Consider the following 137806-nt stretch of genomic DNA (forward strand, 5'->3'; position numbering starts at 1 on the left):
CTGTGGCGTGGCTGCAGCTCAAATTGCATTGTCCGTCGCGGCGGCGACGGCACTTCGCAATTAATTTACACGACGCCTGCGATACAAAGACATGTGCTTTTTCAATTCTAGCCAATAAGATAAGGAATAGACAGCTGACGCCAACATATGCTGTCCGTGGTATTTTTCTTGCATTCATTAATACAAACGATCGTTATCTAAGTACGACAATAAAATTAAATTAAATTAAGACAATTTCCTGGAAACTTTTCATAGGTACGTATTTCTATTTACTTACCGCTATTTTCATTTAAAAATATTAGAGCATTGACAGTAATTATTCAAAAATGTACGATATTTTTTATAAGTAGACGAATAAAACAAGCCAATTAATCAAACAGAAGTTATGTTTAAATAGGTGCAACAAACAAAATAAAAACATGATGGAATTACTGGCGGCTGTTAACGAAACAGACGAGCAGGCTAATGGATAGCCGTGTGTATTGTGGCGAGATCAATCATTCTCCTAGTGTAAAAGGTCTCGTCCCTTAGCAGATGTGAAGAGGCGTGTCTCCAGGATCTTAGTCCAGGGGGCTTACGCGGCCTGCGGGCGGGGAGGGGGATATAATTGATGAACTCGACGTGAGTCTCGCCACGGTTAATCTCCGGCCACCTTCGACAGGACAAACTTTATCTACTCCTCCGAGGTCACCGCTTAAATTTTTCTCGGAATGAGAACAAAGTTTTAACTCTACTCTTTTTTAACTTTTATCGAGCAATCTACGGGCTGCAAACGGTAGTTTCTTTTTTTTTTCGCTATAAATGTATCGCAGATATGGTACGCTGTTGCACAATGGTTTAAACCATAACATGCACTTTGTTCAGAAAATAATATGGTGGAGAGAAATCATTTGATAAACAATGAAACAAATCGAGATTAGAGCTTAAAAGAGTTACTATATGCGGCTGTGCGCGGTCATTAAATAACAGTAGCTCATTATTGCGCCGAACGGCCGCCATTCATTCGCACGTATGCAACAATCGCCTTCATTTGCCTTCTATTGTGGCGCACACAACTAATAATGAATTCGTTTCTTTCAAAGTCGTCACGCCAATTAAAACCCTTGCAAAAACCAAACGATTTATTTTCATATCTTTATGACTATAGACTGAAATTTAATAAATCAGCAACGAATAACTTTTTAATCTGGCCTTTAATAAATAAAATGTGAATTATAAAAAGATTATGCGGCGCGATAACGAGCACAATTTCGAGGATAGCACGTTGCATCGAAGCTACATTTAACAATATTTACATGACTAATGGACCTCGGTTTTACATAAAAGTGTAAAAGCGAGTGAACTTAGGCACACCAGCGAAGTGGTCCAATTTGCATGTTTTATGCAAGCGGCGAGTGATACGGCCGCGGACATTGCACGCGCATACAGGCTCTTTGAAATTTTTATATGCTATTCCCACAAATCGGACGCCGCTGCATTTTATGAGGAAACGTGTCGTGTTGTCCGGTTTACACTTTCCTCCTGAATCGCCGCGTCACTGTGACTTTCAGAATACTTCAACTGCGCTTTATATACTATATACCTATCGTGTTTCTAGAAACTATTCTACGTCATTTCACGCTTCATTAGAACGGACTAATTTCAACTGAAAAACTATTTTCGCAGTGACACACGTGACCGCTGCCGGTTGTTTTTTGCAAACCAGTTTATTTTGATATGACAGCACCTGCTGTAAATATTGTTGCGGTAGTGATTTCCATTATATCGGTTGTATGTTTGGGTTATCGACAGTTGTGTGGGATCGGTGGAAACAACCAAGTTTTACAGAGGAACCCTCGCGTGAATGCTGCACTAGCTAAATTGCATTGTTCGTTTTATTGCGAGTGCGGATGGCGGAGCTCTCGCCAGAATTATTTACTATGTAACAGCACATGCACTTTATTCTGTTCACCGATTTTAGTATTGAAGCCTTTCGTTCTATTCACAAAAGGTAGTTATTGTGAATGAGCATCGCTTTTTTTGTTACATTTTTATTTTGGAACGTGTGTGATTAAGAAATTGTTTCACAGATGTAAGCAATATTATTCATTGAGTTTTGATTATGGATGCGTCGTAACTATAAATAAATTCACCAGGGCCGGGCCAGTCCGGCGGCGCCCGGGTGACCATCGTTATGCACAAGATTGAGCGTCTACTTGCAGTGTGTACCAGTGTAGTTGCTCTTCTCATTAATAAACTAAGTGTGACCGCGCTCGTGTAGCAATATAATCACACAAACTCATTTAACCTACTTTACAACCTGAGATGGAGAATTGTGTGGGAATTGCAAACCTTGTAGATATTCTAGAAAATAAACGGAACTTCTTTTTTTATGAAATTGTGTTTTATTCCGTCCAAGTTTATTTTTAATCGGTCAACAATTGATGTGATGAACATTAACCACAAAGAGTAGCGTAAGCGGTAAGGGGCTTGTTTCCTTATCATGCTAATAATTATTAACCCCCTTAGAAAAGAGTTCAACGAACTCCTCAATGAAATCATGCGGTATACATTAAAATAATATAAAGGTTAAGTTAAACGTCATAGAAAACGTTAATAATAATTAATATATGTAAAATACGGTGAAATGGAGCTTTATCCCAAATACGGTTAGCCACACAAAACATTAATGTCGGCATGCACATAAAACTTTACGAGCTAAAGTTCTAGACTCAAAACAGGGCTGTAAAAGATAACATTTAATCTCACAGTGTACAGACTTGTATAATTGTAACTATAATAGAAACTAGAAAACTCTGTAACATCTACGTGATCCTACATAAATCTAAAATAAGTTTCAAAGGTTTATGAAATTATTACCATACAATTGGTCGCGAGAATTTCCCCAATATCTGGTAAGTTGGGAACTTTCGTGTGAGCTATGCGAGTGGTTAGACCGTCGCTACAAAACATAAATTCGTGTTAGGTTACGTGGTCTTTTATCTCAGCGAACGTGCGCTTTTCGCTAAATTCGACGAGAATTTCTTTTGTGCCGCATTTAGGGACAATGGTGCACCGATTGCAGCGCCTGCTTTAGCCATTTTATTTTCGGCCATTACGCTTTTGTCGGAGGCATCATTGTACACTATCGATACAATACAACATGCGAACCAATATTGCAGAAGATTTATAAAAATGTCGCACCACTTCATGTGTGCATTTTGAACGTATTATCGTTCTAGCTTGCAAACTTTGAAAACTTTATCGTAAATCAATTTTTATTTATTCCCTAGTACTTAGGTAATAGCTTTCCATTTCAACATTTTATATTGAAATTGGCCTTTTTAGAGTTCCATATATGAAAAGGAGGAGCTCGGTGGCGCAGCGGTAAACGCGCTCGGTCTGCGATTGTTGAAGTTAAGCAACTTTTGCAAAGGCCGGTCATAGGATGGGTGACCATAAAAAAAAAGTTTTCATCTCGAGCTCTTCCGTGCTTCGGAAGGCACGTTAAGCCGTTGGTCCCGGCTGCATTAGCAATCGTTAATAACCATCAATCCGCACTAGGCCCGCGTGATGGTTTAAGGCCCGATCTCCCTATCCATCCATAGGGAAGGCCCGTGCCCCAGCAGTGGGGACGTTAATGGGCTGATGATGATGATGATATGAAAAGGAAAAACGGAACCCATACAGGATCAGTTTGTTATCCGTCTCTCAATGTTCTTTTACTCAGTGCGACAGGTAAAGTAATTATGCAGAGTCAACACAATAAAAGATTCGGCCATTTAGTTCACATATTTTAATTTCTGAATCATCGTAACCTACCATAATCATGTAATTGCACAACTCACCCACTGGACAAGTAAAAGAAAAAATACGAAAATTTTATATGGTAACAACCTACATTACAAAAAAATCTACATCTGCATTTGGACCATCTAATGTGCTGCAAGACAAAAAGTTATAATAACAGGCGGAGTATTAGACACTAAGAAAAAAAAAACACGGGAAGCCTCGATACCTAACTGCGACTGCGCACTTTACCGGTTTTTTTACACAAACTTTGTATTAAAATTTGAACCGTGGAATCAAGCACCTGTAGACAGATGCAAAGTGATAACGAAAATAAGGAAATTAAATGAAGGTAACGAAATAAAGTTCCGCTGCGAACTTACAAGCGAGCGAAATTTGAATTAAGTTTGTGAAATTTCAGATGGAACTTTTAATAGACTTTTTTGGCTGTCGAAGTTTGAAATCCTTTAGATTCTCTCTTACGCTTTGTGTTTTGGTCTGGAGCGTCTGCACCGACCTTCCTGTAGAACAATCGTAACTTATTAAAACTACTTCATCCAACTTATTTTAAATTTATTACACGCGAACTTTTAGTATAATAAGGGTACATCGAAAACAAGATCTTTACACAGACATTGGCCCCGATTCCTGCAGACACATCCTAATTTAATTTTAAGTTATACCTGTATTTTTTTATTCGCCGAAAAGAAAAGGACGGATGATAGACAACTGTAAATTTTAAAACCAATAAAAAGGTTAAATAACCCGAACTAATAAAATAGGCATCTCATCAACCCATTTGACGTATGCTGTCAACTTAATTCTGTCGGGTTATTGAAAAATATAAAATTTTGGAAGGGCTTTTTTAAATTTCTGCCTAAACATGACGTGTGTTCTATAAATTTTATGCCTGTCCATTACCCGTCCCTTTCTTTTTCAGCGTATAAGAAAATGACAGGTATAACTTAAAATAAAATTATGTGGTGTGTACAGGAATCAGCACCAATGTCAAAGGTCGACCTCGCATTTTCATTGTAAGTATGTACTGTGTATAACACTATTATAGTAAGTACATAACAATAGCATGTATTATATGACAATAGTGACCAGATGCAATTTGTTTTCGAATGATTGGTGGCTTATCTACAAGCGAGCTAGCAACAAACACGGTACCACAATGTCGATCTTTGAGGAGGTCAAATTAATAAAGGGGTCTTGTTACAAGCAATTTACTTCAATGTGATAATGAAATACCGCACGCATTGGCTTCTATAATAAGCACCAAAACAGTCTAGATTTGAATTAGCTGAGAAGTAAGTATATTCCTAAAAAAATAAACGTAGGTACTTACTGTACAAATATACAGGAAGTTAGTGACATCGTAACGAATACTGAGGGGAATGATTCAGACCATGATTCTGCATTAATATCAAGTGGAATTTAACGTCGCAAGATTCATGTTTTTTTTTAGCTTTTTTAAATTACTTTCAATTTTATACTTTTGCGATGAAAAATTTCACTTGTTCTTAACTCAGAATAATGAACTGAATCATCCCTCTCAGTATTCGTTACGATATAACTTACATCCCGCACAAGTACATACAGATAGCCATACAAGTAGGTATGGGTGTTAGTGACAACGTAACGAATACTGAGGGGGATGAGTCAGACCATGATTTTGAGTTGATGTCAAGTGGAATTTCCTGTCGGAAAATTCATGGAAATTTTTGTGTTTTTTTTATTATTTTCAGTTCCATACTTTTGCGACGGAAAATTCCACGTGTTATCAACTCAGAATCATGGTCTGAATCATCCCACAAAGTTTTCGTTACAATGTCGCTAACACCCTATATTTATTTTAAACTTTAAAAAATCTTCTTCTGCATTTATCCTGTTATCTAATAGGATGTAGAAGGGTTTTAGTAGCAAATATGATTGAAATGTTCTCGTTAGTTTCATGAAAATGCAGGTATTAAATCAGTAAGGTTCGCAACTTGGTATGTTGTTCAACAATTACAATTCCGCAGCATACAACAACACTGGCTAACACAACAATAGCTGCTATTACCCCAACAATGAGGGAGTCAGGTTCACTTCCAAGCCTTCATACGATCTTAACATTTCCTTGAAGCCTTGTAATAACTGTAATACAGTATGGACAGGTGGACAATAGAAACAAGCTTGCTCGTTCTGGAAATATAAGGCACACTACAGTTATAGGAAAGCATTCTCTTCGTCAAATTAATAGCCATGCGCTTTTTGATATAGCATGGCTTTATGTTACGACTGTAAATCTATACAAATCAATCTATAATAGTCACTGCGGTACACCGGCTTCCTTCTCAATCGGGAACCCCGGTACCGAACTTGCAATGAGTTATTAATTTAACTTAAGTGCAGTTACCATTATAGTCGTCTCTACACCTCTCACGTTGATCTAAAAGAAGGCTCGGTGAGGTGTGGGTACTTAGTTCATCTTGCGATTGATAGACCTGACTTGGCTTATCCAATCGGAATATAATCGTGAGCTTATATAAATCTATAGTACCTAATAAGTATTATTTATAAATTAGAAAGTAATATTTGTTATCATAATAACATTTTTTTTACTCCCAAATTACTGCACTGATTTAGGTAAAAATCGGCACATAGGTAGATCGAAATCCGTGTTACGGACGTGCTTACAGATAGCTGAAGTCTACTCGACCGAAGCCAAAGGCAAAAGCTTGTACGTAACAATGAAAAACCTCATGACATTACTTATCTTAATGGTTGATTTGCATTTTACCCGTTTTATACAAAGTACCTTGTAACCTACTATCGGATCCATCAGTCAATTTCCAATCTTTTAAATGAGGCGTCTATGCCACTGAAAAATGTGCTCAAGTTCTTAGACCCACCGGGTCGTTTCGATTCGTCTACTCTGCATTTCGATTCTTCCTGAAAAAAGTTTTCGTTCGCCTTCAGTTTATTCCATATTTCATCTGAAAATTAAACGTTTATTTTTATACAGTAAGTACATTACTTTACTTATAATGCAATTGAATAGTTTCCTAGATCAAGAAAAAATATGAAAATCTGATTACTAAATATAGACAGATCTAAAGGTGACAAAAAAGTTTTATTTTCTCTATTTAACTTGTTTATGAACTTTGAAGAAAAATGTAATAATAAGTGCGACATTTTGTCATATTTTTCTGTGACGTCAAAGGTTGCTTTTTCATACAAATTCCATAGTAAGTGATTTTATGTTTTGATGTTTAGTAAAAAGTAGCTGATATGACTAGTTGGAAACTACCGTTATTATTTATTAGAATGCCGTCGTCTCTTGTTTCATCAGGCAGAGAGAGAGGGTCATATTTTATTGAAATGACATGACAGAAACGATATTACCTCTTAATTGTTCCCCGTTCTTATTATCTCCCCCGGCGTCTTTAGGCAACGCACTTATGGGTATGTACTCTTGCACAGTAGAAGAACCAGCTGGGTGGACCTGAAGCATCTCCAGTAATTCTTTTTTCATGAACGGTCTCACCATCGACATCAAGTTGTCCATGAAACTTGGAGCATTTATGAAATGGAACTCTTTAAGTCGAACGAACATGGCTTCCTAAAAGGCCAAAACATGAGAGAGATTTTATTATCAATTTATAAACAAAAACTAAGTAGAAGGTAAAGCGACGAGGGTCACATGGCCTACATATAACGAATACTGAGGGGGATGATTCAGCTTCTAAAGCAGCAAAATTCATATCTTTTATGTGTTTTTTAGGTATAATTATTTTTAATTGTATACTTTTGCGATGGAAAATTTCACTTGATATTAACTCAGAATAATGAGCTCAATCATCCCCCTCAGTATTCGTTATGATGTCACTTACACCCCGTACAAGTACGTACAGGTAGCCATACAAGTGGATGAGACACCATAACGAATACTGAGGGGGATGATTCAGACCATGATTCTGAGTTGATAACAAGTGGAATTTCCTGTCGGAAAAGTCACTAAAGTTTTAGTGTTTTTTAAATTATTTCAGTTCCATACTTTTGCGACGGAAAACTCCATCTGATATCAACTCAAATGATCTGAATCATCCCTCAAAGTCTCGTTACGATGTCACTAACTCTCTGTATATATAGACCAGGTATAAGATATCGACTTGTAAGTATGAACCTGTAAAAAGTAGAAAAACTGTTGCGCTACTGTGAGGTCGATTCGGGACACATGGCCCAGTGACACTTTGTCCATGTTGACTATGACAACAGTTCCCGGTGCTGTTCCTTCTTCAGATAACCACAGGTCCATGATCATAACGAAAGCTCTACAAACAGAATAAGATACTATAAAATACGAAGGTAACCCACAACTAGAAAAAAAAGTTTAAATAAGTATAATGTGTTTTACCTGACAACATCGCCGTATATGAATTTCTGTGAATCTGAGTCCAACAGTTGACAATATATTGCTCGATAACCTTTCTTTGTCGTTGTGGCCAACGGAGTGATTAGCCTTAATAAAAATATATTGTCATTGTTTTAGTAAGTCATTATTTTTTATACTTATATAATTACACACAAAAAATGTTTAAACTTTGGTCTGACCAATTCACCTAAAGCACTGCCAGAGTCTTTACAATATCAAAAATTACGTCTCTAGTCTTCAAATGTACTTTTTTATTTGCAAATAAAATACAATTCTAAATGGATAATTGTTTTTCTCGTTACCATTCTGCGTTTAAAACAATAATAATTCTAGTCGAGAGTCCTTTGTTTTACACATAATATTTAGTTTTATAAAGAAAACCCACCAAGTGCGTAGAGCACCCTCCAGCCTTTCGTCTATTGTCCTCAGCTGATAAAAAGTGAACAACGACCTCAAAGTGTAGTTGAGATCAATGACGCGTTTGGTCGTATCACTGCAGCATTCGCAACAATGGAATGCCAGAATTAGATCTAAATCTGAAAACAATCCAAATGATACAATAGGCTCAAACACAAGCCGTCTGACGGCCTGGGTTGAAGAGGCGAATTAATAGTCTAGCTTGTTATTTTTCTAGTTCATGTATGTAGGCAAAAAATTAATTTGTCGTTACACAATAGTGTTCAATTCCATTGTGTGCATATACATATTATATATGCTTAAATTCAATAGAGCAGGTAAGTACCTCATAAATTTTAAAATTAGGTTGGTAAATATTTAAACAGTTTTGAAATAAATAGGTAGATCAAAAGGTTAGTCGTCAGACGAAAACTAAATGCGGGCTAAAAAAGCTACATTGAAGCTAATAATGACAAAGTGCAATTTGCTATAATTATATTACCCTCTAATTTTTTTTTGTCCAATGTGGCCTTTTACGAGTAGGCCACCATATTTCATTCCTACTTACCAGTGATGTGATCTTTCGGCAGGTGAGGTTGCTTCGATAACCAATCCCGTATACACTTTATATCCGATGGTTTTATATTTGTATTTTTTTCATATTCCTTCTGAACAACTATTTGCGACACCACGGGCATCTTCACTTAACTTTTAACTTTATGATTGAATGTACTAGGATTATAATCGACAGTGTATCTTATAGCAGAAGGAGCATGCGAGTGATCTATAGTGAATGAATGGCCTGAATGTGCTCCTTTGTGGTCGACCGCCGCTGTCTATCAAAGAGTCTGAATTAAAGCAAGGTCAAGGCGATACATATACCTAGATCTGCATTCCATAGCTGAATCAGAGCTCAGTTTATCTCTATACAATGTAAATATTGTTAGAACACGCTTAATATTACAGAGTTATCAATATGTTTCATTTAAGTACTTACATAAATAGAAAACTTACATGAAGAGATATCAATAAATGAGAATTTACCATGCTACATGTCGTTAAGCATAACTACGTATGTCGTGAAAATCGACGAAGGCATTGTTATGATATTATAATACCTACTTATCATTCAGAAGTATTGTCAAATGTATTTCAAATAGGTAACCATCATCACGGTAAAGGACATATAGGTACCTACGTAATTATGTAGGTATTTAGAGTTATGTTGTGGTACCTACCTACTGATGTATTACGTATGTTGCATTTAGTAGTAGAAGTATGTGGTAACAATGCTAAATATTGATTGTATCTGAAGTAGATCGAGTGAAGTTAATACTAGGATTTCAGGAGCGATTTCTTCTATAGAGCTATTGGCGTTAGTAAGCTGGGTGTCATTCGTAAAGTCGTGTTCCAAATCCGAGGACTTGCAACTTTGATTACAGCTTCCTCCGCTCGCTTTCTGAACATCCACTCTGTTTATTGTCAGCTTACACTATGTACTTGTGTTGAATATATTATACTACTTTCACTATTCCCTGACGGAAGTGTACAAGTGATAAAATAACTAGTGTTACGTCGTTAAGTCAATGGTATAATAAACAAGGTACTTATGCTCAATTCTATGAAATCCGCCATTGCTAGCTGTTTAGTGACGTAAGTGCGCACACAGACGCGCGCTCACATTCACACACACACGCACTCAAACGCACACAGAATCTTTACGTTTACATACTTCTTTTGTGTACCACTCAATTTTTATATTTTATGTTTTGTTTAGCTTCACTTTTCTATAGTTCTAAGGTTATAAATTAGGAGTTCCGTAAGAGGTTGGGAGCCTGGTGATCTGTCACACAGGGTCACACCTAGTATCGACACCAGTCTGTCACAAAGGCACTATAGTGTGTATCATTACCTTAGTTAAGTTTACATAATTTGTGTTACCTTTGTGAAGGGAAAATAAAGATTATTTTATTTATTTATTATTATTTATAGTGTTAGGTAAGTACATGAATGTTACCACTAAGTTGGTACCTCCAACATTCCAAGGACTTCAATTTTATTATTGGAAATTAAGCGAATTACTTAACTCACATATAAAAATCGTTAAAACTGTAAGTAAATCTGTTACTAAAAATTGAATTGACTTGCAAAGTAAATTAAAAACATTAGTCGTCAGTAATGAATTTTTTACAAAATGGCAACAAGCGCTGCTAATCGTAAAACGTTAGTTGTCACTGTTGAGCATACTTACTTACCTTGTTTTTACCCGACTGCGGTGAATCAAAAAGGAGTAATATATACGTCTCTTACCACCTAACTTCTAAACGACTTGTTAGAATTTAACAAATTAGGTGTCACCAGAAGCGTTTTAATTTTCCGGTGGTTATAAGTAGGCTATGTGACGTTTCTCTAAATTTAATGTGGCGCCCTCTAGAGGACATACGCTGAGGACGAAAGATTTTTTTTCTTCGAATGGTATGTACTGGGTATCAACAAATATGTACATATTGAATAACAACTGCACAGACATGTTCCTGATAGGTTTTATATCTAAATCTTACACAAATACATAATGGAAGCACGTTATCTTGATAAATAAGACCCCAACATTAAAAAAAATATCCGTGGTCAAATTCCAATCTGTCCCAAGAGTTTCCTTACCACGGCATGCGACCACGGCAGTCAGCTAAACATTATTTGGAGAATAGAATATGTTCTTGTTTCATACTTTTTAGAGCGAGATTTTTCCCTAGAGTTTTAATTATCAAACTTATATTTTTATAAGTACCATGGTCAGGCTAAGTGTCTATTTACTCGAAGTCATTTTGACTGGCATTTTTATTCAGCCGTACCTCGCAAACAAAATAAAAATTAGTTTCAAGAGATAAAAAACTTAAATACACAGCCCATTTCCATGCCGTCGAGGGTAAAAATCGTAAGTATCAATTGACCTGTTTCGGAAATTAACAGAGCGGGCTTTATTGTCGGAGTTTTCAGTGCAGCGTGCACACGGGCGAGTGACAGCCCGCGGCGCGCGCCGGACCCACTGAACATCAGTCGCACTCGATACTCGATACCACACACCACTGGACCACAAAGTCCAGCCTCCGCGCTCCAAAGGCGGAAAAATATCCGCCAACTTTTTTAGTCCAACATTGTTTAATCATAGGCTGTAACTGTAAGCCCGTTCCATTCACGTACTGTCAACCTGACGATAGAGAGGGGTCAAACGAAATTACTTCCACGCCACAGAAAACGAAACTATTTCGAGCCAATGCTTTTGCTCGTGACGGGACAGTCAATGTGAATCGCAAACTCAAGTGAACCATATTTGGGTTACGTATTTTAATCCTGCGTTTGAAGCTTAATGCTGTTTATTGGTTATTCCAATGGAAACATGTTTAATGAGTACATATATCCAATGCCTAAGTTATTATTACCTGATCACAGGGAGTTGTATATTGTATAGGAAATATATAAACACGTTACGTTCGCCCTTGCCCGAGTTTCCAGCACATCGGAGCATGAACTCGTTATAAACTCATCGGGGTGAGGAGACTCACGGTCCGTCAGCCACTCTCAAAGTGCTTCTTCGAGAGGTACGAGTACCTACATTATACCCCAACTTGTACTTGTCATATCATTTGAGCTTCAGTTGAGATAACACGAAACGAAACATTAACGAATAGTAAGTATCGATGATGTGTATAGTCATCAAAATAAGCTCACGACTATATCCCAATTGGGGTAGCCAGAGGTACATCCATCGCAAGATGAACAAAGTACCCACACGTCACCGAGCTTCCTGTTAGATCAAATCTCAACAACTCTGAACTGCCTTGGGTGTACTATATAATGTTGTGTGTCATTAAGACGAACTAAGTACCCACATGGTATGGAGTCAATGTGGTTTAAAATAATGAAAACAAGAAGTTTTTATTCCAGACTCAGCGGAAACACTCAAGATCCGTATTGCTCTATGACTTCGTGTTAGCCTACCAGCCTGTCAACCGTAACCATGACGTAGCATTTTTAATACTTTATTTTGACTTTACTTTTGAATTTTAATCTGATTTTTATTTTTATAACTTTATTTTAATTTTTTATACTTATTTTTTTCCTTATATTTTCGTTTAACAAATAAGGATTGCTCTGTGTATTTTTTCTTATATAAACTGCAATGTTTGAAGACGACGATGATGAGGAATCTATAGCTTGCCTGTACTGTGACGGGCACTGGGAGTGGGACACTGCCACTTCGGGGCTGAAGTTTATAAGGTGACGACCCTACATAAACATAAACAACCTACATACGTCCCACAGCTGGGCACAGGCCTCCCCTCAATCAACCGGAGGGGGTATGGAGCATACTCCACCACGCTGCTGCACTGCGGGTTGGTGGAGGTATTTTAACAGATAATAGCCGGGACCAACGTCTTAACGTGCCCTCCGAAGCACGGAATCATCTTATTTTTTCAGACTATCAGGTGATTCAAGCCTATAAAATCCTTACCAAACAATGGACAGTCTCACAAAGTGATTTCGACAATGTCCCCATCGGGAATCGAACCCGGACCTCCAGATCGTGAGCCTAACGCTCTAACCACTAGACCACGGAAGCTGTGTGAGACGACCCTATACCAAATAAAATACATCGATGAGATCAGTTGCCCCAAAATCTGGAAGCGAATTTTAAGCTTTACCGAATAAGTTAGGCTGTGCCACAAACATTGCCAGTCTGTAATCAGTGGTTAATATTATAACCAATTCATCCATATTCATATTCTAAATGCTAAATAAAGTAACTCCATCTGTCTATCTGTTTTGTAAACCACTTGATCGAATGAGTGACTTTCCAGTGTTTTAAGGTATATGACCCTTGTTATTACACCCAGGCACAATACATCTTCCATCCATTGTTATTCATCATCTGCCGTACGACACGACGCCCACTGCTGGGCATAGGCCTCCCCCAAGGATCTCCACGACGATCGGTCCAGCTCTGCCCGCATCCAGCGGCTTCCCGCAACCTTCACCAGATCGTCGGTCTACCTTGTAGCGGGCCTACCCACTGAGCGTCGTCGAACACATGGTCGCCACTCCAGAACCCTTCCCCCAGCGGCCATCGGTTTTCCTCGCTATGTGTCCTGCCCACTGCCACTTCAGCTTTGCAATTCTCCGAGCTATGTCGGTGACTTTAGTTCTCCTGCGGATCTCCTCATTTCTGATTCGATCGAGCAGGGAAATACCGAGCATAGCTCTCTCCATTGCCCGCTGAGCGACACCGAGTCTCCTCACGAGACCCATAATATGCGGCCACGTCTCACTGCCGTAGGTCATCACTGGCAACACGCACTGGTCAAAGACTTTCGTCTTGAGACACTGAGGTATTTTGTTATTGTTATTATTCTGATCAAAATAAAGAGAAGTTATATAGGTAAAGTTATATAGGTAGCAACATAATACGTAAGTATCTGATTCAAATATCAAGCAACAATGTATGCCTCTGCCCTTACATTAAATTTATAAATAATTATGTACCCGAGCAATGAGAAAATAGGTAATTATCACATTAAATCTGAACAACGCCATCTATACTGTTGGGGAACGTAGCCTGGAAAGTCCCTCATTGGATGAAAATTGGGTACAGTCATGAGAAATATAATGTACCCACTTTAGGACTCTGTCGCACTAACATATTTTTGACATTTAGTGAGACTTACAGTTCAATTTGTCAAAAAAGTTAATGTGACATGGTACCAAGTGTATACATATTAATGCTCGTGACCGTACACAGCAAAACACATATGCCTTTGAATTTATTCTGCAATTTCTTCAAATAGCATTTGAAACAATATTTTACATACATTTTAAAGTAGAAACAAAGATATGAAATAGACGGCGCGTGGTTTTCTCGATATTCTCCAACACCGAGAAAATTTTGTTGCCCCACATAAATTGTGGAAACTCAATGATGTAGAGGATGTCATGAATACCAACAAGTTAGATAACGGCTCTACTACCTGCTTGTTTATTTATTTGGAAAACTACGTACAACTTCATTTACGTGTTGAATCGGAGAAGTGAACAAACGTTCGTGAATGGAATGTGTATACTTATTGTAACAACTAAAATAAGGTTAAATAATATCGACATACTTATTTGTTTTATTGTTTATTACATTAGATTTGTGAACACCATCCGTGATTTAAAAGTATAACTGTTATTATTATTGACTGTTTTTTTAAGTGACTTTTACTAGAAAATGTTAAAATAAGCTGAACTATTTATTCGTCTTTTCTGTAATCTATTTGTCTTCCTGTACACGTTTATCAATCTGATTTCAGTGATGTAGTCGCGGAGTCACAACAAACTGTCTTCATACCAGCAGCTGTAGTTGGCCCTATCGAATTCAAAGATAATTTGGATGTCCTTGAACAGGTACCTGAGTAAATGAAAAAGTAGTAAATAGTTTTTATTTATTTATAAAGAAAATACAACATCCATTCTGAGGCAAAGGCCCCTCAATACAACAAAGGATTGTTACAATAAGTATAATGTTGGTTCGCCAATCACAGGTAGATAGATAGATAGATAGATAGATAAAATCTTTTTTAGGTTTCTCTCTCTTTATTTAAGAGCTGCCCTCTTGTCGGTGGAGTAATCGCCATTCCTCTCTTCTTCCCGCCAAAACCTTCACCTCCTGATACGATACGACCTGCACCTTCTCTTTTATTTGTTTCATAAATGTTCTCCTAGGTCTACCCCTTCCTCTCTTTCCTATTTAGGTTTAAGACGTTACATTAACTTCTTAATATTAAAATTTGAACATATATGAAAGAATCTGATCACAAAAGACATCCAAACTCCATTGCCTTGGAATCTTATGTATGCGGATGATATTGCGCTGGTTGCTAATGATGCCACCCAGATACAAGCAGCACTACATTCGTGGTTTAGCGCTTTGGAGAATGCTGGGCTTAAAGTTAGTCGCTCCAAAACTGAGCACATGGAATGTCAATTCAGCAACAGTACCTGCACATCTACTATTTTGTACCCCGACAATACACCAGTTCCAAGAGTAGCACAATTTAAATACCTTGGCTCGGTTATCGCTGCAAACGGAGAGGTAGAAGCTGATGTTGCACATAGGATCAATGTTGGTTGGCAAAAATGGCGAACCCTTATAGGTGTGCTTTGTGACCCGCGTATGCCAGTCCGCATCAAAGGCAAAATTTATAAGACGGCCGTGAGACCTGCGCTGATGTACGGATCGGAATGCTGGCCGCTTAAAGAGGCGCACACACAAAAACTTCATACGACTGAGATGAAAATGCTTCGATGGTCGGGAGGGGTGACTAGGCAAGACAAAATTAGAAACGAGTATGTTCGCGGAAGCTTCAAAGTAGCCCCTATACCCGATAAGCTGAAAGAAAGTCGTTTGAGGTGGTATGGCCACGTAATGCGGAGAGACCAGCAGCATGTAGTCCACACAGCTCTTTGCCTGCCTGAGAACAAAAGAGGCAGAGGACGCCCTCCTTATACTTGGTGGACCAGCATGTCCCGATTATTAAAAAATGAAAATTTACCCGACCCGACAACCCTAGACAGAATGTCATGGCGCCGCAAAATTAGGAGAGCCGACCCCACCTAAAGTGGGATAGCGCAAGGAAGAAGAAGAACATATATGAAATGTAAGACTTAAAACTAAACAGGGTACTAGCTCGGCTAATGTCAGGTTACCGTAGATTAAACAAAAAATCTTGTACAAATTGCAAAGTTAACCTGATTTGACCTCTAAAGTTTACCTAACTTTGATATGATACTTTAAATGAGTTTGAAGGGACCTAAAAGTATGTAAGGTAAACGCTCCTATTACCGCCAGGTTAAGCTATGCTCTGATTACCGCTCAGAAATTAAGTACTTCTGTATTTGCTAGTGCAGCTTATTTATTTTATTTGTATTGTTATGACTGTCTTCTGCTAAATACATCAAGAATTTTTAATTTTGAGTGAATATTTTGGATAAAAAATAATTTTATGTCCGAAAACTCACTTTCCTCTATTACCGCCACATAAATTGCGGTTTCTTTCTATTACCGCCTTTGCTGCATCGAATACCGCCAACGAGATATCTAACCAACTATTCAGGTACAATAAAATACTTTATTTAAAAAAAAAGTTGTTTTTACCACTGTTAATGTAGTTAATAGATACATAAATTGGGAAGGCACTGTCTCTCAAAATACAGGTTCACCTAGTTTGAAAGACAGCGTTCCAACAAAAACTGTAAACGAATTGTTTTCAATAATCATCATCATCAACAGCCGTATGACGCCCACTGCTGGGCATAGGCCTCCCCCAAGGATCTCCACAACGATCGGTCCTGCGCTGCCCGCATCCAGCGGCTTCCCGCCACCTTCACCAGATCGTCGGTCCACCTTGTAGCGGGCCTACCCACTGAGCGTCGTCCGACACGTGGTCGCCACTCCAGAACCTTTCCGCCCCAGCGGCCATCGGTTCTCCTCGCTATGTGTCCTGCCCACTGCCACTTGAGTTTTGCAATTCTCCGAGCTATGTCGGTGACTTTAGTTCTCCTGCGGATCTCCTCATTTCTGATTCGATCAAGCAGGGAAATACCGAGCATAGCTCTCTCCATTGCCCGCTGAGCGACACCGAGCTTCCTCACGAGACCCATAGTATGCGGCCACGTCTCACTGCCGTAGGTCATCACTGGCAACACGCGCTGGTCAAAGACTTTCGTCTTGAGACACTGGTATTTTGGACGAGAAGATGTTCCGCAGCTTCCCGAACGCTGCCCATCCGAGTTGGATCCGACGAGAGATCTCTTTCTCGAAGTTGGACTTACCTAACTGGATTATTTGTCCTAGGTAAATGTACTGGTCTACAACCTCGAGTGTAACGTTCCCAACCTGAACTGGAGTGGGTGCGACATGGTCGTTGGACATAATTTTTGTTTTTGCCATGTTCATGCTAAGACCCACTCGTTGGGATGCGTTACTGAGATGCTCGAGCATGGTGTTCAGTTCTTCCAGGGTCTCAGCCATTAGGACTATATCATCGGCAAATCGAAGGTGCGTCGGGAACTCACCGTTGATGTTGTTGCCAAATCCTTTCCAGTCCAGAAGCTTAAAAATATCCTCCAATGCAGCAGTGAACAGTTTCGGAGAGATGACATCTCCCTGTCTCACTCCTCGCTGCAGTTGGATCGGATTAGAGCTCTGGTTCTGTACTCGAACTGACATAGTGGCATTTTGGTAGAGGTCCCTTAGCTTTTCGATATACCTATGGTCCACTTGGCACCTCTGAAGAGACTGCAACACCGCTCAGGTCTCGATCGAATCAAAGGCTTTCTCATAGTCCACAAACGCCAAGCAAAGTGGCAGATTATACTCTTCGGTCTTCTGTATAACCTGCCGCAGCGTATGGATGTGGTCTATGGTGCTAAAGCCTTTTCGGAAACCGGCTTGTTCGGGAAGTCGTCAAATCTGCAAGCGAGACGATTCGTAATGACCCTCGAAAACAACTTGTAGACATGGCTCAGAAGAGAGATAGGTCTGTAGTTCTTCAGTAGGGCTTTATCACCTTTCTTGAAGAACAGGACCACCTCGCTTCCGCTCTATGCCCTCTGCGTTTTGCCCTGAAATATGACGGAATTGAAGAGCCTCTGGAGGGCTTTGAGTATTGGCGTTCCGCCCGCTCTCAGAAGTTCTGCTGTGATTCTGTCATCTCCTGCCGCTTTGTTGTTTTTGAGCTGTTTGAGGGCCATCCTAATCTCGTACAGGCTGACGTCCGGGATATCTTCAGTGTAGTGTTGGGTAAGCTTGACTCGAGGGTCTCGAGCCATGCTTTCGCCTGATGTTTTCGTGGAATATAGCTGTCTATAGAAACTCCCTGTCTCCCTCAGGATTTCGGGAGTCGACGATATGATTCTGTATGGGGAGTTTTCAATAAACTTTATTATTATTGTTATTTTTTTATTAAATGAATTATGACATAAACTACAGAAAAATCTTTTGGTTTCATAGATTTATATACATAATTGACGTCTGTCTCTGTCCATCCGTCTGTCTCTGTCCGTCCGTCTGTCTCTGTCCGTCCGTCTGTCTCTGTCCGTCCGCCTGTCTCTGTCTGTCCTTCTGTCTCTGTCTATCCGTCTGTCTCTGTCCGTCCCTCTGTCTCTGCCTGTCCTTCTGTCTCTGTCTGTTCTTCTGTCTCTATCTGTCCGTCCGTTTCGGTCTGTCCGTCCGTCTGTCTCTATCTGACCGTCCGTTTCGGTCTGTCCGTCCGTCTCTGTCAGTCCGAAGAATAATGCATCACCCTGTCTATAAATCATAAGAGGGAATCTATGGTGGCGGTAATAGAAACATGTATGTAATTTCTGTGTTTCAATTTCCGCCACATAAAAATTAGCCTTAAGAAAACAAATAAATATTCAAAATGAGAGCTACGTATGTAATAACCAGTTTCAAAGCATATTTTAATAAATATCTAAAGTATTTAAATTAGAAATTCATAATTACTTCAACTACTTGTTCATACATTTCTTAAAAAAATACATTAACTTATATGCAGCACAGGATACTTGAATTCCAACAAATGTGTGGCGTTAATAGATTTTAATATAGTTCATGAACCATACTATAAAATAAGATGATAACATTATGAATGATTGGGCATGTTACCTTAAATAATTAAAAAATACAAATATCATACAAATATCGATCGCCGCCATAGGTGGCGGTAATAGTAACCAAACTGCAAATGTATGCTTCTATCACCGCCACATTTTAAAACTCAAATTAATCATTTAAAACTAACACAAATATCAAATATAGCATGCTTTCTCAGTTCTTAAACGTATTAACAAGTAGTTATAATTACTAAAATGAAGAAAAATTATGTTTCATCGGACACAAAACCTTAAGAAAAAAATGTTGTATGCTTATGCATTTCAGTAGTGGCTTGTATGGAGCGCGTTGCTTGCGCGGACACTGCACACTTACAGACCAATCACAAATTAGACTGTTGTTGCCCACGCTCAGGGGTATGTTCGTTTCATAGTCAATTAATACATGTATCTTTTGACATTTGAATCAATTTTCTATCTCGGACACAATTCAAAATATCCGCAATTTAAAAAAGGTGGCGGTAAACGATGTCGATTTTTGGGTGGCGTTAATAGGAGCGTTTACCTTAGGAGCATTGTAACGATATTGTAAATATACAAGTCCTTATCATGCAATGATCAGTTCGTTTTAACCCAGACCAATGTATAAAAAAATGCACTCTACTGTAGAAAAATCGCCCTAAGGTTACATGAAAGAATTTGCTAATTAGCCGAGTCGCCGCCGATTGATGTATAGTAGGTAGGTACGATAGTTTTGTTTTGTATTGTATAGACAGATTCCATTTGAAACGTGCAATGCGGATGAAAACTAGAAGCCTCAAATGTTGACGGCAGCACTGTTGAGTGTTCCTAAATTTCAAAGTTCTCCATACAGGCCAACTATAATGTGTGACAAATTTCTATAAAATGTGGATTAACGTGGAGTGTATCCCGTTTGAAGGATGAGTTACCAAAAAAAAGGCATCAGTTGGAAAAAGTCAACACTATGATTTTGCAGTTAAACGCTGCGCAAAGGGTTACACTGTAAAAATATAACCAAAACTATATATGTTTATTTAAGTACTAAAATAGTACGGGGTACTGTAAAAATTTAAGAACACTCAACAGTAGCGACACTTGATGGGAGAAATATGCAGTTTTTATCCTCTTTATTTTCAGCAAAAATTCAGAAGAAGGATACAAAGAAAATTCGATGGAGAAGAAGACGTAGTTACACTTCAGGTAAGTACTTAAATAGGTATATTAAATTATAAATAAATACCCAATATATTGTTTTTATAAAGAACTTCAGCCCTGTGCTGAGGTTTTTCTTGCAGCTTCTTTTCCTCGGCTAAAGTATTATAGTGCTGCAGTTAGTACATAATGAATCAAAGAAAACAGAGAAAGAATAAAAGAATATAACATAACATCACGTCTTTCTCTTAGTACTCTGTTATGTAAGTTGTTTTTCTTGCGTGTTTTGATTGTAAGTTATGTCTTATTCCGTATATTGTTTTATATTTGTTACTTTGGTGTCCTTTATAATAAACGTTTCTTTCTTTCATTCCTTTCTGGATACCCCTGAAGTAAAACAATGGGTTTTGCATTTTAAAAGGCATCTGGGCCTTACGACGTTATTTAAATTGCCTATCTTAAGCGTTCTCAACATGTTTTTTTTTCAGGATGTAAAAGATATCGTGCTGTATACGGCACCAGCAGCGCTGGTCACACCAATGATAATCAACGCTCTTCACACACAAACTGCGGATCGCTTCTTACGAGCATTGATACTGTATTGTCAGTATTATGTGCAGGTATACGATAATGTACTTTTCAGCCCAAGTGAGTGTGGCTGTCAGTCGTTTTCTGGTGTTTTGTGAATGTAATGTGACTCAAGTCCACCACAATAGGAATTATAGAAATATATAACAATAACATATATACGAGACTAGGTACCATTACCTTATAAAATAGATCTAGTCAGAATCAGGTTGTGATTACCATACACTTGATATTGATGGAAAACTAGAGTCACGCCTCACATGGAAATATGTTTTTAGTGAGTCGAATATTCCGGCACTAGTGGTTGTATTAATAAACTAATCTCAGCTGCGAGACTAACCTCAAGATCAATTAAGGCCAGGCGCGCACTACGAGATTTTCGCCGCGGGGGAAAAAAGCAGCGGCTTAATGTCGCACTGTAATACTGCGCCGCTGCGGTGGCTCTGCCGTCAAGTGCGCGCAATACAATTCAAAACTGTTTGGTACAGTATTACAGTGCGACATTATGCCGCTGCTTTTTTCTGCCGCGCGGCGAAAAACTCGTAGTGCGCACCTGGCCTAAATATAACAGTTCTTATATAAACAACAGGGACTTGAGCGTGATCTTGAGCGCAGTCTCAGCTGAAATTGGTTTATTAATACCATTCTAGGTATATATAAAATGCCACTTGTTTCTGCTTTTCTGGTGTAGGTCGTGAAAATAATGACCGATCTCTTCAACTCAGGACTTAGGTTTACTAAATGAGGCGCCTAAGCCCCTGACTGATGGCTCATGTTACGACTAGATACACACTTAGGTTAATAGGAGCCGGGACAGACTGCTTAACGTGCCCTGCGAACGACAAACCATGTTACTTTCGAACAATCAGGTGATCAGTTTGCAATGTCCTAACCAAACTAGGCATCACAAAGTGATTTTTGTGATCTCCCCATCGGGATTCGATCACGGTACTTTTGAATCGTGAGCACAACCAACCACTGGACTGCGGAGGCCATTGCCACTTGCTGATAAATTATCTAAAGATAACAGTTAGTGGTTTTGAATAAGCTATCACAACTTTTGTTTCAGATTTCAGAAATAATGTCAGAAAGGGGATCAGAACTGGAGACGAAGATTCCCACCGAGCGGAGCAGTGAGATTGAGGCCGACTATCGGGACAACCTGACGGATCTCCGCCTACTGGTCGCCAAGGAATATTGCAACATGCTTTTAGGTGAGAACTGGGAATAAAAGATTCGCATATTCTCAGGCCAGTAAGTCCTAATGGGCACTGGTGTAGCAGGGAATTGGCGAGGGTCCCCCGTCCAGGTTAGCCGGCCGTCAAGATGAATTAACCAAATAATTTGGATTCTGCTGATTTACAGAGTCAAGGACCTCCCTAGAAAGAGTTTGTAGCGTTTATCTCTGCCGAAGATCGAAAGAGATTTTATTTCGATATTTTTTTTAAACTGATTTTTTTTTGTGAGATTTTATAGAAAGTTTAACGACATTGCACTACCACAGTGCTGTAAAAGAAACTTGTCACCATACTCTTAAAATATTTACTTACTTACTACCTTATTTTTATTTTCACAGGTGGTTGCGATTTCAAGAAATTTCATCACATGGGAAAAGGGAAAAAACAGAGATCCATGTCAAAAAGAGAAGCTATGTTATTTGAACCTCTTATACGATTAAGTGTCCAAATAGTATGGGTGGCAATAGGACGGAAAAATTACCAACAACTCGGTAAACACGCAATTAATAAAAGCAAAAAAGAATACATACATACAAGTGTTTAAAATAGCTTGTTATAATGAGGAACTTTCCAGGCTACGTTCACCAAAACAATATAGATGGCGTTGTATAGCTTTAACGTGATAATTACTTATTTCTCATTACTCGGGTACATAATTATTCCAAAACACATCATCATCACCATCATCATCACCAGCCCATTAACGTCCCTACTGCTGGGGCACGGGCCTTCCCTATGGATGGATAGGGAGATCGGGCCTTAAACCACCACGCGGGCCCAGTGCGGATTGGTGGTTATTAACGACTGCTAATGCAACCGGGACCAACGGCTTAACGCGCCTTCCGAAGCACGGAGGAGCTCGAGATGAAAACTTTTTTTTTGTGGTCACCCATCCTATGACCGGCCTTTGCGAAAGTTGCTTAACTTCAACAATCGCAGACCGAGCGCGTTTACCGCTGCGCCACCGAGCTCCTCTTCCTCTTCCAAAACACAATGTAAATCAATGTAAAATAATGCCAGAAGCATATATAAAAATAATTGTAGCTTGATATTTGGATCATATTATGTATAGAATTAATTATGGTGCTACCTATATTGCTTCTCTTTGTTTTGATTCACATAATAATGGGTAGAAAATGTAATTGTGCCTGGGTGTAATAAAAAGGGTTATCATTTATAAGCAAAAACAAAGTTGAAAGATGCATATGTCTGTTATCCATGAAATTAGAATGTTAAACGAAGAAAAACATTTTTTTTTTTGAGGAAGGTAGCCTGGAAAGTCTTTCGTTGTACCATGGCATTACAATACAATACAAATACACTTTATTGCACCAAAATAAAAAGAAATAATTACAAAAAGTCTCTTAACTAAGTACATGGCAAATGGCGGCCTTATCGCTTAAAGCGATTTCTTCCAGACAACCATAAGGTGAGGAAAAACTCTCATTGAATGTGAATAACTCTCATCGGGTGTATAGTTCCAATATCAGATTCAATAGGACAAAAAACCTACCTATACCTAGACCTATTGTTTCAGAGTTGGAAATCAATCGATTGTTTCGCTCGAAGAAATTCAATATAGTGGAGCATAACACAACTCTTTTACATCATATGGAATGCAACATATCACAGCAGGAGCAAAACGTTCGAGTCGGAAATTGCGTGCGCGCAGACCGCTCCATGCGTATGCGGTCGCCCTTTTACAATGAAATCGAGTGTGTAAGGGAAATCGACTTCAGAATGTTTGGACTGGGTGTCATAGATTTCAAAGGGTAAAGTGTTTATATAAAGTTAAATCGACGTTCTTACATCTAGTGATAGATTAGTTGAATTATCGATTTTCTTATCGGCCTGCCCTGCTCATTTTTAGGTTAGCCACCTTGTTTCCTTGTAGTTTCCCTGTAATTCTTCCAAAAGACAAGTAAATGCATATTCATACTATCTATCTTCCTTTTCTACTTTGACTACTGCTGGTCAAAATTAAATCAATCATTTATTCGCATAGGAATCAAATGTATTGTCAAACAGTTGGTAGGTTTTATGTTCTAAATCTAAATCTTGTTTACAATAATAACATTTATCACACAGCCAATTATACAGATGAGATTTAAACTAATACAATTCTTTAATATTGTGACATTTTTTTACTTTTAGAAGAACTTATAGAAAGCGCTGTTACAGTTAGGCTTCTGTAATAGAGTTAGATTAGATCCCTTGATCGCAAACTAGTGTCATTCTTGGATCTTGAGGTGGAAGACCAATCTCGTCAACTCTGGTGTATTGAGCCGCCAAAGGCCCCGTACTACGTACTTACATCAATCTGTAATAACCTGGACTAATGGCTTAACATATGGACACATTAAGGTGATCAGCCTGTATGCTAACCAAACTAGAGATCACAAAGAGATTTTTCTGATATGTCCCCACCGGGATTTCGAACCCGGGACCTCTGGATCGTAGACCCAACTCAACACTGGACCTCATTAAACCTGAATATCTTATTTTTGATCAGCTTGAACGAACGGCTCCGATACCTGGAAAGTTTCCTAATAACCGAAGAGGCTGAGATGCAATCAAACGACATATCGCTGGGTATCGTTGGTTTGCAGAGGAACAGATTCGACATATTGCTGAGAGAGATCCAGAGACAACCAGACGAAGGGAAGATTAGCTCGCATAGCTACACTCTCCACCGGGCCGTATCCAATGTGCAGCGGTGAGATGTTGTTATAACATACGAACATACATACAGTCACTCCAATCATGGTTAAATGAGGTGAGCAAAACCACACAGAAGTAGTCTGAATACAACATGCGACCGCTTTCCATACGAAGTTCTAAAATGCACGAACATTGACATGACCTATACAATATAGAACCATGTCGCATTAATGACTTATTTGACAAATGAAACAGTCTCACTAAATGTCAAATATGTTAGTGCGACAAAATTGTAAACTGTATACAACGATAGTGCTTATGCTCATGACAGTAATCTGCATAACCATACAGTGACGTAGGTGATCAGCCAATCCTCCAGTAGGGCTAACATACGCAACGTGATAAAATTTTTGTCGCGGTCATTTCATTGATTCTGACGATATAATTGTCGTTTTGTCGATTGGTGCTAATGTGTGAACCCAAATAAGAATAAAATCACGTGACACGCATGTTAGGGAAAGAAACAAATTTATCGATTTCGACAAAATTTATTGAATCGTTCAATAATTTTATCACTTTTTGCGCATGTTAGCCCTACTAAAAAGTATAGCCCGAACCAACGAAATCCCTTTATGTAAGTAAGTACATGTTATTTCTGTGAGTACCAGATCGGGCCGCAACAGCACAACGTCAAAGAAAAGCGTAACGAGCGTTAAACGTAACCTGTACCTACCAATCTGTTTACCATCAAAGGAAACGTAAGTTCATTGCATTTTATTGCTATTGATTACTGTCTCCAGCTAAAAATAAAATCTTGAGAAACCCTACTCCCAAGAGCGGATCCAACTTTTACGTGAGAGGTGTCACCAACCAGACAACCAACAACAACCCAGACAACCTATCTCTGTATTAGATAAAATTACAGTGGCCACCCATGACCCAACCTGATCATTGTAGATCTATTGTAGATACATTGCGAAGCTTGTGAGCATATTGATCAGAATAATTGGGATCTTCATTCAAAGTGATGGATGACGAAATGAGATGAAACACTAATGATCTATCTGCGAATAGGATGCCGATGCCCGCTGAGTTTCCCGAGAAGTGTCTCCGGCCGTTGCTCGTCAACGAAGCGCAGCGCCTGCGTTGGTTAAACCGCACCTCAAAGATCAAGCGCCACCGGTCCACGGTGATCAAAACTCAGGATACCGGGCCCAAGTAACTTGTCGTATTTACCGAGTAAATACATTTGCAACTGGTATTATTCGAAGTTTTAAATAAATACATACATAATAAAGTCACGCCTATTTCCCACCGAGGTAAGAGGAAATTATGGAATTCCACTTGCTTCGATCATGACACACTTACCCCCTGCTTCCATCAAGCGTTACATACACGCACGCGTTCAGTGTAGGTCGTACTAAACTTTTCCTAGGATATCTCCAATTTGGTCAATGTACGTCCTACTAGGACCCTTTTATAATGGGTCCTTTTTTTAATTAATACAGAGGGATAGTAGAAGTACTTTACCCATAAAACGCAATGACTAATGAACTTAAGACATGAAGATTGTTACGTAATTCGTTTTATTTCCGGTATTTCACGTGAATGTCAGCAAAATAGATCCAATTTCCATCATATATCAGCCATCGACAGGTAACTAGCACATGCCCATATTCTATGAGGCAATTATCCTGTCAAAACTCCATCGAAATAATGGATTTATGAATTCCGAAGGTTTACTAGTCTAACCTTCACTATATAGTCATGAGCAATATAATGTACCCACTTTAGGACTCTGTCGCACTAAGACAAAGTGTACCTATACATATTAATGCTCGTGACCGTACACCGAAAACAAAGTATCAAATACTATGAAAAAGCCATATTAAAATGAAATAAAAAAAATATTTTTGGATAAGTAATGATATATATATTAATCAATAGCATTAAATTAATAATAACAGAGAGCTAAGTGACTTACAATCGTGGTGAATTTTCTATTTTATAAGTAATTTTAACATCATTATTAACCTCTCTCTCTCTGTATACTGTTAAATCTAAATTAAACAACGAAACTCTATACTTACTACCATTCGGTCATATGCTGGTAACTTCGAATTCTACTGTTTCTGCGACTGTATCTTACAAAAGCATGATCGTGCTAACAAAGCCTCAAAACAGGACAAATACCTTAGTACTTAGTACAAAAAGTCGTTACAGAAAAGTTCTCTACATGCTGTTTTCCACCGGCCAGTGGCGTCCAATCGACAAAAAAGTAAAAATATCAGAAGTTAATAATTTCGTCAAAAAGAATTTTAACGAAAAGATCTTCAATCACAGTTCCTGTAACAACCCTTACACAAACCTTAGGCAAATCAAATTGCGTGGTACCGCTAAAAAGAAACTCAAGTGCAGGTAATTAAAGAACTATATAATACTTTTACGTTTGTTCTTCGGCGGATGCAGTAGACGATGGAGTCTTGTTTGCCAGCGTTTGCGCTGAGTCTCACTGCAGGGGCGCACCTGCGCACTCTCATCGGGGAAGGACTGTGGAAACTCAGGTCTGCCGGGAATACAAATAAATAATAATACACGTGTAATAAATAGAGTAGAAAAGCAATGTCGTACTCCAAGGGGCGAGTCTTCTTTGACATACCTCACGCCCACAACTCCTAATGGAGTAGCCAACGCATCAATTGGTCCATAGGTAACGTGCCACCTTTGGCACGAAATCTTATAATGGGAAATGAACCGTATATTGATATAATTATCAATCCCATCGCCAACTTGTTAATTTTATTATAATATCATAACTATTGAAACATTAATTAAAATTATATCTACAAATGAGAAAAAGGTGGTATTCTGCATTGGGTAGTTTCCTAGGTCAAAGATAGATAATGAAATTCTGATTAGTAAATAAAGACAGATCTAAAGGTGAGAAAAAAGATTTTCTAACTTATTTATGAATTTTAATAAAAAAATGTAATATAAAGTACGAACTTTTATCACGTTTTTCTATGACGTCATAGGTTGCTTTTTCATACGAATTCCATAGTAAATTCGTGTTTTGACGTTTAGTAAAAAGTAACGGACTTGCCTAGTTGGAAACTGCTTACTAGCATACTCCGAACACTCCATACAAAAATAACATTCTTATATACCATGTGTCGCCTAACACGTAAGTGCGAGCGAGACAAAATCTGCACGCTCTCCCCTTACTCCTCCTCCTTAGCAACTAAAAGCTTTTTAAAAAAATATAATATATTTTAAAACTATAGAATAAGGAATAATACTGCGTATGCGAGCGTGCTGGCAGAGAGTTACCGTTCTATACATATATTCTTTACTCTTTATTTTATATTTACAAATTTTAAACAATGATACTCACTCAACCTCGTCTTTTTCTGGTAATATGATGTTATTGTAGACATACAACTTGTCTACCGTCTTTGACGAAGGAGAACCCTTCATCGACCCAGTACTCTTGACGGAAGCAGTAGCGCTCTTACTGAACCCAGGAGCACTGGACGAAGCTGAACTACTGTTGAGACAAACAAACAATAAGATAATAAGACCCTTGAATAACACAAGTCTTTTCACGTGGCTGATTGCCCTTTTTTCTTCATCGTATGAAGGAAAATACCTTTGATGGCATCATAGGTACCTTCGGGTAATATATATTTAACAACGTACGAGAAAACTATATTGAAACAATAAAATGTTTCCGAAAATGACTCCAAAATCCACATTCTCTTATTACTTACATATTACTTCATTATTTATACCTACTCAAGCATTATTAGTATTATTAGTAGCGATCATACAAAGAAGACTTGGATTTCTTGTGGCTGTCGAGGACAGTGGGCAGCACGTGGAGCATGGTGTCAAAGCAGGAACGCGAGATGCCCAGGATGCCCACGGTGACGCCCATCTCCACCAGGTCCTCCTCTGGGCCTCCGATCGCCATCAGCATGTATCGCAGCCGAGGAGTCAATCTGGTACAAACAGTCACTTTTACAAGAACGCACGATGATGGTTAATGTCGTCAAGTCTTGAAAATGATGAATAAGAACATAATGTAGTTAGAAAATATTTTGTAAAATATGTATATGTTTATCACCCGTCCCGCGCCGCACGCCCGCCCCCGCATCCGCGGCTTCATGATACTTATAAGTCGTGGCTAACTTTGCGAACTGACGTATCTGCAAGTTTTTGCTAAAATATATTGTGTTTTATTGACAATACCAAAGGTGCAAATCAGAATCACCAAAATTTCAGCTACGTTAGCGACGTCAGAAACGAAGTGATTTCTCACAACTTCACATTGCGTACTAACTACATACTAACTGCTAGGGGATTCCTTCATACAAAAGACATCAACGAGATAATTGTTTTATCTTTGTTCCATCATTTTAAAACTACTAAGCCAATTATGATAAAACCTGCTTTCGCCTTAAGTTGAACGATATTTAATCCAATAAAATGCAATACAATTTGTAGCTTGAAACATACATACAGGGTGTTAGTGACATCGTAACGAATACTCAGAGGGATGATTCAGACCATGATTCTGAGTTAATATCAAGTGGAATTTTCCGTCGCAAAATTCATGTTATTTTTTTAGTTTTTTTAAATTATTTTCAATTCTATACTTTTGCGATGGAAAATTCCACTTGATATTAATTCAGAATAATCAGCTGAATCATCCCTCTCAGTATTCGTTACGATGTCACTTACACCCCATACAAGTACATACAGTAGCCATACAAGTAGGTATGGGTGTTAGTGACACTGTAACGAATACTGAAGTGGATGATTCAGACCATGATTCTGAGTCGATATCAAGTGGAATTTCCTGTCGGAGAAGTCATGAAAATTTTAGAGCTTATTTAAATTATTTTCCGTTCCATAATTTTGCGACGAAAAATTCCACTTGATATCAACTCAGAATTATGGCCTGAATCATCCCTCAAAGTTTTCGTTACGATGTCACTAACACCCTGTATTTACACTATTGTGCTCCTTTTTTGAAATCGGTTAATAAACTCCCTCTTTTTTGAAATCGGTTTATAAAAATAATGAAAGTATACAAACTCGTCATATTTGATGACTCCGAGCCCCATCATGCGGTAGTCGATAGGGCGATGGCAGAAGACCTCATTGATGAGTGGCGAACGCGTGTTAAGCTTCTTGTCGTGACGCACGCAGTGGCCCAGCAGCACGCCGCGCTCCTCCTTCGACATCTTGCTGATGTAGTTGGTGCGCAGCGTGTGCTCAACCGAGTTAAAGATCTCTGACTTGAACACGCGGTTCACCTCCAGCTCTGCAATATTTTTTCATCTTTATACACGGACTCCTTGGTGCACTGGATGAGCATTGGGCTCATAATCTGGAGGTCCCGGGTTAAGAATATTACAAAAATTCAAATTCAAAAATATCTTTATTCAGTAGGTAACATAGTTACACTTTGAATCGTCTATTTTAACATAACGAACGTCTAAGACTACTGTAGCTTCTCACAACCGTTATAGCCGGGGAAAAGAAGCTGCAAGAAAAACCTCGGCACGGCACAAATCACTTAGTGAACCTCATTTTGATTAGCATATTGCGGACTCATCACCCGATTCTCCAAAAGTATGACGGTCCGTGATTCGAAAGGCACGTTAAGCCTTCTTCCCGGTTACTACATACTGATGTAAGTAAGTACTCATAGTCGTTACTTGAGTCATAACAAGGGCCTTTGGCGGGTCAATAATAACCCTGACATCAGAGTTGATGAGGTCGGTCATCCACCTCACAACCTGCACGAGACAAGATCTCTATAACTACACAAGTTAGATACCTATAGGTACTTTGTCATCGGTCCTCATTACTGAGGATCGCAATAATGATATGTCTCCATTCCAAGTGATTGTCAGACGCATTTTTCCCCTATCAGCCCACTTTGTAACTTATTCCTGGTGAGTTATTTCCCCTTTAGAAAAGAATGGAATCGCCAGGAATCGGGCAGATGTCCGATTTGATTATTGGCCTACTTACACTGTACCACCAGTACCATACGCTATACTGTTCAGAAACCCACATATAGTATATTGTGCTTACCAATCTGATTGAAAGATCGGCGACTCAAAGCTAGCCATACGATCTGAATACATATACGTAACAAGGTTTCAAACAGCCGGGCGTCTTTGTCTGATAGAGACCTTCTCTTCTTTTGAGGACCCATGTGATGGAACTTCTTCGTATCGTGGCCACCTGTAATGGTCTCATGCGGTTATTATTCGGTTAAAGAGCTTTTATCTGCATTTGCCCCTTCGTAATCAATTTGACAATCAAAAAAAAAAAGTTTTCATCTCGAGCTCCTCCGTGCTTCGGAAGGCACGTTAAGCCGTTGGTCCCGGCTGCATTAGCAGTCGTTAATAACCATCAATCCGCACTAGGCCCGCGTGATGGTTTAAGGCCCGATCTCCCTATCCATCCATAGGGAAGGCCCGTGCCCCAGCAGTGGGGACGTTAATGGGCTGATGATGATGATGATGAATCAATTTGGCATAAGGGGTTATGCCAAATTGATTACACCTACCTTTCCAACACGCTTGATGCGTCCAGATCACGGGTGATTACCATGGCTGACCATCATTTAGCCAAAAACAAAGATAAAAGATGCATATGTCTGTCATACATGGAATGAAAAGGTAACATAGTACAGTGCCATCTATATTTTTTTTTGGGAAACATGACTTGGAATATCCTTCATTGAATGTGACTGTGAAATTGTGAATTTATTCTTCTCACCTATGAGCATGGTACAGTATTCCTTAGCAACCAGAGTTCGTAGGTCACTTATGTTTTCTCGATATGTGTGTTCTAGTACATCACAGTACGGTGTACGAACTTTAGTTTCTAATTCCAAAATTCGATTCGACATTTCTTCTGCAATCTGAAATAATCAAGTAATATATATGATTTTGTCTAAGTATATATATATAATATAGGTATAATGTGTTATGTATACATGTATTTATATACCTAGGTATATTATCTATTTATTATTATGTATATATATTTATTATTGTGCATGTATTTATTTGTAGTTGTATTACTTTATTTGCACCCGTCATCTTCGTCTTTGTTTATTTTTCTCGCCTTATGGTTGTCTGGAAGAAATCGCCTAAACTATTTCCTATTATTTTCGCGTAATAAAGCATATTTTAATAAAATTGAATAGAGCCATTTTCTACGGCGGCACTTAATTGTAAGACAACAATCTTTTCTAACGATGACAGGAAATAGATAGTACCTACTAAATCTGATTTTACATGCCCTTTAATTGCATACACAGGAAATACAAAACAAAAGCGAAATAGAAAGAGTACAAGAGGCGCCCTTATTGCTAAGTAGCAATCTCGTTTTAGCAAACTTTGAGTATACCCTTGTAACCTTTTTATTACATTAAGTACATTTCGACCCACGAAGAAACCTTGAGCGGTCACCATCCACAAATACAATGCCGGGTAAATCTCCCTGATAAAATGCAACGGAAAAGAAAAATATAAAACGTAAGAGACACACCTCCAAGTAATATTGGCAGTAAAGAATTAATGCACGAATAAATCTGTCGGTAGTGGAAAGGTGTAGCATATTTATAAGCATAGGGCTGAGCAGGGATACGGGCGCCGTGAATAGTGCCAAGTCCTTCACATCCTGAAAACACAACATAGTATTGGATCATAAACATCACTTTAAGTTGTGATTAATTTTTTCTGACATTTACACGTTAACAGTCCAGTGATCCATATACGGGTCATGACAGACTAGCTCCATACGTTTGTGACCCATACATGGGTCACTAAGGAACGACCACTTGAAAACACAACATAGTATTGGATCATAAACATCACTTTAAGTTGGGATTCGATTTTTCTTACACGTTGACAGTGGAATGATCCATATACAGGTCATGATAGACTAGCTCTATACGTCCGTGACCCATACATGGGTCACTAAGGAACGACCAGGTACGCACTAAAGGCGGATGTTCCACTTGGACCCCGGGCAACTTAGCAAAGGTTAAAGTAATATGTGGTACTTACAAGGAAGTGAAAACATTTTGTATGGGGACTGTTAACGTGTCAAAGGTCCTATTTCATTACGCGATTCAACGGACATATCGCGTCGCGTAGGTATATTTAATGTATGAGGAAATCGAGGCCCCACCCATCTAATGTATTATAACGCCTGATCCCGACGCATTGTGCCCGATAAATCGCGTCGTATAATAAAGCCTTTAAGACCACGGGTCATTGACCCTTTAATTCAAAAAATAAGTAGTATTATAATCGGAACATCGCCATGGACTTTCCTTTAAAATGTTGATATACGTTTCATACCTGCACCGTTATTATGTCTGGTTGGCCCAACTTTAGCTTTCTTTGGTAACGTTTACGAAACCGAAGCTGGAAAATAAATATAATCAGTACCCACCTAGCTAGTACAAAAAATACCGACCTAAATGCAGGTGGTAAGTACTTATACAGGACAGAAGTGACATCATAAAAAAATACTAAGGGGAATGATTCTGATTCTGAGTTAATATTTATCAAGTGGAATTTTCCGTCGCAAAAGTATGGAACTGAATATAATTAAAAAAAAACTAAAATTTTCATGAATTTTACGACAGGAAATTCCACGTGATACTCACTGTAAGAATATTGGTGGTATCCACTTGATACACAGATTAGCCGGGACATGCAAAAGGACATACTTCTATACTATGTATTGTATTGATTATAATATAAGATTTAATTATAGTATGTCACCTGCTCTATTAAGTCAATATCATCCCTGAACTCGACAGTTCCTGTCGGCACTTTGACTGTTACTGCAACAGTCTCGACGAGCTCAGGCGGAAGATCACTGCAAGTAATTTTGATAATAAAATAAGTATACAAAATTTATATTCGCTACCCTTTAGTTACGAATATAATTTGTATACTCCCATCCAATTGCGAATATAATTTGTATATATTTCCTTGATTTTGGTGCCCTGGCACTAAATGGCAAGGAACTTGTAAACGTTTATAGAGACAACGTAAATTTCGTTTATTTTCTATAGAAAATTCTATACTTGATGAGGTGAAAGAATTATAAAATCAAGGCGAGGAGTGGGTGTGTATACTATACACCTTTGCCTACCCCTTCGGGCATATGGGCGTGATGCTATGTTTAGATTTATCTAAAAAAAACATCCATCCTGCAAATGGCAACAGTTGCGCCTGCAATCTAATCTACAGTCGTAGAAAAGTAATTATTGTGTTGTGTAGATACCTCACAAAGACCAATTCGTTGTTGACTTCATCCCACGCCCAGTGACCATTCTCAAATTCACCACCGAAACTCCCTTCATCATCATCATCAGCCATAACGACGAGATTCTTGATTGCCTATCTACCTATATATATGGGTATAAAAGCCAAGAACAAATAATGGTATTAGTAGTACTTAGTAGAAAGTTATTATAAACTATACAAAAACTATAATGGCGTTGCTTGATGGAAATTAGGACGAGTGCCGTGTTATCACCCTAATGTTGGATCTACCTACTGTTAAAGTTATTACAAATCTAAATAAACTTTAGTGTATGACTTAATTTAATAAATATAAAGTTAATCTTTAGCCAACGTTCCGGCTTTTGACTCAATGAATCTCGTTGGCCTTATGGCCAACGAGATTCATTGGCCATAAGGCCAACGAATCGAATAACGTAACGATTGAGTTACGTTACCTCTCTATTATTAGAGAGGTAACGTCGCGTATATTTTGAAATGAAATGTAATTATAAAAGGTAAAAACCGGTTGCAAACATACTTAAGAAATAACTTGTATTTAGAAAAGTATTTTCTTCTAGTTATTGTATTTAGAAGAAAATGCTTGTCGAAACTGAATTACCTATTTTGTGGGGAGAATTCAAAGTGAAGTCAATCTTCCACACCATTTGTTCAAAAATTGACTAAACCATAAAAATATCTAAAAGTAAATAAATAAATAAAAATAACTAGATTAGTGATATGTAATACTTAAGTAATAACTTCAATATCAATGTTATTTATATAGAAATTCAATGATCGACGTAAATAGAAAAAAAACTTAGTAAAAGAATGACAAAATTCTGAAGTCATTTCTCAAGATTTCTCTCCGTACCTACCTATTCAAAGAGAATATAATCACTACGTTTACAAAGAGAATTATTAGCTGCTTTAGTTCTTATTACAAAAAGATTATATTACTTCCATGCATAGAGGCAACAGGGGTATCTCCGATGCGTAGACAGACGCTCCGATGGAATTTCCTTTTTATAAGCGTCAGTTAAAAGCAGGATTTGAAAGCGGTTGTGGCCTAAGCTTACGCCTAATTTCATACCAGTATGGTTTCCTATTGGATCGTAAAATCAGTAAGTAAGTACTGTAATTTTATACCGGAGTAACCTTAACCGTTTTCAAGCCCTGCCTGGTCAAAAGCATGCAAAAATCTGAAAAAAACTTATATTATTGATCAAAAAGGTTCAAGCTACTTAAATATTTTTTATAGGCACATGTCATATTTGAAGTTTTTTTATTTCAATAAGTACTCCTTGTTAGTCTATGTTTCATACCAACTTGAATACCAACGAGAAAATAGGTCCATTTTTTAATAGCATGGTATAATAAATAATAATAGAATAATTAAATAAAAGAAGATAAATAGTAAAGTAACCAAGTCGATAACAATGGAAGATGATCTCAGTAGTTCAGGTGGACTGTATGAGGATGGACACTGGATGTGGAATGACTGTCTCGGGACACTGATATTCGTCAGGTAAAGCAGATGGTAGAGTTTTTTATGCCGCTTTTCCTCGGGGTATCGCTTCGAATAGTTATGCTTTATGACATAAAACATTAAATGCAAAGTAAATATTCACAAAACAATTCAGAGTTGTTGAGAGCTGGTCTAACAGATGCTCGATGATGTGTGGGTCCTTTGTTCATCTTGCAATGGATGTACCTCTGAATACCCCAATTGGAATATAGTCGTGAGCTTATGTTATGTTGTTAAATATACCTATGCAAGACAGAAATATTGGCGGCCTTAATCCTCTACACTTTTAGCTTCACTGCTTTAGCGGTAGTAAAGAATCCCCAGAATTTTCTCAGCTGTTTAGCATCACTAGTAATGTAAAAGTGGAAGGGTTTAATTCCACTCCAACATGATGAACTAGGTATCAATATGGGATGAGATGATTATCATCGTCAATCAGCTCGCATCATCCCACCGGTATTGAGGCTTTCCATTTTGTACCATCCTATCCGGTCCTGCGCTAATTTCAGCCACAACTTATACAGGGTGTTAGTGACATCGTATATCAAATTGAATCTTCCGTCGAACCTTCAAATCGAAGTTCGGTTTTGCTAGCCACATTAGAGCCTATCATTACATCGACCTGGGGTAGACATTTAGGAGTCGCCGTCGCCGAACACGGCTTGGATGATATGATGATGATGATATCAAATGGAATCTTCCGTCGCAAAATTCATGATTCTTTTTTAGTTTTTTTAAATTATTTTCAATTCTATACTATTGTGATGGCAAATTCCAAAGTTATTAACTCAGAATAATGAGCTGAATCATCCTTCTTACGATGTCACTTACATCCCGTATACACATACAGGTAGCCATATAGGTAGGTATGGGTGTTAGTGATTCTGAGTTGATATCAAGTGGAATTTCCTGTCGGAAAATTTATGAAGATTTTAGTGTTTTTTTTTAATTCTTTTCAGTTCTATTCTTTTGCGACGGAAAATTCCACTTGATATTAACTCAGAATCATGGTCTGAATCATCCGTCAAAGTTTTCGTTACGATGTCACAATAGAAAAATGTTTATCACTACGTAACATCCAACTTTAGAACTTAATATTTAGTGTAGCTACAAATTTCCTGGTGTTTGAAAAATCATATTGTTGTGTTGATACAAGTCCTTTAGTCCTTCTGGAACTTGACGTAGAATTGACCATTCAAATATCCAAAAAGCACCTGGTAATGAAGGTTTTTATTTAATTTATAATTAATTTAAAAATATAAGTTTATTTTTATAATTAATACGATATTATGGTAAAGATTGTAATCAATGGCAGAAATTATAAGTACTAACCTGATTTACTTTTTAATTATGTATTATGGTAAAAATTCTGCCAGTTACTTGCGTTCTAAGGTTCCTTGTATTTTTTTCTGTGCAGTGATGCCGCAGAGGAAGAGCCAGTAAGCACATTTGTGGCCATAAAGGCTCCGCTGGGGAACATCGAATTCAGAGATAACCTAGATGTGATGGAACAGGTAATTTTAGTTATTTAATCTCAAAAACCAATACGCAAATACAAAAAAGCGCAATCACTGAATATATCTTTGGAAAGATAAACTAATATACGCAAGCGCCATAACCCCATATCCTCTACGCTCTTTTATCTTCGATATTTGAAACCTGCTTTATTAGTGTTTCTACTATTTACGACTTACATCGTCTGTCGACCACAAGACCCTGTAGACTTTAGACAATGGCGTAGTGTACCTACGCTGTACTGTAGTACAGCACCCTTTATCCGCGCGTGTAGAAATTATGGAGTTGAAAAGTTAGGCGTGACAACTCTTATCAAAATTGTTTGCACACTAGGTATGTTCCTTTATTATTTTATAAATTATTTCAATTGTAGATGAGATTCCGTCGTCGGTATATGAGGAAATTGAGAACAGGAGAACCGGATGTAATAACACTACAGGTAAATAATTCAACGTTTTCAATCAATCATTAAGTCTTTATTGCACAATAAACATAAACTTAGGACTTTTTCGTTTTCCCTAAAATACAGTAACTAAATACCTACCTACCTTTTTTGACGTGGTTTGCGTCTGATGCCCTTAAACTACTTGGTCAGGAAGTGAATACCTAATGTAAAATATAGTAAGTAAGTACTATTAAACAGAACAAACAGTTCAGTGCAATTATTGATTATATTTCAATAATATAAAATACTTAAATTAGCATAGTAACGTATCAGTCGATATTAGGTCGAACGGTTCTTTTCTAACAGGTACTAAATAGGTACATATTTCTTCAAACCATTTACAACAATGAATTTATTGTTCTTAAATCCTACAAGTACTTACATACTTTGTAGTATATATCTAAGAGGTAAGTAATAAAATACAATATTTATGTTCAGGACGTGAAAGACATTGCATTATTCACTGCCCCAACGCATATAATGAACCCATTGCTTATAAATATGCTACACCTTCCAACCACTGAAAGATTCATAAGGGCGCTCATTCTTTGCTGTCAGTACTATTTACAGGTGGGTGAAGCTAGTATATATATATTTAGCTAGTACAGTGGTTCCTAACCTGGGGGTAATTACCCCCTCAGGGGTAAAATGGAGATTCTAGGGGGGAAACACGGGATGGCACGAAATAGTATTATAACTCATGTTACATTAAAAACAAATGCCAGAAACCGTCTGAATGTTGAGCGTGGCATGAAATGCGCGTTGAGTTAAACAGAACCTAATATTGTCAAACTTGCAAAGCAATTTCAACCTTCATACTAGTTAACTCCGTGATTTATATATTACTTTACTAGTTACCTAAACGTGCATTTTCTTACATAGTAAACATATTATATTAGTTCGGATTTGTGTAGTTTTAATTATTTTAAATTAGGGGTAAACTCAATTTCTATACTTGTTCACAGGGGTGACATTAAAAAGGTTAGGAACCACTGAGCTAGTATGTATTCAAACAGATAACATAAGCTCACGTCTATATACCACATCAATTCGAAAATAATATGTAGAATATGTACGGTATATTTTCGTTGCTCGTTCGTCTCTTATTTCGGGGTCTATTTACTTACAAAAAAAGCTATTTCCAACTTACTTAACCAGACCAAGGTACTACACTTGCTTACCTAATAACAGAAGAGGCATTAGTAAGTAATTTTACTAGTGCTGAGTTTCATCATGTATGAAAATGTAAAAATAAAGAGAAACCACGCAGAAGTCTTAACGCAGTAGGACTGCCAGTGTTGGTTTGCTTCGATTAAATTTCTCACCACAGGTAGGTAAGCAAGTATCTATTAGTAGTCATGTATTTTATTTACTTCTTACCATGACAAGTTCACGTTACTCTTAGGTTACAAAGTAATCCAGTATTAAGTAATAAATTGTTATTTAGATCGAAGACAAAATGGCTATACGTATGAAAGAGTCGGAGACAAAAGTACGAACGCCAATGTCCGAAACAATAGAAAATCGATATCGAGAAGATTTAGCTGACCTCAGATTGCTGGCGGCTAAAGAATACTGCTCTATGCTACTTGGTATGTATCATTAGTCAATCATCAGGAACAAGTATCTCGCAGAACTATATTTGTATCTACACAAACAATGAATGATGATACGAAGTCCTAAGGTGGATGTTATAATGAACATTATGGTAACAAGGGCCTATTGCCCACATAACAATTGTTTACCATGTTAGAAAAGACACAATCCAACAACCAACCGGCTGCTTTTTATAACCGATATATTATAGGTGCTGGGGAATTAAAAAAATTCCATCATATGGGGAAAGAAAAGAAGAGACGTTCCCTAGCGGACAGAGATATGCGCCTATTCGAGAGTCTGATACGGACGTCCATTCAAATTATATGGATGGCTCTGGGACGAAAAAACTTCAACCGTATTGGTAAGATCTTGTCAAGATGTAGTATTATTTCTCGATAGAGGTACACATTGAACTCTTGATCCCGGCTATTAGCCAACCAAGAACACAACCAACCCGCACTGGAGCAGCGTGGTTGATAGAGAGGAGGCTTCTACCCAACAGGCTATAGAATAGACTGTTCGTTACCTGGCACATGTATCTGTAGGTATTCTTGAAATGTAGCTAGCCGCGCGCTGGGAACACTCAGGTTCAACTTATTAAACCTAAGTAATTCCTGTGCTGAATAGTGGAACGTACTACACGTGGAGTAATATGACATTATATAAATACCTACTATTAAATAGAACGACCTGGGGGGTTAAAATGGCCACATCAAATAGCAATTCATCTAAAAAAGCAATATTGCTATTTGACATTTGTTTGCATTGCGCACTTACTTTTATATGCGCAAATGTCAAATTGCAATTATTGCTTTTTTAAATGATTAGGTCGATCGATTCTTTTCTATCTGCCACTACGTTAAAAGGATAATGTGTGTGTAGAACTGGAAGTTAATCGCCTGTTCAAGTCGGAGATCTTCAACTCTGTGGAGCATTCACTGCAGACGGGCTACGTCGGCAAGATGAGTGCTGAACAACGCAATGTGCTCTTGGGCCAATGCGTGAGGCACGACAAGAAGCTTACGACACGATCCCCTTTCATCAATGAGGTTTTCTGCACACGACCCACAGACTACCGCATGCTTGGCCTCGGAGTCATTAAATACGATTCGTACGTACCATCATCCAATCTAATCTCGCCAATAAGATGCCACTGCTGGGCAAAGGCCTCCCCTCGACAGCCCGGTTTCGGTAATAGAATTGGGGTGGACTTGGTAGCATATGGAATTCCATAGTATCTGCTTACCCCGGTGCGAAATAGGCAGCCATATTTTTTTCCTCTCAGACGACGCTCTGAGTTGAGGTTCGCACCCAACTGGGCACCCTTAGGTCAGTTGTCTTAAACGTTGTACCGGGTGAGAGCCTTTAGCGCTCCCCATTTGTCCGGCCAAGTAGTTAATGCCACCTGCGGCAAATCTACAATAAGAAATGGGCGTTAGTTTATGTATGTATTTATGGGTTGAATTCGGCCGGACATGTTTGTCGCCTACCTTTGAGCGATGTCGCAGATCGACACACATTAGGTAGGTACCTCAAGACAGGTATAGAGATCGTGGAAAACACCGAAAAATGGAAAGAAAATTGCTGCGAAATTAATTTATAAAATGTTTAGATTTAATGTACCTACGTAGTAATAATATTAAGTACTTACTTATAATAAAGTAAGCAGACCAAAATAACCCTGAATAGAATAAGTACTTACACAAATTCATGCATTAATTCATCACTAATTTAAGAGCTACGCTTGGGAAAAATTTTGGGAAAAATAGAGCAGTGGTTTCCCTCTTGCCTTGAGTGGGATGGTGGCGCCCAGTGTAGTTAGTACATTTCAAAGCCATACTAGGATTCCTGTCCTCCGCCTCTGAATAGTACTGACAGATTCGAGCTACAGCAACCAAAATTAGTAAGTAAGTAAGTAAGTAAATAAACTTTATTACCTCCACAAAACTTACATTGGTACTTAATAATATAATAACAATGTTGTTACACAATACAGGTATTGTAGAGGCTGGAGCCTAAACTAGGATAACCTGTATTTTAGGGCTCCAGGTCTCCACCTCCGGAAAACAATAATGGCAAGTAACATTATTAATGATTCCCAAGTATTTGCAGAAGGTATACAAAATAAAAAAAGGGAAATAACAATAAAAACAGCTGCAACTGAAGTGTGTGTGTGTGTGTGTGTGTGTGTGTGTGTGTGTGTGTGTGTGTGTGTGTGTGTGTGTGTGTGTGTGTGGTGTGTGTGTCTATGTGTATGTGTATGTGAGTGTGCATGTGTGTGTGTGAGTGTGTGTGCGACTAAGTGCAAATTCGGTGGGAACCAGAGATAGCCCTACGTTAGGTCAACTTGGGATCAGAATCAGTCAATACTGTGTTCCACTATTCTAGTACCCACCTAATCAGCCAGAACAACCAGCAACATAGTGGTCACAGTATCCAATATCAAACATAATAGCCAGTCTGAATATGCACATAATAATTAATTGTATGAGAGTGCATAACTGCATTATACTATGAGATTACTTCCAATATCCTTTCTGTTTCATTATAGTTTAGTTTGAGTAACCATTCAGTAACTGACTTTTTACATTGGTGTACATTTAACGGATAAATTTTGATGAGTGAATTGCATTTATTATATAAGAAAGGGGCAAGGAAAGTATAGAATCTTTTGGCGAAAGCAGTTTTATGCGATTTTCTTGGACATACAAGGTCGTGTCTTCTCTTGTTTAAAGAGAAAGCTGGATCAAAAGTCAGCTCAGAGTGCTTCCTGAGAATGATACAAGCAATAAATAATTGGCGAACCGTTAAAACATTAAATTCTTCGTATAATTTGCATGTCGGGTATAAAAATGGTCGAAATGTTGCGACTTTCAGGATAGCACGTTGAGCTACCTCCAGCCTTTTTAGAGATGTTTTATGTGTACCCCCCCAAATGAGAATACAATAGTTTAAAATTGATTGGCCTAATGCATAATATACTGTTTTAATTATTTTCTGGTCTGCTAAATGACGAAGGTTTTTAAAAATAAATATTAATTTTCTGACCCGTCCTGAAAGAAGTTTAATGTGGGCTTGAAAGTTAAGTCTATGATCAAGGGTAACTCCTAGATATTTAATGGAAGTAACATTGCCGAGATTGGAGCACGAGCAAGAATGGGCAATGACAGATCTGCAAGTGTGAGCAGTTAGCTTTAAGTTATCTTGAAGGCATGGTGCATTTTGAATAGAAAATAACATATATTTGGTTTTATCAACATTTATTGTAAGCAGATTATCACCAAGCCATTGTAACACCGAGTCGAAACCTATCTGTGCATTATAATAAAGTTCTTGAATAGAGTTGGCCTGAAAAACGAGAGCGGTGTCGTCAGCAAACGATATTATTTTCCCATTTAGTAACTGTATATTGCATAGGTCGTTAATAAATATCAAGAAAAGGGAGGGACCAAGAATACTCCCTTGCGGAACACCATATGTGACCGGCAACTCCACACTAATATGGTTTTCGATTTTTACTAGTTGGCGACGGTGTCTAAGGTAGCTGGCAAATAGGTCTAGCGTGTGACCCCTGATTCCCAATCGTTCCATCTTGTTTAAAAGTAGTGGAATCGAAACCGTGTCGAACGCCTTGGCAAGATCGAGAAATATAGATAAACATTTTTTACCCTCATCCAAGTTCAAAACAATATATTCGGTAAGATCATGAACAGCGTCTGTGGTTGATTTATTTGCACGAAAACCGTATTGTCGAGGTGATAGTAGTTTGTTATTTTCGAGGTACTTGATAAGCCTCTTGTTCATGATCCTTTCCAGAATTTTTGATATAGAAGGAAGTATAGAAATAGGCCTATAGTTCGACACATGGTCTCGATTCCCAGACTTAAAAATAGGCTTTATGACGGCTTTTTTGAAGGCATCAGGGAAAACCCCAGTAGACAGAGCCAACTTGCAGACATGAGTAATAGGGGGGACCAGCAGGTCTTTATATCTTTTTAAGAAAATAGAAGGGATACCATCCCAACCCATGGCGCAGCTACTCTTTAGAGAAATTATAATTCTCTCAACTTCAGCCTCGTCAGTGTCAAATAAAGCAAAAGAGTGAGGTGTACTATTGTTGTTAGTATTAGGGGCGTCTTGTCTGTTATTTGACATTTGAGTTTTCAGAGCCAGAGATTTACCTATGCTGACGAAATAGTCATTTACCACATTTATAGAATCAGACGGGGTCGCTGAAATGTTTAACAAATTAGCAGCAGAATCCTTATTTTTACTTATATTACTATTTAATTTTATAACTTCCCACAGTTTTTTACTATTTGTACCGGCTTTCTGTATTTCTTTCTTTTGATATTCACGCTTTATTTTTTTTAGAATATCATTACAAAAATTCCTGTACCTGCGGTAGGTTATATTTAGAACCGTATCATTAGGGTGATTTTTAAGTCTCTTGTGCATTGAATCCCGATTCCTTATGCATCTCAACAAGCCCGTTGTAATCCATGGTTTGATAGTCCGAGCGCGGCGAGGTAGACGTAATAGCTTAGTGTTGGATACTAGGGCTTGTGACAGTAGATTAACAAGTAAATTTGCGGCAACATTTGGATCACTAGATGTTAACACTGCGTCAAAATTAAGTGAAGCCATGGTGTCATCTAAAGCAACATAGTTAGTTTTAGAAACAACCACTGGAGCGAGTTTAGATTGCTTGACATCCATGCAAAGAACTATAGCTTCATGGTCAGTGATAGAGGAATGCAACACAAAGGTGGTACTTTTTCTGTGAGTTTTAAGCATGAAGTGGTCTAGACATGAGGCTCGTCTAGTTGGCAGAGTATGGGTAGGTAACATACCGTGCGTAGCCAGTAGGGTCAAGTAATCCTCGAAATATTGTTCAGTGCTATCGGGGGCTATGTTAATATTAATATCCCCAACGAGAATGATATTAGTGAAGTACCTAAGATCTCGCAACACAACATCAAGTGACGACAAGAAAAGTGGCACATTGTGTTTAAAGCAATGAGGACGGTATATGGCAATGATAGCCGTGTGTGTCGATATTTTTATTACTAGGCAGTTAGTTTCGGGGAATACAGGTTCAAGAACTGAACACGACAACGAATTACTAGCGTACACCACTACTCCATCATTTTTATTATAATTATCACTAGACTGAAACACATTAAACCCGTCCAGTTTTGGTAAGTTCTGATGGCAGCACCTTAACCAACACTCAGTTAGTACTAGAAAATCAAGGTCTAGATTAATACGAGATATCAATGTTAATAGCCCATCAAAGTTTCGAGATAAACTGCAAATATTTTGACATAGTATTTTAGTTTTATCTTGTGGTCGGGTGAGATGCGACGAGACCTCTTCGGCAATGCAAACTAAAGAGTCAGACACTTGGAATGAATCAAGACTACGTATAAGATTATTTACATCCGCGAATTTTATAGGCGATTTTAAAGATGTTCATAATAAAGAGCTGGTTAGTAATTAATATCGAAGTTCTTATAAACAGATTCAGAGTTGGTACGGTATGCAGTGAGAGCCAAAAATTGTAGAAGCTAAGTTGCCGTGAGGAAAGTTTTGATTGTACTTCAAGTTTATAGGAGATGGTGAAATTGTGTTGTTGAGGAAAAATGTGAAGTTGTGTGTGTGCTTTGGTGTAAGTGTATGTAATTGAGTTTCGGTGTGTGTCGATGTGTAAGTAAAATACATGTGTCATGTGAAACAATAATAGGTAAAAACATGGTAATACGAGTATCAATATTTTTACAGCAGCCATTCTAAAAGTAACAAAACAAGACATGTTAAAGTTATTAAGAGTGAATACATGTGAGGCGAAATTATTACTTATAAGATCTAGTCATTGTTGTTTAGGTAAGTTAGAAAGATCACATTCATTAGTGATTCTAATTAGTGGCATTCCTTCCGCTTTGCGCAAATATACATTTCCATAGGATGTCCAGCAAAAGGAGTAATTATTTTTGCTAGCGTATTCCCTGGCAAGGTAGAAGAGCTTTTTGGCTTTTTGTGAAAGTGCATCCGACACGTATACTGGCCTAGGCGGTCCTTTAATTTTCAAGTAGGTGGTATTAAGTTTATGATTATCCTGTTGTTGACTGTTGAATTTCTTTACAGACGATAGAAAATTTTCTTTTTTAAGAACGCTCGTAAATTCGACAGTTATCGGCTTGTTTTCAGATAGCTTTGTGCTTGTCCTATAGACATCTTTAATATCCGATATACCCATATCCGATTTAACTGTCGAGCCAATTTTCATAACAATTTCACATAAATCGTGTTTACTTTCGCGTTCTATGGCCCGTGGAATATTACGAACCTCAATGCATGGGTAAAATGATTTTCGTTCCATGAATTCTATTTTATTTTCCAGTGTCTGAATATAAGCCTTGTAGTCCTTCCTCTCCTGCTGAATCTTTTCTATTTCCAGCTTAACTTCATCATATTTTTGCGACAAAAATTCTAATGATTTCACAATGTCATCGTTTTGGGCCTTCATGGAGTTAATAGTGGTCAGAATATTATCAATTTTAGTATCCTGTTTTTCACTAAAAGAGGAGAACATTACGCGCATTTCTGCCATAAACTCACGCAGTTCTTCTTTGTCATCGTCTACGTATTTGCGTTTGTTACGCGCAGTAACAAAGTCCGGTGAATTTAACGAAGGCTCCGACCCCGCATGTTGTAGTATTGGTCCGCTTATTAGCTGAGCCGTCGCAGGCGCAGTACTCGGCGTTGAAGGGGGAGGAGGCGTGCGCTTGATCATTATTGGCTAGCACTTGTATCGAGCCCGTGTGACGTTGAATGCCGAAGAAGTGAGCGACGCAAAGAAAGTACCAGGCTCGTAGTAATTACAAAGAGTTTGCGAGCAATCAGTTGTACTAACGAGAGGTCTCGTATTCTGGTCGCAGATCGATAGTTACATACAAAAATTCTATCCGTCCACTTACGGTAGGCCTCTTCGGTATCCGCGTAGCTGGAATTTGTTTTCTTGTGTTTGTAGTACTGTACACGTAGGTATCCGCGTCGGCACCGTACAAACTAATCACTACTGCTATCTTTATGCAGTCCTATTATTTCGTTATATTATTGTATCGGAATTTAAATTATTTTTTAAGAAAAAAGTAAATAAATTAATCACTTGTAGACACGTCTGATGCGATCAGAGTCCGAGAGGGGAGAAAATTAAAATAATAAAGACCAAAAAAAAACAAAAAAAATTACTTAAGTATCTTTGGATTTTTTGGTCTATCTGTGTAAAAAAAAGGTATCGTTACATTATAATTATGATAATTGGCTAGTTTTCAACTAGTCAAACCAGTTACTTTTTACTAAAGTCAAAACACGAAATTGCTATGTTGATATGAAAAAGCCCACTGTGACGTCATAGAAAAGGTGACAATATGTCTGACTTATTATTACGTTATTCATGATTTAAATTCATAAATAAGTTAAATAGAAAAAAATAGATTGTTTATCGTTAGTTAGATGTATCTTTTATTTAGTAATCTCAATTTCATAATTTATCTTGAATGTAGTACACGTCTTAATTATGTTTATCTGTAATTTTTAACTAGTGGTCGGTATTTTCAGGTTAACTCCTCGACTCAGGTACTTAAAGTATGCTGTGTCTGGTCCAGAGGATACTTATAAAAATGAAAGAATTGTTGTTGGTATCTTGGGGTTGCCGCGAGCAGATTTCGATACTGTGCTGAACCCGCTACCTAATGTACCTGACACATGTAATAAATCTACAACTTCTGTTAATAAGTAAGGCTTTTTACTTCTTCTCCTATCGTTTGGGTTGTGCGGTGGATTACCAACGTCATCAACCCTGATGTCAGGTTTATTATTGAGCCGCTCAAAGGAAGAAAAGCTCATGTAACGACTTACATTAGGAAGCAGCAACCGGGACCAATGGCTTAACTTGCCTTCCGAAGCACGGATCATCTTACTTTCGGACAATCAAGTGAACAACTTGTAATGTCTTAACTAAACTAGGGATCTCAAAGTGATTTTTGTGATGTCCCTACCGGAATTCTAACCCGGGACCTCTGGATCGTGAGCCCAGCGCTCAACCACTGGTCGACGGGGGCCGTTAGACTTTGTACTTAATAATATGGTTTTAGATATATCCTTTAACATTTTATCTTCGTCACCAACCTAGTGGTAGACGTACGTATACATATGAAAAAAAAATTAAGTTTAAAAACTAAAACCTGAATACGAAAAAATCATGCTCTAAAAAGTATAAAACAAGAATATAGGTGGGTCGTTCTTCTTTTTTATCGACAATAAAAAGACATTTTCTCAATTTATCGGATTTAACATCTTTAAAATTACAACGGCATTAAATATTTTAAAACATCATATAAAGATGTGTCTGTAGAGGACAATTTAGTGGTTCTCTTTATCTTGGTAACATGCTTTTCTTTTTAGACGCATTCCAAAAAATATTGTGATAGAGTGGTCCTTTTCATCGGAGACAGCATTTCAATTTACTACTCTGTCACAGAATTTTGTGAAAAACAATCAAGCTACTTTAAGGACTAATTGAGGAACCGATTAGTATTTTGCTTGTATTTTGAGTATAATAAGATAACTATATTTTTGGACAATGCAAACATAAAACAAAATTCTAAAAGGTAACTTATCAGAAGCAGAACGAAGGACAGATCATTGTCGATAAAAAAGAAGAACGACCCAGGTATATTTACTTGAAATTCTTCCGAATAGTGATGTTTAGGAGATAGCTGTGGTGGTGTTACAGCTACAGTCTTGTAGCTGCCGGAAGTGTTCCAAAGACGAGTTTTTTTTATACTATGTACCTACTTCCGAGTTTGTATACACCTGTCATTACCCGTCCATATCATCACCTTATAGAGAAACCACGTAAGCGCATTTTTGAAAAATTACATAATGACGTGTCTTCAACACACCTCAATTTCTTTCAATTAAATTCAATCCGGGTGAATTTGAGACCACAAATTATTACTTCGATTGAAAGTAGTCTATTGCGGGTTTTTGGAAACAAAAATCACATCCGAATGTCATTTTTCAAAATGGCGATTACGAGGTTTCCACTATAGCGATAGAAAACCAGCGGGGAGAATCGCGCTGCAGTTACATACAAACACTCGCTCCCCGCTTCGGAATACCTGGTCCCCGATACCGACCCCGCCGGCGTGGTCGACGATTTCCCTCATTCAGCGCTTATCGCTATCGACCCACTAGGGTCGATTAATTCTTTCAAATATTTTTCCTCTCAGACGACGCCCTGAGCCGAGGTTCGCGCCCAACTGGGCACCCTCAGGCCTGTTGTCTTGAACGTTGTACCGGGTGAGAGCCTTCAGCGCTCCCCATTTGTCCGGCCAAGTAGTTAATGCCATCTGCGGCAAATCTACAATAAGTCACGTCAAAAAAAAAAAAAAAAAAGCTTCGGAATACTAGAGAAATCTACCTCCTCTGCATGAATTGAACTTAAAACAAACTTTTTAACTTGGTCTAAACAGACAGTCAAGTCTAAGTACGAAAAGCGTGTCCAGCAGAAGAAGTGTAACGGCCGGGGGAATACCTGTAAAACTCTACCCCGATATAGACCTGCCAAAAAAACATCTATATGAGTAAGATACTATACTTTTTTATTTTAGATAATTATACCCATAAAACTGGCATACAAACTGAAACTACTTTCTTTTCATTTGTGGTAATACTGGATACCGAGTTTCTACGTCAGGCCTTATACTTTCAATTAATGTTGTCGAAACAAATCTTACTATATGTCACAGCTTTACTTGTCCTACGGAATTACAAATACATATTTACGTACTTATAGTACTTAGAGTTGTAATTGATTTATCTTCGTTCTACAGCGATGTTCTTCATATGTCGTTTCCCGACACATCGGAGGATATAATCAGCTGCTCCAATGAACAACGTAAGCGATGGCTGCAGAGGTACACGCGAATGAAGATCAGTCGCAAGAACCTCGTATGAAGTCACATCCAGCGTCGTCTTCTACAATCACCAACCAAAGCACCTACATACAATACAAAATTATAATTTTCATATTTTTCGAGCATATATTTTACATTTTTAATTTTCTATAATTTAATTTTATTTTAGTTATATCTTTTATATTTTTATAGAAATGTATTTTTAGGGATTTATTTTTACTTATTTTTAGAATTCATCTTTCTCATGTCATTTGATAAGCATTGTTATTTTTATAAATTATTTTATAAAATTTTTAAAAATATACGTTTAATGAATGAACTTTGGAATTTCGAAACGACTTCTTTATTTACTTATTCTTATTTACCTTCCTGCTCTCTTAGCAATATATTTATGCAATCGATTACGACATTTTACTATAGGTGGTAGGTACCTACCTACCAAAGTAAATATGATTTATAAAAAACAACGTTCTTCATAATTTAATTCACGGACAGAAATGGCATAACTTTGGCTCGGAATATCTATCGAGCATGTTTGTAAGTTGGTAGAATTTACGACATCACTGTAACTTCCGACGCCATTGAGTGAATATAAAGTTATGGTAATGCTACTGCAATGAACTAAAACCTTAAAACTTACAAAATGATCCTTGCTATTACAAATTGTAGACTCTATATAGAGGAAGCAATTATTCTGAAAATGTTTTCGTTTGTCTACAACATCACATTGTAAGTTACATTATAAGTAGACCGTTTCTTTGGCCCTCACATTAAAACAAAAAACGTTTGGTAGCCCACGCTATACATGGTAATACAAACACATTTCATACAATATAAAGTGTCCGTTGCTGAACAAATTAATTCACCCATTTCAACTGAACAAGCAAAAGCATTAATTCGTGTTATCCCGCTTTATTCGTGCGAGGTGAAAATTTATGAAATTGGAGTAAACCGTGTTTTATGAGTTAATTCATCGGATTGGTGCACACCGGTGGTTGCGGGCGGCGCGGGCGCGGCGGCGCGGCGGCCCGATGCGCACTTTGATCATGTTCATTCTGCCATGAGATCTGATGAGCCCGAGATGCAGGGGTTCACGCCGCATTTGTTTACAAAGAACCTCCACAAAAACATCAAAACAACCCTTCCGATGATATCGCGAAATTAAAACAGCTAAGTGTTTTGATCTTCCACTCACCCTCCCCTTTATTACTGTTTTGTTTTTACTTAAATAACTATCTTCCCCTAAAAACAAAAAGAAGCAAATAAGTCATCATCTCCCTAGCGTTATCCCATTTTCACAAGGTCCGCTTACCTAAACTGAAGATTGAAAAAACAAATAAGTAATTCATACTAAGGCAAACATTCTTAGCCCAAAACATTTTGTCTAATAATCCATTGTAAGTACTTATTATGTATATTCAGTGGAGCCGTTGCCGTTGGTAGCCCAGTTGGTAGAACGCTTGCCTCTCACTTTGAAGTCGCAGGTTCGGATCCAGCACAGGCCTAAATCAATGATTGTCGAATTTGTTTTCGTATTCATATTTGGATCATAAATAATTAGCACGTGCCCAGTGGTGAAGGAAAACATCGTGAGGAAACCCACATTCCCGAGAAAAGCATTTTCGGAGGTATGTGACCTAATCTGTATTGGGCTGGTTTTCCCTTCGCGGGTTAGAAGGTCAGACAGGCAGTCCCTTCTGTAAAAAACCGGACCTGTGAAAAATGAGATAATGCTAGGGAGATGATGACTTATATGTATATTCAGTATAAGCAGGTAAAGGCCATCCTTCAAGGGTCAGTAACAAGTCCGAGGGTCGGTAAAGTTCATTGAAACTTCATGTAAACTCATCGCAAGCTATTTAGGATTAAAATGAGTAGCCCTTCATACCCTCGTGATGTCCCTGGGGCAGGGGCATAAACCTAATCTTAATTACAAAGTCCCCACTGTTATGTGACCGGCTAGGGAGCCGGACTGACTCTATCTTACTTGTCCACTGGTCGTAGGAGGTAGCAACAGGTAAATACCTACTTATTTCAATAAACTACTTACACATAACACAGAACAGAAATTAAATTACGTGGAAACAATGTTCACTTCAGGTACCTAGTTATTCAACGCGTAGTACCTTTTAAACACATTTTAAAACATTAGGTACGTTGTATTGGGTTCGGTCAGCGTCCATGGTTAAGTGGTTACAGTGCTCACGATCTGGACGTCATGGTTCGATTCCCGACGGGGACATTGTCAAAAACAGTTTGTGAGACTGTCCTTTGTTTATGACACGGCTGGCTTGAATGACCTGTTCGAAAAAGTAAGATGATTCCGTGCATGGAAGGCACGTTAATCCGCAGGTCCCAGCTATTAGCTGAAAAACACCTCCACCAACTCCCAGTCGAGCATCGTAGTCGAGTATGCTCCATACCTCCTCCGGTTAATTGCTGTTTATGTTAAATGTTGGGTACTTCCATGCTACGCCAGCGTGACCAAAAACACTGGGAAAGATATTTCGCATTCTATTTTTGTTAACATTTTGCACTCGCGTAGCACAAACGCATCACTGAACATAATTTCTAACTCACTGAGCATTCCTACCAATTTTGCACAGGATTTTTTTAAAAGAAATACGTATTTTTGGAACCGGCTTGGTATGATATAATATTTACGTGTTAGTTGTATGTTAACAGCCCTTATTGTAATTGTGTTAACAGGTTTATTGTAAAGTACTCGTTATAAGGTACGTTATTATGTAGGTACCCAATCAAAGTAATGCCTTATATTACGTAAGGTACTTACCTATTTAGAAGTTTTATTCTACAATACTTCTGCTGTACTTATAGTTTTTTATTCTTTCTTGTTAACTTCTTTATGTAGCATTCTCCATCTTTCTCTGTCAGTCTTTTATTGAGTAGGTTTATGTCCACATAGCTATTTCAGAGTAAAATGTTGGTGGAGCCCACATCATAAAAAGTTGTTTTTATTATTTTCCCTAAGAATTTTGCATGCGAGTTCCGAAGGGCTGTGGAAGTGCTGAAGCATGTACTCCACAGATAAAAGCCTAAGTTGATGAGCAATGTCTTAGAAAACACCATTACCACCCGATGCGAGACGTTTTGTAATCACGCCTTAAGAATTTTGACTAAGCGAATAGCAACGCGAACATTATGCACCAGCCCTTGTACTATTATACTGTCAAGTTACTATTTCATTTATCTAGGGTAATTCATCAGATTCACAATTAATTACACAAGCGGATGTATTGGTGTCATACGTTGCTTATGGAATTTGGCAGTGCCATTCATAATGTCAATTAGTCTTACTCGGGCATTACGGTGTTAACTTGGTGCCAAGCTGCCAACGTACGCACAATATCCTGGTGGATTCCCATCGGATATTCCAGGCCTTGACGTCAAAACTCATATCCTAAGGGAGCCGCTTATCTTGATGGAAGTATTTAATATTCAATTCGTAGTTGCTGTAGTAGACACGCGTGCGTCTTACTTAAATCATTAATAGTTTATTAAGACATCATTCAAACTAAGTTATAATAAATGTAATATGTCGTTTGAGTACGTAGGTAGTCATTGAAATGCGTAAGGGTAAGTGGTACCTGCGTACGATCCTCCCACCCGGATTACGATTACGAGCACTAGCGTTCTTCCAAGCCAGCCGCAATAAAGTTCTCGAAACTTGGTTATAGAGGAAAATATCCCTCCGGACTCGTGGTCACACCAGGTTGTCACACCAGTATGACAAACAGGATATTTTTTATTAATAAAATCTGGGGAAATAGAAGAGACTGGGTTTAAGCACGGCCATCTGTTGAGCGCGCTCACGTAGCGGCGGAGCGGCTGTAATCCTTCGGAGCAGTGTTCCATTTACTCCCGGCCATAAACCGCTGATCGCGTAAACTGTTACGTGCCTTACTACTCGTCGATAGGTTCCTAACGTAACGCTGCTGATTTATGTACTTATCCTAGAAATTGATTGAAAACTTCATCGAATCACGCTAAAGAAAGAAAATTCTTGGTCATAACGTTAGACGGATTACTTCTTATTTTCCTTTAGTTTCAAGTCAAATCTAAAAATATTTTAACGTTCTACCAGTCGGCCTTAGGAATTCTTTTAATTACTTAGAACGAAATTTAATAAGCCCGTTAAACATCTCTAAAACGTAAACCTTTAGAAAATTAACGAGATTCTTGTTGGTTGCTATATCTTCACGAGTCATAAACTAAATTAAATTTTTCGTCGACTCGTAAAAAGGAACGTGAAAGCCCCTCCCTCTCCAAGTGGCAAAATGTGAAACAAGGTGAAATAAAGGCTCTAGATGAGCCCAGCATATCTAAAGAATCTCCTAATGAAATGAAAATTCATTGTACTTACCCACCTGCCAGCAAAACGTTTTGGAATTTATGAAAATTCCTCGAAAGACAAATTTTCATGCATTTCCGTAATCAACTCGGCGGCGGCGTCTATCTAAGTACCTGCCTACTTTGTAAAAAAAAAAACAAACAAAAAGACAATCTCAAAAGAGTTAGAAATTCGGACTCCTTTACAAACCCTTCTTATACTTCCATAATAAAATAGGTAAGTACCTAACGAAAGTTTGTCTTCTCCCTGTTAAAAGGCAAATGAAATGCCTACGGCGCCTACGGTCATTTTCATTAAACCATACAGTTAATAAAATGCTGAATCACGAATTTGAATGAGCAACTCCTTCCACTCCATTTCACTTTTATTTTCAAACTTCCAATCCGATGGATCGAGCGATTGAACCTATTACGAATAACTTTAGCTACCAAGTGATGTGTGAACGAGAAAAATATTCAGGGATTTAGTCCTTCCACAGGTAGATATTCAAATTACACAGCGGTTAGAAAACTTTCCAAGGATAAGGACTACGCGGCCTTGTGGGCTATATTAAACGTAAAAGTGTATAGACCTGTTTACTCAGGTACCTACACACATATCTGTAAAAAAATTGGGAAACTTATTTCCTACAATAGATATACTTACTTACAATACAAATATACTTTATTGCACCAAAATAAAAAGAAATAATTACAAAAAAACTCTTAACTAAGACTCTAGACTCTTATACTTAATGGAAGTTTAATAGTTCTCATACCTAATAACAAATTGTTAGGATCGCGTTGCGTTAAGTAGGTAGATACGTCATTACCTGTAGCTTTATTCATTACCTACCCCTTTTGCCACACACAGTAGACCACGGCATGACACGCAGCGCAGCGTGTCAACAGGATCAAATTATAGCGCAATCAATAATAATTTATTATTACCGTCACAAGGTGGTGAACAGCTATCATTACACTGACAATTTGAGGGGAGTTTAACGTTAACGGTAATGACAGAGTCCCCCGCACCCCTTCAAATCTGCGTGTAATCGCCCCCCTCTCGCGCCGTCTTTAGGCCCCGATGAATATTCATACCGCGATCGACGCGCGCCTTCCCTTTATTCACTGTAAACACGTGTACGTGTCCTTTCAAGCCTATCTTGTATTACGTAAATATCCAATTTATTTATCTTAAATGAAAATGTAACATAGCCTATTGTTATGGAGCCAATAAATAGTAGGTATGTATACCGCGATGTAATTTCAAATCGCACGTGTAGGCGTATCTATTACTCATCGTATTCCTATTTGTATCAGTTTCCCATCAAAATGATATTTCATGAAATATGCACGCATGTCACAACTTAGGGCGCAACTTTTTTCTTATTAAAGATTTAGGTATAAGTAAGAGTATACTTTTTATTAAAAGTTCTTTTATCTTTTACTTACAATCAGTGACGTGCCGTTCCCGAGAATGTTCCCATTTTGGGAACGTTCCCAGCAGTAAAAAGGCACAAAACTAATTTAAGAAGAGCTGTATTACCTAACCATTAGGTAGATAAGACCAGAGAACAATTTGGAAAAGCGGCCAGTGGCCTTACCTAGTATTCAAGAGATTTTACAACGAGAACATTCCCACTTTAGGAACACTCCCAGGTACGGCACATTACTGCTTACAACCTTAAAGTCCTAAATATACTTAGCTATAAATCGATTTATAAATAACATTCATCTACCTATATATAGTTTTCCTCGAAAGGTGCACAAATCGTTTATATGAGGAACGCTGTACCTGAAACAGAAATGGCTTTGAATTTGAAAGTTTGAATAAGCGCAGTTTTCACTAATACAGTTGGGTCGACCATTATTAACGGCGATACGAATCACCACGTATCACGTTGGTCTAACAGGAAACCCGGTGGTGTGGGTACTCAATTTATCTTGCGATGGATGTACCTCTGCCTACACCAATTGGGATAAGTCGTGAGCTAATGTTATGTGTGTTTGAATAAGTATATCTACCAAAGGTCTTAGGAGCACTTAAGGAAGTAGGAAACCCAGGAGTGACGTCGAGAACAAAAGGTCGTGACTCTGACAAGGGTGCCGTCAGACCGAGATTCCCAATACTACCCGCGAAAGTAAACAAATCGACTTATGTCAATACTTAATCCTTGCAAAGAAAACGTAACATCCGGAAGAAAATTTATTCCAACTACTTACCTACCTACATTCACACACACATTCACAGTTTGACGTACAATAGAATATTCTTATCGTGTGGGTTGGGTTGTCAGGTGAATTACAAACCTCATCAACAAAAAATCAAAACAGAATAGGGTATTTTTGACTGGGTCAAAGAAAAATGTTAAAATGCTAATCTAGAAATCTTCTATCGTGTGGGTTGTGGAGTACCCACCTCATCAACCCTGGTGCCAGGATTACTATTGAGCCGCCAAAGCCCCCTGATATGGCTCATGTAACGACTACTTACTTACATCTGTAAGTAGTAACCGGGACCAACGGCTTAACGTGCCTTCCGAAGCACGGATCATCTTACTTTCGGACAATCAGGTGATCAGCCTGTAATGTCCTAACTAAACTAGGGATCACAAAGTGATTTTTGTGATATGTCCCCACCGGGAATCGAACCCAGGGTCTCCGGATCGTGACCAGAACTCTCAACCACTGGACCACAGAGGTCGTCTCGAAATAGAAGCAAGTCTAAGAGGATCCAAAATTAAAACACATTTTTTCTTTTTATTTTCGAATTTAAATTAGGTACAAATTGTATTTCCATACAAATTCAATAGATATCTATTTTAATTTTGGTAAAAAGTATCTCATTTGACTAAGTTGTAATATAGCCTATTGTAAATTTTAAAATACAGGTTTGTTCGCTTACGTCACTGTTCTATATTACGCATCTCACAGAATAAATATTATTCTATAACAATCTAGTACTATTCAATTCAACATATATTTTGGCATAGCTTTTTGATCTAATTATTGCACAGTATATGTATAGCCAGCCACGTAATGTATGCGGTGTTTGTTATTGATCTGCTTAATAATAAATCTGATTAAATGAGGCACTTTCCACGTTACGTTCCACGTTAATAATTACCTATTTTCTCATTGCTCGGGTTAATAATTATCCAAAAAATATAATGTAATTATTCTTCTTATTATTATTGTTCTGTTTTTTATGTGTTCTCGCAAATAAATTGATTTGGTTTGATTTGAATAGCAGAGGCATATATAAAAATGATGAGGGACTTTTCAGGCTACGTTCCCCAAAAGTAATGTAGATGGCGCTGTTCAGAGTTGCCTTCTAATTTCATGGATAAAAGACATGTATCTTTTATCTTTATTTTTATTTATTTATTTTTAGGTATAAATGACCCTTGTTATTATATCCAGGCACAACACATCGTCCACCCATTATTATTCTAATAAAAATAAAGAGAAGCAATATAGGCAGCAACATAAATCTATACCATATAATAAATTAAATTATAATAATAATAAATTGTTTATTTTCAAAAGATGTACAGCTTACTTAACATACACATTTACAATTTTACACGGTTTTACATTGTTTCTAAAATATAATAAACCATCGTATCCTAAGCTAAGTTCTTACTTGAGACTTGTGTTATAGGATATATGATAATAACAAATATGTTTATATATTTTTGTACGTTAAATCTGTACAACGCCAACTATATATTTTTGGGCAACATAGCCTGGAAAGATCATTGATGTTACATCCTACCCGATGACTGTCCCAGAAGGAGGGTAATGTTTGTAATTACATAACAACATAAACAGCCTATATATACGTCCCACTGCTGGGCACAGGCCTCCCCTCAATCTAGGGGGGGAATGTTTGTAATATTTATTAATTTATTTTGTAATAACATTCTCATAAACTTTTTAACTTAATGCAAAAATATTAATTGTTTGGAATGTTTATCCATTAGACTAGAAAACAAATATTTCCTTCATCTTCAATTTTTGAATATTCAATTCAAAAAGTACATTGATTTTCTTTCGCTACTTGTCTATTTAACCTTTTTAACCTCTGTATTAGGAGCAATGAAAACTTTGCTAAGATTAAAATTCAAGAAATAATAGTAATAACAGATCCAGAAATACAGTACCCCTAAAGAACAATATACTGATGTGAACATAAGAGGTAAAAAAGGTAATCTCTTATCTAAACCTAAAGTTTTATGAATTGCATTCTCATAAATACATAGCACTAAAAGTCCATAGATGTATAGCGATTCTAGATGCCCCAACATAGGTAGACGTAAGAAGCCACGTCTTTTGCTACCCTTCAACTTCGGGTTTACATACAGCAATGGAATGTTACTAAATGCAATGGCACAATGCGTTAATAGCATAAATATCTTGATTGACAGAAGATTCTTAGGGTAAAGAAGAGGGAACAGTGAATAATGTCCCACCGTAGAGATAATAAGAAACAGTTTTCCATCCACATCTCCCAAAACAGCAAGGAAACTGAAACAAAATGGAACAATTTAAAAAAAAATTTAGTTCTAAAAGTATTCACTTGTGGCGCCACCAGTATAACTTTGATTACAATTTACATCTCGAAAATGTGGCATTTGACTAGATTATTTTACTAAGAAATAGTCAACTTGTATTCGATTTATGAATGAAGGTTTATGTGGGTTTATAACCATTTTTCGTCGATTTCTGAGGTCGTAAAAAGAAATGTGGACCAAATTTACAAAACCCCTTTACATATAAATTATTATATCTCATCATCAGCCCATTAACGTCCCCACTGCTGGGGCACGGGCCTTCCCTATGGATGGATAGGGAGATCGGGCCTTAAACCATCACGCGGGCCCAGTGCGGAGTGATGGTTATTAACGACTGCTAATGCAGCCGGGACCAACGGCTTAACGTGCCTTCCGGAGCACGGAGGAGCTGGAGATGATTTTTTTTTGCGGTCAGAAATTGTTATATCTAATTATATTGAAATGGGTAAATTACCTGAGCGGTATTAGAATCATTAGGATGGCTTTCTCATGCACATGCCAACTAAACATAAACGAACATGTTGCACAGACAACTAAACACCTGAAAAATATTAAAAAGTTGTAAATAAAGTTTAGAATGTAAAATATATAAGTATTAAGATCAACTTAGATAGTCCAATATTTTACCTCACAAAGCTCAAAGTCCTGTACCTCCTGTCAGCTCCAAGGTGCCACAACTTGACTAATGCTGGGATCATGGACGCTATTGTCAAAATAAATGTTAGACTCGGCTTTATAGATGGCAACACTGCATGCTCATATTCCTGTACTAGTCCGCCAGTCATAGCTGCTTCAGTCTTAGCAATGGCAATACCAAACCTAGGCACTGAAAACAAAAAATATGACTTTAATAAATATGTCATCATCATCAGGCCTCATGGTTTTTTCCAGATGATTTATACAGTGTCTTGGTGGTACTTTTTTCATAACTACATAAGGCAATGCGAAAGTGGCAAGGTCTACCACATGCTCCGCAGATGTAGTCAGTGGCAGGTGGTCCCAATAAACAATTATAAATAACTACATTATGCTTTTTTCTTAAAAAATGTACTCACATACTATTTGCAAAGCTTTATCCCCAAAGTTGTAAAGAGCCCAAAAGTTTGGTGCCCAATAGGCATGGCATAGACCTCTTTTGAATGGAAACAGTCTTGACAATATCTGAAAATGCAATAGATGAAGTTATCTTCTTTCTGCAAAGTTTTTATATTATCACACTAGTTTATAACAAAGAAGAAATATTTATAAAATTGTCATTTACAATAAGTAATATGAAAAATGAGCAAAGGTTGGTGGTAGGACTAGCAAAGAAAGACCTAGAAGGATGTACATTAACCAAATTGGAGAAGTATGAAATTAGAAATGTTTCAGTATGATCTACTCTGAACCGGCGTGTGTGTATGCAACAATTGATGAATGTGGAGGAAGCAAGAGAAGTGTGTCAGGATTGAAGCAAATGGAATACCATAGTCTCTGCTTACCCTGGTGGGAAATAGGTGTTAGTTTAAGTATGTAATATGAAAAATACCAAAACCAAAGCCAAAAATAAAATCAAACACCAAAGCATTATAATATTATTGATGCTATACTCCACCATTACATTTACATGAAATAAACTGAACATTTATAATTAAAAATGTATTTATTACCTGTGGCAAATGTTTATAGAAAGGTCCAAAAGACAATGCAAATACAGTAACCACAGTGACACCGAGTTTGATAAGGTTTGTGATAGAGAAGGAATACCATGGAGTATGGATTCCATCAGGGGATGACACCGTGAAACAGTAAGCTCTGAGCAGATGCACAACATATACTGGTGCCACATACAAGTAGATGTGCTTTAAATTCAGTAGCACAGCAAACCATACTGCTGCTTGTAGGTAATTTGACTGAAAAAAAAAACATTTTGTAAATTAGTTATAACAGAAATTACATTATTTAGAAGGTAGTATAGTATCCTGCTAAACTTTATATAAGTTTTTAGTATATGCTTTAAAAAAAAAAAAAATTATTTCCACATAAGTGTTTATAAGAATTTTTGGCTAAATTCAAGTCTCAATAGGTACCTAACTTGCTTACATATAAGTTAATTTAAAATATTAAGAACAAGCTCATACTTACTCTTATCATATTTGATATTGAGAACAACAAAAAACTGTACAGAAATCCATTATATTGGAAATGTATGTGATCAACCATCAGCAAACCTGGGTTTGAGACCAACAGTATAAATACAAGGAGTTTCCCATTGCTTATAAGATCTGAACAACTGAAATTGATGAATTAATTGATTCATTAGAAAATTACATTACATTGTTCATAAGCATCAGAATGATAGTACTTAAAAATGATCACCTTTTTACACTAAGGATATAAAAAAAATCCAGTACAATCACAGAGAGCCTCTGGAACAATACAGTCATGTTCGAATCATAATTCAAATTAGTAAGGTGCAACATTTGCGGGTCAAACCACTTCGCCACATGGGATAACCCATACTCCAACCAAGCGAAGAATGGTGGGTAATCCAGTGTCCATTCTGAAGTAGTGTCGTAATACCACTGATCAATTGTAAGATTGTGTGTGACTGCCAACCAATTCCTGTGGACCTCGAAGTCTGTAGAGCGGCTAAAAGTAAACAAATATCAAAAATGTATCAAAACTATGTTAAAGTTTCACGTTAACGTTATAATTTATTGAACTTACTAGAGTGGTATGAAAAAGAATTTGACTGCCGTCATTATCACCGCTATTTGTGTAATCATTTTTACCTCAGGGAAATATGTTTATTTATATATATTGGCGGTGCCGGTGTGTGGCAAAAATATTAATTTTATTTATCTACCACTTACATCAGCTGTGTGAAAATGACAATTCATTGACAGCCGGCCGGCACGGCATTGCCAGCAGCAGTCAAGGTAAAATAACCGTATTCACAAACCGAACACATTGTTATATTCTACTATGAAATGCAATAAGCAGTACGAGCATTCTAGTTTTCGCCTTATTTAGACGAAAACTAAAAAATCAGAAGTACGTACGTATTATTTCCCCATTTGCCATCAGATTCTGGTACACCTATACCAAAGTTTTTAGGAAATTCCCCAAAGTTTGACAGCCAATCCTCACAAAATTGGTATTAGGTAGGTATAATACTCTTTGTGGGAATGTTAATTTCTATAGGCAACCCTGGCACGTATTGCAAAAAAAAAAAGTATTTTTAACTAGGTTCTCTTAGTAGTCTGTGGTATTTAATTTATCTGCATAGGTACCTATTTATACTTCGAAATCCATAAAAAATCTGGAAAAAGCAAGCAACGTAAAAGTTTCAAAGCTTATGGACGATAAATCTTGCTTGGTTGCCGCGGCGATTAACTAATTAATAAATTAAATAACCTGAAAAGATACTAAAATCATACTACTGTTCGAGGTTCTGCCGTATAAATGAATCGAGCAGTAGATAGTGTTATAGTGAAAGAAAACATGTCACAAATGCAACCGCAACATAAACAACACAATGCCATTAACTGATATTTGGTGCATATCCTAATTTATCGAGACTAATTAAGAAACCAAGTTGTTTATAACATGGCGATCTTGCACAGAGCACTCTTCACCTGGTTCATTTTCTTAGTGTTTTTAATATTGCTATGTCTCAGACTTGAATCAAGAACTCATTGGAATTGGTTTATTGTTTTTATACCAATGTGGGTATACGATAGCATTCTATTGATATACGTGCTATTTCACATGGTGTCTCACTGTAGAAATGGCATTGAGAGATTTCGAGGCACCATCAACAAACATGTGTGGTATATTGCTGCTATCGGGCTGAAAATGGCAGCACAAATCATAATTTGTATAAAGCTGGAGTATACTAAGGTAAATCTGCCTATATATGTGGTGATGACCCCTATATGGATGCTACTACCTGTTCTCTGTGTAGAAGTGTTTATGCACCTAATAAAACATTCAAGTGGAAGCAGCTGGTACTGATTGCCACAAGAGTTGTTGGTATAACAAAACAACGCCCACCTGACACCTTATTAACCATCTATATACCTTGAACTATTATAAACACAACATGTGACATCGGTGGGTTATAGATAATTTTAAACTTGGCACTGCTCAGTATGTTTGCATTATGTCAAAAACGTTAGTGTGTGCTAAAAACCTTGGTGATATAACTATTCCATCAAAATAGAATAAACAGTGAATAACCATCGTTGAACGTGGAACAGCTGATGGCAGCACCTATCAATATAACCGAGGTACCGGTGGGGAGCCGAGTCGTGCTTAATTGCGACAGCAATGATGACGGCCACAACTTTATGTATTGGATTATTGATTCCAACCAGGTGATTGGCCCTGCTAATCCTTATGATGCCAGGAAATATAAATTTGAAATTTTATCGGGAAAATTACACATTGATGTAAGTGTATACCTATTATATAAAATATTTTGTTACATAACATTATATTCTCTGTGCTAGTATCTTAAATTCTGGATTGATCAATTTAAGTTTGAAATTTAATTTTCAGAATGTATCTCCCAATGAGTCTGGGTCCTACATGTGTGTCTCCAAAGAGTTAGAAAAAGGAGCATACAATGTGAGAGAAGTAGAAATGATAGTAAAAGGAGCATTTTCTACTATGGATGCTGTGAAACTGGTTGCCATTGTTATGTCCATTATTGTAATAATAAGCTGTGCTGTGATATATTATCGTTTAAAGAAGGAATGGAGTAAATATGATGGAAGAACAGTTGTTCCAGGTATCAAATATATATTCTATGAAAATTATTCTTACACTATGTCTATAGGTTACTACATCCAGTGAAGTGGAATGGAGCGAAATTTGTTTATTTCATTATACTAACTGTCCTCTTACTATAACTTGATTATTTTTACAGTTGATGAAGAAGATGAGGAAGTGGAAGGAGATGAAATATACAACCGTACTACAACCAACATTAGCCAGCAAGCAGCATCAGTTCCAGGCCCAAGTAGGAACCAGTCTTCAGAACATCTACTCTATGGTATTGATAATCAAGGGCTTGACACCGACTTCAACTCAGTGTTTGAAAACATCCAGATAAAATCGCCTCCTAGTTTAATTTAAATCAAGAATCATGCCAACAAAATGGAGTCATATAATTTCAAGACATAATTAGAATAATAAATTACCATACACAAATTATTTATGTGATAGACAGGTAATGTACATAAATATTTATAAGGTAAAATTCATTTTTACATTTTGGTAAAGTTTATTGTTATGCTATACATTGTTTTGTATTCTATGCTATATATCTGAGTATGTTGGAATTCCAACCATAATAGAAGAAATAAAGAACCAAAGGCCAAATACCAAGCTAGAGAACACCAGCAGCAGACTCAAAGAAAGAACATTCCATTGATATAGAGGACAGAAACAGGGGCCATGTAATCACAGGGTTATAATCACCCACATATATACACTAAAACACCTGCTTGTGGTTGCCCAACTGAGCAATCACAAGTAGCTCGAAATTGGGGAGAAAAAAATATCTGATCAGATTCTAATTATATCTACACTGAACTGAACAATAACTACACTGAACAATGTTTGAAGAATATATATAATTGCTATTGTCGCAAAATGTACATACGTGAATGTTTTATAAATAGAAGCTGCTGGCAAAGATCCACATTCTCAAAATAAATGATGCATGGTTTATTAAACTTAAGAGAACATTTTACTACTACTATTTGTAGCAATACAAGCAATATGTTAACTTTTAGCTACACAAAAATATGTATATTCGCCGCCAAATCAGTACGTGTATGTTTTGTAAAATAGCATTTTGTATGTATGGACTTATTGTTATGAAATTTTATATTGCTGTAAATAGTTTAGAATATAGATAATAAATAAGGTTCACTTAAAAATAGTTTTATTAAGGTATTTAGGTTACAGTAAATAAAAGCTAGATAGTAATTGATGAGGAGGAGGTGTATACTATACCTCTGCCTACCTCTTCGGGGATACAGGCGTGATACAATGTTTCCAATATAAATATTTAACTAAAGTCTTAGGCAGGAGTAACTTGATCGTCGCTCTTGTTGGCTTGTGATTGTGGGGTCACATCTAAGGTGTCATCTTCTTCATCATCGCCATCAACTTCCATTTCAAATACTCTCACTTTCCTATAGCTTTTCGCTAACACCACCGCAACTTTCCTACCACCTGACACTGCGATACGGTAGCCATCCATTTTGTCGAGAATCTTTGTTACTCCTTGATCCAACAATGGTGATATGTCCCTTCTGCTTATTTTATCAGTAAATACACAAGATTTCGATTTTATGTTGAACTGGGCTGAATTATCCACAGCAATTTTCAGTGGCAGTTGAATGAATATAGAACTGTCACTATTATTTGGGTGACTGGTTAGTACGGACAGGTATTCTGAAGAATAGAACTGCAGATCTAGAACAGCAATGTGTTCCTCATTCAGCAAGTCATTCCCAGTATCTTGTACTAAACATGGAGAAAAATAGTACTTGGTGGCTGTTGAATTACAAGCTTTTTCTTTAATATCTACAGACAAAAAGCATAAACCATCATGTCCTGCAGTAGTATTAACAAATGACAACATGAATCTTCGTTGTGTTGCATCAAATATTTGAGATACCCTTAAATTGTTTTGAAGGTCATCAGACTTATTTTCATAGCATCTAATATTAAACAGTATCGAAAAATATTTCCCAACATCCTTTTCTGTAACATCAAATACCTTATTTATGGCATTTTTCAGAAATTTCTGTTGTTGCACCAGTGAGAAACTTCTGAACTCTGCCATTGAAAATATAGTGTCACTATCCTTAACCAAGCAGGGATTTTCCTTTAGGAACTTATGCCAAGGATTGTCTTCATCATCTGGTAAGATTGTTAAGTCTTGATCTTGTAAATATTGGCCTAATCTTTCTAAGTTGAATTTGACTGGTTTCTCTGATGTACTTTCTGTGCCCTCTGTTTGAACATTGTCAAAATTGTACAAAAACTCTGCAATATGGGTAAGATCTTGTTGTGTTATTTTGACTATTTCACTGGGAGTCTGTTCATCTAGAAGGCGAACTATTACAACAAACAACCATCTGAAAAATGCCTTGTAGTTGCGCATTGAGGAATCGATCACTTGTTGGAGCTCTAGGCATTTATTTAAAAATGCGCAACAAGCTCTTATTGCTTCTGTTACAGTTGTTTCTTCAAGGCCCAAAATCTGAAAAGGTAAAATAAACTGTCAAATGCCTGTGATCTCTGGGGTAGGGTGGCCAAACTCATAAGTAATTAGAAGACAACTAGAAGGTTTTTAATACAACTTTGAATACTAAGTTCAAAAATAACTATATGGTTGGTCACAAGTAATCAGCTCATGGCCGATGATATAATAACTAAATACCTTGTATCTGTCAGGAACCCTTGTGAGGCCTCTTAGTTCAGCAAGATAATAGGTCAGACTCTGACCAACAATATTGAGCTGCTTCAAAACCAGTTTTTGTATTGTTGAGTAACTTAGTTCAACAGAACTGCCAAACTTCTTGAGTCCTTTAGCAGTTAATTCTTGTAGTAAGAACAGTTCCAGTTCATCTGATGGTACACCTGGAAAAATACAATACTTCATAAATGTAATTAACAATAAATAGATAATCACTTTTGACTAAGTATAAAATTATATTCAATATTTAATTTGTTATTCAAAATAATTACACACAGTCACATATTGCACGTAGGAATTGTATACCAACCTAACATAAGCAACTCCAACAAATCTGCCGAGACCCCTCCCTCAGGGACTGAAGCAGCATAGTAAGCCATTTTGGTATCCATTTCCAATAAAATATGCTCCCAGGCCTCAGTTATTGAAGTCATGGTCTGATCAAGATAGGACACCAAGTGGACAACCTGGCCATGTCTGTTTGCCACCACAAACATTTCTTCAGCATAAGCTGACAACACACTGGTATTTATTAGAGACACAAACACATTATTAGTGCTCCTGTCTAAATAACAAACTTGCATCAGGCTGAAATCATTAGACAGACAGATATCAAGTACTTTATATTCACCACATTCGTCTTTAGCAACCTGTGCAAGGTGAATTGTTCCATAAGGATATCTTCCAAAGATGCTCATGTAGATGTACCCAGTTCCATAGCCAACTATCAACATATTCAGTTGTGTAGGTTCTTGAATCTCTTTCAAATCTTTCACATTGTCCTCTGGGCTGGGGTTCTTGAATCCACTGCTGAGTGAAGGGGGTTTTTGTAAGAAAATTGAAGGATCGTCCTGTAATTCAAATTTTAAAATTATTAATTGTTTTGAGAGAAAGAAATATGTAGTATTTAATTTGACTACTTACATAAATATTATACTCTGTGGCACTTTCCAAATTCCCTTCTCGCACAGCCCAAGTGACACATGTAATACCATAGTGTTTAGTATCATCAAACTCCTCAGACTTTTCCAATTCCAAGTCATATTTATCAAGAACCTCTTTGTCTTCAATATCCACTATGTAAACACTGCCAGAGCTATAACCAATCGCCAGTGCCTAAAAACATTAAGTAGGTTACTTAAGATATCCAACAATAACTAACAAAAAGACAGATTATTTCATTAATGTACCTTTCCGTCAGGGCGCCATGCCATAGCTCGAACAGTAACATTTTCTTTTGGTGGAGGCAGATTCCATACTTTCTGCCAATGAAGCCTGTGTACTTGTACTTCACCTTAAATATAATAGGATTATTAAAAAATGACTTAATTGAGGGGAGGTCTGTGCCCAGCAGTGGGACGTATATAGGCTATTTATGTATGTTATGACTTAATTAAATTATCTTTTACTTTACCTACTTTTACTATTTTATAAACAAACCTTTAAAATTGCTTATGGCCAGTAAGTCTAGTCTGTTGCTCCAAACCATGTGCTCTACCTGATTAGCAACATGTCTCTCCTCCATTTGGCGCATTCCACAATGATACATTTTTGCTAGCTATATTAACAACAAAACATTGGCAAATTCTGCTATCAATTGATATCATAAATAACGGACAATTTATTATCACTTCATGCAGCCAGCCGGTTCATTAATCTTCTGTCAACAGCTTTACGCGATTTGTTTTCTTTATAATTAAATATTTTTATCCAAAACGAAATAGGAAGGACATAGAAATAAATAACGTATGAATGAACTTCAGTTTTCAGCCACAGCACCACAGACTAGTAAGAGATACTACGTATCACAGCACGGCTGACGCAATCTCATAAAAAAGTTTTTGGCTTATAAGAGGCGGGGGATATGTCAACCGCGTCCCTCACGCACCCAACTTCAACCCCACTAGGTATGATCAGATCAATAACGATATTCATGATTGCATGGGCTTTTGTTGCGATTTCCGATATCGTCTTCGATGAAGTAAATCGTTAACGATCTTGATATACTCTATCGATTCGTCGTTGCGATCGGTCTGAAGCGACGGATCGTACAGACGAATCGTACCTACCGTATATGGGCCCCTTTATGGCCATCCAATGAAAAGCCGATGACGTAAGTGTTACCATTAAATTGGTATCTCCAACAAAGGACGTAAAGTTTACTACTGAAAATTAAATGAATTACTGACTAATATAATATATTTATTACTGTTACTTGTCACATACATACAAATCATTAAAACTGTAAGTAAACCTTTTATTAAAAATTCATAATTGCCTTACAAAGTAATTAAAAACATGGTCATGGGTAATTTATTTTTTTGAAAATGTTAGCTGTCACTTTTGAGCATACCTTGGTTTTCTTATACCATGAACCCCAACGACAATGAGAGCTCAGTGACATTAACTTTTTTTTTTGTTATAATGTTAATCGCCGTTCGGTGCGCACACGTTTTTTCACCAGAAGTTTTCGTGACATTTTTCTGTGTTACTTCATTATATTTATAAGTGCTTCGAGTCAAGCCTTGCATCGATATTATACAGTGACAATATCCAGAAGTTTCATCGTGTTTTCGAGCTTAGAGATACATTAACCTTGTGACTCTTTTTGTTCGTGATGATAAAATTTTTCGATTCACGTATTATATTTGCTATAAATAAGTGGTGCAAGTGCAACATTATAAATATACTTGTAAAGGACACCTGTGGATTGAAAGTTGAATTATGCGACTGTCAAAGATACCAGAAAAACATTTATAAAATTTAAAAATAAATGTTAAAAATACAAAATATATTGTTTTATTTAATAATCCAAATACGTAAGACGAACCCTTTTCAGCTACGAAAAGTTATCCTCCCTCATAAACATAAAGCGTATTATCCGAGTGAAATTGGCAGAATTAACTTATTGTCTTTGCATTTCTCTAAGGCCCAGAAATCATAAAAAAATAGAATTAATCAAAAACTACTAGATGCCAAATTCAATTTTACCCCGTCTATAACCTGACAAAAATATCTATGGAAGTGGGTCTGATGCGTAGTATCTTCTTTTAATCTGTAGTGTTTTCTATTAGTCTGTGTCTGTGACGACAGGCAAACCAAAATACTTGGTAGGGATGGCGATTCATTCCAAAAAAGATCGATTTTTAAATCGATTCGAATCGTGACCTGATGAATCGATCCACAAAAAAATCGAGATCTAAAATATCGATTTCCAAAAAATCGATCTTTTTTCCAATTTTCTATTACAATATAAACAGTCACTTAGTCAAAAAACGAACAAACAACAATTTGTTGTCAACAAACAAATTAATCGAATGATGTGATGACGCAATCACAGAACAGATAAAAAAAGTCACTCAGTCATTATAAACGTAACTTTTTTCTATTGAAAAGAAGTGAGGCGAAGGAAACTAAACACACAGCCATCTCGTAAGTTTTTGAGTAATTAACCAGCAGCACTCTTGTAATACGGGCACCTACAACTAATTGTATGGTTAATACAAAAACAAAAAAAATCGAATGTCGATTTTAAAGGGTGATGTATCGATCCAATGAATCGATCCAGTACTACATATCGATTTAAAAAATCGATTTTCTTGGCTCGAAAAATCGATTTTTCGATTAATCGATCTCAGATCGCCATCTCTAATACTTGGTCCTTGGCACAGACCAGTCCTTGGTGACAGTCTGTGAGCCACAGGCCACAGCCGGTCGGCCAATGCCAAGGACCGCCAATGCGGTCGGCTGATTGACAATTTTTTCCGGCTATGGCCTTAGAGCTTTTTAAGCCTCTGACTGGTCTTTGGTGGGTAGTTCTTGATCACCGGAAGCCAAGTAAAAGATTTTCTATTTTTGCGTTTACGGTTGACTTCCGATGTTTAGTTTTTAGCCGCTATTTCTTTAGCTAGAGAAAAAATAAACTACTTCATAAGGAAAAGAATATGAATTTGGATGATTTTACTTTATGCCGGACGATTTTAATGCTATGCTAAAAGAATATACCTGATTCACCACGAATAGCACTCAGAAATAATGTAGTTTTCTATCGGTGAAAGAATTCTAAATTGGTTCAGTAGTTCCAGAACCTTTACAAACAAAGTTTACAAACAAACAATCTCATAACATCTCTTTATTATTAGCGTAGATCAAATGTGGGTCACTTGAGGAATTCGTGCCCGCCCCATTAAGCAGGACGGACGTGATTTCATTTATGTACAAACATTATTTAAATGAAGCGAATTAAGAAACTTAGTTTTGCAATAAAAAACACGAATGTGGCACCCATAAATACTCCATTTGATGAGAGGGGTGGACGGACAACCTGTGCCCATCAGTATATTTAAAATGATTTCTTACTGTTGCTGAAGCTTAACAAAAAATTGAATATTTTATATACCTATAGTGAGCAGCTGTGGTACCCCAGTTGGACGCTTGCCGCTCACTTTGAGGTCGCAGGTTCGAATCCAGAACAGGGCTAAACCAATGATTGTCGAATTTATATTTGGATCATAAATGATTATCACATGCTCAGCAGTGAAAAAAAAAACATAGTGAGGAAACCCACATTCTCGGAAATGCATTTTCGGAGCTATGTGACCTCACATAATTATATATTGGGCTGGTTTTCCTTTGATCATAAATAATGTAAATATCGGGCAAGAAAATGAAGTTCAAAGATAGATAAACTAAAATAAATAAATGTGATTATGGTAGAAAATGTGTTTAGTATTATTCCTTTAAACAAAGAAACAACAGAATTAAACAGAAAAATTGCACTTATCTAGACTTAAAACTATGTATTAAGTTGATAAGCATTGCTTCTGTCAATCATCACAACACAATCCGAAAAAATCATTGAATGATTGATTTAGTCCACGCTCTTCCATAAACTTTGAGAAGCTACTCATATCTGCATGTTTACTATGTCTTGATGATGGATTTTGAAAACTTATTTCTTCAAATTTATCAAATTTTTGCTGTTGTTTTTGTTCAGATAATTCAAAAACTTCAGTTTTCCTTATTATAATTTTCTTCCAACACATTGATTTTATATCCTTCCACCATTCTTTACAATCTGCAGAAGTTCCTTCAATACACACTATACCAGGTTTGCCCGGTAAACAAAATCCAGTCAAATGCAATTCTTTAGCTAACTTAACAATCTCTTCCCTTTTCCTCTTATTATAAATGTGATGAGAATATATCCACAACCTTACAAATTTTTCATCTAGAGGTTCCGTTTCATCTTTATTTTGTGGTAAAGGTTTACTAGCCTTAGTTTGATTACTTATAAAAATATATATATTTTCTTGAAGCCATGATATTGCTGTGTATATACACACTTCTCCATAATAGTTGCTTTTAAGATGATCAGACAGTTCTGTATTTAAAGCTGTCTCTTGCTGACGATTTAGTTGATTGCATCTCACAAAAATATCAGGTTCCTCAGATGGATAAAAGCCAGGCAAATTAATGCAAACTTCTAGTTTCAACCCATTTTGTATCAAGTTAATGGTAAAATCCAAATTATTTGGAGTATATTCTGACTTGCACTCTAAATAATTCTGAATGTCATCTAAGACATTATTGTCAGTTAATACAATTTCACCATTATTAGGGTACATTGACTTCAATAATTCAAATTCACTTAGTTGTTGTGATAAACAGTCAACAATTTTATCTCTCAAAGACTCATCTAAGTTTAAAGTCATTTTAGATTGTAGGTAAATCTTGGACGATTAACTTCGACGTGTAAAGTAAATATAACCTGAAACGTTAAAATGTTAATTAGATATTTATCACTTATACAAATAATTTTATTGTTATACTTAGTTAGAGCCAATATTATTAAAAGATCGGAGGTGTTTCATTTACTTTGATTATAATACACATTACAATTTCATGTAAAAACAGCTGAATGTACAGGAATAAATTAATTATTTCCACTTTATAATTATCATTATTTTCTTTAGCTCACTATCTATAGTTAGTTCCACAGACTACTAAGAGAGAACCTAGTTTAGTTCTTATTTATCTTTTTTGAGTACCTACCTACCTTATACCTATCTTTCTGTCAGTCACCTGTCAGTCCAGTCCACAGACCAAGTAGAGATGAGGTAGAGATGCTACGCACAAAGACCTTTGGCTACGCATTTCAGTCAGTCAATCTGTCAGCACCGTCAAGAGCAACAAGAGGCTATTGGAGTGTTGCCCGATAATCGATTATCGATTAATAATCGTTTATATTGATCCAATCGATTGTATCTACTATCGATTATATTGACATATTGGTTAATTTAATACTATGTGTATTTAATACTAGGTACTTTACTTCATCCGAAGGAAAAACAATTAAGGTAAGGTAAGAGTAGTTAGTGTCTTTAATAAGTTAGGTACATTTTAATAACTGGTAGGTAGGTACAGTGCGTGAAAAATCGTGGCAGTAGGTCATCTACTTCTACAAACTCATCAATTTTTAAATGTTGAACCACTAAGAATCTAAATAAAAGAGAACGAAAACTCCTACCTAGGTATCAACATCGTATCACGCATGCGTAACGTAGCCGCGCGTAGGTTTAGCGTTGTTCGACTTACATTGTGGCACAGTAAAAACTCAAAATCTTAATTAAACATTTGCAACAAGAAAAATTCCCACTATCGTTTTTAGTACAATCAAATAGACGTTCCATTTTTTTTGTTACGGTGTCACTAACAACCTATATACTATTGTCGAATACTATCGTTCATCATCATTGTTGATTATATTTCTCAATACTTCGATATAATCATATAATATATAATCCATACAATATATTTAATCGATATACAGTCGATTGTCGGGCAACACTAATTGAACGTAGTATCTCTTATTAGTCTGTGCTAATTGACATTGACGGTTGTTGGTTGATCAATCACCCACCCCACCCACACTGTTTTTCGTGGATCTGAACAGAATTGATTGATAGTATTTTCGTAAATTCGTTTTCTGAAGCCGTTGAACAAAGCAATTCGCGTTCGTCCATCGTTGGTGATCAACGCAGAACAATATTGTATACTATTTTAAAAGGGATTATATACCTACCACTAGCTATTTCTGCTGGCGCAGTGGACATCATGGCATCTCCGTTAGAGCAATTTGTAAACAATGTTAGGACTATGTCGGCATCAGGTAAGATTGGTTATTTTATTCTTTAAGTCCAAAAATGACTGTTTATACATATAATATTGTAGACAAGTTAAATTATGAAGCATTGTCTTGATGGGGATATACGGTGTATCGGCACTGAAAAACGTGACAAAGTTGTGATAATTAATATGCTTTTTCAGGGAGCTTCCGAGAGTTGTGCGAGATTATCGGCAAGTCTGATGAAGTACTGCAGAGGAACAGTGCACATCTAAGCACTGTTCTGGAAACTCTTGACATTCAACAGCATTCTCTTGGTGTTCTGGCTGTACTTGTTGCCAAGTTTTCCTTACCACAAGTAAGTGTCTAATTTAATTACACAAAAGTACATTTATTCATGAAATATTGTGTTAAATATTGACAACATTATAATATTGCAATCATACAAAGATGGTGTTGAATTTTGATATCAGATCTTCTAAATAAGTAGTATTTATTTTGTAAACTTTGCCTATAAATAAATAAAACCTGTGTAAAGCGGAAAGTTAACTTTAAAAAAAAATATATTGAGGTAATCATGTGTTTAATTTTCAGGGTTCCAATGATGTGGACAGATCAACTATGTTCCAGCAGATCCATGACTTCATAAACAACTGTAATGGGGAACAAGTTCGCTTTGCACCGGACTTGTGTAAGTTGAAATTAAGAAACAATTTAAACAACAACAATCTACTTGTTTCTTTTTTATTTAAACCTTATTAGATGCCTAATAAGATCATGTCTTACTTTTACAACATTAGAAATCTCATGTTTTACATACTTAGTGTATGTTGTAACAGTAATCCATTGTCAATTATTTCTCTTAATATTACAGATGCTGACTTATGTCACCAGCTAACCGACCACCTTGTAGAAATCAAGCAGCCTATCAGAGGCATAGAAATCCTGAAGAAGGCTATTAGGAAGATACAGTTGTTTGACTCCCAGTTGACGTCAATTCATGCAGACCTCTGCCAGCTATGTCTTCTGTCCAAGTGCATGAAACCAGCTCTTGAGTTCTTGGATACCGATGTCACTGGGATTGGATCTGAGGTGAGGTGTTAGCAAAAGTTCATTTACTGCAATTGGATCACTTCAAAATCAATCAGTATTTTGTGTTCAATTGTCACAGTCATTTATGCTCATGGAACTACAAAAACATAAAAGAAAAAGAAAATAAAATTTTAAGTATTTTTTTATAGGTATGGAAGATGTTAAGAAAATTGTGATTACTATTTTTTCCCTTTGCCTTTGAATTTCAATTGAAATAACTGTCATGGCATTCTTTTTTTTATTATTTTTTTTTCAGTAAATTGACAAAGAATTATTTTTTTCAGCTTGGTGGCAACAATGACTCCAAACACTTTCTTCTATACTACTATTATGGAGGGATGATTTACACAGCTATGAAGAATTACGACAGAGCTCTTTACTTCTTTGAAGTTGTAGTCACTGTGCCTGCTATGGTAGTCTCTCACATCATGCTTGAAGCCTATAAGAAATATATTTTAGTGTCCTTTATTTTACATGGAAAGGTACAGAGCATTATCTTATTATCTTCTGAGTACCTGAGCATTTTTTTAAAGTGAATTATAATGTATCTCATTGTTTATATTACAGATTCTTCCTATGCCGAAATACACATCGCAAGTAGTGTGTCGTTTTCTCAAACCTTTATCTGTAGCATACCATGAGCTAGCTACCTCTCAACACACAGCCATCAAACACAGGGAAACTTTTGTAAGGGATAAAAATATGGGATTAGTTAACCAGGTAAATAAGATATTGTTTAATCAAAGCAAAAATGTGGATGTAATTTCTGGAATATTCATTATTATTTTTAAATCTGTGAGACATGAGTTGAACAGAGTCATCTTGTAATGGATGTACCTCTGACTAGCTCAATTCGGAATATAGTTCTGAGTTTTATGTTATAAATTGTTTACTCTTAAAGTTACTTGTAGGTTTGTTTGTCAACCTTCAAAGCAAGTTTCCATGAATAGATTGTCCTTCTAGGTGTGCTTGTTCATAACATAATGAATATTACTGTATATGTCATGGGACATAATATTTTTTTAATTTCAGGTACTGAGCTCGATGTACAAGAAGAATATTCAGAGATTAACCAAGACATTTTTAACTCTGTCGCTGAGTGACGTCGCTTCTAGAGTACAGCTCACAGGACCAGCTCAAGCAGAATCTTACATACTCAATATGGTGAGTGGGATATTTGTTTTTAAATGTTTCTATAGGTCTTTCGATTTAGGGGAGGCTTTATAGTTTTAGATATTAATCAAATATTATTTTTATTTCCTTGCATCAATTTATTTAAATATGCCTATGATTTTTTTTTCAGATTGAAGAAGGAGAGATTTATGCAATGATAAACCAGAAAGATGGCATGGTGGTCTTCCTGGATAGTCCTGAAAAATACGCGTCCCCTGAAACCTTGTCAATTCTTGAACAACAAATGGCAGCCTGCACTAAACTCCATCAGTACATACAGGAAATGGACGAGCAAATACAAGTCAACCCACAGGTAAAAGTACATTTTAATTAAGTGATACCGATTCTGGCAGACAAATCAATATTATTATGACTGCTCTCAAAATAATGCCGTCGTTTTTACGACTTAGAGAAGGAGATAGTTATATTTAGAACAGTTAAACTAAAAAATAATAATTAAGGTTTCAACACTGACACAGTACTATTGATAGAATATCTTTCAGATATTTCAAATAATGTACAGTTGTAATAAGTGTTTTTTCTTTACAGTATGTGAAGAAATCAGCAGGCAGCCATGATGAAGATCTGCCAGCTACTAGCCAAAATTCAAAAACAACATACTCAATGTGAAATTTAATTTATTATAAGTGATTTCTTAATTTACCCAGTATAATGTAACATGCAATTAAATTGTGTTGTTCTTACATAACAAATAACATATTATTCCCCAATAATAACATTAGACTTTCCCACATTTTCCCAGTAAAAATACAACAGAAATATACTGTAATTGTAACAATAACAACAAAGATTATAAGGCTTCATGAACTGCGTCGGTGAATGCCGTCATGCTTTCCAGTGGCGTCTGCGGAGTGATTCCATGTCCTAAGTTAGCGACATAGCGAGTCTTGCCGAATTTACGCACCATATCTAGTGTTAGCTGGCGTATTTCTTCCTGAAAATATTGCGTATCTATTATTATAGTACAAGTTAACAGTATTCAAGTAATCACATTTTAATCAAGACTGGGAAAGTCCTGGCGAAACATAACTATATCCCAGTTGGGGTTGTGAGAGGATCATCCATTGCAAGAAGAACTGAGTACCCTCACCTCACCAAGCTTCCTATTAGCAATGTGAAGTGCTGGCGAATCATGGACGAATGTGCGACGGATTAGCGCTCAAATCAACAGAATATGGCGCTACATTTTTTGAGGAGTCGAGAGGGCATTACGATTAAATACCTACTGGAGTTTTATACAAATCTTGAGGGTCCAGGTTTCCCTGCAGGGTTATGTTATCTCCAACAATCTTCCTCGCCTCCACTGGGTCTACTGTCCAATCTAGACCTAACGTTTCGTAACCTAGTGTCGCCTGTACATCTAAGGAATGTCCACCGCCTTTGGCAAAAACAGTCTGAAAAAAATTAAAAAAGAAAAGTCTGAGAAATGGATATTATACCAAAACAAAATGTCAGATACATTACATTATATTAATTGCAATTTTATTGGTATGATTGTTTTCATTTAATTATTCTAAACATGCATCATAATCTCTTAATCTTCTTCTTGAGAAGAGGAGAAGATCTCTAGTTGTATTATAACTTCGAAAGTTGTGTGCAGAGCCACAACCAGGAGACCGCTCTTGATTTAACAACCTAATTTCGATAAATAGCTTGCATGCAATGAACTGTATAGTAACAGTCAAACACCTACTATACTTACAAAACACAGTAAAGTAAATAAAGTCCAAACAAAAGAGATTGATACCATCAATGGTACTAACCATGGGAACTTGCTCTAATTTTTTCTCTTCAATCTGCTTCCGAACACCATCTCTGATCTCTTTGAGGTAAGGAGCAGACACTTCAGCAAACATTTCCCTTGTGAGGTGGTCAGCACTAGATTCAAATACTTGAAGCAACTGAGCACCACTGTCTACCTGAAAGTTTTGTAACTTCTAAAATACTTTGTCAACATTTTTTTGCAAGCCTCTTGTCTCAATATTGAACAAAGGCTTCCCCACTTATCTTCCACTATTCCTTATCCATCATGTTACTTAAAATTTTAATATAAAAATGTTGTACCTGCATAACTAAATAATCAATGATAACTCTAGTCAACAGACTAAGAAGTTTGTGAACATCTTTAGGGAACTTTGTTAGCCATTCTTTGGTTTTCTGCATGTTTTGACTTCCTCCACCTTCAATCATGTATCCCATTAGAGTGAACTGAAACATAAAGCCTTCATGTCAAAGCATCATATTATATAACAATAGTAATAATAGAAAATAAGGTAATAAAAATAAAAGCAATTTATTTTTTAATCAAAATTCAAGCAATCTTTTTTTGACTTACTGGTGCCCCTGTGAAACCGATCAATGGAACTTTGCCCTCTATCTTATGCCTTGTCAGTGTAATGGCATCCCCGACATATAGCAATCTTGATACAGCACCATCTTCCTTCAGGCCATCTATTTCCATTGGATCATTTAGTGGGTTTGGGAAAACTGGGCCCTATAATATTAATAAAAATGTTATACTTCTTAACATATTGGAAAGATAGGATGTTAGAAAATCATAATAAGAATTACCTTCCCAGGATGCATTTCCACTGTCATGCCAAGAGCTTGTGGTATAACAAGTATGTCACTGAATATAATAGAAGCATCTAAATGATCATATCTTCTTAACGGTTGAAGCGTGACTTCACACGCTAGTTCCGGAGTACGGCACACGGTGAAAAAATCGTGTTTTGCTCGTACTTCTTGAAATTCTGGTAAATATCTGCCGGCTTGCCGCATCACCCAAACTGGTACCTTATCTACTTCTTGTCCACGAGCCGCCCGCAATAATCGATCATTCTTCAACGCCGGGAAATTCTGCATTATTGGAAAACGTAACTTAATAGTAATTAGGTAATAAAATAATCGTGAATATCAATGATGCGGATATGACTTCGCGTTTTGCTGTAATACCTTGTTGGTGAAGTTCATATTGCCTGTATATCAATATCACTTAATGTACAGGATATTTTAAAGAGTTCTAGAACGTATAACAAAAATGATAATCTACAATTTCGGTGAAATATACAGAACTGCTAAGCTGAATGTTCTGAAACTTTCACAAAATAATCAGTTTTCAGTTGCTGTTTGTTTGGAATAATTAAGTGACTCCTATTTGAACTTGATTTTTTCTTTATACAGCTACTGTAGTATATTAATTTGCAGCGGAGTCTATATCGTAAAAGCGGTTGTATAATTTTATTTAGGGCTAAAGTTGTAGCAAATAACCGGTCCACAAACGTCAATCCATATTGACAATAGCTGTCAAATTTCGGTCGCGTTCAATCTTTGCCTGCCTTACAACAATCGGCCGCGTTCATAATCATTCTAACTAATTTTATAGCACGGTATCAAAACATCGAATAAAATAAACCATTGATGAATATTTACATATGAGGACTCTAATTTCGTAAGTAACAGAACATTTTTAAATAAAGATTACAGCAGTTTATTGTGTCGCATTTAGATCCACGTAATCCATGGTCCTTTTATTAACGACCGATTACCTACATGTTCTATTGGAAGTTCGGAGGAACTCTGAACAAATTTTACATAACCTGCGTAAGCAAGTCATCGAGGCTCTATTTAATAATATTGCCAAGTTTTTGAATATAAAATCAATAAAAGAGATTTAAGTAAAGAACATTGTTAAGAAATACCTTTTTCATTATAGTCATATCCAAAAAGCAACCGGAGGTCCGTGTTTTTCTATGAGTCATACCTAATCATTTGTCCGATGTTTAATTTAAAGAAAACATTAAAGAAATGCAGGGTCTCACTTAAGTAGGTATACTTACTTACCTACAAAGTTTGCGAGAGGTTCAGCTCATCTACCTGCCTTCGCGTTCTATCAAAACATAAAAAACTCGAAAGAGAGGGGTCTGCGATAGTTTTTGTCGAAATTCAAGCGACATAGGGCGACCTTTCCTAATATATTTTTTGTATCAAACCTATGAACCACTTTCCTATAAAGTTTATTCGCCTCAGTAGCAAAGCGATATAACTCCAGTCTCTTTCCTTCTTGCGTTTTACAGCGCATTTTTGTATTGTAGAAATATCACCTCGGTTATTAACTCTTAGTTATCTAAAGGCAAATGTATCTTTTTCCTTACATAATAGTACCAACTCAATACCAACTAGTCCAACTAGTCAAATCAGATACTTATTACTAAACGTCATAACACGAAATTACTACGGAATTTGTATGAAAAAGAAATCTTGTGACGTCATAGAAAAACGTGACCAAATATCGCACTTATTTCTTTATTAAAATTTATAAATAAGTTAATATAGACAAAAGAAAAAGATTTTTGTCACCTTTAGATCTGCTTTTATTTAGTAATCAGAATGTCATAATTTATCTCTGACCTAGAAAACTATCCAATTTTCTATTACATAGGCAAAACGCCAAAATTCACCATACAAAATCAATCAATCACATAATTAGTTACTTTTGTAGTACCGCGTAAGCGCAAAAAACTTGTAAGTCTATGGTAATACCTACCATCTTACCGGTGCTTAAAAGGGGGTTGATATTTAATAATAAACCGCACCTTGTAGGTAATTTAGTTCTGTGTATTATTATCAATCTGGTAGCCAGTCAGACAGTCTGAAACTCTCGTGAAGTTTAACCGTATAGAATGAGGTGGAATTTGTCTCTATAATTAAAACACATAATAACGGGTTCTTACCGCGTTTAAATGGGGATATGAGACTCCTATACTCCACTATACTCCACTCCAATCTCATCAGTCATCCCGTGATCATGGCACTTGCAACAGTGTCGAAATATCGGGAGTCTCATATCCCCATTTAAACGCGGTAAGAACCCGTTATTATGTGTTTTAATTATGACAATAGCCGCGTAAACTTAAAACAATGAATTTGTCTCTGCCTACTCCAATAGGAAGTGTCATATTATGCATAGTTGCATTCGTTTGCTACTGACGGCGTATGCGACACAGGTGCCGCTATGACTTGTGCATTCTTTGTGCAAAGCCGTGGGATCGCTACTCTGATACTATTCATAATTTTTATAAAAAGAAACCAATATTTTGAATGTTGATCGGAATAATATATTAGATAGGTAGGTATGTTACCTTACAACACGTATTTACCTACCGATTAGGTACTTACTGGCATACACGAAAAGTAACATTAGCCTACTAGTCATCTACAAGTTATAACATTAACCTCAGGATGCCAAAACCAATAAATAGGTGTTGAGAAAATAATAATTACGGTCTGTTCACTTCCATAGTACACTTTATTGTAAGGAATGTTAAGAGTTAAAAGTGAAATAAGTACTCAAGTACATCCTAACTAGCTGAAAAACATACGGACTCTATACTGACTAAAATGATCTCCTCAAAAACAGTTGTTTACAATAGTTATGTAATCTAATTTCATCTAATATAACTTACCTTGGACTCTTAAATCCCAATTGGGGTAGTAAGAGGTACATCCATCGCAAGATGAACTAAGTACCCACACCTCACACAGCTTTCTGGTTGACCAACGTGATAGGTTGACCCATAACGCCTCGCAAGTTTGGATTTCAGGACATCATCAAGCTTCCAACATACCACCCATCCTAGCTGAACTACAATTAACTATAAAAGTGCATGAAATATGTCGCTATACGCCGCCGCTTTCTACTCCACATTCTCTGTTCACTTTGCCTTGTATATCTCTGGATGCATGAGGCGGAGAGACGGGGAGATTTGCATAATTATTGCTATCTACCTACAGAGTCACTGTCAAATGTCGCCTAATTTTCCTAACATAATTTTAGTTATTCTAATCCTAACATGTCCTCATTTTATTCCAACAAGACGGCAAAGTAGTAAGTACCTACTAACCTTCCTAATTTTAACTACCAGCGATACGAAGCGACGAAATCTTGCTTTTAGCTAGATATACACCTAAGTATATTGTCCGATTTATCACCCTGACGAATAATTAACCATTTCGGTAATTATTTATTTTGATTGTATCAGCCTGTAATGCCCTCTTGGCGAAGGTAGAGCAGATGGAAAAGAAAGCAGTGGATGAGACTTGCTGGAAAGGATGGCGTGAAAGAGAGGAGCTATACCCAGGCTGAGTTGATAGATAGAGCAGATGAGAGTCAAATCTAACGTACTCTTTGTGCAAAGCCGTGGGATCGATGTTTGTAAAGAGGTAAAATATAGCTATAATTAAATGTGATTTTATTTTCGTCTACTTTTCATTGCATTCAGATTCGCCTAGTCCTTTTAGCATTGGACGCACCTTTTTATACATTAGTCAATGCTGATAATAGTGTGGGAATCTCCTTTTTTGCCATAGAACAAAAGGAATAAGAATAATAAAAGATTACACGCAATAATTTACTCAGTCCCGTTATATCGAAAAAAGGCGTTTTTCAGAAAAAAACTTAATGGTTCGCGTATCTGCGATTCGTTTTTGGGATTTCATTTTTTGTTGCAATTCGTTATCAAAGTTCGGTGGGCCCAGTAGGATAGTTTCAAATCTTAATGAGATTTTGAGGTGTTAATAAAATTGGTTTAAACGGTCGATTGATACATTAGCTAGGTAGACATTATACTTACATATTTTTACCAGTACTTAGTGAAATATGTATTTATAGATTGAGGAGCTCGGTGGCGCAGCGGTAAACGCGCTCGGTCTGCGATTGTTGAAGTTAAGCAACTTTCGCAAAGGCCGGTCATAGGATGGGTGACCACAAAAATAAAAAGTTTTCATCTCGAGCTCCTCCGTGCTTCGGAAGGCACGTTAAGCCGTTAGTCCCGGCTGCATTAGCAGTCGTTAATAACCACCAATCCGCACTGGGCCCGCGTGGTGGTTTAAGGCCCGATCTCCCTATCCATCCATAGGGAAGGCCCGTGCCCCAGCAGTGGGGACGTTAATGGGCTGATGATGATGATGATGATGAAGTATGATAATCGATTAACATACCGGAAAAGTAGATGATGGATCATTAGATAGTCATTAATTAGGTCTATATATTTCGAAACATTATTAAATTATTGCATTTCTATACCCCCTCCGGTTGATTGAGGGGAGCCGGGAGGTCTGTGCCCAGCAGTGGGAGGTATAAGGCTATGTACGTTACGTTACAGGGATACGTTGAAATATTACTTGAATTACTTTTGTCTTCATTAAAGGTGAAGTGGTAATATCGAATATGATTAAGTTTGGTTGAATGGTCATCGTAAAGTTTTCTTCAATGTAGGTAGAGCATTGTGGTAGGGTCACAAAACACCTACGGTTAGAATGGTAGACGAAATATTTAATATTTTTGCATGTTCGCTATCACTATCAATAAATCTTTTATAATTTCTATAATCTACACTGAATCACGAAATTAATCCGCTTTATTTGTGAAGTGTTAAGGTAGATTTTTGTGAAACAAACTAGGTTCGTTTCAATGACCTATGAACTAACATGATATTGAAGTTCGGTGACTTTTTGGTACCTATACAGAAGTGATGATGATGATGTGATCCAGCCGATTTCGGGTACGGCGACTGCTTCAACTCCGACGTTCATGTGCTCGCATGTGGCTTATATAGCCAATCTTATTCGAAAAGATCCTCGCTAGTATCAAGTCGTTTAATCTTCACTCGACGACACTCATAAAGACGATAAATAACACATTAGCATAATACGACATGTTCTCTATTAATTATCTATAAAATGACATAAAATTGCTTCTATAAAGCGGTCAAGGAAACTACCATTTCCGTTTATTGTGAAATCGGCTTTTAAACGAATATTATAAAACAAAAACATTAGGTGCGAAGTTATTTTGGATTTATTTATCCACAGAATTTAATAATTAAGTAAGTAGGTATGTTTCAATTAAACGTAACTAACTATATTTGTGGTCTTCGTATCTTCTCTACAAAAAATAAATAAAAAAATATAATTCACGATGCTGCTTCTTAAAATATCATCAGACTACTTAGGCTTAACGTGACACTTAGTATTAAAGCTATTGGTTCGGATCTGAAACGAAGTACGTGTTATAACCAATGGGTAAAAGTAACTGCAAGTTGTTTTCCGAAGAATTTATGCCAATATGACTACAGGCGTGAGTTTATGTAATATAAGCAGGTACCTACGTATGTAGGTATTGATGTTATGTCATATAACATAATATGTGCGTAGGTATCTTTATTTTCACATAGAGTTATTTGGAAGGTGCATTCGCCGGCGGCAATAGCAACAATTGCCACTAATGCAGGCTCAATTTATTTACGAGCCAGTCGCTAGGGGCGCGCGGGAACATAGAACTGACTGTACGGTGGAGTAGCTGCATAATTTTTATAACTTTAAGATAGGTATGTATTTATAAGATTTTTGGATGTAGCATCACGTAGTATGTACAAATTATTTTTATTGATTTTTATTTCTAGACATGTAATTTAAAATTGTTAAGTGTCTTTTCAGTATCAACCTTAATCACTTGTACAGTGGAGATGATTAGTTATAAAAAAGAAAAATAAATTAGGTACTGTAAATAGGTTTCTTAAACATAAGAGAAAGGCAGGTTGTAGTTTTAGGTACTTATCTATAGGTTACCTACATGGTGTATGGCAGTAAGTACCTACATGATTTTGCATACATCAGCAAGGGCGCATATAGCAAGGGCGCGAACAAATATATTTGTTTAATTCCTTGCTTTTTCAAACAACTCATTGTTTTATAAAGATGATTAGCATGTATTTGAAAATAATGGGCAGTTAATAGCTCACGTCGTCATTGTGAGGTCCGAGTCAACAACCTCTCAAGGCTTGTTTAGAGGCGAGATGCGGAAGCTACTCCAAGGTTTTCCTCGTGCGTACAGGAGGAGGACATTGACTCAAGCAGTGTAAACAGTTCCTTATCTCGAGCTTCGCTGCAACGCCGACTCGCAGCTTTTATCTTCGACCAAATTGTTCTTGGTACTTCAAACTTGTTGCTCATATTAGATGGTTATATAATGTACGTACATGTTTCGTATCTACGTAGATGACGTGTTTTGAATTTTCAAGGCGCATGAGTACAGGGTCGAGTTTTGTTTTGAAGATATTTTAGTTTTTTCGTATTTGTTCTTTGATGTTGAGATTCTTTAAGTAATTAAACCCTAAAGGTTATATTATTTAAGAAAAGGACATGCGCTGTCGAGTAGTGGTACCTACATATTTGTTTGAAAATTGAATGCAGTAGGTAGGTTAGGTATAAAGATGACCTTTCATAGTCTGATCAAGTCTAATCAAACATTACATCGGGCTCAGCGTTATCGCCATGTTTATGCCCAGAAGAGGGTCATCAACGCAAATCGAATTAACATAGCCAAAAATGTGATGCCGGTTGGGCCACTCGCCTAGGTTAACGTAAATTTTATGCGGAACAGTGGACTCCACGATTACAATCTTGAGAAAGGCGGGTGCACACTAGATAGGGCTCGTTTGATAGCAGCAATTTAGAAAGTAGTTTTTTGCCACGGCCAGCTGCCCACCAATCAAAATGTGCATTGTGCAGGGGTTGCCTCAAGTTAATTTGTCGGCTCATCAGTATTTGGTCGAAACACGGGTCAAATGTTCAGACCGAAAGTAACTTAAGGGAAACTTTTTCTTAAAATTTGTGTTTTCAATATCTTTAACATGCATCTGAAGCGTATTATATATAATGATACAGTGTTTAGGAGGTTTACGTTACGTCATTAATTTATTAGGTACAACTTTTGAAAATATTATGTTACATCATTTATGCCCCAATATGGTGTTGAAAAACTATTCAAACACATAAAATGGCAAAACTCAGTTCACGCTAAGTATACCAGAATAACGCGTTTTGGGAATGTTTTATTGTAGTTGACGAAGACAATGGTAGACAGCCCGCATCATGCAACTAGTTTATGGGTATGATATCATTTGATAATAACTGAACTTGCACGTGCTGTTTGTAGATAGGCTGCTTTATCAATGCCATTTTATGTAGGTTCGCAGAGGATGATGGTATTTTGTGATTTTTAATTATTGTCTGTTAAAAATTTCGTCTTTCATACACATGTTTTTCGCTCATCTATAATTTTGAGGGCTCATAACATGTCGAGGATAAAATGTCGTTTTAACAATTTCCATATTTTTTACGTAGGAAGCCAAAGCAGTTACGGGGCGAGAGGAGGGCTTCGCGTAGGCGAGTCGAACCGCGCGTCGTTTGTGTTTTACCTTTTTTGCCGCTCTACCCTTGCCTGGCCATGTACAAACTTCTTTTATTTTTCGTCTCCCGCGCACACGACTTGCACGGCTTGCAGGTAAATAATGACCCTCCTTTTTCTTATTTCACTCGCCGCGGGAGGAATTTTATACGCAATGGCCTCCCAGAATCTTGCTGTAATAAAGGTAGAAATTATGAAGCTTGATTGAGGGGGTACCTATACTGATGATTATCTTGTTAAAGCGGAGGTAATGGGATATGTCTTAAAACGGTTTCTTATTAGAAACCAGATAGAATTGTTATTGATCAAATCTCGTCAGTCGTTTAGGTAATATTTATGTATTGCACATTCCACAGACGTGAGTTAGCTAATGCATGAATAAGTAGTTTTCCATAATAGGCATTATTGCAATCAAATAAGTTAACTAAGCCCAATATGGCATAGCATCTTGATAATAGATGAATAAAGTAGGTAGACGGATCAAATCCTTTGAGTCCACAACATCAAAATTCCTCTGCTACAATTCACAAATAATTCCTGCCGGTCCTATTCCACGCAGCGACCGGCTCACGAGTCACCTAAAAAACTTTACATAGTCAAATATCCTTTGCCTGCCGCGGTCCGCGTAAACTTGCCGTGCAACGTCCACACTACATGATTTACGAAAGGGGATTCGAATCGGATCGCGTTCCTATAGGAGTCGGAGTGGCGAAGCAAGGAACACGGCTGTGTGCACCGCCCTCGGAATTCGGGTTCGGGGTGAATACCCTCGTGGCGGTAAAAACTATTTTCAAGGTTAGCTCCGCGCAAGGAGGGGAGCGTCGCGGGTAGCGGCGCAGGGCGAATTCGGCGCGGCGCGGGCGCGGGCGGGGGCGGCGGACGCGCCGAAATGCTGATAGCCTCCCCCCGCGCCCGCACCGCTCGCTGCACCCCGCGCATTTTGTCTTGTCTATCTATCACGCACATAGTGACTTGATTGCAGTTGCAGTCATCAGCCGCAGCGACTCTACATTAAAATAATGTCAGTTTACGAACTGAAAACGACTCGTGTTATTTGGGACTTGCAAAAGTAATGAGCATTAGTTTTAATTTTATGACGTCTGTTATCTAGAGTCGAAGAATGTTTCTTATTCAGCACGCAAGTCGCTACAGCTTTTCTTTTTTGCTTAAAACACACGAAAAGTTTTATTTTGTAGGAGGTAAGTAAATAAAAGGGCGAATACTTCTAAGTTTCGCCCAGGGAAAAATTCGCCGCTGGGCCTGTAAACAAACTAATTGCTGCATAAATTTTCAGGTGGCGTTGCGTTAATTGGACGGTCGCGAAGAAATGTAGCGAGTAAGGGGTGGTTTGTGGAATATCGGCTATCGCTCCCCTTCGTGTAATTCGCCATTAGTCGCCGTTTGCACTCGGCTTTTTACCTTAATGAGCTTCCCCAATGCCTCCACCAGGCGACCACGCACGCAATATTACGCATTTTTGTGCAGTAACGCACGAAAACGCAGGCAAAATCGTTTCAAAACGATTGTAAATAAGGAGTTTTACCCGATTATTTATTTGAGCATAATTTGTGAATCAAAAATTGAAGATTTTCTTTTCTTATGTTATCATGTCCTTTCCACATTTTGACCATAAAATCCAATGATCGGAAATTTTGAAAAGACAATCATAACTCTATGGTTCAAATAATTAATTCAATGTGATGTCGAAATATTCTAATTTAATAAAATACACGTTCGTCTACCGAGAGCGTTGCGTTGTGGTCATACAAAAATACTTAGCAAAACATTTCCTTATTGAATACTTATCATTACTGATGGGGATTTTGTCTGCGGTTTCGTACAAAATCCTGCCCCAGTCCCGCTTGTCTCGCTTTCCTGGTTCTGTGTTCGTGTGTGTGTAACATTATCCAGCAACTCCAAAAGACTGTAGGTTAAGTAGTACCTAATGGTGATTATAAGAACTATTTTTATCCATGTAAGTAGGTACTTCTTTACATAAAAGTTACCTAATAACACAAATTGCCTGTTTTTTTTCTACAGAAATAAATAGATAAAAAAATTTGGAAATGGAAGGCGATTCGGTCATGCAGGGGTGATACTTCCGTATTAGTCATAGTCCTGACTTCCGGTGAACACCCCAGTTTAGTTGCGAATTTGTCACTTTTGTTACCATATTCCTGCTACATTTTTGTTAGTTATAAACTACTAAATTGGTACCTACCTATATTTATCTACTCAATCGCAATCATATTCAAGTACCTAATATTCGCGTAACAAGTTTTTCTTAGGAAAATTTTAAAAAGGAATTCGGTTATGAATGTTTTCTTCTGCATCATGTAACAAATGCTGCTAGTTTTATATCGGAATAAAATCATAAGAAAAACTTGGGAGGATGGTTCCTAATGGCATCAAAAATTCATCCAAAGGGTTAGTGAGAGTTTTTGCTGTCTCTGTCATTTTGTGAGAACAGGTTAGTAACCACCTGTCGCGTCTGTTAGCTATAATTTAAAATTTTATATGCACTGTGAATTTATAATGTGACAACTTATGCCCAGACGAAAATTTTCTTGAAAGTCAACAATATTAACTGATTTATAGGTAAAGAACGTAGCGATTTGAATACCTATAACGATTTATGTTATTTGTGTTATAAGATTAGGTATATTTGTTAAATATTGTTGATATTTTCTTAGTCTACAGATCAATCAATGTGATCGATTGGTTTCAATAAGTTGATTAGGTTCTTGTCTTAGATTTCTTCACAAATGTTGACTTTATCAGCAGGGCTTCTATATTTGGCATTGTCGGTGTAACAATTAAAGTGGGCAGCTAGAGGCTAGGGCTAGGACAGTGCGTGCAGCGAGTGCGTGCGATAGCGATCTCCGCGGTCCTCCGCGCCCGCGCCCCTCCCGCCTCCCGCACTCCTCCCGAAACAACATTCTGACTATTTCTTACCAGGAGGGTTTTTTGCGCGTGTCGAGGGTGGCAGCGCAATCGCCGCACAAAAACACTATTAAATAACTCAACAGAACGGGGCGGATTCGTGATCGTGATCGAGCCGTATTATAATACGGTTTAATTAGCCTTCGCGACCAAAATTTTATTCGCTTTAATACTAATCTTGGTTTTTATACACAAGCTTGCATTTGACATGCACGCTGTTAAGTTTTTATTTACGCGAGTGGCGAGTTGGGTTTCAGTGTTTTATGTGACGCCTTTTGTTTAATTTCATCTGTCTACGAACGAGATTTACATAAAAGTAATGTATGTGTTGTAATAGAATTCTATAGTCTCTGCTTACTCCGGTGGGTAATAGGCATGAGTTTATGTATGTAAGTGGTTTTAAGAAAATACCTAATGGTGATGATGCATGGGCCGGCAGGCAGCCTCCATATTAGAATTTCTCCGAGTGCATCCCTGTATCAACCTGCTTGCTCAGACGCAGAAAAAACACGATAAAAACTCGCTCTCCAAACATGAGAATAGCGAGATTTCCCGCCGAGTCGTCTGCGATTTACTTTTAAAATGGGATTATAAAGTAAATATCGGTGACCGAAAACCGGCCACGTAGCTCACTATTGACATCGGAAATAAGCTTGTGTCAGACTCATGCTGGCAGAATTCGGTGTTTGAAATTCGAAATGTTGTCTTTAATGTTTACTTAATATATTTTGAAATTCGAATATTCTTAATGACATACTTTTCAGACAGCCTTTAACCCTCTTTTTAAACCATCTGGGATATTAGTCGCCAGCTTAGGTATCGTCTTTAGCAATATGTTACAAAAATATGAAATTTTATCGATTGCACCTGGCGTGAGTGCTTTCATAAATACGGATTAACTGAAGCATTTCTCCTTTCATTTATTGTAAGTTTATTGTGTTTGTTCACCTTGTGGTGCACGCTAAATGTTTTCGTTTATTACCGCAGCCCTAAAGATTAACGATATAATAAGTGGCTGTAGATTCTATTCTGGTCGACTACTCTATCGGATTTACCTTCGGGTAGGTCTGGTCAAGTGTTGATGATCATCTGCTTAGTACTATTTATTTATACTTAAACGATTTTGAACTTGTTTCCATTGTTTATCTACTTATAGTAAGTTACGTTGTTTAGAATTACCTATCTCTCTCGACTTTTGCATAATAATAGCTGGCGAAAGTAACATTTAAATTTAATCGTTGTGAAATTAGCTAAATCGAACAGACGTCTCTTAATTATGCGTACATAATGAGGGAGATTCCAGGCTACGTTTCCTAAAAGTAATGTAGATGGCGCTGTTTAGATTTAACGTGATAATTACCAATTTTTTCATTACTCGGAGTACATATTTACTCGCAGTCGCATATGAAAATAATTGTTGTTTGATATTTGGATTAACTACTTATAGAATTATTAAATTATTACTTTATTTTGATCAGAATAATAATGGGTGAATGATGTGTGCCTGGGTGTAATAACAAGGGACATCATCTATAACCAAAAACAAAGATAAAAGTTGCTTATGTCTGTTATCCATGAAATTAGAAGGTTAAACAAAGGCAAATCTGTACAGCGCCATCTATGTTCTTTTGAGGAACGTTGCCTGGAAAGTCCCCCATTAACTCAAGTCATTTATTAAGAATCAGTTGATCTGTCATACGATGAAGAGACGATAATGACGATGACGCTTTTCGTAGCTGTAGAACTTGACTAAGTTATTTTATTAGTAGTCACATTTTTTTTACGTCTCTCGTATAGAGTAGATTTGCCTGAAATGGCATTAACTACTTGGCCGGACAAATGGGAAGCGCTGAGGGCTCTCTCTCGGTTCAAAATTTAAGATAACAGGCCTGATCAGGGCGTCATCGAAGAGGATTGTATTTGAACATAGAGCAACACGGACCTCTGTGGACCTATTCGAAAGATAATTCTTTAAATTCCACTATAAGGTCGATAAATAAAGACCCTAGTGGGCCGATACTGCCGATAGCGATAAGCGCTGAAAGGGGAAAACCGTCGACCACGCCGGCAGGTTCGGTATCGGAGTCCAGTCAACTCACAATAGCCTAAATACTTTAATGAATATACTACCATCGTTGTGCTATCTACGATATAAAAACATTTAAAAATATTTTTTATTTAAGAAGTTACTTATTTAAAATTATCAAACACGGTCTGGTTAGTAAGTAAACAGTGGAAACGTGCTTATCCGATGAGAGTTCGGAAGTTTATTAATCATAAATCAGGCTACTGGATTTTGTCGGCAATGGTAATTGTTTATTTAGATCGATGCATGTAAACATGGTCTTTATCGCACTCTCAATGTATGGACTTTAGCTGCGTTTTACTGTGGACTACTTATAGTCCACTATAGGGGCAACATGTAGTCTCTGATAGATTCAAAAAAAAAAAAAAAAAAATCAAAAATCAAAAGTGTTTTATTGTATGTGTGTTTTAGTGTTTGATTGTTCAGTTCTACTTTATTTATTTATAAAAAGGTACACCAACACCACCACCACCAGCCACCACCACCAGCAGCTTATATAATAAAACATTAAATAAAATAAAACTTACATCAGGAATTAGACTGTTACATAACCCATTTACATGTTACTTTTTGCAGGAAATTCGCGAATTTGAACCGGAAATTTCGGAACTGGTGTACAAACTGAATTTTCACATACACGTTATACGTCGTTTATTTATAAAAAAAAACAATAATACTAGGCATCCACCACAAGCTTCGTCAAAAACTGAGTTGCAAAATATCATTAGCTATTTCCCCATTAATTTATTTGACAAGGACATCGTTTAGTCAATGAAATGTTATAAAAATTCACATGTGTAGGGCAAGTTCTTTCGTCACTTTGGCAGCAAGCCGTGTCAGAGGTAATGGATTCGAGTTCATAAATCACTCAATTATCTGTCTTGGTTGAAAAAAAAAAACATCGCAAATCTCTCCGACTGACTCTTCCAACCATTAATCATCGATCGAGAGAGACGAATGAGTTTATCCCATTTGTGAACAGACGAGATAATGACATTGTAAGCTAATGAACTGGGGGGTTATAAAGGCCACATCGAAGCAATTCATCTAAAAAAGCAATATTGATATTTGACATTTGCGCATATAAAAGTAAGTGCGCAATGCAAACAAATGTCAAATAGCAATATTGCTTTCTTAGATGAATTATTTCGATGTGGCATTTTTAACCCCCCTGATAACTTACGCTTTTAAATATATATCACTTGTGGTATTATAAAATACTCTACCTACTGTGATCTCCATTTTATTATTAAGATTTATTATTTTTTTCTTTAGTATAGTGCATCAACAGCAGTATATACACACAAAAAATACACATAGGAAAATATCCCGTCAAAAGTTCATATCAGAATCCAGATTGTTAAAACCTAGCTTATCCAAACAAGCTTTTATTGGAACATTTTCTTTCTTTTTTTTTACTTATTCTTACTATTACACCTTCTTGTAGACTGTTAAGTAAGTACCTTACAACAAATGCAACAATTTCGCTTTAGAAGAAGAGGGTACACCAATAATAGACTCGAGTGTAGTCTAGTCACCAGACATACCATAATGTAAATAATATATGACCGTGTTCTACCACGGGGCATCGCGATATTTCCATGGTCTATCTAAGTAGGCCTGCCTAGCGCCAGCTTTGCTTAGTTTGTGAATAATTTAGTAATCTAGGCTTTGTCAATGTCATCGCCATGCCGACAAGCAAAATTACCTGTAATGAACGCTGCTAGGGGGCGTGGACGCCAATTTTGCAAATTGTCCTGTTACAATGATGTAAAAAAATATAGATAGTAAAAAAAAGATAGGTAGTTCATAAAGTTTTCATTTTTTTTTAAATAAGGAATCAAGTCTACAGGTTTTTCATGAAACTTTTGTTACTGGCTATTCATTGCAGAATAGGCTGTGATGCGCAGGCGCAGATATATAAAAAACCTTTATCTGACTGTAGTAAATTTAAATATTTAATATAAATTAATTAGGTACCTATTTGGTCATAGTAGTCTTCCATGCCTTTTTTAAAGTGTATTCTGCCTCATTAAATAATTTTGCAAGGAATGTCTATGTTATGAAGAATTGAAACACTTATGTTGTTTCGTTACAATGTTACGAAATTATTTCCTTTTTAGTGCCTTAGTAGTTTTTCAGAATGACGTAAGTAATTTGCAAACATGTTATTGCTGTAAAGCAAATAACACACGTGAGACATGAAGGGGACACCAATCAAATTGCACGGTGGAGTAATTTGCGGTTTGTTCTAGGATCTATTTCCAATGCAATCGTGTCATAAATTATTATCAACGTGCCGAAGGGTATTTTTTACTGTATTGGTAATACATATACGTAGCATCTATTTCCATCGCAATGAATAAGTAAATAATTCCATGTACGTGGAAAATTACGGTCGTATTCCTAATTGCATGCGGATTGTAAAATTATTTTTTATTGGTCACTCTCTATCGATGAGCTACAATATACAATGCCTTTATAAGAGGTGTGTATGTGCCCTAATTCTAGGTATATGTTTCAGAGGCAGGTGAAAAGGATCACGGGGTATATTCCGGACTCTTCCTACTTATACGATTACCTCCGCCATTTCAACTGAAAAGATTTTGCGCCCAATAGGTATATTTAGAAGTAGATATCGGCTTAGGTACTCGGTAATGGCTTTTATTGGCATATCAATCGTATCAGTATACCTATAGGTCGCATTAGGTAGATATGTTGCAATACGGATATACGACGAATATGGGGCGCTTGGCGGCGCGGTCGCTGCCATACTCATAGATAAATTTTTACAACTCAAAGATTGCAAGTTGTCGATGTAATTTCAACTTTTCGGCTACTTAAATATAAGAGTAAGATTAGCGGTGTGTCGGTGATCCGTGAGTAGCGTTGGCGATCCCCATTCAGGTGGTGGGGAGTTGGGACTCAGCGATAACGATAAGATAAGAACAATCGATATTTTCGCGCGATTCGCCGCTCTGCACGAAAGGTCGCGTTGCGAAACGATTGGACCATTTAGTGTACACGCGAAACTAATAGCACGAACATTGACCGCACTCCCAACGTTGTTATTTGAGGACTAATTTATGTTGCTAATAATTTAAATTTTATAACCGTAATTACCTATTTCTTAGATTACGATATTGCAACACTTATGGGCAATGACTCAAAATGCAAGATTATTAACAAGCGTTTTGAAAATAATTGTAAGTAAAACTACTGATAGTTCTAATAAAAAACTATAAAACATGTAAAATAAAAAAATAAGTTTTCTTTACGATTACGACGCATGCGCAAACTATGCTTCTGTATTGGACGATGCGAACTCCGCCCCGCGCGAATTATTGCAAGTTGCGGGCTGCAGGCGAGTGCCACATGCAAATTTGACAGCGCGCACTCCCTAATAGGTATATCTTTAGGTAATATATCCTCTACCACTTGCCATTATCTATATTATATTGTTATGTGATTGTATTGCTGCTGTTTCACCTTTACACCCGGCTCTACATTCCGTTCCACGTTCGTTTTTCTAGCCAATTTGCAAATGTAGAGTTGATTACGCAAAACAGTCTTCTTTAAACGATCAGATCTCGGTTTACATACCTCTTATATATTTGAAGGCATGTGAAAGCAGTTATTTAAACTCGTTTACAGCACAATTCCACCTGCTATATAATCCGCGTTCTTTCGCAACTGAACTGGTATCTATATCTATGTCATTGCGTTAGAAGAGGATAGAGCGAGGGGCGCGACGGAGGAGGGACAGAGAGGCGCGAGCGCGACCGGATTCTGCGAGAGGACGGAGGGGCACGCTCTACCTACTCCGTTATCTGTTTGCGAATATTGTTGCGCAACGTACACCAGGGTAAATAAGTCGATTCAACGCCACAATACGCACTTTTCACGTCCACATTTCTGGATGTTACCAATCGATTTTCTTAAAATTATTCAGCAATCAACGAAATAATGACTAGTAGGTTGATATTGAGCAGCAAATTGCGTTTAAAACGGACTTGATCGACGCGACATCAATTATTAAATTACGCGTTAGGGCGACTGTACGCGGCGGTAGAAATTTGTGAAATTAAACGTTTATCACACAGTTTAATAAAAGAAAATTAGTGTATTTATATCTAGCTGTCTCAAGACATCTGTTTGTGGCACATTGCGGTGTATTAATGTATAGTAGAGTTATTTTTCTTATACCTACTTACTAAAACCTAATATACCTACTGTCAGACTGTCACTAGATGTTTGAATGGCCATGTGGACTATATCAGTAAATTTCGATAGAACGTTCTGTGACCCTATTTTGAAGTAGGTATGTGACCCGGTGGTAAGTTTTCCTGGTGTGAGAAAGCATTATCAAAGACTCGTTTATCAAAATCTGGGTTAAATATTAGCTGTGACCATGCATGGATTGTAAATTTCCATTCGCTATTCCAGTTTCGGACCTTCGAAACCGGATCATTGGCAAGAGAAATTAGCTGGACATTCGTTTTGCGGCCTGTTATCTGCGGCCCGTTAGTCGTAAAACCGCAGGCCGTGATGGCGACGGCTGCGACGTAAACATGTTACGAAAGCGCGGAACAGCGCAGAAGCCGCTGGATTCGCGCTCCATTACTGCGCCCGCACCGCCGCCGCCGCCGCCGCCGCGCCGACGCCCGGCAGCATGGCCGCGCACGTCCACCGAGTCAACGGCCTCCACGCTGCGCTTGCGCAACTCCACGCGCGAATCTCTACGGCAAAATAAAGTCTTCGCTACACGTGTGTGCGTCAGCCCACATATAGACACGACCATTTATGACGACGGTTTCTGCGCAGCCAGTTGAGATATGCAACTGTGTGGGTAGAGCCGCGTCTGTATTTGTGAAGGGCTCCAACTGTAGAAGCGGTCGACCTGCAATGCTGATTAATTTTAATGTTAAATGACCGCTATGAATTTTCCTCAATTAGTGTGATGAAGGATTTTTGAATAGCTACCTACCCAATTGCTATACAATTACGAAATACGTGTATTCCTCTACCTCACAAACCTTCTTTCACTTCATTATCATTCGTTTATTATGTACCTATCATAAATTCTATTATATCTCTTCTATATTTCTGTCGTTGATCTTTCGTACTTTTGTTTAGTATGTCGATAGGTTTGTTGAGAGCTAGTTTCGCTAAACTTTCATCAATGATCAGATGATACAAGGCACTTTGTCTGTGAATATAGGTCAAATTGTAAATGGAGCACACGTAGCGCAACTGTAACGTCACCAAAGATCCCGTTAGAAGGTACTGGCTGATTTTATCGCATTGTCAAATGTGGTAGATACCTACATGCACAACGGTGCTACGGTTACTGGTATATTTAGTGGTTTGGCATTGGCACCACGTATGAACAGCCTTGGATAGTGACGCGGTGTTTTGACTCTTCAATTTTATTTCGTATACACCTGTCGATTAGTAATGATAATATGCGCTTAGTTCTTTATCTGATATTCGGCCTTTTACCGCTGTCGATATTATTCACTGCAAAGACGTTGATGGACTATAAAAACAAATGTTAAATTGATGTTTCGTAATCATTCCTTAAACTAACTTATAAAACCGCCTGTTTTCATTTGAAAACAGGCGAAAATGGGTATTTTTAATTTTAACAAATATTTACTTAATTCGTTTAAAGTAGTTGTTTTATTTTTTAATAAAATAGGCTCGCGTTTGACTACAATATCAACTGATGGTAAGTGACAATGTGGTCTAGGGTGGATCACGCATACCTAGCAAATACCTATTCACTCTGGCCTTGAAGACTCTTAGATTATAACAAGTCGGAAAAACAGACGACGTCAGACAGTTCCAGTACTTTGCTGTTCGCATCAATAAGGAAGAGGCAAAACTTGTAATGCGGATTGGAGGAATATCCAGAACATAGGGATGATATGCCTGCCGACATCTAGTTGAAATGGAGCCCGTAGATGAAATGGAGTGGGTGGAATTAACTCGTGAAGTTCCTGCGCACACTCACCGAAGTGTAACCTATAAAAAACCGACAGAAGGGTTGCTTACCCTTCGTCTGTGTTCTAGACTTTGGAGTCGAGTCTTCACTAACGAGTCATTGTCTATGAGCTTTATTGCTCGTCGCTCTACCGCGTCGAGTTTATAATTAAAATGGCAGAATTTGTTTCTTATGAGTAATGAGCAAAATTCCAAAAATATCTGATGTTATACGAACGTTTTTCCTTGGTTTGGAAGCGCGGGCGTATGCCTAATCGGCCCGAGCTGAAAATCTGGGTCGCCAACGGAATTTGCATGTGCACCAGTAAACAAGCCTAATGGACCGGTACGAGTATATTCAGCTTTGGAGTTCTTTGGTCTAACTGCTTATAACGATTACGACACAATGCGCCCTCGTTCATACTTTACGTTGCTAAACTTTGAATGAATTGGAAAATTGTGAATGTTGATTTTTATGACGCTAGTTCGACAACCATTAGTTTAGGCCTGTGCTGGATTTGAACCTGCAACCTCAAAGTGAGAGGCAAGCGTTCTACCAAAGGGTCTACCACGGCTTCCTACTACTACCTATTACGGCTACGTCTATTAAAGTACTTATTCTATTTAAGTAAGTTTACCTAAACGAAAATCATTCAAAGAAGTTTGTCGTGGGGGAACTAAAGTCTCACGACGTTGAGTAGATGTAAGTATATGTATCCATCATCATATCATATCATATCATCTCTACACAATTAAGATTAAGAATTGCTATTGAAACGCACGTTCCATGGCATAATTAATTGCTGCCCTTGTGCGCTAAGGTGTGAGCGGTCATCGTCGTCGGTTCCGCGAACGTCATGGCTGCTAGCAGTTCGTTGGCTGCAATCGGAAGTGTTAGGAGGTCGCCCACTGCTCGGCAACTCTTGCGCAAGCTAACCTTCGCGAATCATATCCAATGGGCACTTTATGGCGTACATATCATTGAGCACTCGTACCTTCTACTCGTAACAGGTACCTATGATCCTTGCTTATATTGTAAGCGCTGGTTTAAACTGTCAATCAAATATGGTAGACGAAGATTTTGAATGTCACTATCTACTCGACATGACCTACAAGTAGAGTTACCTCATATTTATTACGAACATATATAAAATCCAACAATTAAACCATAAATTGTTTTTTAAAATACATTTTTGTTATGAAATCACTTAGGTACTTTATTTGCATTTTGAACTGTTTAATTTGCAAAAAAGAAAGATGTTTCTAATAAAAAATACTTATTACATAATTCCTTTGTTTAAAACTTTAATTCAGAAATAATATATTAGAGCTAGTAGCAACCTTAAACAACTTGGATGTTCTTTGATTAATTTAAAATTGTTTGGTTGAAAAACAGCGTCAGCTTACGTAAGTAAAGACCGTGAAAAAGGCATATCTTCGAGAGGTATTATGTTAGTGGCGAATCAAAGGGCCTCGAGAGAAGGTCACAAAGACCTTCTACCCACGAGCTGGTGGCCCTTATGCAAATTGTCATTCGCGCGTGTTTACCTCAACCCAGTTCAGATTTAGAGGTATCCTTGAGATAATTTTTGATGCGTTGAGACCTCAGTCAGTCAATAAATACAATATAAAATAAATTTACTACGGGGACTGGAATGAATAAATATGTAAGTATAAAGAATAGATAGTAGCCACAGCAGCGTAGTTTAAAATGTTTTATACAGAAAATTTGTGTAACATGCTGTTAATCATAAACCTATGTCTAATAGACAGCAGTAGACTGAAATGACAAGATACGAAGTATATTTATTATATTAATTTTGGTTTAAAGCGTCGTCAGTTTTTGTTTTGGCTTAGTAAATAAGTACCTACTGCCAATCAGTATACTAATATCGATAGCCTCTTGAATTTGGGTCAAGAGTAGTTCGCATACTGAGGCAGATTGAATGATTGTAATTGCACTACTGGTGTCTCTTCCGGAGTAGGTATAAGTATACTTACGTGCGTATTTGCATTGGTATTCAACAAACACAAAGCTGCATGTACGAGGCAATATATTAGCGATAGGCCTTCAACAGTACCTTCAAATTGTACGCTTAAGCGTGAGCTATCAGCTGTATAAATATGATTTCCTAGTACAGAACGAACGTGTATTGCAGTAAATTTTCATCGCGTTGAAAAACAACTTGCTCGATAATCAGTTATGCCGGTTTTATTAACAAAAATAAAAGTTTATAAAAGATGTTTGATTTTGATTGAAATGAAATTAATTACTTATGGCTAATATACCTACATATCTACTGTTTTCAATGTTGTTTGTTACATTTTTCATGACAATGTCAACATAATCAACATCCAAGGAAAAGTGTGGTTCCGTGTGGAACGAAAATAATTTGCGTGCTAGTCTCAAATGCCTGTAGAGTTGATGTCACTTGGACATTTATAATTTGCGACGTCCTTTCCGAAGGGCCGCTGTAAATAGCTGCCCTACATACGTGGAGTACTACAGGGCCTGATCCCATCGACCTCGGCAATTTGCCGACGACAACGCGAATGGTTGGTTCTGTTGCGAAACACTGAAGTGAGACGTGTGGCGCGATATGGAAAATTCTGGAACGGAATTCGATCATCGATATAATGTGGACGTGGTTGTCCAAGTGAATGAATCATGCATGCATCAAGCAAAAGGGATTTAAAATATTTATATTCGCTTTGTTTCGATTCAGTGTTTAACGTTCAAATAAACGGGGAACAAGTTTTGATACTATATTTTAGGGTAACCTACCCATGTTGGATATGCGGCCATACATGCTATCCAGCATTTAAAATGAGAAAGCTAACGGCGGTCTTTTAATTTTAAAGACGTTATCGAATTTATTAGAAAATCTTTGGATCTAGAAAATTTTGTTTAGGTAGGCACCTTTATTGGAGAATTGAATTTCAGGTAAAAAAAACTATGTTGTTTAGGTATGTCTGCGTACATGATGTTTTAGCGTGATGCATGGAGAAGCCATTTTGGTAGAACAATCTTGTTTCTTGCTTACCAATTTAGTTATTTTTGCCCACCACCACAAGCTCAATTAAATTGCTAACAAAATGCTTTCTGGAGCTGACTAATTTAGTTGTATTTGCTGATCATTGGAAGCTGCTCAATTTACTGAATATGCTGATGAAAAACATTTTGGAGCTGATCTCTTTATTTAGCTGACCGTTTAAATGATGATAGTCTTTATTATTGTCTGTTCTTGCGGGTCTCTTAGTTACACGGACCCGTTAGCGGATCGCATTGTATTTTTAGCAACAAAAACTGAGCGCAAATTAATAGAGTGGAGCTACCGGCATTAGTGGCGGTTCAAGGCGAGCCCTGCAAAGGGCCGCGCAGGCGTCACGCGCCGCCATTGACCCACTTACACGTACCTACGCCGGCGTGTGCGCAGACTGCGTACAATCGCGCCTGAAAGCCCTTCGCGGCTGACATGTCACGTACACACGCCATTTACGTTTTTTTACCATCTACATCAACAGATATGTCCCCAGATAAGCTCGTCTTTCTAAACGAGCTTTTATTGCTCTTCATTTTTAGACAATGAGAATTAGAGAGTAGGCAGTTTAATGTTATGTATCTGCAACATCTTTCGTCAAAGAATATATCTTCAGAACGACTTCAAAACTTTCCATTACCGATACAGTTATCACGTGAGTTGAAATGGCATTTTCACGCCAGGTCATTACCGCGGGGCAAATGAAACGTTTAGCTAGGACGTTACCACGAAGCAATCAGTTGCCTACTTATTTGTTGTGGTAGAGTTAACAAGTATCTGATAAGCGGCGATTAGTAACACTTTCGAGTGCGAGTGTGTCGGTAGGTACTTTTTCAGCGGACCTCGTTCGCTACAGTTGTTTGTGGCGCATCCCAAGGCAAGCCGCGGTGCTCCGCCGCAAATAATTCTGCTATTGTGAAACACTCGTCTTATCAGCTCAGGACCTTGGCTACATCACACGAATTACGGTCAAGTTGACGATTTCACGATTATTTATTTCTCTGACGATAACAAAATTTCCGTTGCTCATATGAATCCGTGAATTGTTACGAGAATTTCATTGAACTATTTACGCGACAATTAGGTACTTATGCGGTTTGTACCTACTACGTATACTTTACATAAGGCATTTATCAGTAATGGTAAATAGGTAACTAGGTACTTATTTACGTGGACAATCTATAAGTAATAAATAAGATTTCAGTGGTAGGTACATTAGTATCCGGTTTTCTATACATTTCACATTACACGGATTATTCTGGACACATTGTTTTTGAACGAACTGACACTTTAAAATCGTCTCAGACGTTCTTCTGCTTCTTTTGGATCTCAAAATGTAATCGGAAACTGTCAGACATGAAAACAGATGTGTTATTCATCAGCTCAAAGGGCATGCTCTATGCATTATCTCTCAAGAGGCATGCGGTGATAAGTACGACGGACGTCAATGCACTCGGCTGCATGCCCCTAGGTCAGTTCCCTGTGAGTCAGTCACTAATGCACCGTTACGTACATAGCGCATCGTGATCTACACTTCCATGTCGATGCTTCACCTTTCACTCGACAACTTATCTGGTTCGACACACATTGACTGGTTGAACCTCGTGTAATTATGCCGTAACTCAACCGCCTCGGCAATGAATTTGTTAGCACTGGAATAGATAGTGAAGTAGAGGAAATATAGTATGTAGACCCAAAAGCAGCAATGCTCGTCGCCTTGCCTCGCCAGAACAATCATGGTTACCCGGTGCTCCAGTGACTTTACAATAATATCTGCTTTACGACTTTCGGTTTCAATTTTTGTTATGCATCTCTAATCTATAATCTGCGTTTGAAGATGTAATGAATGAATGAGTTTTGGAGGCTGATCGTGATGATACAATGTGTGATATAGGTAGGTACTTACGCAAAGTTCTATTGTGTGGTTAATATAATTATACTGAAGATTGTTCAGTAAGTATAAGATATTGTGTCAGTAGGAAGAAGTTTGTGTAAAAAAACAAAACAATGGGCAACAGAATGAAGATTTTGGTCCGCGAGAGGGTCGTTGCGCCCGAAATCGATGCAGTCATTTGAATACGATAAGTTGACTGTTGATTATGTAATTGAAGCCGCGGCCATCTGCTTGTTTACCTCTTCCAGGGGAGGAGATAGCAACCCTTGCGGCCATCGGCCACCCTCGGACAACCACGTTTTTTATCGAACTCCAAACAAGCAACCTTAATGAGAAATATCGGTTACGGAAACACTCAGCACCACATATCAGATTGTCAAATATTTGATTTCGCCCTTTGGTTTTTTGATAAATATTGAATGCATAAGTAATGCATATGTGATTTAACAACATCCATTGTGAATTTGTGACGTAGCAGGTCTAAGTTATCTAAATGAAGGATCACAAAGTAACTAGGGACTTAACGTACAATTGGTTAGTTTTGAAATGCCACCTTAGCTATGTGACCTTTATAAGATACGTACTAACAATAATAAGATTAAAAATAAATGATTAGTCTTCTACGAATTATACGCACTACCGGCGGTCATAACTAATCCCTCGATAAGGTGTTCCTTATTTCTATAGGTAATTGTGGGGTAGAGTCAAATATGGCGGGTGAATGGGCAGATGTAAAAAACGCTAAATATAAAGTAGGTTTGATATCGTGATCTGCAACTGCAAGCGCAGGGTGCAGCTTGTGCGTACTGACCAATAGCAGGCGAGCTCGCTCGCGCCGAATTTATTCACAACTGCTCAAGTCACTATAAAACGCTTACAAAATGCGTGCTTTCCTTCCATAAACATAAGGCAAGTAATTTATACCTCGTCCGTTAAAAATTTCAGACTTAATTTTCATGTTCATAAAAACAAAGGAATTAATTAAATTAGCAAATTTATAACTGCGTATGAATAAAGAAATTACCGTTTTTCATGCAAATTGTGAGTAAAAAACGTGGATGGGTTAGCTGGAGAGGATGCAGCGGAAACATTTGTAGGGGTTGCGATTTATTGCAGGACTCGACTCCGGCCGCGGACGGTCCCTTTGCCTTTAATTGGCTACAAAACACATCCCATTCAACGTGATAAAATGTCGCAGCAAATTTTTTATACAAAAACGTACAAAGATAGATGAAAACTTATCTTTGTTTTTGATTTGCTATTTCAATTGGTTTGATTGCGTGGCTCTAGGTCATTCTAAACAAAAGTACGATAGAAACAATTTCAGGTAGATATCTAAACATAAAAACATAGATAAGTACATACTAAATACCACTGAACGCTAGTGACTGAATTTTATTAGAGACTAGTCCAATGATCAGGGAAATTAACGCTTTGGCAGAACCTTACTGAAATCCAATTGGATTCCCATATAATATGCATTAGGTATGTTTTTCATTTAATAAGATAAATATAAATACATAATTTCATGACAATTTACATATTTTTCTTGTGATTTATAAGTATTCCTGTAGATAAGATACTTAGTGAAGAGCGAAAGGCAAAAAAATATGGAGAGGATTGCATTATATCCACAATAAATCTAATGACACGACAGCGTCTATAAATACGAAACAGGTAGAATTTTGGACCTAATGATGGGTAACGTTCCAAAAAGACGTAAGAGTCTATCGTTTTGATAGGAGGAATTATTTGATGAGCTGCAGAGATTGGGACTATTTTATGTTACACATATGGCTTGGTTTTTGTGCAAGTTCAGAGGCAGGGCGAGGGTGCGGGGTGCGGGCCGCTGAAAGGGTTGTGTGGGAACGGAGGGCACCTGCGTCTGCACATGGTGCTCGCCCACTCGTTTTTTAAGCATTTGCGCAGACAGATCAGCCGAATGCAGTTTTTTACTTATCTCCGTCTTTGTATGTAGGGAGTAAAACAATAGAAATATTTCAGTATTCCAATCAGCCCTTCTCCCTAACACGTGTAATGACGACAATTTGCTAGTGATGTTATTATCGCGACTTCGCGATGAAATTGTAATTAAATAATGAGGGCTGACCAAGTAAGGGGGCGGCTGGGTTCTGTCGATTGCAACTGTTTGCCATGGCATTATCGTGTCGACGGACAAACTCATTACGAATGCTGTATTTCGCGGTGTACTACGACGTGGAAACTATCGAGTTCTTGAAATGGAGTTTAAAGTGGAAAATGGCAGCGTCACTTGCATTATTGAGTTGGTGCGGCTGTTACCTGGCGAACTGCCCCTATTTCTCGCCACTATTTATTCATTTCGCAACACATCGCCTGTCGGCCTTTTCACCCTCGCTGCCAGTCCCCGGCTCTCGTCAATGAATACTTAATGAGCTCGATTCGTTAAAGGCCGCGAAATTCACGCAGCCCCGTTGTTGTCGAAGCGCTAACCAAAACAAGAACACGCACATCCTTACCTCTGCGCTATAAATTTTTACTTCGATAATGAAAGGAACTAATTTAGTAATAGTACACTTAGAGAAAGTAAGAATACGGTAGTGTAGTAGTTTGTAAGTTTTATTGATTCTCAGAATGTTAAATTGTATATGTATATTTGTTCAAGAGTTGCTTGATACAAACCAATAATTATTTTATAATTAGTGGACTTTTTGTACCCCTTTACATGGATTTTTAATAGTTGTTTACTAACTCTTATTATTCTTGAATGCCTGCATCGTGAATAGAATAGAAATATTTTAAATAAGTACACATTTCTGCAATTAATAACTTCATTAAATCAATGCAAATAAGCACACTTATGGGATAAAAGGCTCAGACTACGCGATAAAGCTCTTAACACAATCGTTAGCATTTTAAAAAGGCAACTCGTGTTTTGTGCTGGTGTTAATCGGATAGTTTTTTTGCATAAGCGGATAACCCTGCTACCTGCGCGGGCGCACAAAGCCGCATTGTGCTCGACTGGTTGCGCAAGTGGGGTGCACAAGTTGTCCTGTGTACCCGGACAAAGTGTTTTGTTGTATTTTGGTTTGTTGATTCGATATGAATTGATATGACGCTCTTTCCATCCGAGAGGGGACAGTGCTATAAACAGTATGGTGTGCAGACAAAGGTTCGCATATTAACGTGTCCGCGCTAAATGTTTTAGCCGTGAATTTGATGATACAAAAATGGTGTTACATTAAGATGAAACAAGGTCACTAAAAACTTTTCAATTTATCATGTATTCAACGTAGATAATATTAGTTAACTAGAATTGATATGTTCATAATTACAAACCACTAGTAGAAATAATTTTAACAGGTAAAATATGAAAGTACCAGATTACGAGAAAATTATGGACACACTACAAATCTATTGCAGTCTAAACTACAATGAAAATAATGAGCAAAAAATGCAAAAGAAAACACATGATATTTTTTCACAAGTGTAATATAGGTCAGGTGCGCGTACGCAACCCTTTCGAAGCGTGGGAGTGGGTTTTTTGCCACGTATTACTCCAGAAGATGTTTTGTGCAAGGTTTTTTTGCGTATAAGAAGTGTTTGCGATAATTTGTTCCCACAATCTGTGAATACAAGGAAGTGATGACAGGCTGAGATCGTACAATTGATTTACAACCGTTATCCGAAGTTTGCACAAGAAAGGGTTCAAAAATTTTCCCGTTATAAATAATTGTTGGTACTTACCTGCGATATCGCTTGCAATATTCATCATACGCTAAAGTACTACAGAGTTTGAAAAAAATACAGGTGATTCCAATTTTTCAGATTGCTGTCTGTATTTGTTTTGAATGAAGATTTTCTTGTGTTTAATTTCCTGTTGGCCGTCCGTTCCCTACCCTACAAGTTCAATTGATCCGGCGCGGCGTCACAATTTTTCGTATCACCCTTTTCCATGTTTTCTCACCGTTGAAAACCTTTCCAGGACTCATCATCATTGGCCTTATACATCTGTTTCAGACGTTTTATGACGTCATTGCCTCGAAGAAATGCACTCTCTTTCATGACTGTGCAAGCCAAACCTAGAGCGGCAAACTCTACCGCACACTCGGCAGGAGAAGTCTCCGACTGGTGGATTGTTGTCGGAGTGATGGCGTTCCATTCTTCTTGTGTCAAACCAGGTGTGGTCATGTGTGTCGCACCCATCGAGCACATGCTTCTTCCACACGTCTTGATTATCGGCGAGTTCCTCCCATGCCTCGTGGTTAATTTCGAATGAGCTCATTTCTTCAGGACTCCGACAAACATATCACAACCAAAAACATCTAAATCGGCCCAACCGCTCTGAAGTTTTATAATATAAACGAACAGTAAGATTTGTTTTGAATGAACATTTTCTTGCGTTTAATTTAATTACCTATTGGTTTTCCGTGCCCTACCCTATACATACACGTTCAATTGATCCAGCGGCATATGTTCACCCCTTAATGATTGATAATGATGTAGTCATTATTAATGACGCAGGTATCATCATTTGAGACGTCCGGGAAAGAAAGAGTTAAATGTTATAGTCAAAACATATTTGCTGAAAGAATAATGTAAGTTCCCTGTGGGGTGGGGGCGGAAATACAACATTCGCAGTGAAACGCCACTTCCGGCCCCTTCACATGCTCTCTGACATTATTGCATCTATCATAAAAAGTGAATAAAGGATTGTATAATTCCATTATAATGGCATTTTGTGCCTAATTGCAATGAGCCACGCTTTCCCTCCTATTATTATGTTGGGTACAGAAAAGTCGCCGTTGAGGTAAGATAGGATCCATTCTAATTCCAGCCCTCAGCATCCACAACAGTACGGTCACGAGCATTAATATGTATACACTTTGGTATCATGTCACATAAACTTTTTAACAAATTGAACTGTAAGTCTCACTAAATGTCAAATATGTTAGTGCGACAGAGTCCTAAAGAGGGTAAGTACATTATATTGCTCATGACTGTACCAGCACCCGCACCGTATACGCACAATTTTTTATCTTATTAACCGACTTTATAATACTTATACTATTAAAAATGACCTCATATTGTCTGCTGACACTGGAAAGCCTTATCGGTATTTCGTACAAAATTATGTTTCATAAATTTAATTTTATATTTCATACAAAAGACATCAACGAGATCAATGTTCTTGTTCCATAATAATATTTTTTTTTGTAAGTAGATTTTTTTAAATTTAATCAAACTACGAAGCTGATTTTGATGAAACTTGCATAATTTCCTTTTAAAAAGTATTATTGTTATACAATAACAGCCTCCGTGGTCTAGTGGTTAGAGCGTTAGGCTCACGATCTGGAGGTCCGGGTTCGATTCCCGATGGGGACATTGTCGAAATCACTTTGTGAGACTGTCCTTTGTTTGGTAAGGACTTTTTAGGCTTGAATCGCCTGATTGTCTGAAAAAGTAAGATGATTCCGTGCTTCGGAGGGCGCGTTAAGCCGTTGGTCCCGGCTATTAGCCGTAAAAACACCTCCACTAACCCGCAGTGGAGCAGCGTGGTGGAGTATGCTCCATACCCCCTCCGGTTGATTGAGGGGAGGCCTGTGCCCAGCAGTGGGACGTATATAGGCAGTTTATGTTATTTATTGTTATACAATATGTAGTTTCTAAAAAAATATGTGGACAATCATAAAACTGTGAAATATGGCATACGTGTTTAGAATAACGAATATTAAGCAATTTACATACCTACGGGTGAAAGCCTAGCGCTGACCCTATAGTGGTAGATGGACAAGTTGTTCAACAGTGCGAGGAGTACAAATATCTGGGGACAATAATCTGCAGTTCCGGAAATTTGGAGAGCAACATACAGCACCGTATATCAGCAGCCTGGCTCAGGTGGCGTGAAGTTACTGGCGTTACCTGTGATAGCCGAATGCCTGTAAAGCTGAAGGGGCTTATCTATAAGTCAGTAATAAGACCTGTCTTAACCTATGGAAGCGAGACGTGGGCCGTAACGAAAAAACATGTCCAGTCCATCCAAGTTGCAGAGATGAAGATGTTACGTTGGATGTGCGGCGTGACGAGGCTCGACAAGATTCGCAACGAGTATGTGCGCGGTAGCCTCGGTGTACGTGACGTGGCTGACAAACTGCAGGAAAACCGGCTGCGTTGGTATGGGCATGTTAAAAGAAGACCGCCTGAGTACATTGGCAACGTGGCACTCGACTTCAATATTACTGGTCAGCGACGTAGAGGAAGACCTAAGCTGAGATGGTTGAGTGTCGTGGAGAAAGACATGGAGAGTTGCGGGTTATCCGAAGACGATGTCCAGGATAGGGCAAAGTGGAGGAAGAACAGTAGGAAAGCGGACCCCGGCGCAAGACGGCGGGATTCACGCTAGGAAGAAGAAGAAGAGACATACCTACGGGTGAAACTGATAACCTGCTTTTTGAAGTCGATTAGAAAATCTATAAAAAATTCAGAAGCAGAAATTGTTTAGTACATAGCTGATGGGTTTTTAAAAACTGAAACGGTCTTATTGGAAACAGTTTGCTGAGTTTTTGTGTGTCAAAGTTCAAGAAATGCGCGTGAGAACGTAGCGCGGCTGAAACGAGGGAGTTTTTACAGCGGTTCAATGACTCCAGGCAAATGTTTGCCGCCTTACATGTTCGCTCAAATACTTCGACATGTTGCATGACATATTTCTAAAAAATACACTGAATATACCACAAGTATAATAAACACCTAATATGTGCTAAGGTAAATTTTTAAACTCGTGCAACCGTGGTGAATTAATTTTGCGTCTCAGCTCAGTTCTTACCAGATTAGTTGTACCTATAAATGATTTGCAGGAAGTATTCCAGTAAGGTAAGTATTTAAGTCCTTTGGCGGCTCAATAGTAATCCTAACGCCAGGCTTGATGAGGTTGGTAGTCCACCTCACAACCCACACGATAGAAGAGAAGTATTTAAGTAAGTAACCTAAATACAAAAATGTTTTTTCACACGTTCCTCAAATAAGCAAATCAGTAAATATAGTTATGTGATGTTCTTATTGTATTATGTATAGTTACAATTCTTATTCAGATAAAAAAAAACATTTTGCAATTTAACTGCAATAAATGAGTAAGGCCAAATATATTTCTGAGCGGAATTTAAAGCCCTAAACGTATAAAACGTCCATCTCCATTTCAAAATAAACTTATCACGTTGCAACTAAAGCCAGAAAAGATTTTGTTTTTTGTGCGGTTTTTGCACAAAAATCTTCTTGACAAAAAATAATGCGCTCTGATCCGATTGTGCACGTTGACGAGGTAAAGTAAACATTGTATTTGGAAGGTTTAGGGGCAAATATTACAGATAAGTAAGTTTTCAAATATTCACGTGACGCTATCTATATGTTGCCTACATTGTCAAAGAAAACTGAAATTTATTAATAGTTAACTTATCGATTATTTTTCCATCTGGGCAAACTTCACGTAGGTCAAACTTAGTCACGCAATAAACAAGAATAATACGTATATTTGAACGTAAATTCTAATATTGCAAATATGATGTGTTGATTGCAAAGCATGCATTATAAATTTATCTTCGCACAATGCGTTATAAAATGCAACAAAAGATTGTATCTCTACGATTGGTGCGGCCAGTGTCTCGCAAGGTACAGTTATTCCTCGATCCCTCCCACGGTTTTGCACAATTTTCTAACAAAAAAACTAAATTTTATAAGATTCCGTCTACCTGCTCGTGTGGCTTGCAGAATTTGATATCTTTTGTGAACGATTTTTTGCTTTAATTTGTGACAATTATACCGGTATATGACTTTTTACCTGCGATTTTTTGTTCTCGATGTCAGATTCCTCCGTATCTGATATTTTGCACGACCGTTTGTTTTGGTGAACATATCGCTGGAATTGGGTTTACTGTTAGTCGAAATAAAAAATGACGCGGAGTTAAATTTCTTCGAGCTGGTAGTTTTTGTCTTAAAAAAGGTCAGGAATTTAGATACACGGTGAAAGCTTTCTTGAGTTAGCAAATCACATTTTTAGCTTGTGTTACTTTTTGTCTGGATGAGATGTGAAGTCACGTAAAGTTTTTTCTTTGACTCTATTGAGGTTTTAGAAAATACGATGGAACAAAAAAAGATTTGCTAATAAATTCAAGATTTTGATGTCGTACGTACCTTTTCCAAGTTTTAATCGATTAGGGACGATCTATTAAATAAAATTGAATCGGAGGTTGTCCAGGTAAGCTGATGATATTGCATTTTACATATATGTAGGCTGATGTGACTAAAAAACAGCTCTCTCTGCATGTGCCATTTAAAAAGGATGCGAACAAAAAAAGAGGTTTATAGGCAAAGAATGGCTGCCAAGACTACGGGAAGGGTTGAAAGTTGAGGTTAAAACGTATGCGATGGAGGGAAAAAAATGATAAAATGCTATAACACTGCCTCTGAGAATTGGCCAGAGAAAAAGTTTCACGAAATTGTATTTTGAAGAACAAAAGCTGTATAAAATAATAAATATTTAAAATACTATATTCATCAAAATTGTTGTCAATTAAACAAAGTCGTTGTTTCATAAATATTGCTTAACAATGTGCATGTTGTTTGTTAATCTAGCCAATCCAAGGAGACCTGACTGAATCCCATCTCAAGGGTACAAATTGCATCGAATAATCAAAGTTTTTTCGTGTGTGGAAACAAAGCGCAACACAAGGGGTATTTTTTGCCGCTTTCACAACATGTGCAATGTTCAATCGAGTCTGACCTACTTACACACTTCCTCTCGTTAAAGGGTTAATGGAATATCCGCGTATTTCATAAGCAAAAAATCTACCGAGATTTTGTTTCTGTGCACGTGAAATCCATTGTTGCGGTTCCAGATCCGCTTTGTATTATACTATTGGATGGTGTTACCGCCGTTTATTTTTTATATTTCATATCTTTCTTCATTATAAGTTTGAGAAGTCAACAAGGAGATCGTATATAATTACCTACATTGGTACCTACATACTTACTTACTTATGAGTCTGTTTCGCAGTATATAATTTACTACTTTAAAATGCAAATACAGCTCATGTTACATAGTTTGCAATTATTTTGTTGTAAATGTGTTCAAGACCGTTAATTTCCTTATAATTTAATCTGAGTTGCGTCTTTGCCTACTTTATCTGCACTTTCGTGTTAGCCAGCAACGTGAAACGTAATTAGCAATTACAGTTATTAAATGCGAGAGCAGTTGAGAGTACCATATAGATACTCGTAATGAACAAACATATTTGTTCAGAGGGACTGAATGTTTGAAAGAAAAGAAAAGATAGAGCGAAGCCTGTATTAGGTTCCTCTATATCTTAAGAGTCAAGTGAACAATATAAATAAAAGGTTTATCTTTGGTGTCATTCATCTATTCGCTAATGGCTTATTTGCGCAAATCTATGCAGCTAAGCTGTCCAACAAAATATCTAAGGGGTTACAGATTCAATATAAGAACACGCTTACCCTTGCTATAAATGCGTATTTTTAAAACCTCATTACCTCAAGAGGGTGCGCGTTTTGGCGCCTGTAGCGAGCCCCTCTCAGAAATAATAGCAGAAGAGTTGACAAACTGACAGCTAATTGAAATACGCCCATGTGCGGTGTTTTTGCCCACGATACATCGGAGGGCTAATCTCGCGACAACCCCTTACAATTTTTTATATTTTTTAACCTCATTTTTTTGCTCATTAGAAAGGGGTTCGACTAGAATTGCCAGTAAAAATTCCGAAACTGATTTAATGCTGGGCTATTTTTGTTTTTGTTCTTTGTTGCTGCGCTTATGAGAACAATGAACTTGCATTTTTAAGCGAGTTGGGACTTTTTTTACTAATTTCAAGTTTCATCGTACATGCTTATAACTTTGCTTAAAAAGTATGATGTATTTACTCACTTTCTTTCTTTAGAGTGGATGAAGGATAATCGGATTACGAAAGCAGTACATAAAGCAAAGGTTGGTGATACCTAGAAGGACGTACATTGGCCAAATTGGAGATGACTTTAGAAAAGGTTCCGTACGATATACTCTCAACCGGCCTGCGTGTATGAAACAATTGATGAATATGGAGGAAGCAAGAGAAGTATGTCAGGATCGAAGCAAATGGAAGTCTCTACTTACCCCGGTGGGAAATAGGCCTGAGTTTATGTATGTATTACCTATGTGCTTTCTTAAAGTGATGATTATGTATCGCTGAAATTAGCATTCGCACCTTTGTATGGGCACGAGGTGCTTATTGTATAACACGAGGAAGTAACTAAGTAATTTAATTCAAAAGTGATTCTATTTGCATCCACTTTTAATAATTTTCACCTGGCTGATAATTAACTGCTTTGGCGTGCAGTAAGTCACTCTGTAACCTCCTCCTGGGATCAGTGTGAAAGCAAACATGTGTTTTGAACGTTTAAACTGAGATATTTTACACGGAAGGGTTGCACACCGTGCATCCCTTCGCTAAACATAGGTAAATGTACCCCCTCGAGTAATTCTCAGTCTCATTGGACGTAATCCCACTTTAACTACCTTTCTTAATAGAATACACCCCTTGCAGCTTTTGTTTTTGTGTATCCGGCGCGGAATTGACATCTTTGACGTTTTGACACCATTGTTTCCTACAGAGCCGAAAACTACGTACAAACTTTGCAAGCGCGTCATAGTACCAGGGCCACATGAAGCCGAGGAGATGACTAACTGTTTTATCAATTGACGTCATTTATATGGTCACTGACTTTAAATATTCAATCCAATAGTAATATTACAAGTATATTATCTACATTGTAAGGACCAATCAGTGATAAATATACGTATATAAGAGCAAAAAAACGGCGCTTTAAATGGTAGTATATAAGAGTATATAAGATAACGTTCACAGCGCGCAAATTTATTCGCGAACGCGACGAAGCGCGCACGGTCTAGGCCGCGCTGATTGGCCGGCGAGGGAGGGCGATCCTCCTTCCTCTCGCGTGATGCGATTCGCGAACCACTACACGCGCAACTCCATGACGAATCGCAAGTCCTGCGTCAATACGTACACACCGCTACATACAAACGCTATAATATGTCTCTTCCTCTGTGTATGCCAGCCGCTGTTTCCGAGTAGATAAATTATAATACCTACCGAAACAACTGTACATACCAGGCGAGTATGAGTTTTGTTTGAGGAAGTATTTATAGCACGCGATTTTACATATTAGCGGTAGAGCAGATTGTTTCGTGTTTATTTTGACTATATACAGTTTTTTCACCGTTATCTAAGATGTAATAATTTTATTTCATGTATAAGTAGGTACATTAAATTACAAAATGTGCATAAATTATAGCGGTATATTCACACGAATAGTATCAGAACCTGTCTTTGCACAATCGTACAACAGCTGCATAGTGCATCGAGATCAGAGGTCATCGCGGACCCAACTTGCAGTGGCCATTCAAACCAGGAGTACACTCCATTGTTAGACGATCGATCTTTATTTAAACGGTAATTTTGTAGATGCTATCTAACGTCCATCAATGTAAGATTTGAATACAAAAATAATATTAAATAAGTACTTGTTTTAATAACGTAATTTAAAAGAAAGTTGAATAAGGGCGTAACTTTAAAAGCTATAAAATTCGCACGATGAAAATAGACATCAACACCAATCATTAATCACAGATATTTACCGTAAATTGCTGCGTAACGGTTCGTAGTATTACTGTGAGAAAAAAACTTCGGAGCGGTCAGTGCAAAACTGCCCACTGGGCTAATGATCACCTGGACAAAACGCTGGACAATACAACTCCGACACAAAAGCGGCAAAACAACGGAGAACAATGGTGGAGTTTTTGCACAATGCCAACCATATTAATTACCCTTCTCAAGACCATTCACAAAGGAAAGGGTTTAATAAGCTTAGAGTAAATAAAAGAGCCGTAAACATGGACTGACCGCTGTCCGGCGAAAGGAAACCACGCCGCTGTAAAATGCGATGTGACGTTTAAAATTATACGAAAGCATTTTTATATGGAGCCCTGTAAAAAATAGATTCAGCAAATGCTATTGCATTAAAGGGAAAGACGCCTTTTCAATTTCATTATTTATCTACTGTGATAATGCGTAGCCGCGAAATGCTTAGGAGGACATGTAGCAAGACACCTATTTAAATATCTTCAAATCTATCTAACTGCTAAAAATGCTATTTTTAACGAAATAAACGTACGTAAGTTTAGTTGACCATGACGATACAATGGTACTGTTAATAAAAATAACAGTCAGTATTTGAATAATACTTACGTTTTCAATACTCAATATCAAGGCTACGGTGTGAACTTGCTAATCCCTAGATTGGCGATGCGACGAGGGACACACTGGTCAAGCGTGGGTCAGAGGTGACGAACGGACGCACAACCCGGTTTCTCATACATCTACTTTATTATTAAACTCTCCCTTTTCAGTTAGAATTTTTATTCGCGTCCTTGTACAAATTGTGTTCTACCTCAGACTCATATGACGCCACAAAAAATAACACAATTTAAAAGCGAAAATTAGTAGACAGAATTCCTGTTAGTGGAATACGCACAGATAAAGCATAACTTTCTTTAAAAATTCGCTTTGTGTTTGCGGTAATGGATTTTGCGATAAAGCCATTTTTTTGTTGTAAAAATAAGTACTTTGTTAATTTCTAAAGAACATTTGTTAAAAAAGTATGCAGTTTCTTAAAACGTTAACGATTGTGCAAAATGCAAAAAAAATCCTTTGTTAATTTTGGTGTATACAAACAGGTGTGGGGCAAGAGCGGGGTTGTTTCGCAAAATATTCGCTAGCCGTTGGTCACCTCTGACCGCTGACCTCATGGGACTAGCAACTTGCACTTAGACCTTGAAGTGCCATTAAACTACATTTTTTGAATCGCCAAGTTCGCAATTTTGTGGGTTTTTTTACAAATAGAACTACATAGAAAAGGTTCATTCGTTAAGTAAGTAGGTAGGTACTTACTATGTATGGTACTTATGTAGGTATGTTGATATGTGATTTTTTAACAACAAATACCTACGAATAAATAATTATTGTTTATTTTTCGCAAACTAGACTGAGAACTAGCTCCAAGCGAATCTAATAAAGTTAATTTGTACATACTTTTTTACGGTACGTACGGTATGTACCTTTATTAATACAAAACCTAGTTTTAAGTATCTTAGAATTACTAAACAAATAGCTAAAAATTTAACAAAAAATTGTTCAACTAAATGAAACCATTAAAAACCTGTCTAATTAAATAACTGGTCAACTAGTGATTCGCAACCCCTGCCGGCCGTTGGTCACCCCTGACCGTCTGACCTTAGACCTCATGGGACCGACAGCTTGTACCAGCCACCAGCTTGGCAACTTGCCAACTTGTTGCGACATTGAACTTTGTTGAATTCGCAAGTGAAAGTCTACGAACAAAAAAATAAATAAAAAAATGGGTACGTACTTATATATTTCCTTTGGGACTGTAGGATTCAGAACTTCGTGTTTTGAAGGGGGATTGAAGAAAACTAATAAAGCTTTTTTTTAATATAGCAATTAACCTAAGACTAGGTCTGCCCCAATCTCTAAAAACTTCAGGACAGAAGGGGATGGAAAAGTAAGGGGAGGCGTTAGCTTAACCATGAGACACAACAGGCTAGAAAAAAAACCTTACACAAAAAATCGGTATTAAATCGGTATCGAGTTACCGCGTCCTTCCATTGTTTATGATATTATTGTAAAACTTTTGAAAGAACACGATAAAAGTTTTATACTTTATATCCAAAATCCACATTCGCTATACCCATATAATTTAATTTTATAATTATTTACTTATGCTAATCCAACAGCTTCTAAACGTTCGATCAGCTATTATGAAGATGGTGTACAACAAAAGCTCTTTTATTATTGAAATCACCAACGTACATCGATGATGCTTGGCCAGTGGCCATCCAAACAGGGTTGCAAAAGGGTGCATGCAGTCTTAGTACGGCAAGGGTGCAGCGGTCATTCGCCGTTAGTCACCTCTGACCCGCCAACGTAGTCGTAGAAACGAAGACGGTTCTTTGTGTTTTTTTAGAACAATCTGTAGTTCTGGACTTCGTTATTCAGATGATATATGGTTGGCGTCCTGGCGTCCTAAGTCAAATCTCACTCTGCTAAAATCGTACCACATTATTTTGTAGCAATGTTACTACCTAGCCTCTGACGGTATCTGTGGTCCAATGGTTCAGCATTGGACTCACGAACTAGAGGCCCCGGCTTCGAATCCCGGTGGGGACATATCACAAAAATCACATATTGATTGTCCGAAAGTAAGATGATCCGTGCTTCGGAAGTTAAGCTGTTGGTCCCAGTTACTAATGTCATATCAGGCGCCTATGGCGGCTCAATAGTAACCCTGACACCAGGGTTGATGAGGCTGGTATTTTACCTCACAACCAATACGATAAGAAGAAGACCGAACCTCAGGGTGACATTCTTTAGGGTCGGGGGATAACAACAAGATATGCGTGATAATAACTAATCTTTAAATATGGTCATCAGAGTTTACTACACTATCAAGTTCTATTCGTTCAATATAAATAAAAACTGTTCGCGAAAATGATGGAATTGTGCAATGCATTTGTCATACTGCATACAAAGTCTTACATCCATGAATAAGCGAATGGAGTTCAGAAGTCAGGATATTTGCATGAAAACAATTTCTTTAGTTAACATTGCAATTTCTACGCGAGCTCGCGCCGCGCATACATTAACTGGTTTTGCAATATAAGAACAATGTTGGTCAACGACCGAAGAAAACCTTCTACGCAAATAAATGTAAATACTTAATCCACGTTTTATTATTAATGTAGGTATTAAAAAGAATAGGGAACACGTTAAAAAGTAGAGCAAGGGCTTATTCAATGAAATATGGAAATACAATTCTAAAATACTAAAATAGCCTATACCTATTCTCCAATTCTATAGCTGACATAATAGTACCTGTATGTCGCGATTTTTGTAAATTGCATACAATTCAGCAACTGGAGATTCTAACTAATTCAAATTCAAATATTTTATTTTGGAAACTAGTCCATATTACGTTAATAACAGAAAGCTTAACCTAGTATTAGTAACAGGAATGAAAGATAACTAACGCACCTACAAAAATGTTTGTTCAATGCGCACAATCTTTCGCTTTATTTCCGAGAAATCTAAATTAGAGTGAAATTAATCAAAGTAAAAGACCTATGAATAGAATTAATTCATGTAACCTTACACTGAAGCAATTAATTCGTCCGGTGAGGCTCGTCTCGGGTGCCTGAAATAGTCCTGCTTGTCCCAGGTTCACAGCCGGGATTTTATTTCTCTTTTTATATCACTATATCACATATTGTATACAGGAGTTACACAGAGTATTGACAGAGGCAGAGAAAATACGAAACAATATTATAACTGCGAGTAAGTATAGGTACGTTAATGTCTAATTGAACCCCAATTATTAAAAAAAGTGAAGTTTACGTGTAAAATGAGAGCTTTTGAACAATAAATTAAATTCATATTACAATATGAAGAGGTCAAAGAATACCTAATGCCATCGAAACGACAAGAAGAAGAAAGAATACTAAGAGAATACAAAGAGATATAAATCGAACAGCTACTAAGTAATTACTAGCTAAAGTGACTAAGTGTATACATACACTTACTACACTAGTATAAGTGTACGATACGTAGTAGTGTAAGTGTACGAGTTTATAGGAGCTATAAACCAACACCCCATAGTGTGTTTTTTAAACGGTTCACTACTCTGTACAGTACGAGAGGAAAGTAATATTTTGATAATATTTAACGTGAGGAGTAATAATAAGCTGTATCGCGCACATGTCGCGCATGCGCTTTACCCTTAGCCTACATCGCGGCCGTCGTGGGAAGTAGGAAGCACCACTCTTTTTATTGTAACCTTTAATTAAGGAAACCCGCTGTAGTTACAGGGGCGATTGCTAAATATACTTGAACTCTTTTTTTTCATCGTACGTACTCCTGCCTTCATCCGATTTTCACCTTCCGTAAGGAAGAGATTTATTTTTTAATGAGTCGATCAAAAGCATTATTTTTATGTTAGGTATACTTAGTTCTAAATCTTCTTCTTCTTATCGTGTGGGTTGTGAGGTGAATTACCAACCTCATCAACCCTGGTGTCAGGGTTACTATTGAGCCGCCAAAGGCCCCTGACATGACTCATGTAACGACTACTTACTTACATCAGTAAGTAGTAACCGGGACCAACGGCTTAACGTGCCTTCCGAAGCACGGATCATCTTACTTTCGGACAATCAGGTGATCAGCCTGTAATGTCCTAACCAAACTAGGGATCACAAAGTGATTTTTGTGATATGTCCCCACCGGGATTCGAACCCGGGGCCTCCGGATCGTGAGTCCAACGCTCAACCACTGGACCACAGAGGCCGTTAGTTCTAAATGTCAAGGTATAATCTATGTTCGCTTTTTAAAGTATTTATTTCATAAAATAATATCCGTTTTTGGCAGAAAATTAGGTTTTTTAATAAACATTGCATTTAGCCGTGTTGCTCTAAGTACCTACGATGAGTGATTTACATAATAATTATATTTTTTCGCGCTTACGTTCATTTTTTTGGTTTTCTCGAAGAGCAAGGCAAAGGGAACTATGCCCATACAGCCAAGTCTTACGTATTTTATTTCTTGATGATTAATGAAATGATGAAAGATGATGACGATGAATGATGAAACCTAAGCCTACGCTCGGAGCAGACTCCTACTCCGAACCCCAAACGAATTACTTAAATCAAAAGTCCGGATAAACTTTTGAGTTATGAAGCGGCTTCGACGAGTTTTGTTTACTGAATATTCCGATATAATAACACTATCGCGAATGTTATGTGTTTTACAACTAATTCGTTAACCACAAAACACCATTTCGTATTAATTATTTAGATTATTTAATGAAGAAAGCAACCATTTTTCGTCCAGTTCACGTTCCAGCCAAAAAGCCGCGTTTTTGTTCAATCTGTTCAATCTAGAGCAAGTTGTTAAAAAATCTATACTTACCTACTAAGGTATCTATTAAGAAAAACGCCATTTGATTTAAAAAGAAAAGAACTTTTTTATTATTATTATTAAAAGGTAAGTACTTAAAACAATATTTTCCTCAAATATTAAAATGGCATCGACAATATATTTTTTTACGGAAATAATATAACTATTTGAATAATCGATTTTAAAATTGAGAGCGAAGAGAAGAATTTTTAACTGTAAGTATTATAAGTATCTTCTGGCCATTAATTATTACGGAAAACTGTGTAAAACGCCATTTACCTAAAGGAGAAAATGAATTTATACTTAAATAAATCATTTAAGTATATGGCTTTGTTAACTATATTTTTTTACTTATAGGCCAATATTAAATAAAGATTTTGAAAAGAGGCCGACTCTTACTTTAAGTCTTATAATAATTGTTTGTAAATAGATCTCATTTCATACTGGGTTGGTATCGCACATAGAACAACACGGACCTCATCGCATCATAAGTTTTTTGGCAGAATATACACTTCATGTTTTTTAAAATTACTGATACTTACCGAAAAGATGAATTCAAGAACCACGAAAAGAACATTTCCTCTAGTGTAGGTTCTTGGGTAGTTTCAGATGTTTTTGCAGAAAATGGTAAAATCACGTGCATATTTTAGCGCTCTCTCAACGTTATCTTATCGACACCGAGGGTCCTGAAATGTGCAAAATATTTTCCCTTTTTCTTTGTTTATCACAACAGTGGTACCTATCGGATATCGGATTCAATTATTTTAAAGTACGTTTTGTGTCACTATATCGGATCGGAATCCGATTCCATAAGGTATTTTTTTATCTATTTATTCAACAGTTTATTGTACACAGATATCGTATTCAATTAACATTTTAATTTATTATATCTTTTAACAACTGGCTCACCACCCATCACGTTGGTCTAACAGAAAGTTCGGTGACGCGTTGGTACTCTGTTCATCTTGCGATGGATGAGTACCTCTGACTACACCAATTGAGAATACAGTAGTGAGCTTATGTTATGTTAAATTGTGTTCTATTAACAAGTGATTTTATCTTTTATTTGTATAATTTGTAATTCTAGATCGGTTGCAAGAGCAAATAGACATAAGTAGCGATTTATAATAATAATACGGAAATTAGGGCCAATTTGCATTGTATGATAACTTTATCACTGTCCTAGAAGGTAAATGGAGCACATTGGCCTAGGTTAGGGATTGAAAGTAACTTATTATTATTCTTGTGATAATCAAATGGTCTGATATTATTAATTGCGCAATAGTTGATGTAAACCCACTTATTTCTTACATACAAACATTAAATTGTAGTTAATTCATCTAAATGTTACTAATTCGTATTAATTATTTAAATGTATTTTTTTTTTAAAACGAAGACAAACAATCACTTGTTTTGTAGGAAGTCCTGTGTGTCAAAGGTATGTGGATAGGGCGTTCATTCAATATAGGTACTCGTTAAAACTATTGTAAAACATTATCTATATGGAAATATAATCATTAATTGTACTGAACTATACCTACGTTCTGTTTAGTACCTACAATCCGTATTTCTTTTTCTTTTTATGAGCGACCTACATAATTGTATAGTTTTTCATATTAGGTATAATGTGTAGATAGAAGATTTAAGATAGCTCTACGTCTATAAAGTATTCATTTAAGTACGTAAATTCTTTCAATAGTAAAAAGTACGTAAAGGTAATAAAAGAGTGGGACCGCAGGAAGCGGGTACGTCACGTCTCGCGGCGGCGGCGCGGCGACGACGCGCGGCGTGGCGGCGCAAGCGCAGCGACCGGGCAACGCGCTCCGTGTTGAGGCAGGACGGACCACACCACTATGCGTGCATACAGACTGCACAACAAGATGCATTTTATTCTGAATAAATACATTGCTTTATTTCAATTTCACTTAGATCGCAGTTTGATTATGCCCGTTGCTGGAAAGTTGATAGCTGCACTCGCCACAATACGTGTAGCTTCTAAAAAAAACATAAATTAAATACGTGGTTCTAGTAACCCATACATTCGAATTTTGCCGTGTTTCATAGCAGAATTTTATTGACTGTTTCAATTGAAACAGAAATAAAAACAAGTCACCCCTCCTCGTCGATAGAGTTATTGAACTGTTTTTGTTATTGTTGAAAGATTTATTCACCCGAGAAACAGAAATACATTTCCTTGTGCTTCTATTTGCCTTGTTATCAAAATATATTACTTATACGTCACTATCATAATATTGAGAAACTGAATGCTTACTTTAATGTATAAAATGTAGAGTGTGTTACAACGAAATGAATGAAGTATTGTCTAAAATCAAAACTTCTATCAAAATCGGAAATTCTTAAAGTCCAAGTTTGTTGACGCTACCCGGATTAAGTATATAGACACTATATAATTGTGGGTACATAGGGAGTAACGGGAAGCATGCGCCTCACCTCGTCGCCGCGCCGCCGCCTGCGCCGATTGTATGCACTGCCGACACGAACGTCTCATTGAATCTTAACTATTGTGTTTTATTAAAGAGTCATTGTAATTACTAAAATTACATTAATAGATTTGGTGTTTGCAATTTTAAATCAATTGAGGTTATGTATACCCCTTTCATAATTAGAATACTATCAATAATCTTTATGTTAAAGTATAAGCTACTTTGTTATTTTACATCGCTTGCATTTTTATACCATACTAGCTTTTGCCCGCGACTTCGTCCGCGTGGTGTGTTATAAAAGAGAGATCTTTGTGTGTGTGGGAGTGCATATCAAATTTCAAGCATCTAACTTATGCAGTTTACATTTTTTCATACATTTTTTTTTCCCGCTAACTCCCATTTTTCAAAATACAGGCATAACTAAACTTTATATTTACTAAGGTATGCATGCATGCTAGATTGCCATCTATCTTACGCGGTTTCGATTTTTTCATACAAATGTTTTTATAATAATAATAATAATCATTTATTTTCTGATTACTCAGATCCATAATGTGTTAGTAAACATTTGACTTAAGAACTATGTTAGTACAATCAAATTAATAAAGTAATTGAATCAAAATTAATAAATTCATTTAAAAAGTCATGTACCTGCCCGAAATCACAACCGAATGATGAACCGATGAATGATCCTCCACCGCGTTCATCACCCTTTTGAGACCCCTCAACACAGGTGCATGCGGATCATCTGCAACTATTTTCAGAAGGCCGTTGCTACTCTCTCGTACCCTTCTTACCAAAGACGCGACTTTTTTTCTAACAATGGCATAGAAGCCATCTGTTTGGTATTCCGCGAACATACTGGAGGCACTGCAATGTCGAGGAAGATTCAACAGCATTCTGAAAATATTATTATACTGTACTCGCAGGGTATTAAGCCTAGCCCAGCGTATTAATTTTTTTCCCGCTAACTCCCGTTTTCGTGGGAATTTTGCAATATCCTGTTGCAACTAAGCTTTAAGTTAACTAAGGTACCTGCATGCCAAATTTCAAGCTTCTAACTTAAGCGGTTTAGATTTTTCATAATAAGGATTTTCCCGCTAATTCCCGTTCCCGTGGGAATTCCAGGAATTCTTTTCTTAGTGCACCTCTACGGTACCTAAGCTACGTCCCTTCCAAATTTCAAGTGCCTACGTTTAGCCGTTTAGGCTGTGCGTTGATATGTCAGTCAGTCAGTTTCTCCTTTTATATATTTAGACTCCTCTGTCTACCTGTGATGCCATGTTATGTTTTACTTTACAGGCCAACTACATGTAGGTACTTATACCCAATTTCGTGTAGAAGTTAATATGATTTTTAATCCGCTTGATTCTTCTTAATAGTTTTAGATAAGTCCTATAATCATTAACCTCTAGATAACATTTCGTAACAAATCATGAAAATACAACTTACGTCAGTCAAAATTCGAAAATAAGTTCTAGAACACTCGTTTCAAGTATCAAGTCAGTAAAAAGTAACGGGCGAGTAACAACAAGTTGGTGAGTCCAATCTACGCGTCTGCGAGTTATAGGGGGAGGACAGGACTAACGAGAGGGGGGAGGGAAGTGCAATGTCCTAGAGAAGATCGCTGCAGATGCCACTCGCCGCCCACTATCTACAAGACTTGTTTTTACGGAAAGTTTGATACTATCGTGTCGTTGGTTGTACCGTGTTGTATACTCTGAGACAGTCATAAATGATTGAGGAATTTTAGTTTTTCTCTTGTTAGGGGATTGATAATATGCACAAAAAGTTATAAGTACATTAAATATTTAGTATCATTGTTAAAATCAACTTTGTGTAGTGACATTATAACGAATAAGTACTGAGGGAGATGCTTCAGCTCATGATTCTGAGTTAATATCAAGTGGAATTTTACAAGGAATAAAATTGAAAATACAAATAAAAACACAGATATATCATGTTTCTTTTTTTCAATTCTATACTTTTGTAACGGAAAATTCCACTGGATATTAAATCATAAACATGACCTGAATTAACCTCCTCAATATACGGTACGGTGTCTCTAACACTCAGTATATTACATCTTTACACTGGTGTCTCTAAAATTTTATCCGGTTTACAAATCCTATAGTCTTGCATCGAGGTGTCCCTAAAGTTGGTGTCGATGACCAAACCCAGGGGAAGCCGAAGCCATAAAGTGACCGCGAGGGTGAATCCTGTTACATATACCAGCACTTTACAGTTCTACCTACCTATTGTTAGATAGAAATGAATCGACCTAATCTCGACTGATACATCACTACGCTAATGAACGTCACAACACTAGCTTACGTACTTTGGGTAATCTAATTCTTACAACGCATTGAAGCTATTTTAAATTATTATCTTATTAACATGTATATTCACTTATTGTATTGAAACTGGTCGTTCTGTTTAATACTATCTATTAAATACTATACATTTTCTGCGTATGGATGGGCAGAACAACAATTTTCCAAATTAAAAGACAAGTACTTATGCAAACAAAAATTCGAAATTATTGCAAAAATAATAACGTTGAATTTCCATGAAATTTAGAATTCAATGAACTTACGCTCTGCAAAATTTTGACATATCATGACACAAAAATCAAAAGTGGAACACAAGAAACCAGGGGGGTTAAAAGGCTACATCGAAACAATTCGTCGAAAAATTGTAATTTGCAATTTGACATTTGCGCATATAAAAGTAAGTGCGCAATGCAAATAAATGTCAAATAGCGATACCTAGGCTGTGTGTTTTAAACACATACAATTCTCTTCTACAAATTGACTCATCATCGTTAAGATAAGAGACGTGATACACGTTAGAGTAATGAATCAATTAAACATTTTCTAGTATTGGTTTTCAAGGATTGTGATAGTATTTTATTCTGTTAATATAACAGTGACTCGCCAATATACATTTATGGTCGTGCAGATTTACGTATGTTATGATTTTACAAATTTACGATAAAATATAATGATATTTGAAATTACTTAGGTGAGTAAATACATGCTTACTTACACACATAAAATAATTCCCCATTAACATTATATTGAAGTGAATTTAAAATATTATTTAAGTAAGTAATACTTGTAACTACCCAATATCGAATTACAGAACATATTTTTTATTGATTTATCGTGTGGGTTGTGAGGTGGATTACCAACCTCAGCAACCCTGGTGTCAGGGTTATTATTGAGCCGCCAAGGGCCCCTGACATTGCTCATATAACGCTTATTCACTTACACCAGTAAGTAGTAACCGGGACCAACGGCTTAACGTGCCTTCCGAAGCACGGATTATCTTACTTTCGGACAATCATGTGATCACCCTGTAATGGTCCTAACCAAACTACTATGTCCTAATCACAAATTGATTTTTGTGGTATGTCCCCACCGGGATTCGAACCCGGGATCTCCGGATCGTGAGCCCAACGCTTAACCACTGGACCACAGAGGCTTACTGACCTAATTAAATTACCTACTTGCAACATTCCGGACGTTGAAATCTTTTGTTACTTGCAAATATGCAAAATCTTCGCGGTTGCCGCAATTTTCTAAGACAAAAGACATCAACGGGTGCATTTTTTCAAGTAAATGGATTAAATAATTACATGTCATCAAATTTTATTTTAATGGTCAATATTAACCAAGTAAATACTGTTTACAAAATAAAAATACCTCTAGGCACAATGATTGTATTCTAACCGTAAATATTTCGTACTATTACATAACTTTTGCAAGATAAATTCAAAGATTAGTGAGTGATTTTAAATGGTAAAATAATTCTCGTAAAGTCTCTTAAATTTACAGTTTGTAAAGAAATGTATAACACTGGTGCTATCGCAAATTCTCTTCATATTTCTAAGAATTTATCAACTAAGTAGGTATTGCGCACTTCGCGGTTTTATCTCGCGGCGCCTTTGTAATGTATTCGCAATTAAAAAGCGATTAAATAGTCGAAGGGTCACGTTTGCCAACATTAGGCGAGATAACAGATTCATAAAGACTCCATATATCTAGCATAGGCACGTAATCGTCTAGACGTAATGGCGGTAATTCATTAAGGAAAATATTTGCTCGCTTATAGGTAGGTATTTAGGTTTGTGTTTTTGTTACTGGTCGGTAAACGGTTATGTTTTATAAAGCTGATGGTGTTGGGGACAAGCATGACTAAGGCGTTAACCGTAATGAGGCATGGGCGGGTGTGGGGCATGGGGTGCGGGGCGCGGGCTGCAGAGACTTGACCTTGGGGCAGGATCGAGGCGAGGCTCACGGTCCCTGACCTGACTATTTTGAGTGGCAAGTGCCGCGATGCGCCGCTGCATGCAATGTGCATACCGAAATAACCGCCGGCCGCCCTGCCCCGCCGCCCGCGCCTCCCCCGCCGCCCTCGTCAGGATGTGTACCTTATAGCCATGCATGACACGCCTATCAACCGAAAGGGGAAGGAGCTCGACGCAACGATACAACATAAACCCCATTTAAGACTTCCTCGTGCTACATATGCCTTCACGCAGATCTCAAAATTAAATGACCTATCAATCCGAAAAACCTTGGCCACATTGAGTCTACGGGTATCCGTTGGTGTAAATACAAATTATAATAAATTAGACGCGATAAACGTCCGCCTGATAGTTTAATGTAAGGTTTTGGAAAAATGGAGAGAGCGGACGCGCGAGCTTGATGGACGAGGGAAAGGGTCGGCCCAAGGTTGCAGCCGATGCACTTTCACGAGAAGTGGCACACCGCTATTATAGATGCATCCATTATGCGCCGCTGCACCGCAGCCGCTGCGGCCGGCGCTCTTGTTGAAACGCCTACGCCATGGGCTTTTCAACATTTACGATGCTGGGTCAGAGATGCAACAAGCGACAGTTTATTATAATATACCTACTTACTTTAAAGATATAATTACGATGCTGTAATTGAGAAGGCAATATAACGCATAGCATTATCGCTTTCCTTGTTATTATAATTTACTAGTTTCCCTTTATGAAGTCAATGTGGTTCATATTATTTGTCACATTTGGTTTTAAAGCATTCTAGACAATTCTTCCTATCGCCAGCTGTGCATTTCATCTTAGTAATCTAAATAATAATAGTAATGTGAATAACGTATCCTAGCGTGCACCGTGCACACTATACACAGTGGTGCGTGTGTGTCGTGCGTATAACTAATCTAATGCGCCGGCGCACTCAAGGTCACTGGCCAGGCGCGCCGACCAATTCCCAACATTGTCGCTATCACGCTGCTTTCTAGGGGGACATGCCTGGGGAGTTTTGACGCATCATTTGTGATTCGTTCATTGAAAATGGTTTGATCGAAATACTCTGATAAATAGGTACCTTTAGTGATTGACCTTTCGTGTATTTGCTTTATATGTAGATAGGTACTTATTCGGCGATTTCCTAGAGACCATTTGCCTTAGTGTATTTTTTTGGAAACCCTAAATTAAATATACATTTTCTTGTCCTACTAATAATATACCTAGTTATTATTTTTGGATTTCAATTAAATGGTAGGTTTAATACAACGGATTTATTACGACTCTACACAAGATATATAACTCTACATGTAATTAATTTGATAGAAACGTTGTGTAACGAAGTAGGTATCATTAGTTTTTTCAATGTTAAATGCTATTAGTGACTAATAGATACAATGTCTGATATACATATACAAGGACTTCGATAAAGTGCACAGACGACGAACATAGAGATTTGAGAGGCGGCGGAGACGGTTAAATTAAATGATGTGGAGGGCGGCGGGGCAAGGGTGGCCGCGGGCTCTGCCGAATGACTTGGTAACGTCCGGGAGCGGCCAACGACCTGCCCAATCTCCGCTGCATTAGCATAGCGAGCAATATTCATGTCTAGCCGCGCCCCAGTGTGCGTACAATCACATGCCTCGACCAATACACCAAGAACCCTGACGCATCGCCCTCCCGCCTCTTGTTTTTACATAAATTGTTGTTGACATCCCAACACTCAAACGCGAAGTTCTAACGCTCAGACTTATCACAGCTCTATTTATGTTTGTTGTGCAGTAGAATCGTGAAGTGCATCAGTGTGCGCTGCGCCGGCGCGGGCGTCGCAGTTCCATATATGTGTTGTTATGTGACGATAGATTAAGAGTTGCACACTAAGCTGTTGGCTAGAATCTTACACACTGCTGGTTACGTGGCAATAGTTTCGTTGAAGAGGAAGGAGCTGCGCAATGTATTGCTGTCATCACTAGCAACGATTCACGTGGCTGTCGGCTGTAACTTTCCAGTGAAATTCGTGATGCGAAGTGTAGTTGATTGTATTATCTGCAATCTGAATTCTTCGACATTGTTTAAAAACTGTTACATTTTATAGTTATAGGTAATATAAAGTCTTAATAAATGCTGGATCTTAATAAATGGACTTTTAGTCTTCATGCATTTCCCTCGCTCCCCATGTCAGTGCGTATGAGTGTGTTCATGCATGCATAGAGAGTGCATGTGTAGAGGAGCGCGGAATGCGGCGTCGACAACGCTGATATAATTTTTGGTTCGTAGCCGCATTTGATAAAAAGATCAAGTTCAAAGGGGCAACTATCTCGCTAGATATAAACTTTTTAGGGAGACGTAGTTTTTGTAAACAAGAGCGACGTGAGATGTGCATCACATTATACTTACAATGTTATACGTAGATAGGTACTATAGTGTTTCCCAATATCACATAGGTATCCGCGGGTCTGATTAGTAATTAAATTGTGAATATACAAAAATAATTACGATAAGAAACTTTCCTTCAATCACTAAGAGCCGTTTTAGGAATCGATAATTTGTTTACGACCCACATAATCGAATACGGTAGCAGCGGCCGAGCGCTCAATGCTCTCATTGTTAGCTTATGAAAGAACCATCGTAAAAAGATTTGCACCTATTTGCATACAGTGTCATTATACAACAGAATGGCACTTGTATTCGCGCAACTCATTGTGGAGGTGCCGGCAAACCCTTGCGTAACAATGGACCCTTTTCGTACCTGCGAAGTCGAATTTTTTTCATACTACCTCTTTTGACAAGCTCATAAAACTCGTCATTGCGTAATTTTTCCGCATTGTGTAAACCCTTTCCGTTTGTTTTTATTGTACCCCTTTATTTTCGTGTTAGTCGGCGTCTTTGCGGAGTTCTGCAATATTAGAGGCGAGTCGTAAAATAATAAAAATTGCATTCTCAGCAGAAAACGTGCAGTAAAGGGTTTAACATTGCGCAGTCGGACTGTTTCTCTTTTACAGAAGTCCCGTTAGGGTACTCCTTTCTAAAACATTTCTCCCTAATGGAGGCGCATCTGTAAGATAAGTGAAATGTCTTTATGCTTCTTACATATTATTATTTATCACGAAAGATACACACCACCACACATTTACAGTACTTACTTACTTTATGTTAATGTCAAAATAGGCATCGTCTGAGGCTGTAACATAATAATGGAACCTCTTCTTTTATCAGTTTTGTCTAGTAAATGTTCTAAAAAGAGTTTCCTGGTCGTGGTTGCCTGGAAGAAATTTCTTTAGTGCAATAAAACCGCCCAAGTTGTACTGTATTCATGTGTTGTGTGTGATTGTTAAAATTTGATTTGATTTTCTTTTTAATGGTGTTGCTTAGAGTAACTGAGCAACTTTATATTAGTCGAATTGTATTTTTCCTCAGCTATACAGATTGTAAGAAGCTGCAGTAATTTTAGGCGGATGAGAGGTTCGTTATGTAAATAATACTATTCAACTATGTTACCTACTGAATAACGTTGAACAAAGATAAAACATCAAACGATTAGGAAATTCGCGTTTTGTGAAACGCGTTACGGTTGCTTTACGTGTTTATCTTAGCGCAGCTTTAATTTTTTATGCTTTTTAGTGTATTATTCTTTAATATTACACAAACCGACGGAAACCGCCCTTAGCTTTTGGCAACCTAATGGATTTATTATGAGCGTTACTTTAAAAGCCTTTCTTTCATATTGGCAATTTCTCTCATATTTTTAACAAAACTCTAACTGTTTCTTAGAAATAAAACTTTCTAACGGAGAATAGTTATCCGGAATGGCGCTTACGCACAAAGGCGCCGACATTTTATATCGAGGCTGGTAAAGGCACCGCGTTTATGGCATCCCGGCCCTTTCGCCGACCACCCACCGGATTTGCACAACCGTACGTACGCATCCCTTATCACTGAGTAATGGTCTTAACGGCATAGCCTTTAAACTGTTATCACCGCAACGATCGCAGCGAAACACACAGCCAACACGCCAACTCCGTTCTCTCACCAATCAATAACATTTATTTGCTGACCGCTCATTATTTTGTCCTTTATCGTCTTCAATCGCTAACATATTTCGTAATCGTTTCATAAAAATATCTACCCAATGATAATGGATGGTATCCAGTAATGGCTCCCAGAGAAAACAACCGCTTCCATCCATCACCGGGCCAATCAGATATACAAGAAAGTTAGGAACAAATCGCCTTAGTCCATTACGGACGACGCACCACCATTTGAGGAGAGGGCATAGAAAAACATTTTACTGTTTGACATGGCCGAGGCAAATGACAAAAGTCAATCTACACATCAATCGCCAAACATTGGAAATTCGGGAGGTAGCACGCGAGTGCTCAATAATGCACGAAATATCGATGTGGGGCATCGCCACCGCCGACCACCACCACCACCGTGCGTGCCATCATCCTGCCCGGTGCCTCACGTCGCCAATACCACTTTACGTCCTACACACTAATACTACCTCGCCGACTTTATACTAGGTACTTAAAAACTAGTAAACTACCATCAAGATAGAGGTACCTACATAGAGAGAGAAGTTAACTACAAACACGTCATCTCTCATGTACTTGTAAATAGAAGTCTTCAATAACAGAAGTCGAGAAAATTTTACAGTAAAACACATTTTTCAAGGAATAGCTAACTATATCTGATGAGTGCTTCTGCATCGTAGGCCGTTCGGTGTTAAATTTATAATTGAGTCGCACGTGAATGTAATTGCCTAGACCGGAAGTATTGTCATTGGTTTAAAAGTACCGAAGGAGTATGTTGATTTAGGCGACACAGGGTGGCTGGCTAAAACCCCGTGGGTTGTGGGGGGTTGCCAAATGACACGTATCAATTATTCACATAAATGCCCCCACCACATTTGCGTGTGGAAGACAAATAGTTGCCTTTCGGACGCACCGTCGAGGCCGAAACATCTCTCTGTAATTACCAACTCCTCGTCCAATCAATTCGGTATACCAATAAAGCCAAGTGGAATATCATTTTTATTTCAATTACTAGGTAGGACTTAACCCACTCTCTAACTAGGTACTTATTACGGTAGACTCATTATAGTTACACGCGCACCGCTGAAACAGACGCAATTAATTATATCAATTTTGCAATTCTTCTGGTTCCGGCTAGTAGCCGTAAAACCACCTCCACCAACTCGCAGTGGAGCAGTGTGGTGGAGTATGCTCCATACCACCTGCGGTTGATTGACTAATCTCTCTCTCAGACCTCCCCGAGTCAATCCGGGTCTGGGTCTGTCTGACCCAGCAATGGGACGTATATAGGCTGTTTATAATTATGAATTCCTTTAACAGTTACTACAACATATAACTTAGGGATAACAGTAATATATGATTTAAAATTATAAGTACTTATTTGTAAAAAGAAAATTGGGAAAACGACAAACTACGTAAAGAAATGCCAGACTCGCATTAGTATTGGATTTCATAAAATTGAATCGAATGTCAAAAAGTTCCTGCAAATCATGTTCAGTTATAAAATATTGAGAGGTTGTCGATTTCTGAAATTAAATGAACACGATCGCTAGCTAATAGTCTACGACATGATGTTTATGCTCATGTACCTACTTTCCTGGATAGCAACCCATACTCATATTGGGGTAAATGTATTGATAATTCCATTTACGCAGTTCGACTAAATATTATCCTGTCGTCCTGTATTTGCGTTATAATCAACGGATAAAACTGAAATGTGTGCGGGTATGGGTAGAGGGTGGCGCGTGGAGGCAACTACTGCTTTAATAATTCAACGCGCGTATTTTGGTCACGAGGACGTCGCGGCCACCACCGACCACCGACACCGGCCCTTCGGCTCCCAGCTATCAATAGCCACTTTTAAGGGGTTGATTTACGAAATAACGAACTAAAAACATTCACCACGCCACACGTGCAAGTCGAGGTCAGCGTTGACATCGCGTCATTATTTTTTCTTAATTTCGTATCTAGTCTATAAAAATCGCTATTACATGTTTGCTTCAACGATAATATCGAAACTATACTAGTTTTTCCACCTTTCGACGTATTTTGTATTTATCTCACACAAAAATATTTATTAGCGGGAAAACCTTGGCCCCAAAATCTCCGCGTAACCTCGACGGCTTGTTGAACAATCTGTTTAGGCCACAAATATCGCAACTGAATAGATAATGTTATTTGCTTTGTCAACTGTTGTTTCCTTCCGAATTTTTTACACGATTTAGCTTGTTCACCTTTTGGACAGGGTCATAATATGAAAATGAAGATATCAGAACTCCCACTACTTGGTTCGGTAGGTAAATATCTACCGTATCGTACCTACAGCAGCGCATAGTATGATCCCTTCCATTTATATAGTTAGTATACGCCCCCCAGCTGTGGCAAGATACGTAGGTATTCTGGGTACCAGGGCATCAGCGGCACCGCGGTAAGTTTTGCGAGTGTGTGCGAACTGCGAATGGGAACGCCTACTGCGGACCGGTTGCCAAAACGATTTATTGTCATATCGCATTGAGATCAACAAAACAATTGAGCAGAAAATAAAACAAAACTGTTTTATTGTATCAGCTATTAAAGATTTAGGTTCTGCTCATAGTTAAGTTAACATAATATGTGTTTTCTAAATATATATAAAAAACTACTTCTACTACTCTAACAGATACGTTTATGTGAAAGTATTGGTATCAATAACGAGTGTAAGTACAGTAAAAAAAAAATACCTTATTTTATATACTTTATCATTTGTTTGTAAAATTTCAAAAAGTTGGTCATCTTAGCTGTTCCGTACCCCAAATCGGGTTCGAAAATTTATACTCCTAAATCTAAAACGTATGATTCATAGTCATTGACACGTTTTATTGATCACTAAAAAAGCAAGCGATTATACTATGTGACGCACACATATAACTAGTCAGTATATTATAAGCGTTGTACGGTATATAACAACGAAGTATATAGACAAAGTTACAATAATGGCTCTCCTCCTTCTTATATCCGAATACTTTGAATACCTCTGTCTATAATATGATGTCCTGGTAGAAGTTTGTTCGAACATTTTGTTGTTAAAGAAGTTATGTTCATTATATACGGATTACGATTAGCCATCCTCTCTACATGCAGTGAAGTATTGTCTGTTACCTCTAAAATTTGTGTTCTAGATGTAAATACAGGTATCTTGTATGTTCCTGTTATCCTAATATATTTACGCGAAATGTTAGCAGATTTATCTAAAGTGGCACAAATTATTTAAACAGATATAATAGCGGCATAGCAACGTGTTATTGTTTACAAATAAAATAAAAACGTGTTTGCGAATATCTAAATGTTGTTTTGACCTTGTTGATTGTTTTGGTCAAATTAAATATAATTATTAAAACCTGTACCTATCATTAGTCATAAAACAGGAATTTTATGCAGTAAACTTCCTGTCTTTGAATGTTTTATCAATGTTTATTCTGTTTGCAATTGGATAAAAATCTAAATAAAGAAAACTTGTTATATTCATGTTCGTTAAGTAAGTAGCTAAATATCTGTCTAAAAAGGTGTTTAGATGTTCTTTAGAATATTTTATATAAAAATTCGCAAAAAGTGAAACGAATTTTGCAACGGCCAGTGAATTTGTTTAGACAACAAAAACACCTCTTGCGGTCTCCTTTTCTCCTGGTACAATTGTGCGAAATTGACGTAACTTCACGCCCGCCCACAACTGCGGTGGTTTTTTCTGCGCACGCGCCGTTAAACATTCGTCATTGTTATGTCATCATTACGCTCACTGCACAATAAAAGTGCCCGGTGCACTATTTATGCGACGTTGCATTTCTTTGTGGGTCGATTGGGTCGGGGATGCCCTCTCATTCATCCGGTAGGTATGACTCATACTAGATGTGCGAATTCGCTGGCAGGTCGTTGTCCTCGTATATATGTAAGTATACAAGGTTTATGTTAGTGTGTCGTTTCGCGAGTTTTGCCAATGTGAGTAAAGTATTTGCAAGACGTGTTACAATAGAGTGGTTACGATGAGGTTTATTTTAAATGTTTTTGCATACATCATAACAATATATTTACGATTTATTTATTTATTGTCAACAGATACGGCGGCGGGTGAAAGTCCAGCAGATTGTTTGAGCGAATTGTGCATTATGAACACGCACAGTGCGTTATCGCGTTATGCGCGCTCTTATCGGGCGTACGCATTTTATCTGCGCGCGGATGTCGTGCGTGTGGGTTGCGTTTTGCGCGATATGCACTTTCTTTTTTCACACGTTTCAAAATTACATATAAGTAGGTAACACAAGGAAATTCAATTTCGCAAACGAATCCCTGTTGCCACTATTTACATAGATTCCACAATACGTGACTATTATTGTGAAATAACAAAAATGCGTTACGCACCTGTGAAATTGTGATAAGTTTGGAATTAACCCTGTTGTTGCACGTACATAATTATGTGCGTGCGATAACAATTGCTAATTTTCTTTATAAAATGTATTTAAATATTCCATAATATTCCTCTGTATTTTTTAATGGTTCCACATTTATTAGCAAGTCCTGTTATTATTTAGCAAAAATTTGGGCGCGATCGTAAATTATGTTGATTTGGCTATTTGTGTAAATGTCACTATTTTTGACGCAGCAATCCGGCGGCGAATTCTAGTTACCGATAAGCCTATCGCCATACCGAGAAACTATAATGCATCGATACCAGCGATAACACAATGACAAATTGCAATAGGCTATGTTAGTTTTTTTTAAATGTACTTAGATAGAATGGACGAATTGGACTTTTGGAACGAAAATGTTGGTTTTGCGCAATATTTTTAATATAAATCATACTATCTCATATTCCTTGTCAAATTCTAATAAACACCGACATATTCCATAAAATATCTTCGGACAATCGTTTCGGTATTAAAGGATCAAGTCATACTCGCTATTTGGCAACTAAAATAGTCATGGGCAATCTTTTTGTGATAAAACGATGAGAAAAGGGGTTTACGTTAAGCCCCTTGAGGCGGGTCGAATTGGGTATGGACAGGGCGACATATTCGCTGGTTTTTGCTATTATTTGAATAATAAAACTGTCAATATATTTTACGCACAAGTGATATTTATTACAATTTGTTTTTTATATTCTCTCGAGGAACCGGAGCGAAAAAATGCCTATAATGTTCGATAACTTGTGAGAGGATTTGTTTTTACGTGTTTACCGAGAAATTGTATATCGTCATACTTACAGACACCTTACTATAAGTAAGTATTTTTATTTATTTATTGATGAAATTTGGGCGCTTAGTGTTTACAGGCCAACGACACTCGTCGTTGGTGCGGTGACGACGTCATCGCTCCACGAATGTCAGCAATAGGTGAATACCATTGGTAGTCTTCGACGAGTATCGGTGGTCTGTGCGCACTCGTCGTGCGATTTACAATCAATTTCACCATAGTAAAACCGTTAGCAAAACAAACAGCTTTGGCAACTTTTACAATATCATTAAGTATAATTTTACTAACCGTGTCAAATAACATGCGCAAAAACCAACCGACATTGTAAAATAACAATATTATGAACTAATTACATGATACGACGCACCTTGTCTATTTGTAGCGTAATATAACCCTACAATGTTTACCCTAGCGGACAGCTCTCAATAAAGGCGAGCGATTATAATAAAAATACAATTTTGGCCACAACCCCATACCGAGGGGTGTTCGCGAATAAAGCGAGCATAAAACTCATAATCATACGAGGGCTTTGTATCGGCATATGCCGGACTTACTTCGAGTTTCTGTGTCATGATTATGATTCATGTTGTACAAAAAAAAATACTAACGAAGAATAAGTACTTAAGTACTTTTTTACTGAAAATTCTACTAAAGATTAGTGAAGATTCGTTTGTAATGGTATTTGTTTTGTAACGTATTTATGCGTAGGTAAGGTACATTAATTTATGAGCACGATACAGAAAAAGAGAAGTTCCTCAAATCAATTCTGCCCTGCTGACCAATTACGTGCTGTCATACATTTTCTATAATAAACATGTATGCTCGCTACATATCTGGATCAAATAACCTTACCTATATTGTTTTGCATGTCGCCTCCCCAGGTGTCTTTACAATTGCCGGTAGCAAGTTTATAGCGAATGATACCTGTAATTAGGGCCGGTACGACCACGTATCGGCGATCTACGACCATTGCACGCGCGACGGAAATAACGAACCACCACAGCAATTGTTATTGATTTCGCTAAAAAATAATAAAAGTAGATTTTACTACTGTTTGCGGATTGTGGTTGACAGCATTTTCCTTTTTAATTGGTCATGAAGTTGGCAGTAAAATGCCTATGAATTATGTTCTTTGAAATAAGTATGTAACGATCAGTTGGTAACTTAATTCGAATTCGAATTGTTATAACGTAGAGTTTGACGAAATTCGCCTAAAGATTAAAATAAGTAAAACAAATAGCGACAATGTGCTATGTAAAATAGTGAAAATCAAGGTTCAGTTTTAATTCGCCCAATTAATTTTAATTCGATGGAACTGTTTTATTTTGGAATAAATATGACTTCCTTTTCGTGTTAAGCTTAGTTACGAGGTTTAAATAAGTGCGCTTCGTTGCGAAACTATGCCTTTTAAAATAGTAGGCATGTTTGAAAGTTTTTATGGTTACGACATAAGGTTTTTCTTGACATTTTAGCAATAGTAACTGTAACTAATAGTAGGTGTATCCGAAGTCGTAAATTTGAAGGTAACGTTTCGTCTCATTAGTGTTGGGTGCGTCTCTAGCGAACTACTTTACATGACACCTTGAGCAAAGTTTCTCCTTAATTATTACATGTAAATATGTTCTTAAGTATGAACAATTAAGGAGAATATGGGTAAACTGACTCATCGATGTGTTGATAGTCGTTCGTCTCATACAGAATTTATGGAACTTATCCGAGACGAGAGAGTTTATTCAACAGTTGTGTGAAATAATCGACGAAATGCCGTCGTATACGTTTTCAACTTTCCAATGCATTTCAAAGTATCGTGGCGGTGCAACGACCATGCTGCGCGCGGGGACGGGACGCGCTCTCGCGGCTAGCAGATCGAGTCCGCCCAAGGACGTCCACTCCCGCGCAGCCTCCCGACAAACCTACCACCTTACCACTATCATCATAAGAAATATATTCCTTCGCGAGCTTATACGTGTAATTCCCGAGCCGGTAAGAAAAATGATCCTGTATAAAAAAAGTAAAAAAGTAGAGAGCTCGCGGTTGTTTTATTTTGTAGAGTTTCGGTCGAAGCCAACATGGCCGCGAGTCGCAGCGAATTATCTCTGGATATACGCCATAATAAGATGCTTATCATGGTGTGCCTGATATACCCAGCTTAAATGTCGTATAATTTAAGCCTTAAAGCAATAACTTATATAGGTAGATTGTTTCACGACGAAAGCTCTCGTTGTTGTTTCTATTGCCGTTAGAATAACGAAGGTAGAAAATAATTTAAAGTAAATTTCTCCTTGTCTAAATGAGATATAAGGTAAAAACGAACTAAGGGCAGTTAGTACAAAAGTTCGTTACGCGCCGCCCTGTCTGCGAGGCAGGTGCTCGCCGATATTTTGACAACGATACTTAGCAGAACCGCCCATTTTAAAATTTAATACTTTTTTTCTATACCCACTTGACCCATTTCGAAAACAGTCGATATTATCAACGTAAATTTTGACGTTTGTATTATTCCAAATGAATTATTGCTAGTTTTTTTTTCTGAGAGCGTTAATGTAATTAAGAGATTCGAACTTTTTGAATATATTTTTTTAATAGAATATCATAAAAATGTGCGTTTCGTTTAGAATTGACCAGTACGAAAGAACGTTTAGACAATTTAACAAAAGTTTCGTAATCACTTTCGCCAATCTTCATTTTTTCTACTTTCTTAACGTTCGCAATGATTTCATGATTGACTATTTTTACATTACGCACTTACTATTTACATTGCAACAATAAAAGCAAATTTTTATAGAGACTTCATTAAGTACTTATGCTTAGTTATAAAACAGTAGTTTTTTGGAATTAAAAACAAACTACCCTGCCTACCTACTGAAGGTGACCGTACCTACTTACTATAATATTAAAATATTTCAAAAAGTAGGCTACTCACTTAGCAAAGGAACCTACCTATGAAGTCGTCTAATCAAATACTACTCTAACCAACAGAATGCACTTGCGTACATTAAGAATACTTTATCAGTATCTTAGGTACCTACATGTCAGATTGTTGTTTTCAATCTCTTAAATGTAAACTTTTTTCGCGATGTTTTAAATTTAAAAGAGTATGAATGTAATGTGGGGAGACAATAGGAGTAGAGGACAGTGGTATTATCTCTCTGCGGGAGTTTCGCTACAATGAGCCGCATCCGGACTCGGCAAGCCCTGGCCACTCTGGCCAGTAGATGTACGCTATATCTAACACGTCCCGAATATTTTATTAATTTATTATTATGTGTGTTTTAGTCCCTGTTTATTGGTTCATTTCTGCAATATTGGAATACTTATCGCCTTATCAATAAAAACAAGCCATCAACGTGTGTGTATTTGACAGTCAAACAAAGGCGGTTAATACCTACAGTTCATAAAGGAAACGCATTCCCACGACAATAC

At 37.4% G+C, this 137806-nt stretch overlaps 10 protein-coding genes across 14 annotated transcripts; 4 read left to right on the plus strand and 6 right to left on the minus strand.

Moving 5' to 3' along the window:
• Positions 1-3760: 3760 nt before the first annotated feature.
• LOC126366555 (alpha-tocopherol transfer protein-like) lies at positions 3761-9406 on the minus strand. Of its 2 annotated transcripts, XM_050009707.1 has the most exons (7): positions 9156-9406; positions 8577-8727; positions 8174-8278; positions 7943-8090; positions 7162-7378; positions 6575-6752; positions 3761-4289 (listed from the first exon to the last, which is right to left on the minus strand). In XM_050009707.1, the coding sequence occupies exons 1-6, from the start codon at positions 9283-9285 to the stop codon at positions 6598-6600; spliced, it is 906 nt and encodes a 301-aa protein (XP_049865664.1). In that variant the 5' UTR covers positions 9286-9406; the 3' UTR covers positions 3761-4289; positions 6575-6597. The 2 variants fall into 2 exon arrangements, with proteins under 2 accessions (XP_049865664.1, XP_049865663.1); XM_050009706.1 differs by having other exon boundaries at positions 3761-6752.
• Positions 9407-27327: 17921 nt separating this feature from the next.
• LOC126366427 (protein phosphatase 1 regulatory subunit 36-like) lies at positions 27328-34325 on the minus strand. The gene is made up of 10 exons (XM_050009536.1): positions 34231-34325; positions 33723-33819; positions 33294-33359; positions 32476-32607; positions 31699-31843; positions 31006-31158; positions 29998-30226; positions 28728-28898; positions 28292-28444; positions 27328-27463 (listed from the first exon to the last, which is right to left on the minus strand). Exons 1-10 carry the CDS (start codon positions 34323-34325, stop codon positions 27328-27330), a joined length of 1377 nt encoding a protein of 458 aa, XP_049865493.1.
• A 1343-nt stretch (positions 34326-35668) lies between these two features.
• Positions 35669-49342, plus strand: LOC126366429 (protein phosphatase 1 regulatory subunit 36-like). The gene is made up of 9 exons (XM_050009537.1): positions 35669-35757; positions 37175-37271; positions 37646-37711; positions 38156-38287; positions 39165-39309; positions 39525-39677; positions 40199-40427; positions 46940-47116; positions 49219-49342. Exons 1-9 carry the CDS (start codon positions 35669-35671, stop codon positions 49340-49342), a joined length of 1212 nt encoding a protein of 403 aa, XP_049865494.1.
• A 7829-nt stretch (positions 49343-57171) lies between these two features.
• On the minus strand, positions 57172-61130 carry LOC126366554 (probable dolichyl pyrophosphate Glc1Man9GlcNAc2 alpha-1,3-glucosyltransferase). 2 transcript variants are annotated; one of them, XM_050009704.1, is made up of 8 exons: positions 60942-61130; positions 60591-60863; positions 60357-60504; positions 59882-60124; positions 59288-59393; positions 58860-59058; positions 58687-58773; positions 57172-58185 (listed from the first exon to the last, which is right to left on the minus strand). In XM_050009704.1, the coding sequence occupies exons 1-8, from the start codon at positions 60998-61000 to the stop codon at positions 57723-57725; spliced, it is 1578 nt and encodes a 525-aa protein (XP_049865661.1). In that variant the 5' UTR covers positions 61001-61130; the 3' UTR covers positions 57172-57722. The 2 variants fall into 2 exon arrangements, with proteins under 2 accessions (XP_049865661.1, XP_049865662.1); XM_050009705.1 differs by having other exon boundaries at positions 60591-60640; positions 61088-61128.
• Positions 61131-61459: 329 nt separating this feature from the next.
• LOC126366483 (transmembrane protein 60) lies at positions 61460-62469 on the plus strand. The gene has a single exon (XM_050009592.1). It carries the CDS (start codon positions 61824-61826, stop codon positions 62229-62231), a length of 408 nt encoding a protein of 135 aa, XP_049865549.1. The 5' UTR covers positions 61460-61823; the 3' UTR covers positions 62232-62469.
• LOC126366482 (uncharacterized) lies at positions 62332-63921 on the plus strand. Its single transcript, XM_050009591.1, has 3 exons — positions 62332-62668; positions 62778-63009; positions 63148-63921. The coding sequence occupies exons 1-3, from the start codon at positions 62480-62482 to the stop codon at positions 63354-63356; spliced, it is 630 nt and encodes a 209-aa protein (XP_049865548.1). The 5' UTR covers positions 62332-62479; the 3' UTR covers positions 63357-63921.
• Positions 63922-64153: 232 nt separating this feature from the next.
• Positions 64154-67521, minus strand: LOC126366481 (anaphase-promoting complex subunit 4). Its single transcript, XM_050009590.1, has 6 exons — positions 67156-67521; positions 66906-67009; positions 66640-66831; positions 66026-66566; positions 65680-65879; positions 64154-65499 (listed from the first exon to the last, which is right to left on the minus strand). The coding sequence occupies exons 1-6, from the start codon at positions 67262-67264 to the stop codon at positions 64309-64311; spliced, it is 2337 nt and encodes a 778-aa protein (XP_049865547.1). The 5' UTR covers positions 67265-67521; the 3' UTR covers positions 64154-64308.
• A 2901-nt stretch (positions 67522-70422) lies between these two features.
• LOC126366557 (RWD domain-containing protein 2B) lies at positions 70423-71869 on the minus strand. Of its 3 annotated transcripts, none has more exons than XM_050009711.1 (2): positions 71800-71869; positions 70423-71485 (listed from the first exon to the last, which is right to left on the minus strand). In XM_050009711.1, the coding sequence occupies exon 2, from the start codon at positions 71427-71429 to the stop codon at positions 70542-70544; it is 888 nt and encodes a 295-aa protein (XP_049865668.1). In that variant the 5' UTR covers positions 71430-71485; positions 71800-71869; the 3' UTR covers positions 70423-70541. The 3 variants fall into 3 exon arrangements, with proteins under 3 accessions (XP_049865668.1, XP_049865667.1, XP_049865666.1); XM_050009710.1 differs by lacking the exon at positions 71800-71869 and adding an exon at positions 71614-71753; XM_050009709.1 differs by lacking the exon at positions 71800-71869 and adding an exon at positions 71593-71753.
• A 746-nt stretch (positions 71870-72615) lies between these two features.
• LOC126366492 (COP9 signalosome complex subunit 3) lies at positions 72616-75796 on the plus strand. Its single transcript, XM_050009605.1, has 9 exons — positions 72616-72886; positions 73045-73199; positions 73436-73532; positions 73716-73933; positions 74218-74415; positions 74501-74653; positions 74966-75097; positions 75237-75419; positions 75656-75796. The coding sequence occupies exons 1-9, from the start codon at positions 72832-72834 to the stop codon at positions 75734-75736; spliced, it is 1272 nt and encodes a 423-aa protein (XP_049865562.1). The 5' UTR covers positions 72616-72831; the 3' UTR covers positions 75737-75796.
• Positions 75727-78246, minus strand: LOC126366493 (uroporphyrinogen decarboxylase). The gene is made up of 7 exons (XM_050009606.1): positions 78083-78246; positions 77699-77986; positions 77463-77621; positions 77192-77335; positions 76891-77046; positions 76354-76521; positions 75727-76061 (listed from the first exon to the last, which is right to left on the minus strand). The coding sequence occupies exons 1-7, from the start codon at positions 78098-78100 to the stop codon at positions 75918-75920; spliced, it is 1077 nt and encodes a 358-aa protein (XP_049865563.1). The 5' UTR covers positions 78101-78246; the 3' UTR covers positions 75727-75917.
• Between the last annotated feature and the right edge of the window lie 59560 nt (positions 78247-137806).

This window comes from Pectinophora gossypiella, chromosome 4, assembly GCF_024362695.1.
Source record: "Pectinophora gossypiella chromosome 4, ilPecGoss1.1, whole genome shotgun sequence".
In the NCBI taxonomy this organism is placed as follows: Eukaryota; Metazoa; Arthropoda; class Insecta; order Lepidoptera; family Gelechiidae; genus Pectinophora; species Pectinophora gossypiella.

Coding starts and splice junctions, on each gene's coding strand:
- LOC126366493 (XM_050009606.1), bottom strand. Junction 77,047..77,191: donor TTGATTATTTAGTTATGCAG/GTACAACATTTT, acceptor CAAAACTTTCAG/GTAGACAGTGGTGCTCAGTT. Junction 76,062..76,353: donor AAGATTTGTATAAAACTCCA/GTAGGTATTTAA, acceptor CAATATTTTCAG/GAAGAAATACGCCAGCTAAC.
- LOC126366555 (XM_050009707.1), bottom strand. CDS start 9,285: ATGCCCGTGGTGTCGCAAATAGTTGTTCAGAAGGAATATGAAAAAAAT. Junction 7,379..7,942: donor AGTTTTTCTACTTTTTACAG/GTTCATACTTAC, acceptor TTGGCCTTTTAG/GAAGCCATGTTCGTTCGACT. Junction 6,753..7,161: donor GAACGGGGAACAATTAAGAG/GTAATATCGTTT, acceptor TTTAATTTTCAG/ATGAAATATGGAATAAACTG.
- LOC126366483 (XM_050009592.1), top strand. CDS start 61,824: ATGGCGATCTTGCACAGAGCACTCTTCACCTGGTTCATTTTCTTAGTG.
- LOC126366492 (XM_050009605.1), top strand. CDS start 72,832: ATGGCATCTCCGTTAGAGCAATTTGTAAACAATGTTAGGACTATGTCG. Junction 72,887..73,044: donor TAGGACTATGTCGGCATCAG/GTAAGATTGGTT, acceptor ATGCTTTTTCAG/GGAGCTTCCGAGAGTTGTGC. Junction 73,200..73,435: donor CCAAGTTTTCCTTACCACAA/GTAAGTGTCTAA, acceptor TTTAATTTTCAG/GGTTCCAATGATGTGGACAG.
- LOC126366557 (XM_050009711.1), bottom strand. CDS start 71,429: ATGACTTTAAACTTAGATGAGTCTTTGAGAGATAAAATTGTTGACTGT.
- LOC126366481 (XM_050009590.1), bottom strand. CDS start 67,264: ATGTATCATTGTGGAATGCGCCAAATGGAGGAGAGACATGTTGCTAAT. Junction 67,010..67,155: donor GGCCATAAGCAATTTTAAAG/GTTTGTTTATAA, acceptor ATTATATTTAAG/GTGAAGTACAAGTACACAGG. Junction 65,880..66,025: donor GTTGGAGTTGCTTATGTTAG/GTTGGTATACAA, acceptor GTATTTTTCCAG/GTGTACCATCAGATGAACTG.
- LOC126366554 (XM_050009704.1), bottom strand. CDS start 61,000: ATGATTACACAAATAGCGGTGATAATGACGGCAGTCAAATTCTTTTTC. Junction 59,059..59,287: donor TAAAGCTTTGCAAATAGTAT/GTGAGTACATTT, acceptor TTTTGTTTTCAG/TGCCTAGGTTTGGTATTGCC. Junction 58,186..58,686: donor ATGATTCTAATACCGCTCAG/GTAATTTACCCA, acceptor ATTTTGTTTCAG/TTTCCTTGCTGTTTTGGGAG.
- LOC126366482 (XM_050009591.1), top strand. CDS start 62,480: ATGGCAGCACCTATCAATATAACCGAGGTACCGGTGGGGAGCCGAGTC. Junction 62,669..62,777: donor CGGGAAAATTACACATTGAT/GTAAGTGTATAC, acceptor TTTAATTTTCAG/AATGTATCTCCCAATGAGTC. Junction 63,010..63,147: donor TGGAAGAACAGTTGTTCCAG/GTATCAAATATA, acceptor TTATTTTTACAG/TTGATGAAGAAGATGAGGAA.
- LOC126366429 (XM_050009537.1), top strand. CDS start 35,669: ATGGAAGATGATCTCAGTAGTTCAGGTGGACTGTATGAGGATGGACAC. Junction 39,310..39,524: donor ATACTGCTCTATGCTACTTG/GTATGTATCATT, acceptor GATATATTATAG/GTGCTGGGGAATTAAAAAAA. Junction 40,428..46,939: donor GGAGTCATTAAATACGATTC/GTACGTACCATC, acceptor CGGTATTTTCAG/GTTAACTCCTCGACTCAGGT.
- LOC126366427 (XM_050009536.1), bottom strand. CDS start 34,325: ATGGCTGATGATGATGATGAAGGGAGTTTCGGTGGTGAATTTGAGAAT. Junction 33,820..34,230: donor AACGAATTGGTCTTTGTGAG/GTATCTACACAA, acceptor AATTACTTGCAG/TGATCTTCCGCCTGAGCTCG. Junction 30,227..31,005: donor CCGATCTTTCAATCAGATTG/GTAAGCACAATA, acceptor AAAATATTGCAG/AGCTGGAGGTGAACCGCGTG.